Source organism: Acomys minous, assembly GCF_964271855.1.
Source record: "Acomys minous genome assembly, chromosome: 6".
Classification (NCBI taxonomy): domain Eukaryota; kingdom Metazoa; phylum Chordata; class Mammalia; order Rodentia; family Muridae; genus Acomys; species Acomys minous.
In genome coordinates, this window is record NC_140487.1 from 121,398,593 (window position 1) to 121,537,362 (window position 138,770).

At 51.9% G+C, this 138,770-nt stretch overlaps 6 protein-coding genes across 16 annotated transcripts; 2 read left to right on the plus strand and 4 right to left on the minus strand.

Moving 5' to 3' along the window:
* Positions 1-593: 593 nt before the first annotated feature.
* On the minus strand, positions 594-10,340 carry AGTRAP (angiotensin II receptor associated protein). The gene is made up of 5 exons (XM_084786764.1): positions 10,185-10,340; positions 4,893-4,927; positions 3,017-3,122; positions 2,304-2,499; positions 594-1,237 (listed from the first exon to the last, which is right to left on the minus strand). The coding sequence occupies exons 1-5, from the start codon at positions 10,209-10,211 to the stop codon at positions 1,119-1,121; spliced, it is 483 nt and encodes a 160-aa protein (XP_084642890.1). The 5' UTR covers positions 10,212-10,340; the 3' UTR covers positions 594-1,118.
* Positions 10,341-18,135: 7,795 nt separating this feature from the next.
* DRAXIN (dorsal inhibitory axon guidance protein) lies at positions 18,136-46,867 on the minus strand. The gene is made up of 7 exons (XM_084786020.1): positions 46,774-46,867; positions 32,573-33,002; positions 30,618-30,811; positions 28,041-28,152; positions 27,592-27,681; positions 25,747-25,836; positions 18,136-18,601 (listed from the first exon to the last, which is right to left on the minus strand). Exons 2-7 carry the CDS (start codon positions 32,991-32,993, stop codon positions 18,489-18,491), a joined length of 1,020 nt encoding a protein of 339 aa, XP_084642146.1. The 5' UTR covers positions 32,994-33,002; positions 46,774-46,867; the 3' UTR covers positions 18,136-18,488.
* A 9,316-nt stretch (positions 46,868-56,183) lies between these two features.
* MAD2L2 (mitotic arrest deficient 2 like 2) lies at positions 56,184-61,536 on the plus strand. 2 transcript variants are annotated; one of them, XM_084786033.1, is made up of 8 exons: positions 56,184-56,840; positions 56,928-57,046; positions 58,871-58,963; positions 59,385-59,485; positions 60,086-60,180; positions 60,469-60,542; positions 60,922-61,014; positions 61,180-61,536. In XM_084786033.1, exons 1-8 carry the CDS (start codon positions 56,801-56,803, stop codon positions 61,219-61,221), a joined length of 657 nt encoding a protein of 218 aa, XP_084642159.1. In that variant the 5' UTR covers positions 56,184-56,800; the 3' UTR covers positions 61,222-61,536. The 2 variants fall into 2 exon arrangements, with proteins under 2 accessions (XP_084642159.1, XP_084642160.1); XM_084786034.1 differs by having other exon boundaries at positions 56,187-56,840; positions 58,892-58,963.
* A 96-nt stretch (positions 61,537-61,632) lies between these two features.
* On the minus strand, positions 61,633-68,659 carry FBXO6 (F-box protein 6). Of its 5 annotated transcripts, none has more exons than XM_084786026.1 (7): positions 68,524-68,659; positions 67,394-67,644; positions 65,664-65,951; positions 63,789-63,915; positions 63,320-63,415; positions 62,315-62,450; positions 61,633-62,078 (listed from the first exon to the last, which is right to left on the minus strand). In XM_084786026.1, exons 3-7 carry the CDS (start codon positions 65,920-65,922, stop codon positions 61,836-61,838), a joined length of 861 nt encoding a protein of 286 aa, XP_084642152.1. In that variant the 5' UTR covers positions 65,923-65,951; positions 67,394-67,644; positions 68,524-68,659; the 3' UTR covers positions 61,633-61,835. The 5 variants fall into 5 exon arrangements, with proteins under 5 accessions (XP_084642152.1, XP_084642150.1, XP_084642149.1 ...); XM_084786024.1 differs by lacking the exon at positions 68,524-68,659 and adding an exon at positions 68,219-68,449 and having other exon boundaries at positions 67,394-67,530; XM_084786023.1 differs by lacking the exon at positions 68,524-68,659 and adding an exon at positions 68,219-68,449 and having other exon boundaries at positions 67,531-67,644.
* Positions 68,660-69,443: 784 nt separating this feature from the next.
* LOC311599913 (F-box only protein 44) lies at positions 69,444-80,888 on the minus strand. Of its 6 annotated transcripts, none has more exons than XM_084786028.1 (7): positions 80,804-80,888; positions 80,373-80,553; positions 79,123-79,409; positions 77,178-77,304; positions 76,986-77,081; positions 76,737-76,872; positions 69,444-70,295 (listed from the first exon to the last, which is right to left on the minus strand). In XM_084786028.1, exons 3-7 carry the CDS (start codon positions 79,385-79,387, stop codon positions 70,113-70,115), a joined length of 807 nt encoding a protein of 268 aa, XP_084642154.1. In that variant the 5' UTR covers positions 79,388-79,409; positions 80,373-80,553; positions 80,804-80,888; the 3' UTR covers positions 69,444-70,112. The 6 variants fall into 6 exon arrangements, with proteins under 6 accessions (XP_084642154.1, XP_084642153.1, XP_084642158.1 ...); XM_084786027.1 differs by having other exon boundaries at positions 80,762-80,866; XM_084786032.1 differs by lacking the exon at positions 80,373-80,553 and having other exon boundaries at positions 80,762-80,869.
* A 95-nt stretch (positions 80,889-80,983) lies between these two features.
* On the plus strand, positions 80,984-86,469 carry FBXO2 (F-box protein 2). Its single transcript, XM_084786021.1, has 6 exons — positions 80,984-81,346; positions 84,245-84,625; positions 84,921-85,050; positions 85,146-85,241; positions 85,680-85,809; positions 86,030-86,469. Exons 1-6 carry the CDS (start codon positions 81,325-81,327, stop codon positions 86,162-86,164), a joined length of 894 nt encoding a protein of 297 aa, XP_084642147.1. The 5' UTR covers positions 80,984-81,324; the 3' UTR covers positions 86,165-86,469.
* Positions 86,470-138,770: the final 52,301 nt, after the last annotated feature.

The window sequence follows — 138,770 nt, forward strand, 5'->3', positions numbered from 1 at the left end:
CCACACACAGATGGACCACAACTCCCCTCCCCCAGAGGCTGTTTCACTTTTCACAATTGCTATCACTCAGCCTCCGACTGCCTACAGGTGTGTGCTGCTTTCAGGACTCTGGCCCAGCCTGTGGCTCCCCATAAGTCTTCAAGTATCTGTCCCCAGAGATCTAGCAGTTGAATAAGAGTGGGGGTCCTGGCCACGCCACCTCAGGAGGCAGTGGACTGTGGTCAGAACACAGGGACTAGAGAAAGCTGCCCATGCCTTGCCTCATGGCTCAATCTCAGGGGCAGTGCAATTGGTCACTCACACCTTTGTCACTGGAGCTTATAACAACCTCTTTGCTAGAAGACACGGGAAGTGCTTCACACAGCTGCAAGTGGCAGAGCAGGATTTAAACCAGCGCAGGGGCATCTGATTCAGAGGACAGGTATCTACACGCCACGCCTCCCCGTTTGTCTGGAGCCAGGCTCCTCCCGGCAGACCCATAAGGAGCCCAGCATAATGGATGGCTCAGACCAAGTTCCACCTGCAACTGATTTGAAGGTGAACTCATCCCCAGGCAAGTCCCAGCTGGGAGATCAAACATGGCTCAACACAGCTCAGGCATAGAACCTCTGAACTTTAATGTCAGGGCTCTGATCGGGGCCTCTGCAGACCTACTGCATCCAGGCCTGCAGTCGCCAGGCACCAAGCAAGTCATAAGGCAGTGACAGGCACAGGGACTTGGCTTTATGCAGGGCAGGCTGAGGACCAGAAGTTCCCAGAGCTGCTAGGAAGGGCTGAGCCATCTTGGGGCAGCCTGAGAGGCAGTGATCACTGGCCCTTCAGGCCTGGTTAGCCCTGCAGCACTCTGCAGAGCTCAGCAGGAGTGTGCTGTAGTTATTGGGTAAGAGTTAAAAAAAAAAACAAAACAAGCACAGTGCTAGCCTGGGGCTAGCAGATGTCTTGAAGGGAGGGGTAGCCTGGAGTTAGGACTGGGCTCTTCTCAGCTGGGAAGCTAGGGGCTTTTGACCTCCAAAGGCACATGACTCAGGTCACCTCTGTGGTAGGGAATGGAGATGCCCACTGTAGGTCCAGGAAAAGGAGGTGTATCCTGCTGAGCACCAGGAAGGCCAGGGAACAGCTCAGTACCCCCGGGGGGCAGCTTGGCCCTTGTTCTCCAGGTTTGCAAAGGGGTCTGCAGGTGAGTCTGGCGAGTCAATTGTCTGGTAGGCACTATGCTCCTGAGAAGGTCCAAAGAAATCTAGAGGACATGAAACATGAAAGAGAGAAAGTGAGACCATGGGGCCTTCTGCTAAGCACAGACAGAGCCACCCTCTGCCATGGCTAGTGCCTGGTATCCTGATACCAAGGACAATGGGCAATAGTAGAGGCCCAGACACCAGCCGTTAGCAGACAGCATCCGCTCAATCCTCGTGTCTGTATGGGGCACAGCTCAGATTTACACATGAGTTATTGGAGGGTCAGAGAGACAGCTTGATTTGATATTATGTGGCTTGAAGCAGATGACAATGGGTTCAGACCAAAAAAGCAGGTCCTATGGTTGATGGCTACCGGCTGCTGTGCCACATCTGCCCCGCAGCATGTGCTCAGTAATCTGAGGAGAGGTGGCTACTCCTGGGCCCACAGACTCCTCTCCTGCTCTCTGGCAGGCTCAATGACCAATACATATCATGGTCTCTAGAAGCCATAGAGCCTGGCACAGTTGCTGTCCCCAGAAAGCGGGGGCTAAGGAGTACAGAGCAATAGACCGTCATTCTCTCCTCTGATCCCGTCACATCTGAGCAGGTCGAGGTAGCACTGGGAAAGACCACAGTGGGAAGCCACAGGCCACTCCTGTCCTCGCTCAGTAATTTCTCAGGGGATCCCCAGGCCACCTGGGGAACCATGCTCAGCTCCCCGAGGAGACCAGGGTCAGAGAGGGCAGGAAAATGATTTGGCTCACCACCAGAGAGGACAGTGTGGGCTAGGCCAGAGACTAGAGAGCTGGCACCCAGGGTTCCCTGAGCTGCCTGCCCAGAGGGGTACATTCCACATGGCAGGAGCTCCAGAGCCAGGGCTGGGTGAGAAGAGAAGGAAGGACTTGTCCCCCACAGCCACCTGCAGGCCCAAAGGAGTGGCTCCCTGCTGCCTCTGGGAGCAGAACCCCTCCATGGCCTCACCTGTGGTTGAGGGACAGCCGCCAAGGCTGCCCACAGTCTGACAACAGGAAAAGTCACACCATCCCTGCAGCTGGGCCACAGCTTTTGCAGTAGTGACTAGGAGCTTGCACACAGGACCAGGGGGAGGAAGAGAGGAGTGGGGCTTACCTGAGCGGAGTGGGAGCTCACCCCCTCGTTCCCGGTGCATGTGGTAGACGAGGCAGCAAGAGAAGGGCTTGAGCAACAGGCTGAGGATGGCCATGCCGGCACTGAAGCGGCCAGTGTCCCCAATGGCGAAATGTGTGTAGAAGATGCTGATGTAGATAATGTCCAGGAAGATGGTGATGACCAAGCCGCTAAGAAACTGCAAGAAACACCGTCACAGGGTCATGGGCACTGAAACACCGTCACAGGGTCACGGGCACTGGCTCCCCACCCGACCACAAACTTCTCTCACACAAACCAGCCTGGAATACATCTTGTGACTGGCACCTGCATGGCCTAGGCACAGGACACAGGAGTCTGGCTCCAGACTGTTGCCCATCTCCTGCCATTGGGGTCACGATGGGGCCCAACACTTGGCTCCAGAATTTCTGAGAGGGACAGTCCCTTTGAGTCCATATCATCTATTTACGGGACAAGAAAACAAGGAAAGGCCCCTCTACTGTTCTCCTAAGGCCCCATGGCCTCAGTGTGAAAAGCTGTCTGTCTTGGAGAAGACAGCAGCAGCGGTGGGGAGCTGTGTAGCCAGCCCAGCTAGCGGCTCTCCAGCCTTGTGTCCATGGCTTTAGAAAAGAATAAGGGAGGCTATGAGGAAGAGAGAAGGGGAAGGGCACTCGGATGGAGCCCGCTCCCTGCCCTCTCTCCCACCCCCCACTCACCAGGCCTATGGCATCAACAGAATCCCGCTGGGCCACAGCCCACACGCCCAGGGCCAGGATAGTGAAGTTGCTCCAGGCATAGGAGCCTGAAAACACCATGCAGCCCCTGAAGAGAGAGACACTATCAATCCGCCAGTCACCACCCTGAGCTGCCCACCCCTCCCACAGCTCCTCCCTTCTGCTCCAGGGTCTTAGTCTCTTTGAGAATAGACCTCCTGCTTCCTCAACCTGGCCTCCTCCATCCTCTCCTGCCAGCATAGGGCCCATATCTTGTCTGTACAGGTCTTGCTTGTCACTCCTGCCCCCTGCAGGAAGTTCTTGGAATAGCAAGCAGCGTATGAATCAGATCATGTGACTCCATACCAACCTTTCCAACAGTTTTCTGACAGGTTTAGAATAAGATTCCTTCTTTGCTGTAGCCCCATCCTTACCTCCTGACTGCTGCCCACTGAGGCTTCGTTTCCCTGAACACACAGCTATTTCTTGTTATCTTAGAGCTTAGACATTGCCAGAGAGATGCATTCTCCTGTCCACCTGACCTGACTCCCTCCCTGCTGTTGTTTTCCGGGTACCACTGTCAACTGACATCACTTACTACTCTGCTTGAAGAGCTGGCTTACCACAGTTAATGTAGGACACTTCCTGGGACCTGGAGCCAACCTACACATTCTAAGTCTATGCGTTCACAGCTGCTCCTGGGGGAGGTGTTATTAGGAGCCTTGCTTTACAGATTGGGAGGCACAGACCTCATAGGTGACTGAGCAGCTCATACAGCAGCTCAGTGAATGAAATGAGGCCCTGATGCTCCTAGGAGTCAGCTGAGGAGAAGGTTTTAGTCTACATATGAGGGAGAAAATAGACGTGGCTTCTGGAAGGGTCCAGACTAAACAGGACCAGCAGACTGAACCGGGCCATGAGAGAAGAAGTGTCAGGGAGAGCGACAGAGGAAGCAAGAGAGAGAGGAAAGAGGAGAGAGGGCAAACAGACAATGAAGGGTCCAGGAGATGAGCCAGGAGCAGAACAAAGACCACACATAAGCCAAAATGGCTGAGTTATAAGCCAGGGCGTGGTGGCGCACACCTTTAATGCCAGCACTCGGGAGGCAGAGGCAAGTAGATCGTTGTGAGTTCGAGGCCAGCCTGATCCACAAAGCTAGTCTAGGACAGCCAGGGCTACATAGAGAGACCATGTCTTGAAAAATCGGGGGTGCGGGGGGAGGCTGAGTTACAGGAATCAGAAGCTGGACGGGAGAGGGTTAGGGTGAGAAGTGCTGAGAGGAGCTACAGGGACCGACTGAGTGATGCTGGCAGAGCTGGGAGGAGCCACAGCTACTGAGGCTTGTCTGGGTTTCTTTGAGACCTGACACACAGCAGGGCCCAGGCTGGAACACTGGGATGGGCAATTAGGCCAAGAGGCGTGATGTTTTCCCTCCTATCTTCTGTCGCATCTGCTTTAGGTGTGAGCCCTGCCTGTGACCAGTGAGGAACCTGAGGGAACGTGACCCCTGCTTCCGCTGTTGGTGTCACTCACAGCTGCTGGCATGTGCACTGCCCTTCAAAGCCTGCAAAACATGTGATCTCAGTGGCTTCCTGAACTGTTTTTTTTTTTTCCAGAGAAATTATGCTGGGCAGAAACGACAGCAGAGATCAAGCTGTCCCTGGAGTCCCACTTAGGGCTCGGTTAGCAAGCACGGCTCAGAGGCCAATCCTTATTCCACGGTTAAGAGGGAAAGCAGAGCCAGCCCTCAGCACAATGGACTGCTGAGGTGACAGGCAGAAACACTGCAGAACGGGACCTGTTGACTGACCCCAGGGAAGTGTGGGCACAGACCGCAGGTGACACAGCACACAGCCAGGAGACACCCAGAGTCACTCACCAGGTTGTCAGCAGCCAGTGAACCAGGAGAATAACCTGTGGCACAAGGACAGGGGTTGGGTAAGTCTGTGAATGCAATGTTACAGGCAGCACAACACTTACGGAGCCAGAACACATAGGGGCCCCTGCCAGGCACCTACAAGGGTCTCACAAATGTCTTAAATTCAGGCAGCAGTAAAGAGTCTGTGGTAAAGAAAGAGCTGCCTGGCCAGGAGCAGGCACCTCTCCCGCTTCCTGTTTCCAAGGGCTGGGGGTTCCATGAGCCCTGGAATCAGAAGTCTCAATGGAAGATGGGAGGGGCCTCCAACAAGGAGTGGGCTCTTAGGACCTGGAGCCAGAGCCATGGGCCCCAGAGGGGAAGGCAGCCACATTAGCTGCAAGGGAGGAGCAATTGGTGGGGCTGGGACCCAGGGCTTGTTAGCAGGCTTGTAGCCCCGCGTTCAAGCCCCACACTGAGTAAATAAACTGCATATGTTAGGCACAGTTGTGAGTACCTGCAATCTTAGCACTTGGGAGGTGGAGGCAGGAGGATCAGAAGTTCAAGACCGTCCTCAGCTACAAAATGAGTTTAAGACTAACCTAGGCCTGTTTCAAAACACACACTCGCACACACACACACACACACACACACACACACACACACACACGAGTAAGGGGAGAGGTGGGAGACAGTAGAGGCGGCGGTGTAAAAGCAGTGGTTGGCAGCTCAGCGTTCAAGTTTAATGATGGAGGGAGGTTGAGACTGCAGGACACATCACCCTATGACTCATCTTAAAGACACAATCCCTCCGCTCTGCCTGGGTTTCTAGAATACACTTTTACTGCTGCTGGCATCCTTGAAATCTCAGCCCTGGACCTGGACTGGCCTCTCCTGGTAATGGAGGGGACATGGCCTGGAGAGCTAAGACAGGAGGGGCTGAGGCCGTGAGAAGACAAGGGCGCTGTCAGCTACGGTGGGTTCAGGCTTCCTGGCTGAGTGCTAAGCAGTCAGGCCCAGGCAGGGAGCCAGGCCCAGCCCTCTGTGTGGGAGGAGGGCATGGTGCAGGCAGAGACTTCCTGAGAGGCCAGGAGCTATGCTGCTGCAGATGGCAGGGTTAGGCCGAGGGCAAAGCCATGTGCTCGGCCAGGAGAGACAGGCAGGAAAAGGCTGCCAGGAGCTGTCACGCCTGCCTACAGGAAGGCATTCTGCCGCAGGAGGGTCCCTGGGCTCACTGACCAAATCAGTGAGCTCCAAGTTCAGTGAGAGACCCTGTCTCCAGGGAATATGACAGACAGTAATACTGCAGAACCATGGAAAGCAACCTATCAAGAGGCAGTCTCAGGCCGGGCGTGGTGGCACCCATCTTTAATCCCAGCAGTTGGGAGGCAGAGGCAGGTGGATCTCTGTGAGTTACAGAACATCCTGGTCTATAAAGTGAGTTCCAGGGCTGTTACACAGAGAAACCCTGTTTCAACAAACAAACAGCCAACAACAACAAAACAAAACAGCAAAAAGAAAAAAGATCCTTTTGAGTTCAAGACCAGCCTGGTCTATAAAGAGAGTCAACAGGGCTGGAGAGATGGCTCAGAGGTTAAGAGCACTGCTGTTCTTCCAGGGGTCCTGAGTTCAATTCCCAGCAACCACATGGTGGCTCATAACCATCTATAATGTTATCTGGCGCCTTCTTCTGGCATGCAGGTGAACATACAGGCAGAACGCTGTGTAAATAATAAATAAATCTTTTTGTTTGTTTTTCAGGACAGGGTTTGTCTGTGTAGCCTTGGATGTTCTGGAATTCACTCTGTAGACCAGGATGGCCTCAAACTCAGAGATCCACCTGCCTCTGCCTCCTTGAGAGCTGGGATTAAAGGTGTGCACTGAAAAACAAAAATAGAAGGTCAGGCGTGGTGGCACATGCTTTTAATCCCAGCACTCAGGAGGCAGAGGCAGGTGGATCACTGTGAGTTTGAGGCCAGCCTGGTCTACAAAGTGAGTCTAGGACAGCCAAGGCTGCACAGATCTTGAAAAGTAAATTGGCTACCCTGTCTTGAAAAAACAAAAGAGAGTCCAGGGTTTTTGTTCTTTTAGTTTTTTGTTTGTTTGTTTGGTTGGCTGGTATTTTTTGTTTTTGGTCTTTAGAGAGGGTTTCTCTGTATCCCTAGCTGTTCTGGAACTCTATCTGTTAGGCCAGGCTGGCCTCAAACTCACAGAGACCCCCCTGTCTGGCTTCTGGTCTGAGTTTTTAACCCCCTCATCACCCTAGAAGGCACAACTTGTTTTCCACCTCTTCCTCCTTACTGTCACACAAGCTAACTCAGTGTCAACACCTGACCTTAAAACCTGGTCCCAAAGCCTGTCCACTCTCAGGAACTTTAACTTAGAAAAGGGAGGGTGTCAAGGGGCCACAACGGTTATTAACCCTTTGTTTGACGCTGTGGTGTAGAGACCCTGCCTGGCTTGTGGTATCCTGCCTGCAATAAAAAAAAAAAAAAAAAAGCCTTTGTTTTTCACTCCCAAGGGAGGGGGTGGGGACTTCCCAGACCACGATTTAGTACATTCCGGTGTGTCCTCCCAAACACATACGCTTGGTGGCCTGTTAAATAAGACAGTAGGATGCCCCAAGGACAGCTGAGTTCAAGGGCTATCCAGGAGGCCCTGCCCTGTTCATCTGGCAGATTTTGGGAGTCAAACCCATGGAACAGACCCTGGCTCCACAGATGAGCTTGGGCAAGTCTTCCAGCCTCATCCGACTGCCACCCTCTCTCCCGAGACCAGGAGATGGAGATGGGTAAAACACTCTAAGCAGCAGGCCCCACCACCACTGCCAGCTTCCCTACTCTCGTCCGCCCAACCTGAGCTGCTCAGCTCAGCGCCTGCTTCAGCAGAAGCATGGGGGAGGCCCAGGGAGGGACCAACTTCCCTCACAGAGCCTGGGGCAACTGCTTCTTTTACCCTGGCCCCATAACTCACTCCAGCTGGGCTGGGCCATAGCAGGCATGTCTTTTAGGACAGAGGGGTGGAGTCAAGAGGGGGCAACGGTGGTGTCCTAACCGCCTTCCACAGGGTTACCAGATCTGGCAGACAAAACAATGGAACGCCCAGGCTCATTTTGAATTATCAGCTTATGGATAATTCAGTATGTCCCCAATACCAAGATGCACAGTAAAATTTTGTCACTGAAGCCGGGCGTGGTGGCACACGCCTTTAATCCCAGCACTCAGGGGCAGAGGCAGGAGGATCGCTGTGAGTTCGAGGCCAGCCTAGTCTACAAAAGTGAGTCTAGCACAGCCAAGGCTACACAGAGAAACCCTGTCTCGAAAAACCAAAAAAAAAAAAAAAAATAATAATAATAATTTTTTTTTTGTCACTGATGTGAAGCCCCAAAGTGACTGGATGCCCTTCCTATGTGTTACTTCACAAGCTCTACTGATGCTCGCTTGCTTCTGCTTGGCCCCTGCTAAGATCCATGGAGGCAAAGGGCTTGTCAGTCAGATCAAAGGAGGGACCAGTCTTTGCATCCTGGGCCTAAAGGCTCATCTAGCTCACACTTCTGTTTTTTGTTTGGTTGTTTGTTTTGTTTTTTAAGATAGGGTTTCTCTGTGTAGCCTTGGCTGTCCTGGACTCGCTTCGTAGACCAGGCTGGCCTCGAACTCACAGAGATCCGCCTGCCTCTGCCTCCCGAGTGCTGGGATTAAAGGCGTGTGCCACCACCGCCCGGCCCCATCTAGCTCACGCTTTCGTTGGATGCTTTATCAGGCTCTCAAAGCTGACACAGTCCATCAAAACCAAAGTCAGCCCTAAACAACCAGATACCAGGAAATGTCAAAGCAGTGGAGCTCAGTCTTTAGGGGTTCAAATCCCGGCTGGACCACTTATTTCTTGGAGGACCCTGTCAATTTACTTGTGGGATCTAAGCTGAAGTCTGCACCTCTGTAAAAGAATATAGCTTCTCTGGCCGGGTATGGTGGTGCACGCCTTTAACGCCAGCACTCAGGAGGCACGAACAAGCAGATATCTGTGAGTTCAGAGACAGCCTGGTTTACATGGCGAGTTCCAGGCCAGCCAGAGTTAGCAAGACCCTGACTCAAAACAAAAACCATCAGAGTACGGCTTCAGCTTTCTCAGTGGAGGACGGAGACTAATAACCAACTCAGGCTGCGGCTATGGCTTAGCCGGTAAGAGTGTTTCCTTAGCACACAAGAAGCCCTGGGTTTCATTCCCAGACGTGGAGGCAGGAGGATCAGAAGTTCGAGGTCATCCCCAGCTACACAGTAAGTTCAAGGCTAGCCTGTACGACACGAGACCCTTAGATCAAATGAATATTGGCCCATAAACACCAGGTCTTTTCTCACCTGTTCCTATGTTTTGTTACTATTATTTGTGTGTGCTACTGGGACTCAAACCCCAGGCCTGGTGTGGGCTATTCAAATGCCCTCCCACTGAGGCTCAAGCTGCCCTCTAATTTATTTGAGGACAGGCAACCAGCCCTGCAGCGGCCAGTCAACCTCTCCCCAGCTCAGGGATCCACTCAAGCCCATTCCTTTGCTCTAATCGTGTCTTTCTCCAGCTGCTGGTGGCCAGGAGCTTAGGAACGGGAAACCGGCCAGAGCAAGTCACAGCCGCTCTCATCTGTGGCGGTACCTCGCTGCTCCAAAGCCACCAATCTCTTCTTGGTCCCTTTGGTCTCAGACACCAACGCCTGCTAAAAGCTGTGACACCTGAGAGTCTAAGGGTTTCAAAGAGCCTGCACCAAGGCCTAAGATGGCCGGTTTAGTTCCAGGTCCACGCCCCTCTGACCAAAGCTAAGTGGCCAAACCCTCTGTTGCACAGCAAGAGGGCTGAGAGAGAAAAGGAACTCAGGAAATTAAGACACCGAGGGCAGCCCCACTCTATTTTCTCTCTCTCTCTCTTTTAGGAAACTTCTGCAGTTCCCGCTTTTTAATTACGACATAAGGACGCTGCATGCGGAAATTAGGGAAAAAGCAATTGTTTGGGGACACCAGATTTTTCCTAACCTGCGCCAACACACAGAGGGGACCACTGGGACTGCACCGGAGGGGGTCTGACCTCTCAGGAGGAAAGGTGGCCCCTGTCCTGCTCCTGCGGGACACCAGGAGCGCAGGCCGGGTCAGCCCAGGACCTGGGCCTGCCTGGGTCTGTCCGGGAGGGGCGGCCCTGTCCGTCCCAGTCCCCAGGTGTCCCTCTCTCTCGGTGTCCGCTGCCTCCTCCCCCAAGACTCTGCGCTTTCCCTTCTGCTCTGACTCCGTTCCCCAAGGGTCCTGGAATTCCCGCCCGCCCGGGCCTCGCGGACACCTTCAAGTTCACGGCGGGCAGCTCCATCCCGACCCCGGCGGAGGGCACCTGCGTGACGGCCGCGGGGACTCCTGGGCTCCGAACTCAGGAACAAACTTCCCGGCCCCGCCCGTCGGGTGCGCCAGCTCCAACCGTGGCTCGGCGCTGAGCCACGTGAGACCAACTCGCGCAGCCACGTGACTGCAGCTGGTTGCTAGGAGACAGCGTCTGTGCCGCTGGCTCTTGCAGCAAGGTTGAGGCTCGGGCCACCGCCTAGGCCTCAAGCAACCGGTGCGCTTCAAGCAGAAGATCCGGATTTCGGCACCCTAGGGCGCAGCGGGCTGCCTAAATAGAATCGAGGGGAGGTGGTAGGACCATCTGTAGCCTGGAGATCCTGGGGCAGCCAGGCAGAAACTGCTGCGGTTGTGATAACAGCTGGTGTCTGCCCCAGGACATCCCTTGTACAAGGCTTAGTACAGTGCCTACCTCATCGTCCTTGTGAGGGTCAGTGAATTAATTTAAGTTCTTAAAGAAAAAAGCGAGGGCTGGAGAGGTGATTCTGTGGTTAAGAGCACTTGTTGTCCTTCCAGAAGACCTGGGTTTGGTTCCCATATGGCAGCTCAAAACCATGTACCTGTGATCCAGCCGCCCTCTTCTGTCCTCCGCAGCAGTCACCAGACACACACACTGCGCATACATACATATATACACACATACATGCCGGCAAAAATATTCATACACATAAAGATACAATAAATAAAATCTGAAAAAATTCAAAGCCCAGTTCTTACGGTATTAAAATTCTCCTTCAAGCTTATTAGATTTCAAATGAATTTCATAAAGTACATTTTAAAAGAAAGAAAAAAGAAAAGAAAAGAAAAAGGTGAAAGCAGATATGGTGGGTCAAGCCAGTAACTGACAGTACTTGGGAGGCTGAGGCAAGAGGAGCATCATGACATGAAAAGTCTTGTTTTGTTTTTTGTTTTTTCTAGACAGGATTTCTCTGTGTAGCCTTGGCTGTCCTGGACTCACTCTGTAGACCAGGCTGGCCTCGAACACACAGCGATCCGCCTGCCTCTGCCTCCTGAGTGCTGGGATTAAAGGCGTGCGCCACCACACCCGGCCAGGTTTACGTATTTATACAATGAATTTCATTCATATATTTTTTTTTCTTTTTTGTTTTTTGAGACAGGGTTTCTCTGTGTAGCCTTGGCTGTCCTGGACTCACTTTGTAGACCAGGCTGGCCTCGAACTCACAGGGATCCACCTGCTTCTGCCTCCCGAGTGCTGGGATCAAAGGCATGCGCCACCACCACCTGACTCTGTCCTCCCATCTTTCTGCATGGATGGTGTTGGGATTTCTATCTCTGGGTGCAGCTGAGGGCTCTGTCTATGTACGCACGAGAGTGGCTGTGGCCCTGGTCCTTCCACCCCAAGATGCCTATCAGTTGCCAGTTTCTCTGGGTTTTTGCTTTCCTTGTATCTGATCCCACAGTCTCTTGGAGGTTTGCTTTCCTTGCACAGTGTGGTCAGATGCTGGAGCCTGAATCGGTACCCAGGCAGCTGTAGTCAGAGATAAGAGAGGAATGGGGTGGGGTGGGGGGGTTCTGGAGAGATGGCTCAGTGGTTAAGAGCACTGTCTGCTCTTCCAGAGGTTCTGAGTTCAATTCCCAGCAACCACACGGTGGCTCACAGCCACTGCAATGGGACCTGATTGCCTCTTCTGGTGTGCATGAAGACAGAGCACTCACACATAGAATGCATTAATAAATAAATCTTAAAAAAAAAAAAGAGAGAGGAATGAGGAAAAGGGGGCCTCCATATCCCATCAAGTGGCAGGCGCCTCCCAGGAGGAATCGCCATGGTGCAACCTCTCTCGGGAATGTGGGACTCCAAGTTCCTGAGGAGGGGTGGGAGACTTGTCAGTGATCTGCTCCTTATAGGTGCTCAGTGAACTGGAACCATTTGAGAGGGCCAAGGGCTCATGGACGTAGGGTCTGGTTTTGGAGTCAGACTCCAGCAAAGCCTCCAAGTCCACCACCAGTTAGCTTAGCACCACTCTGGCCAAACAGACCCGAGAGACCTGTGTTTCTCTGTGCCTAACTTTCTCTCCTCAGTGAAGATGCTCCAAGCCCTTTGAGTTACAAGGAGGGTGGGGGCTTCCTTCAATAAATAGAAGCCATGGCTGGGTTCTCAAGAATCTTCCCCCTCTGTACCAGGCACCTGCTAGAAGGTTAAGGTTGAGGACACAGGAAGGCAATGCAGAACCACATGTCACATGTACCAGGCTACCCTGACTCAGTCACAGGGACCCAAAGAGCCCAGGCATCCAGCTTCCGGTCCCCTGTGTGCACCGGCAGTTTTGGGATATGCCATGCGTGTGTGCAGGGGTGAGCTGAAGACAAAGATGGAAAAGGAGCAAAATGTTTAGTCAGTTCCTACCCACTCACTCTGCGCTCTGTCCATCCCAGCCCTGACTGAGATTTCATGTCCTGAGTGTGCCAGGCTCAGGAGTGCACACAGGTAATAGTACCAGCCCCTGCCATCACTCACAGCTTGGGACGACTGACAGAGCAAGGAGAATCCCAGAACTGCATCTCCTGTCAGAGAAACTTTGCCCCATGTCCAAGTGTGGTGATGGGCTAGGGAGCCAAGCTCGAGAGCCTCTGTGGTGGGCAGGGCTCTGTGTGTGTGTGTGTGTGTGTGTGTGTGTGTGTGTGTGTGTGTGTGTGTGTTGAAGGCTTTAAGACCAAAACTGGAGGCCTTGGAGAAGAAATCTGGCCTCAGGCATTCTGGCCTGCCAGCCTGTTCTACAGATTGTGGACTTGCCAGTCCACACAATTTAGACAGCCAAGTGCTTAAAATAAAATAAAGCTGTGTGTTGATATGTACACACAGATACATACATGTACACTATATAAACATATAGCTATTTAAAAGTATATGACTATAAATACCTGTTGGGTTGGGTTTTTTTTTTTCCTTTGATCTTTCTGTTTTGAGATATATAGGGTCATTATCTGGCTGAAGGTGACCTTGACCTTCTGATCCTTCTGCCTCCACCACTTAAGTGCTGGGATTGCAGGCAGAGAGCCACCAGGCCAAATTTGGTTCTGTTTCTTTCTTTCTTTCTTTCTTTCTTTCTTTCTTTCTTTCTTTCTTTTTTTTTTGGTTTTGTTTTTTGAGACAGGGTTTCTCTATGTTATCTTGGCCATCCTGGACTCGATTTGTAGACCAGACTGGCCTCGAACTCCCAGCGATCCACCTGCCTCTGCCTCCCGAGTGCTGGGATTAAAGGCATGAGCCACCACACCCAGCTTTGGTTCTGTTTCTTTAACAAGCCAACAGATCAGCCTCTGAGGCTGCTGTGCTCTGAGGCTGCTGACACCTTCATGGCCTTGGCTTTGTCTGTCCTTGGTCCTTTATCTCAGGACCACTAATATCTAGAAACATATAATTAAGTTGGCATGCCAGAACAGGAAGCATGCTAGGAAACCATAGCCCTTCCTGTAGCCATTGACTAGAGTAAACCAGAGACCAAATCCAGCCCATTGCTCTTTCATAGCAATAAAGTTTTATTGGCACACAGCATCTGCTTCCATGCAGTGGCAGAACTGAACAGTTGGGACAGAGAAGGCATGACCTTTGATGTCTGTAGGAAGGGGACATTCTGGGTTTGGTCCCCTAGAGCCACCCTCAGGTGGAGTACCTTGGCTCACTGGGCTGGGGCAAAGTAAGAAAGGCTTGGTGCAGGCTTTGTAGTCCTAGTCTCAGGAGCACTCTAGGGACAGAGACAGAGGCCCTGTGGTGTCTTGGATGATGCTGGAGCTGGATGGAGTGACCCATGATTTGAGAAACCCTAGGTTTGGGAAAGCTGGTCCCCACTCACTCTGCCCAGCTGGGAAGGGAAGTCTTGCAGGGACACCAGGCTCCAAAAGTGTCTGCGCTCGGCCTTGGCTTGGGCATATCAAAGCCATTGCCGCTGGAGCCAGCCCTGCTCTGTCTGATCAGCCGGACCTGAGAGGACCTCGTAAGCAGACAGGGGTAGCACTGGCAGGAGCAGGATGCAGATAAGAGATGTTCTCTCTGGTGCCAAGCCAGGCCACCGCAGGCAGTTCACAAGCTTTCCCAAGATGGCATCTGAGCCCTCCCACGCCTCCCGGGACTGACAGTGCTTTGTTTTCCACCACCCTGAAGCAGGTGGCTGCTGCAGCTGCTGCTGCTGGCCAGCCTGCTGGGACACCCACCCCCCCAACCAACTCCTTTGGGAACCCCAGCCGCTCCAGGCCTGCGGACCCAGATATCCAACTAAAGGACCTAAGTGGTGGGTGTGGTTCAGGCGAGGGAGGGACCACATTTGCCTGGCTCGCTCAGAGAAGACCTCGGTCAAACATGTGGGAGTCAATGAATAGGAAGTGACGACAAGAGCAGCAGCGTCCCCTCTCAGGACTCTGGCAATGCTCCCTGACAGCCAGACGGACCGTCTTCTGGAAGAACAGGGACAAGAAGTGGCTTTAGCAACTGTCCCCTCTTTATTTACAGCTCAGAGAATACATGCAATGTGGCATTTAAACCAGAGGATAGCACCCATCCCACATTTCAAGGAGGAGCTACAGCCCTCCAAGGAGTTTTCCAAGAACCTAAAAGTCCAACGATGGAGGCTCCCGGACCCTGGAGCCTTACCTGGTGTCCTCTAAGCAAAGCGGATGACCATCCAGGGGGCAGGCCTTGGATCGTGGAGTTTGTCCTTGCTGCTAAGTTGCCAGGAAACAGACCTCAGAGTCGCCAAGTCATCCTGAATGCGAGAGTGCTGAATTGTGCAAATGTCCCCTACCCCCAACAGCATCTGTCTTCAGTCTGTATCCTGGACCTGTGACACCCACCACACCTAAGAGCAACCTGGGGAATGTGTTAGAAACCAGATGCCAGGGTGTGTGTGTGTGTGTGTGTGTGTGCGTGCGTGTGTGCATACTTTCCTGGCACCCAGGGATCCTCGTTTCTTACTTTCTAAATACGCTTCTTGCAGGTTATGTAGATGCTCCTGGTCTACTGTTTCCACTAGACTCCCAGGTGATGCTAGGCCTCCGCAGCCAGAAAGGGCTTAGCCATGGACCTATCCCACATCACCAGCTCCTCCTTGGGATTTGGAAACCTCACTCCAAGCAGTGTAAAACCCTTTGTTCTGCACAGAGCCAGCTCACCCTGAACATCCCCTTTCTGTGTACTCACAATTGCTATGGCCTGTAAGCACACCCTCACTATGGTCTGTGTGTAGTATTAAGGTAGTCCAGCTCCAAGAGCCCTCAAAGGAGAACCTCAGCTGTTGGCCTCTCAAGACCCCACTTTCCTGGCACCCAGGGCCATTGGTTCCTTAGTTTCCAAACACACTCCTTGCAGTTTACTGGGATGCTCACTGTCGGCAGCTGTAGAGGGAGCCTGGGGACGCTGAGAAGGCTTGGAGAGGACTCACCAGCCTGAGCAACTCAGCACAATAGGCTTGGTCTTGGAATTTGACCTCCTAGAAGGGCAGAGAAGACATCACTTTCCTTTGAAGTTTGCATCTCAGGTCATAGGGCCCTTGGTCCCTTCCTACCAGCCATGGGAACAGCCCTTGCTATTTCCAGACAAATGCCCAGAAAAATAGTCCCTGTCTGGGGGGGGGGACCGTGGGGATCTGTCAGAGTGTCCTTAAGGCTTCAGCTCTTAGCTTCCTCTCCACCAGGGTCCTCTTCACACTCACAAAGCTATTGTTCTATTTTGGCAAGCTCTCCCAGGTCTGCCTCAGTTGGGTATCTCCAGCTCAGTGACTTTTGTTGTGTGAAGTGCACTTTGTTTTGTTTTTGTTATTGTTGTTTGATTATTTGAGGCAGGGTCTTTCTATGTAGCCCTTGCTATTCTGGAACTCTCTCTATAGACCAGACTAGCCTCAAAGTCACAGAGATTTGCCTGCTTCTGTCTCCTGAGTGTTTGGATTGATGGAGTGCACTTTGGAGCAACGAAGAAAGCATCCTGAACTGGCTGTGGTGGGGCAAACCTTTAATCCCAAGCACTCAAGGCAGAGGCAGGCCGATCATTGTGACTTCCAGGCCAAGGTGGTCTGCAGAGTGAGTTTTCAGGCCAGCTAAGGCTGTATAGTGAGACACCATTAAAAAAAAAAAAGGCATTGGGTGTGTGATAGATCACTGTGGTAGAGAAGGCCTGCTGAAGTTGGTTAACTGGCACTCTGTGTGTGTGTGTGTGTGTGTGTGTGTGTGTGTGTGTGTGTGTGTGTTTATGGGCCAGGCACTGTTTTAAATACCTGGTAAGAACCAAGCATTTGCGTTTTGCAGATGAAAAGTCAAGGCACAGAGACCTTAAGTAACCTCTCTAAGGTCAGCAAAACATGAGGGGAGGGACCCATTTGTTTACACCAGTATACTGCAGCAGGTGGGAGGACAGGGGCCTGTGTTCTCAGCCCTGGCTGCCATGGCAGCCCCCCTACGGAGCTTAGAAGCCCAGACCAGTGCACTTGTCTGGACTGTGGGAGGCCCCGGAACAATAAGGAAAGTAAATCTGTATTAGGACTTGCTTTGATCTTTTCGGCTCCTAGTCCTTACCCCCCCCCCACCCCACCCCCCACCCCCCACCCTGCATTCCCAGGCCTATCAGACCTAACTTGGGAAAGAAGACCAAGCATATTTGATTTCTTCTAGATCTGCCTGCTTTCCGTGGTGCCTGACCCCTGGGGCCAGACTGGTTACCCCAGAGCAGTAAACAGCCCTGGCATCTCATGGATGTGGTCCAGGCTGGGGAGGGCTTGGGGCAGGGAAGGCTTTTGTCCTCTGCAAAAGTTTGAGCAGGAAGGAGATGCCAGGGGCAGGGGATCTAAAGGGGTCTCCCGAAGAGGCTCCTGGAGCCAGATCTGCTGACACATGGTCTAGGTGGCGATGCTAAGGGTGGGGTTGTCATTGTGGTTCTAGTGTGTAAGGATGCCTCACTCTGCACCCCAGTCTCAGAGGTGGCCCCACTTTCCAGGGGGACATTGCTGCTGTCATAGAGGAGTGGAGATCAGAGATGGCCTCAGGGAGGGTGGGGATCACTCGACAGCATGTCAGGTGAGCAGCACATGGTGGTGTGTGTGTGTGTGTGTGTGTGTGTGTGTGTTTCCAGCAGGATGGAGACTCTGAGGACAGCTTAGGAGGGAGTGACCCAGTGTCCCTGGGCTGGATGGTCAGGGCCATGGGCACAGGAGGAAAGCTACTGCCTCCCTAAGTCACGTCATGACTGTGATTAGCACTTGGAAGGACCATCCACAGGGACCACTCTCCACCTAAAGGCAGGTACCATGTGTAGGGGCTGAGGGAAAAAGACTTGGAGAGCAGAGGAAACTGAACGGATCAGACCCAGGGCCCTGTGCAGCCTAGGCGAATGGCTTATTTTGTTTTGCTTGAGATACAAGTCTCCTGGAGTCTGGCCTCAACTTGCTATGCAGCAGAAGATGGCCTCTAACTTCTGATCCTCTTGCCTTTCACACCATGCTTGGAGATGGAAGCCCAGGCAGGGTTCATGCCCTCAAGGCAAGCACGGTTAACAAATTTAGCTCCAGCCCCAGCCCGAATGTTTCATTTTTTTTAAGGACCTGCCAAACATGCTGACCCACGCCTGTAATCCCAGCACTTGGAAGGCTGAGGCAGGAGGATTGTCTGAGTTTCCAGCTCAGCCAAAGAGTGAGACTCTGTCTCTCAAGAAGACGATAAGCCTTTGTTGGGAAAGGCTGAGGACAGTCAAGTCAAGCTATCTCTGCTGCTAAAACTGGAGGGTCACGGATGATGTGCGCCCATGCACACACAAGTCAGGCCACTCAGATGTGCTTCAGCGGTCTCTTGCTGCGGTCTCTGTGGGAACTCAGGAGAAATGCACGTGGTGCTTTGCCCGGGGCACAGTATTCCAGATCCACTCCTGTCAGGTGTTCCCCGCCCACCCCCACCCCCATCTCTGTCCAATCCTCTTAATTTCCCAAAGTGAAGCTGCTGCAATGCAGGTGTTGAGCAGAAGAGGGCGCGCTCGATACGGCCATCTCAGAGAGCAGGATCCGCGAGCTGTGTGGGTCTCGCCTTCGGTGGTGGGCAGTGGACCGCAGGCAGGTGGCAGGCAGCAGGCGCAGGTGCACGCGGCTCTCAGCCAAGCCGCCCGCCAGCTTGGGAAGTGAGTGTACTGGCCTGCACCTACAGCCTTTGTCGGTTCCCCCACTCAGCCCCAAGCTGAGCTAGTTACTAACATGGTCCTGCTCGTCCACACTTCCCTGGCTCAGACCCGGGGCATCAGTGCACAAGCACCGCTCTGGCGCTACACGTTGATAAAGGATCCCTGGTCTCCATTGGCTGTCTCAGGTTCCACGCAGCGACCCTTCCTCCGAGTGACCCTGCGGTTTCGGTGGAATTTGGCATAGCAACGCAGCCCTGAGTAGAAAGAGGCAAGGAAGTCAGACTTAAGGGTGACTGCCCCCTCCCTTTTCTTCCCCTCCATCTAAGCAGCCCCTCCACACGACCACCAACCACCGGGCTGGTCCCGCAGGCTTGTAATCCCAACACTCAGGAGGCTGAGGTAGCAGGTTTGAGTTTAGTCTGAAGCTGGCCAGGGATACATAGCAGACTCAAAGCAAACAAGCAAACAACACACAGACAGACACAAACAACAACAACAAACCCTAAATGTTGAATCTGGGACTTGTGCACATTGAGCACACATGCTATCTGGGGACTACACACAATATCATCTGTTTAGAAAAAAAAATTGAGCATGGTGGCCCACCCTTTAATCCCAGCACTGGAAGGCAGAGGCAGGCAGATCACTGAGTTTAAGGCTAGCCTGGTCTAGAGTAAGTTTCAAGCCACCCAAGGCTACATAGTGAGACCCTGACTCAAAACAAAACAAAACAAAACAAAACAAAACAACCAAAATACTGAGCAAATGAAGGCCTAGAGCTTGTAGGTCAGTTGTGGAGTGCTTGCGTCATAAACACTAGGTCCAGGAATCAAGAAATAAACCTTCTCACCAGCCAGGGAGATAGCCCAGAGGGCAAAGTGGTTGCTCTGCAAACATTAGGACCCGAGTTCAGATCCCCAGGATGCCTCTCAAGAGCCAGACTTGGCAGCGCACCTGCAAAGGCTTGCAAAGCTTCTAAGGCAAATGAAGAGACTCCTTAGCAAGCCAGCACATGCTGCAGCAAACAAAACACCCTGTCTCAAACAAGGTGAAAAGCAGAAACTGACATGGTTGTCCTCCAATCTCCACACATGGGCCTGGCACACGCACACCTGTACTCATATATATAGACACACTCACGTCATACACAAGCACACCACACGCGTGTGAGTACACACACACACACACACACACACACACACACACACACACACACACAGTCTCTCCCAAACACCCTAGCTAACCTAAGTATGGTCCGGTTGACTAGGCTCTATCTACTGGGGCTATCATCAACCTCAGGTGTGAGTAGATGGTTTTCTTTTCTTTTTTTTAAAAAAGATTGATTTATTTATTAAGTGTTCAGTGTTTTGCTTGCATGTACACCTGCACACCAGGTGTGCACCAGATCTCATTATAGATGGTTGTGAGCCAGTTGCTGGGAATTGAACTCAGGACCTTTGGAAGAGCATGCAGTGCTCTTAACCTCTGAGCCATCTCTCCAGCCCCGAGTAGATATTTTTCATTTAAGATCATAATAGGTCAGCTGGGTGGTGGTGGTGCAGGGCTCTAATCCCGGCCCTTGGGAGGCAGAGGCAGGCAGATCTCTGTGAATTTGAGGCTAACCTGGTCTACAAAGCCAGTCCAGGACAGCCAACGCTACACAGAGAAACCCTGAGTTGAAAAACCAAAAATAGGGGCTGGAGAGATGGCTCACTTGTTAATAGCACTGACTGTTCTTCCAGAGGACCCGTGTTCAATTCCTGGCACCCATGTGGCAGCTCACAACTGTCTATCATTCCAAGATCAATATCCTCAGACATACATGCAGGCAAAACACCAATGCACATAAAATAAAAATAAATTAATTAAAAGAAGAAGAGGCTGGGCAGTGGTGGCACACACCTTTAATCCCAGCAGTCAGGAGACAGAGGCAAGTGGATCGCTGTGAGTTCGAGGCCAGCCTGGTCTACAAAAAAAGGGTGTCCAGGAAAGCCAAGACTGTTACACAGAGGAACCCTGTCTTGAAAAACCTAAAAAAAAAAAGGAAGAGAAACAAAAAATTTATAATAGATCACATCCTTCTGATGACAAGGAAAGGGATGTTCTTGTGGCCTAAGAAACCCCTGCTTTAGCTGGGTGTGATGGCGCACGCCTTTAATCCCAGTACTTGGGAGGCAGAGGCAGGAGGACTGCTGTGAGTTCAAGGCCAGCCTGCTCTACAAATCGAGTCCAGGACCACCACCAAGGCTACACAGAGAGACCCTGTTTTGAAAAACAAAAAAAAGAAACCCCTGCTTTTCAGAGACAGAGTGACCACAGAGTGAGAAGAGGTCTCTGCTTCAAGATCCACTCATGTCATCAGCTAGAGGGCAAAGGGGCTGCTGGGAAGTTTGTGACTGGAAGCCTCGAGTCTCTTATGGCTTAAAGACAAGGTCTCAAGTAGCCCAGGCTGGCCTCCCACTTGCTATGTAGCTGAAGGTGACCTTGAACTCTTATCTCCACCTCCAGAGTATTGGGATTACAGGTGTGCACTACCAATCTTAGTTTTATGTGGTGCTGGGTGAGGACCCAAGGCATTCAGCAGCAGCTAGGCAAACACTCTATCATTAAGGCAGATCTCAGCCCCAAGGCTCAGCACTTTGTCACTGTAGTCAGGAGCCAGAATGTTTGGTGGCTACAGAAGCCATTAGGTGCTTCCAGACCCCTGGCCGGCTTGCCTTAATGGCTTCCAGCCTTGGACCCTGGGTTTAATATTTCAGGAGAGTCGCTGGGCAGTGGTGGTGCATGCCTTTAATCCCAGCACTCAGAGGGCAGAAGCAGGCAATCTCTGTGAGTTCGAGGCCAGCTTGGTCTACAAAGTGAGTTATGGGACACCTAGAGCTAAACCAGAGAAACCCTGTTCTGAAAAACCAGACACAGGGCTGGAGAGATGGCTCAGAGGTTAAGGGCACTGACTGCTCCTCCAGAGGTCCTGAGTTCAATTCCCAGCAACCACATGGTGGCTCACAACCATCTATAATGTGACCCAATGCCCTCTTCCGGCTTGCAGGTGTACATGAAGCCAGAGCACTGTATGCATAATAATAAATAAATAAATCTTAAAAAAAAAAAAAAACCAGACACAGTATCTTTCTTACAAGATGTCCTCACTCTGTCGGTCTCTGCCCTTTCTAAGCTTCCAGACTGTTCCCTATCCTCAACTGCCACCAGCCCTGCAATTAGAGAAAACTTTCTGGTGGGGGAGGGGGAGGGGACACAGGGTCTCATGCACCCCCCCCAGGTGCTTAGGTTGTACCCACACCCAATTTTCACTGGTGCTGGAACCCAGGGCCTGGTGTACACTAGGCAAGCTAAACTGAGCCTCATCCGCCACCGCAGAAGGGTCGTTTAAATACAGAAGCTAGCTCATCACTCATAAAATGCAAACAAAGTCAGAGTGGTTCTTCTTGAAGCTGCCCTCATCTCCCTTATAACCTTCTCCAGGGTCATTATGTGCCATGCCAGGCTGCTCCTGCCCAAGGTGCTTGCCCTTACCTTCCGCCTCCTGTCAGAGCCCCTTGGGCCATCGCCCTCTCTTTCCCCTCTTCCTAAGGACTTTAACATCCCAAGAGACTACATACCAACCTTCTGGGCTTTCTGTACAACCCTATGACTTCCCAGGACCCTTCCCTGCCCGCCCCCCTTTTCCACTTTTGGGGGCGGGCGGGTGGGTGTAGGGTGTTTGGGATGGATACAAGGCCCTCTATAGCCCAGTCTTCCCCAACTGAGACTCCATACATGCCTGAGGGTGACCTTGAACCCAGGAATCTCCTATCTCTACCTCTGGAGTGCTGAGATCCCAGGCGTGTGTCACCATGCCCGGCTCCAGAGACTGCTTATCTGCGGCTCTGTTTCTGGTCATCTCATTTCCCTGGAATGTAGCACAGGCGTGGAGATGGCACAGGCTCTTTTATTGCTGTGAAGTAGGCTTGGAGTGGGGCTCAGGTTCACACAGCAGCCAGGAAGGATCCCGCCCTCAGAGCCGGAGTGCGGGTTAAATATCAGTTGGCTTGTCAATTTAGACACCTTGTTTTTAAAAAGGGTGCTTATCTCTCAAAGCTGGGTGCTGAAATAAATACTGTATAAATAAATAAAGGATCATACGGAAGCAAGGCAAGGGTGTAGAGGTGACAGGCCAATCCAGGGCGGCCACACGCTGGTCTTTATAGAAGTTTAGTGATGGGAGCCAGGTGCCTATGATGCCACAATTGGTGAGAGCTTGAAGGTTCTCTGAAGACACAATTAGATTTATTTTTCTGCCTTTTCCCTTCATCTTTCTCTTTTCAAATTTTTTCTTTAAGATTTATTCTGAGCTGGGTGGTGGTGGCGCACGCCTTTAATCCCAGCACTTGAGAGCCAGAGGCAGACGGATCACTGTGAGTTCAAGGCCAGCCTGGTCTACAAAGTGAGTTCAGGACAGCCAAGGCTACACAGAGAAACCTTGTCTCGAAAATCCAAAAAAAAAAAAAAAAAAAAAAAGATTTATTTTGAGCTGTGCGGTGGTAGCACACGCCTTTAATCCTAGCACTCAGGAAGCAGAGGCAGGTGGATTGCTGTGAGTTTAAGGCCAGCCTGGTCTACAAAGTGAATCCAGGACAGCCAAGGCTACACAGGGAAACCCTGTCTTGAAAGAATAAACACCCAAAACCCAAAAACAAACAAACAAACAGGCAGGTGGATTGCTGTGAGTTTAAGGCCAGCCTGGTCTACAAAGTGAATCCAGGACAGCCAAGGCTACACAGGGAAACCCTGTCTTGAAAGAACAAACACCCAAAACCCAAAAACAAACAAACAAACAGATTTATTTTTAAACCAGGTGGTGACGGCACACACCTTTAATCCCAGCACAAAGAGACAAAGACAGGCGGATCTCTGTGAGTTTGTAGCCAGCCTGGTCTACAGAGCAAGTTCTAGGACACCATGGGCTCTGTTACACAGAGAAACCCTATTTGAAAAAACAAAAACCAAACCAAACCGAAACGAAAAATGACAAAAAAGGAGAAAGATGTGTTTTGAGTCTGAGTTTTGTCTGCTTGTATGTATCTGTATCATGTGAGTGTCTGGTGTCTGAAGGTCAGAAGAGGGCACTGTGTCCCCTGCAACTGGGGTTATGGGTGGTTTTGAGCTGCCATATCAGTACAGGGGACAGAATCTAGGTCTTCTGCAAGAGCAGCAAGTGCTCTTAACCACTGAGCCACCTCTCCAGCCCACCCCCGGCTCCTTCTTTCATATGGGTGGAGCACTGAATTAAAGGCCTTACACGGGCTCTACCACTGAGCTACATCTTCAGCAATTTATGTATTTATTTAGAGACCGGGTCTTACTATGTAGACCAAGCTGGCCTCCAGCTCACAGAAATCTGCCTGCCTCTGCCTCCTGAGTGCTGGGACTAGAGTCACGCACTACCATACCTAACAGGTCCCTTTTTATAAAATAAGTTCTGAGGCAGGTGGGCATAGTGGCACAAGGCTTTAATCCCAGCACTCAGGAGGCAGAGGCAAGTGGACCTCTGTGAGTTCAAGTCTAGCTTGGTCTACAGAGTGAGTTCTAGGACAGCCAGGGTTCCATAAAGAGACTTTGTCTCAAAGAACACAACAACAACAAACGTTCTGAGGCAGAGTTTTGTTGAGTTGCAGAGGCAGCCTCCAAATGCATGATCCTCCCACCTTGGCCTTTCAAACAGCTAGAATTACAGATCTATAGCATCTCTCTCTCTCTCTCTCTCTCTCTCTCTCTCTCTCTCTCTCTCTCCCCTCTCTCCTTCCTCTCTCTCCTTTCTGTCTCCTCTCTCTCCCTCCTCTCTCCTCTCTCTCTCCTCCTCCCTCCCTTCATCCCTTTCTTCTTTTTTGTTTTATTTTACTTTTGCTTATTGTGTAGACAATGTGCACACATTGGCAGTGCACAAACACCACTATGTGTGGGTGAAGCCAAAAGACACCTCTTCTGTTCTCTCCTTCCACCTTTACAGGGGTTCCAAGGATTGAACACAGGTCAGCTGACTTCCGGGGCTTTACATTCTGAGCCAATTGCTAGCCCTGGTTGTTGTTGTTGTTGTTGTTTTTCTAAACAAGATGTCACAGTGTGCAGGGCGTGGTGGCGTACGCTTTTAATCCCAGCACTCAGGAGGATCTCTGTGAGTTCGAGGTCAGCCTGGTCTACAAAATGAGTCCAGGACAGCCAGGACTACAAGAGAAACCCTGTCTCAAAACAAACAAACAAACAAACAAAAACAACAACAACAACAAAAACAACAAAACCAAAATCAAACAAAAGATATCACAGTGTACCCTAAGCTGGCCTCAAACTTATGATGCCCCCACTACATGCCTCAGCCTCTCAGGAGCTGGATTGCTGCAAGGGTGGCCCTGCATAACCATTTTTTTTTCATTTCTTCCTCTTTTCCATCTTCCCTCCTTTCCTCTCCTCTTTTCTCCTTTCTTTCTTCCTGTGATAAAATAAAACACCCTCCCCCCCCAAAAAAAAAACAAAGAAAGGAGAGAAGGAAGGAGAAAGAGAGATAGAGAGAGCAACAGTGCTGTAGATCTGTAATTCCAGCTGCTTGAGAAGCTGAGGCAGGAGGATCACAAGTTTGAGGCCGGCCTCTGCAACTAAGTGTAGCCCAGCCTCAGAACAGTTTGCAGTGAACCCTTCCCTGCAACTGCCAGAAGACACACCCACCTCCCTGCTCCCTTGGAAAACCTCCTGTCTGGAACTCTGCTGAGAAGTGCCAGCCTTCTCTGGTTGGATTGTATTTTGTTTTATTTTATTTTTTAAGATTTATTTATTATGTGTACAGTGCTCTGCTTGTATGTACACCTGCAGGCCTAAAGAGGGCGCCAGATCTCACTGTAGATGGTTGTGAGCCACCCTGTGGTTGCTGGGAATTGAACTCAGGACCTCTGGAAGAACAGTCGGTATTCTTAACCTCTGAGCCATCTCTCCAGCCCAGGTTGGATCTTATTTAAAGAGATACATTCCTTTCCTGTCTCCTCCTTTCTCCCCTGTCCTGATCCTTAGTGATCAGACCAGCTTGCATTTCAAGAAATGAGAAACACAAATCTGAGAACTGATGCCGGGAGTGGAGACACACCCAGCTGACAGATTGGAAGGCTCCAGAAAAGCTGTCCATCCTGGTGCCTTCAGCTCCCAGGGGCTCTCCTACTCACTCCCTCTTCCCAGGCCCCTCTATCCACATCTACCCTCTGTCAGGAAACCACATGTCCCACTCACTGCAGAGCTGGCTGGACAACAAAGGCTTCATGGTTCTTGGAGCATTGTGTGTGTGTGTGTGTGTGTGTGTGTGTGTGTGTGTGTGTGTGTATGTGTGCGCGCGTGTGTCCCTCCCGGAGTCCATACTGACCTTCCATGCACATACAGTCATCAAAACATTTGTTGTTGAGGCCACGGTTGTGGGGCGTGCAGATATGTTCCCGGAGGTCACAGCACGTCCCTGGCAACATAGCAAGCACATGTGGTCAGCCAAGCTGAGCGGCTCCTCCTCGCCACCCTGCAGAGTCCCACTGGACAGGAGATCCATCATATGTGTGGCAGGCCATGCCCTGGTAGGCCATCTGCTGTGCGAGGAGGCTCAGGGCCAGAACTGCTGCTCTGAAGTCCCCAGAGGCAGGTGGCAGAGCCTTGAGCCTCCCCAGATGGGCCACTTGATTGATCAGGGGAGGATCAAAGGTGGTGTGGGGGTTCATCTCCCAGGAATGGGGCTGTAATAGCTGGGGGTGCCTCAGGGAGCATGGACTCTAGCATCCTCGCGGACAAATGGGGAAACTGAAACCTGAGTGGCCGCAGGGCTTAGCCTACGCAGCCCTGAGGCATCTTTGCCCATTACAGAGCTAGCTCCCAAGTTCCAGCCTGTGGGCCCTGACTCCAGCCTTTTCTTCACAGTGAAGAGACAGCCTGTCTGGGCTCGCGTCTGTCTTCTACAATGCCAACTGGCTACTATTTTACAGAATATCCTGCTGATGTGGTGCCATGGAGACGGCCGCTTGTGTCTCCCCCACCCCCTCCCCAAAGCACTTATTATTTAGTGGCAAGAGGGGACAGCAGTCACTGGTCTCCTACTGTGGCCTCCTTGGCCCGTGTCCCACCCACCCCTTCCTCAGCAGCTCCAGAACAACGGCTGGCATGGTAGAAACCAGGGCCAGCACTCTGGCTAGCACGGGGCTTCCCCGGCAGGCAAGGCTTTTCTCCACAGCTCCCTTTGAGGCAGGACGTCACCAGACCCAAGTTTTCTCTGTCAACTTGTTTTCTCTCTTGCCTTTTCTAGGCATTCACCAATGCCCCTGATAAGCACTGAAGACCGAAGACAGGGTCTGACCTTGAACTTCTGATCCTCCTGCCTCCGCCTCCTCAGCGCTGTGGTGATAGGTGTTACCCCCACCACCACCACGGCTTCTGAGTCCACCTCCGAGTCTACTCTGGGGAGGTCCACCTGATCCCACAGGGCTAGCAGTTCAGACTCGAGTCAACAGCAGACCTCCTGTACTCATCTTACTGTGATGGGTAGAGCAGTTGAACAGGCGAGAGTGTCACGGAAAACATCCCCAGAAAGTCAGGGGGTGGCATAAGAGGAGGGGTGAATTAACCCCTGTGGGTGTTCAGAGGACAAGGTCAGGAGCAGATCTGACTTAGGGCAGGATGGGCTCTGGGTAAGAAGCTGTGAGGAACCAAGTTCGCTCAGGCTGTGTGATCTTGGAAAGGACACTTAGCCTCTCTGGAGCTTAATTGCCTCATTTTGCCTGAAAACGAAGTCAGTTAGGCTCACCCCTCTCTTTTCTCTCCCCACGCCGCCCCCCTCTGTTTGTTTTTGTTTTTTGAGACAGGGTTTCTCTGTTTAGCCTTGGCTGTCCTGGACTCACTTTGTAGACCAGGCTGGCCTCGAACTCACAACGATCCACCTGCCTCAGCCTCCTGAGTGCTGGGATCAAAGGCGTGCGCCACCATGCCCGGCTTTCTCCCCGCTTCTCTTTAATATCACTCTCTGGGTGTATGATAGTGACTCTCAGGAAATTGGTGGCTGCTGATAACAGCACACAGGAAGCTGGTGGCTACCGTAGTTGCTGTGTGTTGTGCATAAAGGGTCATGACCCTCAGACTCGCTCCCATGCTTGAAACCCTGTCTCCAGTGCCTTGCTGGTGTTCCCCACAACCCTGGCGCCTCAAGGGTGGGTATTGGGGGGTACCAAGGTACCTGGCAGGCAATCCTGGTGATGATCACACGAGTCCCCCTCAGCTGGTGATGTCTCATTACCGTCACTGGTAAAGTGACTCCAGTGTTTCTCTGGGGACAAGGAAATGTGTGGTCAGACTAAGCCCAAGACTTGGGTGTCACAGAGCCACATGGCCACTGTCACAGTGTGACTTGGGCAAGACCCTCTCTGCTTCACTTTCTTCCCTGAAGCAGAGCCCACAGTACACTCCTCATAGCCCGTTTCCCTGTAAGAGGCACGGGGGCCTGGCTAGTGGGCAGTAAACATGAAATACTGTTTGTTGCAGTGAGAGTCAGGTCCAGCTTAGACTGATGTGCTCCAGCCCACCTTTGGACACCTGTAGGTCATCCTGGACTCAGTAAATGTCCTCCGCGAACAGACGCTGGGGAGAGGAGTCAGAGCACGGGGTAGGGTGGCAAGGTAGGCGTACCTTTCTTCTTTGCAGAAGGCCACACCTCTGGCTTTAAATCCTCATAGTCTGTCCAGTCAAATAAGGCCATGTCCAGCGTGGGCATCACTTCCCCATTGGACCTGGGCTGCGGCTGCAGAAGATGAGGCAGGAGAGGGGACCTGGAGCCTCCCAAGCGAAGGGAGTGGGGACATGGGGTCTCAAGGCCAGAGGGCAGAGGATGAGGCCACCTTGTTCACCGCTTGGATTCTGCAATCCATGCTGAAGATGTCAACATGGTGCCCAGGGAGGCTGGTCTACCTGCTCAGCGTTTCTATTTTTTATTTTTTATTTTTTTTGGTTTTTCGAGACAGGGTTTCTTTGTGTAGCCTTGACTGTCCTGGACTTGCTTTGTAGACCAGGCTGGCCTCGAACTCACAGCGATCCGCCTGCCTCTGCCTCCCGAGTGCTGGGATTAAAGGCGTGTGCCACCACGCCCGGCAAGCTCAGCGTTTCTAGACACCTTGCTATGCCTCTCTGTCCCTTCCTCTGGAGTGCTGTGGAGACCACATGCAGGCCCTGATTCCACTCACAGCCCTGACCAATGTCCTGGGGACTACCAAGGACCAGATCCTATGGCTGGGTCCTCATGTACCCAATCACCAGGGTTTAGCAAGGCACAGAACATAACTGCCTGCTCATGGCCACAGCTTTGGCTAGACTCTCAGGATTATGAGGTGAAGAAAGAGGACGAAGAAAACCCACAGCTGCCTCCTGACCCTCAACATGCCAACGATGCCTGAGAGCGCTAAACCCTGTATGTACGATGGACGCACACCTCTTATGACTCTAATTGGCAAATGAGGCACAGTCAAGGCTGGAGAGGTGCCTCAGCAGGTCAGAGTGCATAGCGCTCTTGCACAGGATGGGAGTTCAGTTCCCAGAATGCCCACCAGGTGGTTCAGGAATGCCTGTTATTCCAGCTCCGAGGCATCTGTTGCCTCTGGCCTCCAAGGGCACCTCCACTCTTACACACACCGCCTTCCTCACACATACACACAATTAAAAGAGTCAGTTTAAACACGGCACAGCAAGAGACGGACAAGAACTCACAACCGGAGCGGCAGAGCTATGGACTGCCTGTTTTCTTTCCCACCTCGCTTCTCCTACTTCTTCCTTCGTTCCTTCATTTCTTCCTTCCTTCAACAGACTGTCATGTAGCTCAGGCTGGCTCCAAAGTCACTATGGAGCCAAGGACACTATCAATCTTCTGATCCTGCAGCCTCCACCTCCTGAATGCTGGGGTAACTGGCCCTGTACCACCACCACCTCCGTTTTATACAGCGCTGGGAATCAAACCTAGGGCGTCATTTGTGCTAAGGAAGCATTTCACCAACGGAGCTACATAGTGTATTCCGTATTGCCAATACATAATAGATAGTATCGATCCATTTCAGTGTTGTTATGGGATTGTAGATGTGAGCCACCACATCTGGCCTTGAATGATTTTATTTTGAAAAACCAAAACCAAAACAATTTTCTAAGTGATAAGAAAGAAGGAGCTTTAATCCCAGCACTTGGGAGGCAGAGGCAGGCGGATCGTTGTGAGTTCGAGGCCAGCCTGGTCTACAAAGTGAGTCCAGGACGGCCAAGGCTACACAGAGAAACCCTGTCTCGAAAAGCAACAACAAAAAGACCTGGTGAATTCCTGTCCCCTTCATAGGCGAGAACAGCCTTCTTCTAGAGTCACCAGCAGTCAGAGCTGTGTGAGCTTCCGTGTTCACTTTCCGTTTACTTTTTCAGAGTTGGGGTGCAGGCAGGTCAACCACCTGACTGGCCTATGTCATTCTAGGTCATGGCTTTTTAAATCACTGTGGCTGCTTTCTGAACTCTCCCTGACTTTCAGGGTCCTCCACAAGAGTCCCCCCTCTAGCTGCACAGAGACCAGCATGCTGAGGTGGCACTGGCTTCCTGCTGTTCCCAGCCAGAACCTCAAAGCCATGTCCTCGGCCACCCGAATACCCGGTAGTATCAAAACTTAATGGTGGCTTCCACTACCCCCTTCTGCTGTGCCTCAGTTTACCTAAGTAGAACAGGAAATGAATCAACTAAAAGTGAAGTAGCAGGGCACACCTATGAGGGATTTCTTTCTTTCTTTCTTTCTTTTGTTTTGGTTATTGGTTTTCCAAGACAGGGTATCTCTGTGTAGCCCTGTGAGGGATTTTTGATTGGTTGGTTGAGGAGGGAAGACTCTCGCTACATCTGGGCCACACCTTCTCGTGCCAGCCTACAGAAGGGACACAGAAGAAGGAAGCTTTTGTTTTTTGCCTGCTTGCTCTCACTCTTGCCCACAAGTTTATCTACCCTGCTGCTGAGGCGCTCCTTTGCTGGTGTTAGTACCTGCTTCTTCAGGATTCCAACATAGACCAAAGACGAGCTGGGATATCCAGCCTCGGATTCCTGCCTTTCCATCGGGAGATAGCTGCTGGACCATTCCAACAAGTCCCTTTTGATATATACATTCATTCTATCAGCTCTGTTTCTCCAGAGAACCCTGGCAGGCAGTTACATGAGTCTCAAAAAGGCATGGACAGATTTAAAGCCACACGAGGACCCTACCTGGGGCCATGGGGAGGTGAAGGGCAGGATCCGGGACTCTTGGGTGGTAGGAATGGCAGCGTCTGCGCTGGTTAGAAACAGCATGCTGGGGGCCAGGCTGGTGGAAGACTCCTCGGTGGCGCCCTCCAGTGGCTGGTCTTCAGAGCGGTCCATCTTCTTCATTAGGGAGCTGGGGCCACGGATGGCAGCTCGCCCTGGGATGAGGCAAGCACAGGGTGACCCGCCTGCTGCTGCTCGGTGTCTACCTAAAGGGCAATGCATCTTTTCTGCTGTAAGCTAAGGGCTGCTGGGCATCATGGGTCCTTGGTCTATCCAACAGCCTGCTTTCTACCGTGCTAGAGACAAGGCAGTCATAAGGTGTGGGAAGGGGCACTGAGTAAAGAATTCTCCCAAGAAGGTACATTCTAGAAGGTCAGGATCCAGGATGCCTGGGGGTAACCAGGGATGTAAAATCATAGAAGGCATCCTGGAGGAGGTGAGGTTTATGAGGTTGAGGGACATTGCTTGGAGAGGACCCTTTGAGAGAGAGCTGGCAGGGGACACACACACACACACACACACACACACACACACACACACACACAGTCACACATGTACCCCCACCACCGCATGCTTCTTCTGTGGTGATGAGTAGCCATCGACATATTTTTTCTTCTTTTCTTTTCTTCTTTTTCTTTTTGTTTGTTTGGTTGGGTTTTGGTTTTTTGAGACAGGGTTTCTTTGTGTAGCCTTGGCTGTCCTGGACTCACTCTGTAGACCAAGCTGGCCTTGAACTCACAGAGATCCGCCTGCCTCTGCCTCCCGAGTGCTGGGATAAAGGCGTGCGCCACCACTGCCCGGCCCCGTATTTCTTAATGATCCACTGATAATGCGGGGTTCCCAGTGAGCCACTTCATCTGACAACTGCAGGGACCCTGAGAAGTGACTGCTGCTCATCTACAGAGGAGGAATCCAAGCCAGAGAGGTCCTTTCAGGAAGGACACACAGCTCATGCCTGGCAGAGGGTGGATTTGAGCCTCGGTCAGGCCTGAGAGTCATCGGGGGCGCCTTTGAATCGGACATGGTGTTTCAGGTGTTCCTGCGCGGTCCCTTCCCTCCTCCTCCTTCCCCTCTCGTCTATCTGCCGGTCCCTCTCTCCCTCCTCCTTTGGGCCGCCATGAGGTGAGCAGTCCTGTGCTTCTTCCGCGATGCTTTGCCCCACAAGCTGTGGGCTGATTGCTCTGAATCCTCCATCCCAAATAAACCTCCCCTGCTTTGTGCGGAGTTTTCCCGGCGATTTATTCATCACCGTGGCAGACAGCTGACCACCACACGGGGTCGCTGGTGGTCAGGGTTGCAGGGTGCCGCCTAGGGAGCTGTGGATTCACGAGCAATTAATTGCTCCGGTGCCGCCTGAACTTCAAGTCTCTCTTTCTACACTTAAGGTTGGGCAGCATCTTTGCCGAAGGACAAACCGAAGCTTAAGAAGGTGGCTTGCCCAAGGCCACAAACGAGTAGTGGAGTGACATCGCTCTTAGCAGATCTGACCTCAGAGCCCAAGCTCTCAGCCTCCGACCCTGTCCCAGAGCTCATTAAAGGATGTGTTAGGAAAAGGGACTCCCAGCTGTTCTGTCTGTGCGCCCTCAGGGGCTTAGAGCAGGGTAGATTTAGGTCAGACGCCAGGTAGCTTCCCGACTTAAGGCGGTGACTGATTGCCTAAGGAAGCAGAGCTTCTATTGTGAGTTGCTTTTTCTCCACCTCTGTCGTCTCCCGCCCCCCCCCCCCAAGCCTCCCCCCCACCCCCCGACCACTCTGACTACAGTAAGATGCGTCCCCTCTTTGGGCACCCGCTTCTACCCATTTGGGGACTCTGAATGGTCTCTCCGGGGCTTTAAAAACTGACTCTCTGACTACTTCCTGCCCTTGGCACTGGGCTAGAGCCTTCCCCGAGAGCACGGCCCCAGGTCCCCAGATACCTCGGTGATGTCGCAGCCGGTCCCGGCGCCTCTTGTGTTCTCTGCCGCGTTTCTTCACCCGCTCCCACCCGGGAGACCGGGATTCCTTCTCGGAGTAGGGCAATGGCAGCCCTAGAAGCCGCTCCTTGTCCTGAAGAAGGCCCACAGGGTGCTGTCCAAGCGTCATCTGGGAAGCCTGCCTAGTGGCAGTGACCACAGCTCCCTCCTGGGGCCCGCTGGGTACTCCTGGGCTCTTGTCCTTTTTGCCCAGGCCCCGTCGACCGTGAGGCACCCACTTTGCCGAACTGGGCAGGTGGGAATGAGTTTTGGGCAGGTTCCGGGCAGAAGATCCAGATGCAAGGGTGCCTGCCACGTGGAGCTCCGGATATAGCAGGAGGAACAGGAACAGGATGGGGACCTTGGGCACAGTGTACCCCGCCATTGGCTTTCCCTAAAAGAAAACCAGTTTCATGAGGGCAGTACGCACCTCCCCCCAACAGCCCCTCCGAAGGCTCCATATAGGCGCCCCATTACAGAAACTGCTTTTCCCAGGTGGGTGGGGGTGGGGGTGGAGAAAGCTCTGCTCCCTGGAGACATTTTTGGTTTTTTAAACTTTTTTTTTTTTTTTTTTTTTTTTTTTTACTTATTTGTTTGTTTTTAGAGACAGGCTTTCTCTCTGTAGCCCTGGATGTCCTGGAGCGCTCATGCAGTAGACCAGACTGGCCTTTAACTCACAGAGATCCGCCTGCCTCTGTCCCCCAAGTGCTGGGATCAAAGGCGTGCGCCACAACGCTGGGCACAACTAATGAACTTTTTGTTTTGTTTTGTTTTTTTGCTTTTCAATACAGGGTTTCTCTGTGTAGCCCTGGCTGTCCTGGAACTCACTTTGTAAACCAGGCTGGCCTCGAACTCACAGTGATCCGCCTGCTAGGATTAAAAGCATGCACCACCACGCTCGGCCAACTAATGAACTTTTTAATCCTCCCCCAAAAGGGAAAGAGCTGGCCATGGTGGTTCACGCCTGTCATTCTAATGCTTGAGGGATGGAGGCAGGAGGATCAGTTCAATTGTACCCTGTCTCAAAAAAAAAAAAAAAAAAAACAAACCTCAACAACAACAGTCCAAAACATTTTTAAAGTAAATCGTTTTCGAGACAGGGTTTCTCTGTGTAGGCCTGGCTGTCCTCCACTCATTTTGTAGACCAGGCTGGCCTTGAACTCACAGGGATCTGCCTACCTCCTGCCTCCTGAGTGCTGGGATTATAGGCGTGTGCCACCGCGCCCCGCTTGCAACAAACACTCTTAACCTAAGGAAACCATCTCTCTAGCTTTTGTTTCCCCTGAGACAGGGTTTTGCTGTATGGTTGGCCTGAAACTTGTTAGGTAGACCAGATCAGCTTCAAACTCACGGAGATTCACCTGCCTCTGCCTCCTGAGAACTGGGATTGAAGGATTACACCACCACACTTGGCTTGCTTTCATTGCCTTCTTAAATAAAATAAAATAAAATGAAAAAATAAAATAATAACAAGTAGGGACTGGAGAGATGGCTCAGAGGTTAAGAGCATCGTCTGCTCTTCGAGATGTCCAGAGTTCAATTCCCAGCAACCACATGGGGGCTCATGACCATCTGTAATGTGATCCAATGCATATGCAGAGAGAATACTGTATAAATAATAAATCTTTAGAAAAATAATAACAAGTATCTACTACTACCACTACTACTACTACTTGAGACAGGATCATGGTAGATATCTCAGGCTGGCCTTGAACTCATGCTGCTCCATCTGCCTTCCCTTTCTGCATGCTGGTATTAATAGGTATAAATTACCACTTGCTGCTGGAGTCATGATGCTAATGGTTTCTGATGGGAGGAGGCTAAGAGAGCAGATGGAACACACCACAATGCACAGTCCGGTTCCCCAACAAAGGATTGTCCTTGAGGGCCAAGAAAGATGGCTCAGCGGTTAAGGGCACTTGTTGCTTGGTTCCCAGCACCCACATGGCAGCTCACAACCATCTATAACTCCGGTTCTGGAGGATCCAACGCCCTCTTCTGGCCTCCACAGGCACTGCATGCACATGGTGCGCATTCACTAATGTAGGCAAAACACACATACATTAAAATAAATAAAATAAATGAGGATCCTTAGCTTAAACCCTTCCAGACTAGTCTAGAAGCCCTTTCTCTGGCTCTGCCCTTGGCCATGTGCCCTCTCAGGAGCTCTCTATATGGAAAGTCACATCCTGTGAATAAATGTCTGTGCTTTAGGTCTTTTGTGGCTGTCAGGCGTGGCCTGGCTGCTCTGTCCTTGTTCCCATAATCCACCCTCCTCCCCTTTGAATCTCGTGGAGCCCAGGCAGGCCTAGAACTCATTAAATAGCCAAAGGTTGGAATTCCTTTTTTTTTTTTTTAATTCCCCATTCTCTGGCCTCCCTGACCCTACCTCCCTACTGCTAGGAAGACAGGTAGCTTTGAGATCCCCAGGGGTCCCTGCACTGTCCCTGTCCCATGGTGCTAAGGTCTTTGGGAATGACTGTGCAGAAAGGATGATGACCATCCCACCACACCACACACACACAAGGTAGATCAAGCAGACCAGCTTCCATATCGCTCCCAGCCGCATTGGAGCCTCTTGGAGACTCAGTGCCTGAGGAGGAGGCTGTCCCCAGTTGGTCCAGAGGACTGCTTCAGAAGGCCTGAACATAGCGAGTTGATGGGTCTGTCAGACTCTGAAGATCCTCCCGCCTGTAGCATCCTTATCCACCCCAGCCTCACTGCTTTGGCCAGGCTCATATCAGGTCAGCTGGCTGATTGAATTTTTATGGCACAGGATTCCATTAGGGTCCCCAAGGTGCTGACGCTACCATTTCTTTGTGATTTGTGGCTTTATAATTGCCTAGGGCAAGGAAAAGTTGTTAGGTCTGGAAGATGCCCTGGTTCCCAGCATCCTTCACTCCAGCTGGCTCAGCTTCTGAAGCCCTCAGGCGCACCTCACTCAGGCTGTCAACAAGGCCAGAGCAGGGGCTGCCTTGCCCAACCTTGGAGTCACCACTAGACTGGCTCACCTGAGGCTAAGAAAGAAATGCACCTGCACCGTGCTTCCCTTCATGGCAGCGGGGTGGGGTAGGGGGGAGAGGGGCGGGGCTTGGGCTCTCCCAGAGCCACTGGCTGAATATCAGGAGGTCTCATTGCTTTCCATTGTGTCTGTTAGCTTGGGACCAAAACCTAAGGGACCTGGAAGCCAGCTTGCTGTCCCTATGGAGTCACAGTCAGTGAGCCTCAGAGCTTCTGGACCAGCCTGGGTACTGTCTTGGAGAATGGCCTGCAGGCGAGTGAGAAAGCCCATCCTCCTGGCATCAAGGCTGGGGCATAGTTTGTTTGGTAGAGTGATTTGCCTAGCATGTATGAGGCCCTGTGTTCTATTCTCAGCACTACATAGACTGGTATGTAGTGGTGCATACCTGTAATCCCAGCACTCAGGTGGAAGAGGCTGGAGGTTCAGGAATGTCACACCATCCTTGGCTATGTAGGGAGTTGGAGGAGAAAAAGAGACAAAGACAGAGAGAGGGAAGAGGGGGGGGGAGATTTTTTTGGTTTTTCGAGACAAGGTTTCTCTGTGTGGCCTTGGCTGTCCTGGACTCGCTTTGTAGACTGGGCTGGCCTCGAACTCACAGCAGTCCACCTGCCTCTGCCTCCCGAGTGCTGAAGTTAAAGGCATGCACCACCATGCCGGGCAAGAGAGGGATCTTTTCTTTTAAAGAGAAATTAAACCAGGGTCCTGTGAGATGGCTGTACAGGTAAAGGTGCTTGCTGCCAAGCCTGATGACCTGAGTTCAATTCCTGTGACTTATATGTTGGAAGAAGAGACTGATCCTGCAAGTTGTCCTTGGACATATATTTGAACACTATGAACTAACTCTCTCTCTGTCTCTCTGTCTCTCTGTCTCTCTGTCTCTCTGTCTCTGTCTCTCTCTGTCTCTCTCTGTCTCTCTCTGTCTCTCTCTCTCAACACACACATACACTAAAACAAATGAAACAAAAATGAAAAATAAAACAGGGCTGGAGAGATGGCTCCGGGTTAAAAAGCATTTGCTGCTCTTGCAGAGGACCCATGTTCAGTTCCCAGAACCCACAGGGAAGCTCATAAGAACAGTTCCAGAAGCTGGGCGTGGTGGCACACACCTTTAATCCCAGCACTCAGGAATCAGAGGCAGGAGGATGGATGTGAGTTTGAGGCCAGCCTGGTCTACAAAGTGAGTCCAGGACAGCCAAGACTACACAGAGAAACCCTGTCTCAAAAAACCAAAAACTAAAAAAACAAGAACAAAAAACCAGTTCCATGGAATACAATGCCTTTTTATGATCTCCATGGCAACTGCATACACATGGTACATATACATGCTTGCAGGCAAACACATAAAATAATAAAAGATCTTAAAAACCCAAACCAAAACCATCCATATATGATAAGCTCCAGACCAAGCCACCTTCCTGCGTCCCATTTAACCAGTCTCCTCCTTCAGATTCAAAACCTGGTGTAACACGGGTCCAGCCTAGCCTTGGCATCTGTCTTCTCCCTTTCAAAGCCAGTGGGGACCCTTCAGACACACTATGCAGCCTGGAACAATGTCTGCCCTCCACACCACCTTTCTTTGACAAATCCCATCCATTCCAAACCCCTCAATCAGCCCCACCTAGAAACAGTCTCCCTTGGTACTGGGTATGATGCCCCCCTCCATGCTGGTGTTCCCCCTCCATTCTAATTCCCCCCTCCGTGCTGGTGGTCCTCCTCCATTTTTTTTTTTAGTAATTTATTTATTTTTATCATATGTGCATTGATGTTTTGCCTGCATGTATATCTGTGTGAGGGTGTCAGATCTTGGAGTTACAGACAGTTGTGAGCTGCCATATTGGTACTGAGAATTGAACCCGGGTCCTCTGGAAGAGCAGTCAAGTCTTAACCACTGAACCATCTCTCCAGCCCCTCCATGCTGATGCTCCCCTCCATGCTGATGCTCCCCTCCATGCTGATGCTCCCCGCCATCCCCTTCATGCTGATGCTCCTCCCCCATGCTGATGCTCCTCCCCCATGCTGATGTTCCCTTCCATGCTGATGCTCCTCCCCCATGCTGATGCTCCCCCCCATGCTGATGCTCCTCCCCCATGCTGATGCTCCCCTCCATGCTGATGCCCCTCCCCCATGCTGATGCTCCCCTCCATGCTGATGCCCCTCCCCCATGCTGGTGCTACCCCACCCATTATGATACTTCCCCTCCATGCTTGCATCTCCCCATGGCTTCCAGATCTCATGTGCCATGTTGGTTTGCAACTATCTGTTTTTATGAAGTACCTGACTGCCCTGGCAGCAGGGAGAGGGAAGAGGGTGTGCCCAAGCCACGCTCAGCACTGGTGCACACCTAGAATTCTGTATTCACAAGTACTGGTGACCCCGGTCATGGATGGGTGCAAATTTATGGCGTGTGTGTGTGTGTGTGTGTGTGTGTGTGTGTGCGTGCGCGTGCGCACGTGCATGTGAGTGCACAGGAGCTGGCAGACTTCATAGAGCCCCTCTTGAGACTCCAGGGATTTGTAAGATCTTGGCGCAGCCCTGCAGTCAGGATGCCAGCCTGGCAGAGAGCCACTCAGGAAACATGGGCCACCACAGAAGCCGTGCCAAGGATCCCCAGCGAAGACGGGCTCCGATCCATTCCTGTCACTCTGAAAGCCAGGTGGAGGCTGTGTCACAAAGCACTAAACATTTGGGCACAAAGCAAGGCAGGTTCCCCTCACCAACTCCCCCCTCCCCTCCCCCTCCCCGTCACCCTAGCCCTGTGGGTTCTGCCTGTGGCTTGTTCCCAAAGTCTAAGATGGACTGAGAACTGTTCCTTCTCACACTGGGGATGGTCCCCAAGGATGGACCAGTCTCCACCCAGGCCCAGCAGCGAATCATCAAGACCAAACCAAATAACAGGACCCATCAGAATAGGAGTGTGACAGCCCCATTCATGGGTGTTTAATTCCCTCAACTGCTGGGTGCCATTTCTAGCATTTGGGAGACCGAGGCAGGAGGATTGCAGTTCATTTGAGGCCAGCCTTGGCTAGATAGTGAGAGACTCTGTCTCAAAACAACAACAGCAAACATAAGTGTAAGAGGAGATTAAGGCTCAATGTAACAGAGTTCCAGGTCTGGGCTCTTTAAGCATCCTGTGCGCAGGGGACATAGTGCTTATCCCATGGCCCAGTGTTCAGTGCCAGGCGTCATCATCGTCCTTGTCTGTATTTGCTGTGACCAGAATCTTCACTAGTGATTGCAGTTAGAGCCAGAAACTGGCAAGGAAAAACAAAAACAAAAAACAAATGGGAGGAAGGAGGGGGAGGGGAAGGGTTTGAATTCCGGCTCCATCTTGCCTGGCACAGTGAGAAGAGAGTTGTCTAGTTGGCTGTCTCCATCCAGGAGGCAGCAGGAGGCAGTGTCATATGCAAATGAGGCATCCATCCAGCTGAAGCAAGCTTTAATTCCTGAGCCCTCTCCCTACAAACAGCCCTGCATGGGGCGGGGCACAGCCTTGGTGAGGGAGGGGCTCCTGCATTACCCGGCTGGCAGACAACTGTGGAGTCTGACCACCTGGCTTCCTACAGCAGCTGCAGGGCCTGCATTCCTGCCTTGCTGCCTGGCTTGGCCCACTGGTTGCTCATGGGCTGGAGTGGGATACTGGCCAGGGAAGCATCTTGTGGAAAGGGCGCTCTGCTGGAGCCTAAGGATTGTGCGGCTTGAACCAAGTCCACTCAAGAGCCCTGCCTCTACCTCCTGTGATAAAACTGAACCACGGTACTTGGTGGGAATATTGGCACCAAAACTTTTGAGTCTAATTAGGTGGGGTTTTTATTTGGAGGGGGGAATTGAGACAGGGGCTCATTTGGGGGGGTGCGGGGGGAGGTTTTCGAAGCAGGGTCTCTCTGTGTAGCCCTGGCTGTCCTGGACTCACTTTGTAGACCAGGCTGGCCTCGAACTCACAGCGATCCACCTGTCTCTGCCTCCCAGGTTGCTGGGATTAAAAGTGTGATCCACCACGCCCGGCTTGAGATAGGGTCTCATTATGTGGGCCTGGTTTTCCTGAAACTCATAGGCCAGGTTGGCCACGAACTCCCAAGTGCTGGACCTAGAGGCTTGTGCCACCACACTCAAACAACTGGGTTTTTAAAAAATGTACGAGTATAGTACTGGAGATATAGTTCAGTGGTAGAGTTCTGGTCTATCTACCTCCCATGAACAAGGCAAATTTAAAATAAAAATTAATTAATTTAAAAAACAAATAAATGACAAATGTTCTCAAGTATGATCTCTTCTCTACATGCGTGTGTGTGTGTGTGTGTGTGTGTGTGTGTGTGTGTGTGTGTGTGTGTACAGGGACTGAGCATACAGCCTTTGACCTGGAACTTTCTCTTTTTTTTGTTTTTTATCTGTTTGTTTGTTTTTGTTTTCAAGACAGGGTTTCTCTGTGTAGCCCTGACTTGCTCTGTAGATCAGGCTGGTTTCAAACTCAGAGATCCACCACCTACCTGCCTCTGCTTTCCAGGTAGAGAGGGGTTAAAGAGTGTGCCACCATAACCAGGCATAGACAAGGATCAATGTCTCAAGTAGTCCAGGTTGGCCTCTAGCTCGACATGTAGCCCAGGATAACCATGAACTATTGATCCTCTTGTCTCCAGCCCCCCACCCCCACAAAGTTCTTGGATGGCTGGGGTCCATCAGCACAGCTGGTTTCACTGTGGTTCTAGGGCTAGAACTGTAGTAGTTCGGAAGGGCTAGGCGAGCACTCTGCCCACTGAGCCATGTCCCCAGGCCCTTTACCCAGTTTAAACACAAGGGAAGCTCGCCAGGGAGGACTCTGCCATAAGCCCCAGGACTCTGTGCCTTAGAGGACAGGCGCACAAAGTAAAGCCCTTGCTACAGGCTAGAGTTATCTGAGAGGAGGAACCCCAGTTCAGAAAAGGCCTCCATAGGATGCTGTAGGCAAGCCTACAGGACACATTTTCTTAACTATTGATTGATGCGGGAGGGCCCGGCAAATTGTGGGTGGAGTCCTGGGTTCTTTTAAGACATGGGGCTGAACAAGCCAGTGGGCGGTACTCCTCCCTGGCTCAGCTCCCGCCTCCAGGCCCCTCCCTGTTTGAGTCCCGGTCCCAGCTTCCTTCTATGAAGAACGATGTGACGGTGTGACGTGGGAGTGTGAGCCAAATAAATCCTTTCCTCCCCAAGCTGCTTTGGTCACGGCGTTTCCTCACAGCAATAGGAACGCTAACTAGGGCCCCTGACATCCACTCTCTGACTTTTTAACAGTCAAAGCGGGCAGCAGGCACCCCTCCCCCTCACTGACGCGCACCTGAAGTGATTTTGAAAGCTGTACAAAGCGGTGGCTGCACAGCCATTGCTCCGTGAGGTCGAAGCCTGCGTGCAGGGCTTACAGCTGTGGATGCCTAAGTCAGGGTAAACCATCTCTTGGGGGACAGAGTTACTGGTGTGGACAGATGCTATACTGCTCATAAAATACCGTTTTTGTTGCTTTTCTGGACGTTATTGGGATCGTGGGTTAAATTTCAAGGATTTACACTGCTCCGAAGGTTCTGGGGCCAGGCATAGTGGTGTCTTTAATGTCAGCAACTCAAGAAGCAGAAGAAAAAGGCTCTCTGGGCGAGTTGGAGAACAGCCTGGTTTATGTAGTGAGTTCCAGGCTAGACAGAGCTACAGAGTGAGACTATATCTTAAATTGGAAAAAAAAAAAAAAAGCCGGGTGTGGTGGCACAGTCCTTTAATCCTAGCACTCAGGAGGCAGAGGTAGTCGGATCTCTGTGAGTTCAAGGCCAGCCTGCTCTACAAAGGGAGTCGAGGACAGTTTAGGCTACACAGAGAAACCCTGTCTAAAAAATCCAAACCAAACCAACCAAACAAACACACACACAAAAGGAGAGAACCAACTCCATAAAAGAGTCTTTTGAACTCCGTAGTCACATAGTCACACATGTCACATAGTCACACTATGACATGTCCCCATCCCCACTGGGTCTGGGGTTGTAGCTCAGTGGTAGAATGCTTGCTTAACATGTGCCAGGAGTGCCTGGCTTTCATCCCTAGGACATTGGTACAAATAGAGTTTTGTGGAATAGATGTCGTGGTCCCCCAGGTCCTGTCTATGAAGGGAGCCTGGAAATTCATGATCTACAGTTGAAGTGTGTTTTCCATCTGTCTATCCTGACTGCCAGCCCCCTGGGGAGGGGACAGATACATACACTTCCCTGGAATCTTATGCAGGGGTGGGGGGTGGGGGTGGGGGACACAGCAGGTACTGGGGACACACTGGCATGGGTCCAAAGGATAACTTGTGGAGGTTAAAAGTAGAGACGCAGAACTCCGGTTCCAACAGCCTTTGTCTGCTGTTCCTTCTCTCCAGGTCTCCAAGGAGTCCCGCTGTGCTCGCTGCCCATGTTTTCAGTGGTGTCTGATCTCGGCACAAGTGAGACATTTATGGACTTGGCCACCAGGATAGTACCCCCCAGACCAGTATGAGGCCTTGTTAAGGCTGCTTGCTGTTCCGGTTAGGGGAGCTTCAGGATGGAGTTTAGGTTATCTGAGGGGAGTAACAGGACATGGAGAGCCTCGATGTTGGCAGTCCCCCCGGGATACAGCTCAGAGGTTGAAATGGTCCCCTTGAAACACAAGCCTTCCTGGGCTTGGAAGAAGCTTGAGAAAGTTACACCTTGTTAAAGGTGGCCAAGAAATCCAGGTGTGGTGGTGCACTCCTTTAATCCCAGCACTCAGGAGGCAGAGGCAGACAGATCTCCATGAGCTTGAGGGCATCCTGGTCTATAAGAGTGAGTTCCAGGGCAGGCAAGGCTACACAGAGAACCCCTTTCTAGAAAAACCAAGAAAACAAAACAAAAAAAAAACCCCAAACAAAACCCAAACTTCATTATCTTTGGTACCTAGGCTATTGAAAATGACCTGTTACTCGCTCAGATCCAACATTTAGTCTTCAAATGACCACACACCAGCTGTTGGTTCTGGCAGAGTGCTGGGCTGGTGCAGAAAGACACCAGAAGTCAGACAAAGTGTTGGCTGAGAATCTTGGCTCCAACTCTGAATAGCTGTTTGACCCTTAACAAGCTAATGAACCTCACTAGATGTTGATAACACATCTGAACAATGGACGTGTATGTGTGTGTGTGTGTGTGTGTGTGTGTGTGTGTGTGTGTGTGTCTATGCACACGCATGCATGTGTGTGGTATATACTGTTTTGGTTTGTCAAGACAGGGTTTCTCTGTATAGCTTTAGCTATCCTGAAACTCACTATGTAGATCAGAGATCCACCTGCCGCTGCCTCCTGAATGCTGGGATTAAAGGCGTACACTACCACCAGCTGGTATGCATTAGTGTTTTGCTTGCATATAGTGTGTATGCCTGATGCCCATTGGATTCAGAAGAGGGCATCTAATCCTCTAGGCCTGGAGTTGACGGTTGTAAATAATTGCCATGGTGCTGAGAATCAAACATGGGTCCTCCACAAGTGCAACAAGCATTCTTTTTTTTTTTTTTTTTTTTTTTTTTTGGTTTTTCGAGACAAGGTTTCTCTGTGTAGCCTTGGCTGTTCTGGACTTGAATTGTAAACCAGGCTGGCCTCGGAACTCACAGTGATCCACCTGCCTCTGCCTCCCTGAGTGCTGGGATTAAAGGCCTGTGTCACCATGCCCGGCTGCAACAAATATTCTTAACTAAGCCACCTCTCCAGCCCCCTGAAACTACCGTTAAAAAAAAAAAAAGATTTATTTATTTATTTGGTTTTTCTTTTCTTTTGTTTTTTCAAGACAGGATTTCTCTGTGTAGCCTTGGCTGTCCTGGACTTGCTTTGTAAACCAGGCTGACCTCAAACTCACAGCAATCCACCTGCCGCTGCCTCCCGAGTGCTGAGTGCTGGGATCAAAGGCGTGCGCCACCAGGCCCGGCAGGTTTATTTATTTTTATGTATACAGTGCTCTGCCTGCATGCACATCTGCACACCAGAAGAGGGCATTAGATCACATTATAGATGGTTGTGAGCCACCATGTGGCTGCTGGGAACTGAACTCTGGAAGAACAGTCAGTGCTTTTAACCTCTGAGCCATCTCTCCAGCCCCAAAGCTACCATTTCTTAACAAGTCCCAATATAGCTGCTGTGATTTTCAGGGACCAGGGACATGGCACTGAGGTTCTAACTCAGCACCCAGCAAAGAGATTGGCATCTGAAAGGTCCTCCTCATCCACTTCACCTGCTCCGAGCTCCGGGAGGGCATCCATCTTATTACGGTCTTCCTACCTCTGACCCTAGCAAGGAAGTATACCAGATGGCAAATGCCCGGCTGTGATGTGGCAAGGGTTGTCAAAGATGGACCCAGGAAGCTTGTCTCCTAGCAGCAAGCATTTGGCTGCCCTCCAGACACCATGCAGAGAGAGCCAGCTGTCCCTTGGCCATAGCTGTAGAAGAAGGACAGAGATGGGACCAGCGAAGGAGGAAGCCAGACAAGACAGAGGCAGATCTTGGCCAAATGGGGGCCAGAACAGGGATGCTAGAGTGACCTGTTGCTAGGAGCCACACCCAGGGCCACTGTTGGAGGAAGCTTCAGCTCTTCCCAAGGGCCCGGGAGGATTGGATGCATGGCTTCCTTTCTGTGCCCATTCCCTCCTGCCATATTACTCCAGCTGGCACAGCAGCTAAGGGTCAGTTGGGGTGCAAGGGCAGGCTGCAGGGTCTTTTCTGTGATGGTCAGCCGCAAAGGAGCCCAAACACAGGGATTTCCCAGTGACTTGCTCTGTCTCCAACCAAAGTCCTTGCCCAGGAACCAGCTCTGCTTCTAGTCTGGCCAGCAGGACCCAGCAGAACACAGGCAGAAGATACAGCCTGGAACTTTCTATTACCTCCTGTCCTCTTGACCAAAGAAGCCAGGTGTGTGTGTGTGTATGTGTGCAGCAAGTCTACTGAGTGTCAGGCTCTGGGACCACAGAGAAAAGAGATGCAGCTCCCATGTAGGGAATGAGACAGTCTCCCAGCAACCCTGAGGCCATAGAGACACAGAGGCCAAGCAGAGCAGGAGACTGCATCTAGAAGGGGGCATCTGATCTCCATCTGCAAAGACAGGCAGGCTGGGCCTGAGCACAGGGCCAAGAGACACCATAGTTGGAGGGATCGACCTGAGAGGAAGTCAGGGGGACAGAGACACTTATGCCTACCATTGCTACGAAAACTAAAAAGTAGATGGGGGTGTGGTGAAAGGCATAGGGGGTGGGGGGGGCAGGAGGGGGGGTAGGCTGGACCAACAGAGGTTTCTGTAATTAATTTAGTGGCCACACTGGAGCCAGAAGACAGAGGAGGTGGCGTCATTTTCATTCAGTGAGGCAAGGAGGGTCTGAGTAAGCTTCCCAGGGTTACAGGAATTGCTGAGCTGGCTTCCTGCATAAGGCTGTGACCAGGGGATGCAGAAACAGAGATGGTGGGGGTGGGGGTGGGGGGGGCAGAGAGTTAAAGCTGGGCTCTCTTGTGCCAGGCAGGAGCAGGAGCCTGGGTGAGGCAGGGAAGGGGAAGGCCCTCAATTCCACTCTTGCCTCGCTGTAAGAAAACACAGGCACAGCTCAAACAAAAAACAGCCTGGGAGCCTCCACCCTGCCTACTGAGGAAAGGCTTCCTCTTGTGCGGCATCACTGTTGGGACTCCTGGGTCAGCCTAGCACCTGTTCTGACCGTGGACCACATAGATGTTAAATGGGGGGAGGGATAAGGGATTAAAAAGCAGGTTTAGGACTTGGCAAGCCAATCTGCCAGAAGGGAAATGCCTTGCCTCATAGCTGGCACCATGGGACAAGGCTTGGGGGTAAAACAGAGGTCCAGAGCTAGGGCAAGTACCACAGACGTCTCCACTGCTCTTCGGGGCGTTGGCAGCACCTATAGGCGTGCCATCTTTAAGTAGAGGGAGAGGTCGCTGTAAGCGTGGCTGGTTGTATGGGCAGGCAGGGGATGTGTGGGAGTGTGACAGGTTTCAGATGGGGCCAACGTCTCTAAGCCCGGACTTTGTGACAGCTGTGGACGCCCCCGCCCCACGTCCCACCCCACCCAGGGACTGTAGGGTCCCTCTCCCATTCCCCACCAACACCATGTAGGTACCTTAAGAGGCTTATCTCGTGATACGGAAACACAGGAGCACATCCTTACAACTAGATCCTATTGTCCCTGTTCTATGATGGAGACACTGAGGCTCAGACATGCACTCCTTTGTCCAAGACTGCTTATTTCCAGAGTCCCTGCCAGCCCAAGCTCAGAGCGACAGCAATGAGCCAGTTGAGAACACCTTGTCTGCTACCAGACTGAGGGTTAGGGACCCTAGAGGGACAAACAGCAGCAGCAAGGATCACCACCTGAAAGAGGGAAAGCCCAGAGAGTACCCAGCTGAGGTGGCCAAACAAACTTGTCAGGGAATCCCCGTCACACTCCCACGTTAAACGTGAGTTCTGGCTCCCCAAGGCAGCTGAGCCCTCGAGGCTGACGGAGAAAAGCCCCGCGGTGGGGAAGACCAGGTACCTAGCCAGCCTAGAGAAGAAAGCTGGGAACCCTCGAGGTAGTATAAGCACACTAGTCCAGCTCCGGATGGGAAAATATAAGGCCCGGCTATATCAGCTTTGGATGAGCTTAGCGCTCCGAACACACCCAGCCTCCCAGGCGTCGTCGTCGAAGGGACAGAGGCGCCCTGGCCAGGTCTTCCCCGACTCAGGGAGTCTCTGAAGACTTCTTTCAACGGTGATGGACGAGTTCCCCCAACTGAGAGACCACCCACAGACAGAGACAAAAAGACACCGGGTCCCAAAGGGAGAAGTCTAGTGCAGAGGACTGCGCGCGAGACCCGGGACCCCGAGAGGGCGGCAAGGGCGCACCAGGCAGACTGCCACAGAGCACGAAAAAGTGAGTGTCCAGTCTGATGCCAGGGGGCGGACCAGGCGTCGGGGGGACAGAGATTGGAACCAAGGAGACATGAGGCGCGAAGTGGAGACGAGACAGAGGGACAGACTGACAGACCGATCCGCGGGTCGGAGGGCAGGGAGGAAGGCAGCATCTTCCCTCCGCGCAGGTGGCGGACCTTGGTCAGGGCGCTCCGCTAGGTGAGCGGAGGGCGGGGCCGGGGGCGGGCCGAGCCGGGCCTTACCTGTCGGGCAGGCGGGGAGGGGACCCAAGGTGTAAGGCCGAGCGCCTGCGGGAGCGGAGCGCAGCCGTAGGCGGAGCAGGACAGTGCAGAGAGGTGCACAGGCGGCGGGAGGCTGCGCGGGACTGCGAGGGAGGGAGGGAGCGAGGGGCGGGGACGCCGCGCTGGGAGGGGACGTAGGAGGGGCCGCAGGGCTCTGCGACCCCCCGCCGAGGGCCAGCCCTTGGCCAGGGCGAGCCCAGAGCTCTGCGGGCGCTGCGCTTTAGCCAGCTGCGCTCGCCGCTCGCCGCCCGCTCCCCCGAGGCCTTGGCGCCGCCGCCAGGGCGCGGGGCAGACAAAGGAGGCAGACAAAGGCGGGCGCAGCCCCGTGGCAGTGTGGGCACCGGGCGAGGCGGGCCCGCTCCTCCCGGTGCGTAAGAGCCACCTCGGCGCGGCCCCGGGGCGCGTGGGACGGGAGGGGCTCTGGGCAGCGGTGGCGCATCTGGAGCGGCCCTGCGAGGGAGCGGGCGACAAAGGGCAGCGGCGGGGCGTCCCTGGCGGACCCCCTCCCCCCCAACAATAGATCCAGGCTGCGCGCTCAGCTGCGGCCGCGTCTGGCGGGCCAGGAGCCGGCGGGGTCCCCAAAAGGATTATTCCGCCTAGGCTGTCAAATGGGACGGAAGAAATGCTGGCGGCAGGGAAGGCGGGACCGGCAGCGGCACGGCCTTTGTAGCCTGAGAAAGTGCGCGGAATGGGGGATGTTCTCAGAGAAGCCTTTTTCCAAGACAGTGTGCACGAGGGCTTCAAAGTGATCGGACTTCACCCGGGTACAGATACCTCACCTATGCCCCCTTGTCCTGTATGGAAGGAGAGACACCCTCACACACCCCCAACACACACACACACACACACACACACACACACACACACACACACACACAAACACACACGAGTCAGCTTCTCCTCACTTTCGTGTCCCTAGCCGGCCTTGCGCGCTACTCAGCCCAGCCCAATCCCGACAAAGCCAGCCCTCGGGGCCCGCTCATCCATCACCATGCGGGGCGCCATGTCCTGCCGACACTGGGAGTCCCGGAATGCTGGGTTACGGGTCCCACGGCCCCCATAACTCACAACGGGGTCAATAGGGGCGCCGACATTGCAAAGATCAAAGAGTAGTGGGGCAGACCCGGCACGTGGGAAGAGGGGGAGGGTTCCGTTTCCAGTGTGACAAACTGTGGCTTAGAGATTTAGGAGCGCGGCTCTGCGTCAGGCATGATTCCTCCTCCGGTGCCACGGGTCATTGTAAAGAACTCGGGGCTTGAGGCTTAATGGCAGTGCTCTGAGTAAGAAAAGTGTTCTGTACCTCCCATCCCACAGCAGAGGCTCCAGGGAAATTAGCCCTTTGCCACCGTGAGGTTATTACATGACCGTGGCGGGCACAGAATGGCTTGGTAAGAAGACTAGGCGCTTACTAGCTCAAATAACTGCTTTGGTGATTAACCTGCTGGATACAGCTTCGTTATGGCTCAGCAACTTGAGAACAGACTGCACAAGAGTAAAATCAAAGGCAGTTTAGTTCCTAGCATTCACATAGCAGCCCATAACCACGCTTAACTCCAGTTTCAGAGTATCTAACGCCCTCTTCTGGCTTCCCTCTTTAGGCACACAAGTGGCGCACAGACAGACTTGCAGACAAATGTACACACAGAAACAAATCTTAAAACAAAACAAAGCCGGGCGTGGTGGAGCACGCCTGTAATCCCAGCACTCAGGGAGGCAGAGGCAGATGGATCTCTGAGTTTAAGACCAGCCTGATCTACAAATCGAGTCTAGGAGAGCCAAAGCTATACAGAGAAACCCTTTCTCAAACAAACAAAAAACAAAACAAAACAAAAACCCAACCGAAAAAAAAAAAAAAAAGCAAAACAGCCGGGCGTGGTGGTGCATGCCTTTAATCCCAGCTCTTGGGAGGCAGAATTTGGGAGGCAGAGGCAGGTGGATCGCTGTGAGTTCGAGGCCAGCCTGGTCTACAAAGTGAGTCTAGGACAGCCAAGGCTACACAGAGAAACCCTGTCTCGAAAAACAAAACAAAAACGAACAACAAAAAAAAAAATAAAACAAAGCAAAAGCTCCAGGTTTATGGCACGTGTCTTAATCCACCACTCAGAAAGCACAGGAGGCAGAGACTGAAGTGAGTTTAGTAAAGTCTCAAAATATAAGAAACAAACAAACAAAACAGGGAGAGCAGTTAAAACTGTAGCAAAGAAGAGGCTGGACTTAGGGGAGGGAGTGGTGAGCAGGAGGAAGTGGGACTGTCTTCAAAGCATCAGGCAGCCGCCTGGTATGCGTGGGCAGTAGATGCCCCAAGGAGGTTGTTTCAAATGCTGTTCTGTCTGGTGCCCAGCTGTGAGACTCTGTTGCCCAGCTTCTTCCAGAGTGACTCAGTTAGAGGACTAGGCTTTTGCTTTATCCAGATTATGGTCACTTGAGCCTCAGTTTCCCTCTCTGTAGAATGGGGGCAGTTGATTGGCCGAAGCAGATCCGAATATCTATCCATCAACAGATGGGAGGACAAACACACCGTGATCTATCAGAAGAAGAGGATGTTAATTGGTCCTGAAATGGAGTGAGGGAACAGCAAAGAGGCTCAACATGTAAAAATGTTTGCTGACAACCTCAATTTGAACCCCAAGACCCACATGGAAGGAGAGAGGTCGTTACCCCAAATAGGTGCAATGGTGCATACATCCAATAAGTTTAGTTAGTTAGTTAAAAGGACTGAAAATGGGGCTGGGGATATAGCTCAGTGGTAGAGCACCTGCCTACCAAACACAAGGGCCAGGGTTCAATTCCCAGCACCAAAAATTAGACCTAAACCAAAGCCAGCAATAACCTTGTAATCATTAAGCTAAGACAAACAATCCAGATATGAGATTATAAGATGCCACAGAGGTCCAGTTGCATTTTGCTTTGTTTTGTTTTGTTCTTGAGGGAGGGTTTTTTTTCTCTTTAGACCTGGCTGTCCTGGAACTCAGTTTAAAGACCAGGCTGGCCTTGAACATAGAGACCTTCCTTTCTCTGTTTCCTGAGTGTTGGGATTAAAGGCACGGGACCCATACCTGGTATACATTTTTTAAAAGGTGTTTGAGTGTTTTGCCTGTTTATATGTGTGTGTACTATGTGAGTGCAGTCTTGGATCCCCTGAAACTGGAGTCACAAATGGTTGTAGGCCACCTTGTGGGTGCTCAGAACCAACAAGTGCTCTTAACTGCTCCTTTCTCTCCTGCTCCTCTTTTTAAAAACCAGTATTTATGGTGATGATGATATGTCTGTGTGTGTGTGCACCGGAATGCATGCATATATGTGCCACCATGCGTGTGTTAGAGGTCACAGAACAGCTTTTTTGGAGTTGATTTTCTCTTTTCTCCTTGAACCCAGGTTTTCAGGATTGGTGACAAGCATCCTTGCTGGCCTGACAGTTTTTGTTTGTTTGTTTGTTTTGCTTATTGTTTTAATTGATGAGAATGTTGTGGAAGAGGCAAAGCACTGTATACATAATAATAATTAAAAAAAAGGCCATAAATATTTAGCCAGGCAAGGTGGTGCACACTTTTAATCCCAGCACTCGAGAGGCAGAGGCAAGCAGATTGCTGTGAGTTTGAGGCCAGCCTGGTCTACAAGGAGAGTTCCAGGACAGCCAGGGCTATTACACAGAGAAAGCCTATCTTGAAAAATGAAAAAAATAAAGCTACGTGCAGTGGCGCGTACCTGTAATTCCAGCACTTGGAGAGGCAGAGGCAGGTGGATCTCTGTGAGTTGGAGGCCAGCTTGGTCTACAAAGCAAGTCCAGGACAGCCAGGGCTAGATAGAGAAACCCTGTCTTGGAAAAACAAACAAAGAACTGCACAGACACTATATGACCTGTGTGTCCTATGTACTTTCTGAGGCCACCGTCCTAGGCCAGTTCAGCTTCCACTTGTTATTTATTTATTTATTTATTTATTTTGCTTTGCTGAAAGAAATAACATAAAGGCGGAAGTCTTTATTTTGGCTCACATTTTCAGAGGGTTCAGATCATCATCATAGGAGGGAGGAGCAGAGATGAGCAGTTCACGTGACGACAGCCAAGAAGCAGAGAAAGGGATCGCTTTTCCCAGTCCCTGCCCCATGGAATGATGCCTCACATGTTCAGGGCAGATCTTCCCAGCCTCAATTGGTCCTCTCTAGGAACACCCTCCTTGATGCAGGTACCCACCAAAGCTGGCTTCATAGGCCATCACAGTTGGTGGTGTGTTGGCCTCTGTGACCAGCCGGGCCACACACACCCAAGGAGGCCTGTGGCCTGTGGGCTGTGTTCTAAATGAAGGGTTGGGGGCTGTCCCACCCCATGGGCCTGAAGTGGAAGCTTCGGTGTAGGTTGGAGGTCAGTAAGGGATCTAGTTGTTTATATTAGGCCCTGCTGCAGAAAGCCAAGTGAGGTTGGGAGGACTATGCACTGGTCACGGCTTGTCTATGTATCGCCATGAGGATAGTGCTCATTTTCCCCGCCCTGAAGAGCACCCAGGGGGACTGTCTGATGCCTCAAGAACTGGAAATGAGGAAGGGGGGATGCTAAGGATAGAGAAGGTGGCTTTTGTTTGTTAGAGTCAGGGTTTGTATGTCTTAGGCTGACCTTAAACTCGCTCGTAGCTGAAGATAACCTTGAATTTCTGATCCCCCAGCCTCCACCTCCTGAGTGGTGAGAGTCCGGGTGCGTTCTACCACCACGCCTAGTTATGAGAGGCTGGGGCCCGAACTCAGGGCTTCGTGCATGTTAGGCGTGCGTTTCACCAATTTAGCTTCATCCCAGCCTCACAATGCCATCTTGAAAAGCAAGATGTTTATCCAGCGTGCTCCTTCTGAGGGCTTAAGTGGTCCATGTCGGGCTACTGGTTTGTTTTTGAGACAGTGTCACTGCATTGCTTTGCCTAGCCTGAAGTGTATGTAATAGACCATGCTGGCCTCAAATTCACAGAGCTGTTCTTGCCTCTGCCTCCTGGTGCTGGGATTAAAGGTGTGCACCACCATGCCTTTTTTTCTATTTTTAAAAATGTCATATATATATATATATACATATATATATTTTAAATGTGTATACATATGTAGATCAGAGGACAACTGGGTGAGCATGGGTTTTCTTCTTTCATAACATGGGTCCTGGGAGTTGAATTCATGTTCTTGGCTTCCTTAGTCCTGTGCTACAGACATTAACATTACTGTTATACGGCCACGAATTGATCACTTATGTGCTATGTATTCATAAATATTTACTCAAGTGTATGGAATTTTATTTTATTTGGGGCTGGAGAGATGATGGCTCAGTGGCTTAGAGTCTTGTTGCTCCTGCAGAAGTTCTGGGGTGGCTCACGACCACCCACACGATGGCTCACAACCACCCACACAATGGCTCACGACCACCCACACGGTGGCTCACGACCACCCACACGATGGCTCACGACCACCCACACGATGGCTCACGACCACCCATATGGTGGCTCACGACCACCCACACGATGGCTCACGACTACCCACATGATGGCTTACAACCACCCACACGATGGCTCACAACCACCCACACGATGGCTCACAACCACCCACACGATGGCTCACAACCAGCCATAACTATAGTTCCAGGGACCCTGATGACCTCTTCTGACCTCTGCTGGCACCAGGCACATGTATGACATACATACATACATACATACATACATACATACATACCGTCAGGCAAAACACTCATACGCATCAAAAAATAAATAAATCCAAAACAGAATTTTATCTTAAATTTATTTATTTTGGAGAAACACTCTCACTGTGTAGCTCTGGCTAGCCTGAAATTTGTGGCAGGCAATCTTCCTGCCTCTGCCTCCTGAGTACTAGGACTCAAAGTGTGCGCTGCCATATGTAGCTAACCCTTTGGAAATGGCTCTATAGTTTCCCATTTCACAGATGAGCAAGCTGAGGTTGAAAGAAGGAAAAAGTCTCCTGGTTGGGTGAGCATCGTCGTGGTGGGAAGAATCAGCACGTGGACACACAAGTGGGCTGTGGTGGGCTCCCCGGGAGCCAGCCCACACCCTGACTCTGCTTACAGCCCAAGTGCTGGCACCGGAGCTTCTAGCTTATTCTTTCTAAGCAAGCTGGGTTGCGGATCAAGCCCCTGGGCGGGAGCCCCTGTGTCATTGTCCTCTTTCCACCTTCCTTTCACTCACTCACTTAACACATGTCCTCTCAGAAGCTGTGCTAGCCAAGCATTGGGTGGGGTGTCAAGCCCCCCAAAATGAGCCACACAGAACACATCCCCCCTCTTCAGGGAGCCGGCCAAGTCACTGGGTGGAGCTTCAGCGTATCCCAGGATGCATCAGGTTTCCTGTCATTGGTTTCCTTTCTCTTTCCCTTTCCCCATGTGTTTGTTACCTGGGAATGTTAGAGGGATGGGAAAGATGATGACAATTTTTTATTTTTTTATTTTTTTTTATTTTTTGGTTTTTTGAGACAGGGTTTCTCTGTGTAGCCTTGGCTGTCCTAGACTTGCTTTGTAGAGCAGCCTGGCCTTGAACTCACAGTGATCCACCTGCCTCCGCCTCCTGAGTGGCGTGTGCCACCACGCCCGGCTTTAAATTTAATTTTTAACATTTATCGGGAGAGTTGTAGCATGTGTGTACTTGCAGGGGTCAGGTTTTCTCCTCCCCACCATGTGAGTCCTGGGGATTGAACTCGGGTTGTCGGGCTTGTCAGTAAACCCCTTTATCCACTGAGCCATTTTGTCTGCCCAGACGATGCTTCTGTGATTCCCTAGTGGACGGGAAGTTGGCTATAGAAGCATCTTGCAGGTCTGCACACTTTGTTGACAAACATTTTACCCAATTCACTCATTGTGTGTTGTTTAGCACACCCCCAGAACCCTTTGGCACATTGGTGGAGGTCTTGGCTGGGGTGGTGCCCACACTTTTTTTTTTTTTTAATTTTTTTTGTAGTTTGCCTTCTCTGTTCCCATTTCAGTATCTCTTGGGAATGATTTTCCCTCCATCCCTATTGCTAACCGTCAGGGACCTGCTTTAGTTGGCAAACACACACTTTCTTTTCTCCTTAACATGCAGCTTTCCTTTCCAGCCCGGCATTACATATTGTCTTTGTGGTGAAAACCACGCAAACGACAAAATTAAAAAGCAGTCTCCCACCAAAACGGGGATTCAAAAACAATAACTTACCCCCATAGTGCAATCTCAGCCCTCCAGCCATCCATCATGCTGGTCTAACTGACATGAAAACCCAGGAGCTGCAGAGCTGTAGGGCAGAGGCCCCCAGCTGGTTCCATGTTACCTCAGCCTCCTGTCTGTGCCCTTGCTCCATCCCCGAGGGATCCTGCCCACCCTCCAGCTCCCACCGCTCCCACCCTCATCCTGCATCAGTAATGAAAATGCTGCTTCAGAAGCTGGGGGTGGGGTGGATAAGGGACGGTAGTGTTCCCAAATCCATCACGATGAAATGTCACTGCACTCAGCTCTACTAGGCAGTCAGTGAGTTGCCCAGCCAGCTCCGTGCAGAAAGGGATTTGTGGAACATGTGATATGGTAGGGTCCCCAAGTCTTAAGAAGCTGTGCCCACTGACAGGTGTTATCAGTTCCTAAATCCAAACTGCCATTCTACTGGGTTAGGCACACGGCCATGTTACAGAATGCAGGCAAACTCCATTGGCAGCTGCCACATTTTCTTGGGTATCCAGGCTCCCTGGGGAGCTTGTTAAAGAGCAGAGCCCTGCTGCGGAGGCTGCCCTGGTCAGGTAAGCCAGGGCAGCTGGGCAGCCAGGGTTTAATAGGGTCCCTGGAGGGCTGAGATGAGATGCTCTAAATCTGCATTTTGAGATCTGCTTTGCTCACATTTCGGGTTAATCCTTCCTCTGGCCCCTGCTACTTATCCCTTCCTGTGAGAGGGATGTAAACATGGGATTCACAGCTTCTGAGAATGTGTGTGTGTGTGTATGTGTGTTGCGCACGCGTGCGCATGTGTGCATAGATGAGCTTTAAAGCATCATTCCCTTCAGAGACAGAGGACCCAGACAATTCTTACATCCTTGGAGGGCAGAGAGAGCCTAAGTCAGTGGTTCTCAACCTTCCTGATGCTGTGACCCTTCAATACAATTCCTCATGTTGTGGTGACCCCAACCATAAAATTATTTCAATTGCCACATCACAACTCTAATCTTGCTACAGCTATGAGTCGTAATGTAAGTATCCAGTATGCAGGATATCTGACAAGACATCCCTGGAAAACAGTCATTCTACCCCAAATGGGATAGTACCCCATAGGTTGAGAGCCACTCCTCTAAATTTTCTTGGCTTCTAGGCCTGTCTTGTCACCTCTAATTCCAGGTCACTTCTCACCTCAGTTTTTCTATCTGTTAAGTAGAAGGCTGTGAGTTAAGCTGAATTCTCACCTCTGTCGGAAAATACTCCATCCGCGTGGCTTTTGTGAATGAAGGAACATTCCAGGGCCTATTGTGCATCTATATAGCGAGGCTTTAAAGGCAATACTTAGTTCCGAGGGTAAATGAAGGAATTAATATAAACCAGAGTTTGGGAAGGTGGAGAGACGGCTTAGTGGTTAAGATTACTGCCTGCTCTGTTGGGTGTTGAAGGGGAGCAGTTCAATTCGCAGCACCTATATAGCAGTTCACAACCACTTTTTTTTTTTTTTTTGCCGAGACAGGGTTTCTCTATGTAGCGTTGGCTGTCCTAGACTCGCACTGTAGACCAGACTGGCCTCGAATTTACAGGGATTCACCTGCCTCTGCCTCCCGAGTGCTGGGAGTAACGGTGCGTGCCACCACTGCGGGCTTCCCAGCCGCTTATAGCTCTAGTTTCAGGGACTCTGACGCCCTCTTTTGGTCTTCACTTGCACCTAACAGTCACGTAGTGCCTAGTCATACATGCCGACAAAACACCCACGCACATAAAAGAAACATAAACCAGTGTTTGTTACATAGAATGGTTCCATATTATAGATGTAATTTTCGTAGTATTAAAATTATCTGAGGCCCTTTCGGCTCTTCTGGAATTGAGTCCGTGCCTCCGCAGGAAGGACCCCCTCCGCTGGCTGCGTGACACAGACGAGTCCTCATTAGGCTCATCGGCAGAAAAAAAAAGATAGCCAGGAGCCCACACGTTATTCCGAGGATTTATTGAGTCAACTCACAGACACCCAGCCCAGCGTCTAGCATTCGGCTGCAGCTTCCGAAGGTCAGTTTTTGTGAAGAAACCTTGGGACACCTAATTCTCCAGAGAGGTCAAGCCCGGCTGCACTTGGGTTCCGGGTGGGGGTGGAGCGTCCCGGGTGCGTCTCAACCCTCCCCTGTCCCCGCCCCCAAGCCTGCGGATTCGCTTTCGGTTGGGCAAAACTGAGAGTCCGGGGACGTAGACTCGGGACCAGCAGCAGATGTCGCTACCCTCCCTTGGTACCCAGCTGTGCTTGCAGCCGGTTCTCATTCGCAGCTACTAAAGAGAAACGGCCGGGAGGGAAAAACAACAGCGATCCCGGGCAGAAGCACCGAAATCTCTTTATCGCTCCCACCTGAAGTTCAAAGGCGGCTTTAGCTCCCTCGCTTAGTGAACCCTGTCGCTCAGATGGGTCTCCGCCCCTAAGCCCCACCCCCGAGGCTGCTCCGCCTCTCCCAGCAGGGCGAGGCCCGGATTGGACAGCTCCGGGGGTGGGCGTGGCCGATGGCCGCGCTGGGACTGCGGGAGCACCGCGGTGGTTACCGAGCCTAGAGAATACTAGTGACTTGCGAGGGGTCTCTGCAGGTAGCTTCCTGTCGCCTGGTCTGAGATCCGGACCCGAGGCCGAAGCCGGAGTCCGCAATCCGGGAGGATCGCGGAGAGGGCGGGATTTCCGCCGCGAGGGATCCGGCCGCTTAGGGGGTGGGGCTTCCCCGACTGGGCTGCGTTTCCCGCGTGCGGGGCCGGGTGCCGTGGGTCTTTGCAGACACCCTCCGCGCCCAATCCCCAGGCGGCCAAGGATGACCACGCTCACGCGTCAAGACCTTAACTTTGGCCAAGGTATGGATCTGGGCCTGCAAGGCGGTGGGGGTGGGGGTGCGGTCCTGGCTGGGGTCCGGCGGACCAGCTGTGTCCCCCTTCACACAGTGGTGGCCGACGTGCTCTCCGAGTTCTTGGAGGTGGCGGTGCACCTGATCCTCTATGTGCGCGAGGTCTACCCAGTAGGCATCTTCCAGAAGCGCAAGAAGTACAACGTGCCGGTTCAGGTGAGCCCCGGTGCCGGAATGGATTTATAAACCTTTATTCTACCCTACAAGCTTCCCTCACTCCTCAATTGAGGCTGATAGCGGACAACCTCCTGCCTCTCCCCACCCGGCCCTTCCTATCCTGACCTCAGACAGAATGCTCTGGTTAAGTACCCTGGATGAAACCTATTCCACGCTTGAATTTTAAATAGGTTTCTGAGGCAGGGAACCTTGGCTTGGGTAGAACATTCCCTCAGTTTCCAGCACATTGTTTCTCTCCTCGTTTTCCCTAAACTCTTGAGACTTAAAAAAAAAATTTTATTATTAATGATATGAGATAGGGTCTCACTATTTAGTCTTGGCTGGTGTGGATTCCCCATTATGTAACCAGACTGGCTTCAAACTCACGGAAATCTTCATGCCTCTGCCTCCTGAGTGCTAGGAACAAAAGTGTGAGCCACAATACCTAGCTTTTTTATTTTTTTCAAGATTTATATTAATTATGTGTGTATGTGCCTGTGTCTGTGTGTGTGGGTGCCCACTGAGGCTGGAAGAGGGCATGGAAATCCTTGGCATTTGTAAGATGCCTAACATGAGTAATTGGGGATCTGACTCTGATGGTTTTTGTCACTGCTGAGCCATCTCTCTAGCCTCTGTTTTTGAACAACCCAGACCTCATGCAGCCTAACCTGGGGGCTGGCCTTGAACACCTGATCCTCCTGCATTCACATCCCTGGTGCTAGGATTACTGGAGAATGTCACCAAGCTTCCTGCTCTTTGCTTTGTTTTCCAACACAGGGTTTCTCAGTATAGCCCTGGCTGTCCTGGAACTCTCTGTGTAGATCAGGCTGGCCTTGAACTCAGAGAGCCTCCTGCCTCCCAATGCTAGAATTAAAGATGTGTGCCTAGCTCCTGGGTTTAACTTTTTTTGTTTGTTTGTTTTGTTTTGTTGTTTTTCGATACAGTGTGTCTCTGTGTAGCGATCTGCTTGCCTCTGCCTCCCAAGCGCTGGGATTACAGGCATGGGCCACCATGCCCTGCTCCTGGGAAAGTAGACATGCAGTCTCCCTTCTACGTCCCTACAAGTCCCTTTCTCATTGTAGTCACTTGGTCATCATGAGAATTATAGCCTCTAAATACTGGGAGGTCGTAGATACTTAAAGGATAATTAAGGCCGTGGTGGCGCACGCCTTTAATCCCAGTACTCAGGAGGCAGAGGCAGGTGGATCTCTGTGAGTTTTGAGGCCAGCCTGGTTTACAGAGTGAGTTCCAGGACAGCCAAAGCTATACACAGAGAAACTCTGTCTCTCGTAAAACTAACCAGCTAACTAACAACTAACAAGAAGCCAAACAGCTATTAAGCACCTCTGTGTATTAACTGTTTCTTATTTACTCTTCACCTTTATATCTTCCCAGATGACATTGCTAAGTTCACAATGTTAAGTCATTTGCCTATGGCTACACAGCTTCTTTTTTCTAAGACAGAGTTTCTCTATAAGCCCTTGCTCTGTAGACAGACTGGCCTCAACTCAGAGATCCACCTGCGTCTGCCTCCTGAGTGCTGGGGTTAAAGGCTTGCACCACCACGCCTGGTCTTAACACAGCTTCTTGATGTTAATGTGAAATGCTAGAGCTGAGATGAAGGGCCTGGCCGTGAGTCTCTCTCCAGGGCTAAATTCATCCACAGTTCTTAGCGGCACCGGGATGAGTTGGGTCTCTCATGCTGTGATACCTGGGGAATATCTGTTCTTGGTCCAAGGACCAATGGCATATGTGTGCGTGTGTATGTGTGTGTGGGGGGGGGGCTGTCGGTGTTCCCCCCATTCATGCTTTGGGCTTCAACAGCCCTATGGGGATTGTGTGCAGATGTCCTGTCACCCGGAGCTGAACCAGTACATCCAGGACACACTTCACTGCGTCAAACCACTCCTGGAGAAGGTAAGGGGGCCCCTGGTCCTCATGGATACTCCACACCCAGGCCACACCTCCTTGCTTCTGGGCTAACTCTGTGGGAAGTGCTCGTGTCTTTTAACAACCAGAAGCCTCACTCTGAAGACTGCCCCCAGCTAGCAGGAGATCCCAGGGCGCGTATGTCACATCTGGGATGCCTTAGTTGGGCCAGATCTGGATGGGGCCTGCCCTGGAAAAGCTGGTTTTTATCTCATGTCCCCAAGGCCTGTCCCATCCCTGCTGGGGTGCCCCCTCCCCTTGGTGTTCTGTTTTGTTTTCTTCTTCTTCTATATTGTCCTTGTCTGTGACTTATTGGGGGAACCTCCGAGGGAGCTAGGCATCTCCTCGTGGCCTGGACCATTTGCGTCTTGGGAGCCAGTTTGAGTGGAGGGGTCTCCTGTGCTTACAGAACGACGTGGAGAAGGTGGTGGTGGTGATTTTGGATAAGGAACACCGCCCAGTGGAGAAGTTTGTCTTTGAGATCACTCAGCCACCCTTGCTGTCCATCAGGTGAGCAGTCACCCTCCCTCGGCTGGCTGCTACATGCACTCTCTCACAGGGCTCTCTCTACCAACTCCACATTACCTGAGGAAAGACCCCAAAGTAGCAAATCCGTACTGTTAGCATCTAAGACACACTGCTCACAAAACTATGGAAATTTTACTGAGGTGACAGAGTCACCCTCCTGTGTCATCATCCCTACAACAATCCCAGGAAGTGGTGAATGTTAGTCCCTAGCCCCATAGTGTAGATGGAAAAACCAAGGTCCAGAGAGGTGACCTGAGTGGTATCACCCAGTGGTTGCAGAGCCCAGGACTTGGATCACAGTGACTAGTTGCCATGGCATCTACAGTAGCTACCCAGGGCACTACAGTCAGGAAGCAGCCTGTCCCCTGGCTAGGCAGACAGCCTTTCTCCTCCTCCGAGGGTCCTGGAGGCATGCAGACTTGAAATTTGTCCTGGGTGTCCTCTGACTAGCTGACCATCGAAGGGACCCCTGCACTCTGCCCCCATTTGCTCAGGTGGGTGGGACTGGACTGCTCCCAGAATGCACCGTGTGCTGGTGGTGGAGGAGCATGGTGGAATGGGAGCCCTCTTTCCCATTCCCAGTTCAGACTCCCTCCTGTCTCATGTGGAGCAGCTGCTGCGAGCCTTCATCTTGAAGATTAGTGTATGTGACGCTGTCCTGGATCACAACCCTCCAGGTGAGATGCCCCACTCCCCTGCTGTTTCCTTGGTTACCTTGGCATGCCGCCTTCCTCCTAGTTGGCCACCCTGAGCCACCCTCCTCCTCTCTGCCCTTCAGCACCATCTCTCCTGGACTCATGGCTACATTTCAGGCTCCTATAGACGATGCCTTTCTTTGCAATTGGCTAACACTTCCCATCCTGTGGGTGGTGCTACCCAGCCAGTGAGGGAGGAGGGAGAAAGCCTGGTCCACTGGGGTCCTGAGGCTACTTAGCCTTGGCCTTGATCAAGCGTTCCCTCTGCAGGCTGCACATTTACAGTCCTTGTGCACACCAGAGAAGCTGCCACGAGAAACATGGAGAAAATACAGGTCATCAAGGTGCGTCCGTGTGGGTACAGTGTCAGGGTGCTGTCTGTTGCTGGCACTGTTGTTTACTGCAGTGCTTGGCACCAAGTGGGCTCCCCTGTGCATTACCACCTGACCACATCCGTGTGTACTCAAGAGTGAGAAGAACCACAGTGGAGCCAGGTGTTGAGCAGCTAGCTCACCCTGGCTCTTCTGAAGGAAGCTTTTCAGAGAGCAACCTTACCCTTTTGTTTCGAGATCATTTCAGAACCACCTTGAGCCTATACACTGCTCAGGTTCCAGCCCCCACCCCCACCCCAGCAGAATGTGGGCCCTGGAGTGGAGGGGTTAGCAGAGTGAGGACAGACCAGGGTGCGGGCCCCTTCTAACCCTCACGTCATCCCATCCCTAGGACTTCCCATGGATCCTGGCAGATGAACAGGATGTCCACATGCACGACCCCCGGCTGATACCCCTAAAAACCATGACGTCGGACATTTTGAAGGTAAGCTCTCAGGGGTCAGGGGGTGGAGAAAAAGCCTTATTTAGGAGAGACAGGGCTCAGCTAATTCAAGGCGTGGGAGTGGGCGTGGTCCTCTGGTTTCTATCACTTCTTCTGAGTCTTCCCAGCAGGCACCACATGGCCTGACCAAAGCCACTTCTCTACTAGATGCAGCTGTACGTTGAAGAGAGAGCACATAAAAACAGCTGAGGGCACGCCTACCACCTGATGCCCAGCTGCCCCACTCTGGGGCCCCAGCCCAGGGCGGTGCTGCAGGGCCCCCGACTCCAAGTGCTCTTATTACCTTGACACGCGGCTACCCCCCTCGGGTCTGGGCTGTTCAGCCCTGCTTGCCTTCATGAGGCAGCTTTTCCAGGAGGCCAGGGAAGGACACCAGGACAGACGCCATCTCTCAGCAGCCTCCCGGGGCTCAGCTGGCTAACACTGTCCATCTGAAATACTGTGCTGTGAGTTACTGTTAATAAAGGGGCCCTGAGGGCTGACTGCATTTGTCATTAACCAAAACAGGAGGAGCAAGTGCACTGAAGCCCCCCCTGGGAAGGGGCAATGTCTCTACTAGTGTGCCAGCAACCCCACCCCTAAGCCCCAAACCAGGCCGGATTTACTGAAAACATTTATTACAACAGAATGTCAGAGCTTTGTGACTGTAAATCACCACTTGCTTTACAGTTGCTTTACATGGGCTTGCTTGAGGTTGTAGAGGGCGGTTGCTCATGGGACTGAGGACCTGACTGCCCACTGAGGGCATCGCTCTTGCCAGGAAGGACCCTTTGGCAGACCCCAGTAGAGGCGACAGGTGGCTGTTAGAAGAAGTCTAACATCAAGGAGTCTGAAACCAAAGCTGGGTGCCTTCCTCCCATCACTACAGCGTTTTCCGGCGGAGTTCTGGCAGGGGCAGGGTTCTTGGCTGTCCTGTGGCTGATAACGATGCTGCTGTTGGTGACACGGGGCCCGTACCAGCCTTTCCAGAACTGGGTGTCCTTGCCCCCATGTTGAAAAAGGATGTGGCGGACGCCTGGAGGGTAATCGGAAAAGGTGTAGGAGACCTGGGGAGAAGGGGAGAGGAAGAGACCATTGAGAATTGGCCATGGGGAGGACAGCGTACCACACAACAAGTGCCACTTGTTCTTTAACAGCCTGGCTCTGGGGGAAGTGAGCAGCGCCGGGCAAGCAGGCAGGGTCTCACCTCCTTGGGGCGGGGGAGGGGGGGCGGGGCAAGCAGGCAGGGTCTCACCTCCTTGGGGCGGGGGAGGGGGGGCGGGGCAAGCAGGCAGGGTCTCACCTCCTTCCACGAGGCATCACTCCACTGTTCAATGATCACAGGTGGGGGCTCGAAGGAGGCTAAGACAATATAGTCAGCGGAGGCCAGCTGTACGCGGAGGTGATAGATGCAGCCACAGTCTGCTCTGGCGGCAAACCTAGGGAGGATGGAGTAGCGGTTGGGCACCCGGGCCTCTCTGGAGGCCAGCTCTGGGGACAGTTCGCGTTGGTAAGGACCCCTGTGCCCACAGCTAGCAGGCTCTGCACTCCTTATGTCCCAGTGTTCCAGGGCAGCATCTATCCTCACTTGGGCCTCAGTCTTCCCTTCCAAGAAAAGGGTGTGAGCCTGAAAACCAAAATGGCTCTCTACAAAGACATTATTCCATCCAAGCCTGTCACCAATGTCACCAAGCCTGTACGATGGATTGCTGTGCCCCAGTAAGTGTGTGCACAGAGAACCAACTTAGGAAAGGCCCTTAGGGAGGGGTTGAGGGTGGAGCTTAGCAGAGAGTGTATGCTTAGCACTAGATAAGTCCAAGGTTCCATATAGCACCAAAGAAATGAATTCAAGAGGTAAGCTGGGCATGGCGGCGCAGGCCTGTAATTACAGCCCTCAGGGAGGCAGAGGCAGGAGGATCTCTGAGTTGGAGGCCAGCTTGGTCTACAAAGGGAGTCCAGGACAGCCAGGGCTACAAAGAGAAACCCTTTCTCAGAAAATGAAATTCAAAAAGTGTGGGATAAGCAGGGAAGGAGCGGGAGGCACTCTTTTAAGAAGATGTGTGAGTTTCCGCAAAGTTCAAGGAGGGCTGGAGTCCTCTGGTTCCAGGGTAGGCCTCAGTGCCCATCTACAAACATGGCTGAAGTTCTGTGTCAATTATCAGGAAGAGGGGACCCTGGGAGCAAAGGGTGATGGGGGTACAATGTGGAGGGGAGTGAGGCTGGACTGTGGCTCTTAGGCAGGGTGAGCCCTCCCCGTGGGTGCTCTCGGCAGGAGGGAAGGCAGAGGGTAGGAAGCCAGGCCACTCACCAGTCCTTAACCACGATGTCAGGCCGAAAGGTGTCCAGCAGCTCCTCCCAGTAGCCCTCGGCTTTGAGATCCACCACCTGGGACTTGAGGCACATGCTGGGGGTAAAGGACAAAGCTTGCTTTGCCAGCATGCCAAACAAGGCCCTCCCTTGCCAGGCAGATGGCTCAAGGGACCCAGGTGACCCCCAGGACAGGCCCTGGCTGGAGCTCCTCGGGTCTATCTGAGGGAAACAGGCGAGTCACCTTTGCTTTTCTCTGGGTACCACTTGATCTCATGGGACATCGTGGAGTGAGCTGACTCCTGCTCCTGACTTTATGTCCAGCGAGCTCCTTATCACTTGAAACCCAGTGACCCACCCAAGTTTTCTGCTCCTGGATGCATGTTTGGGGAGGCCCCCCCATTCTGCCAGTTGGCAGTCTCCCTGACTCTGCCCTCAGCATAGACCTCCCTCCTCCCCCCATTGCTTACCCATAAGAGGTGACAAAATACTTCTTGACCCTGGGGTCAGGAAAGCTTGTGCCTAGGTCCCCAGGGAGGCTCTCCACCTTCCACTCATCCCCCAGGTTGGAGTCTATCCGCCAAGAATTCATGTTCTCTGGGGGAAATGGAAGCGCAGGTGAGATCCCCTTGTTCTCTTCCGGCTGCTGCAGCTGCCGCCTATAAGGTATACACTTGGAACTTCGAGGCCCTTTCTGGTCCCTGGAGACTTCAGGGGTGGTGAGATTTGTGGCTAGGGCCTGTTTAGGCTCAGGTTTCCAGGGTTGTGGATACCAAACAAGGCTGCAAGAGTCCTGTGGTATGAGGGACCTACAGGAACAGGGTCAGATCTGACTGAGTGTGGCAGACTGGGAAAGTACAAAACCATCACCGCATAAGCTCTGCCAGTCCACTCACCATTCTCCCACAAGAGCCCAAACAGTCCCCATGTGTCTAGGGGACTCCCTCCTTCCCCCCCCCCCCCCCCCAAATAAGAGAATTCCAGGAGCTGGGCTGGCATGAGTTAAAGCCACAGGAGATCTGAGCAAGGCTAGGCTGACCACAGTCAGGCATGAGGTGGCATAAAAGGCGCAGCTGCACGCCTTTAATCCCTGCACTGGGGAGGCAGAGGCAGGAGGATCTCTGAGTTCGAGGCCAGCCTGGTCTACAAAGCTAGTCTAGGACAGCCAAGGCTACACAGAGAAGCCCTGTCTCGAAAAAAAACAACAAAAGCCAACAAAAAACGAGGCTGCAGAGTAGCTCTGTGACACGAGCTGAGCTGGCAGGCTGCCTGGCAACTTCTGAGTGAAATCTAGGGCAGGTAGGAGATAAGAGTGTCTGAGGTGCTGCTTGTGGGTCCTCTGACTGGCCTGGGCCTCCTCAGTGTATGACTGTTCTGAGCGTTAAACCAAGTCACGCTTCTCAGGGCCCAAAGTACTCTACGATGCAGAGACAGCCACTCTTAATGTTTGTCTATCTTCCAGAATCCCAGTTAGGACAAGGAAAAGATGGTAGCCATTGGAAGTGAAGACTAGGCCTCTTTTTTGTTTGGTTGGTTGGTTTTTCCAGACAGGGTTTTTCTGTGTAGCCTTGATTGGTCTGGACTCTCTTTGTAGACCACGCTGGCCTTGAACTCACAGCCTCCGAGTGCTGGGATTAACTGTGTGCTGCTATGCCTGGCTTAGGCAAGGTCTCTTAATGGCCGCTGTGGCCTAAGAAGCAAGGTGAAAGGAGCATTGATACCGACCCAGTGAGGAAAACCCAAAGGCCCCAGGCCAAGACGGTTGTGCTCTCAATCCTTCCTCTATTAACAGGAGGATGGGCTGTCACATCTGCAAAGCCCCAGAGAGTCCCAGGACAGGCAGCAGAAAGCCTGGATAGAGCTAAGGGCTGGTACCCTGCAGTGTGACGCACAGGGTCCATTAGACCTGCAGGTTCTTAGAAAGTGTTCCACGTCCATGCAGAGATGGTAAGTGAGGGGCAACCTTGTCTTAGGATAGGTTGTCAACCCAGGGGGTGAAAACCAGCTAGGCAGATAAGGGTGCTTGCTGCCAAGCCTAACACCAGAGTTGGATCCCCAAGACCCACATGGTGGAAGAAGAGAACCAACTCTGGCAAGTTGTCCTCTGACCTCCACCTGCACACTGTGGTGTATGTATACGCCCCCCCCCCCCAAACCACGGATACAAAGTAACCGGTGAAGGGTCTAGGCAGGTCTAAGGCCCAAAGGACAAGAAGCCAAAGTGTGGTAAATGTTAGGGATACGGGACCATTGCAGGCAGAGTAGAAACACAAGTATGAAGGGCCCGTGGTTCAGGAAGGTAGAGAACAGGTCCCATTGGCAGCCTGGCCTCAGCACTAGCCCACCTTCGGCACATGGGTTCCGGAGGAGGTTCCTCTGCAGACTGCACAGGAAATAGAAGATCTTCCAATCTTCCACGGGCTCGTCCCAGTCTTTGGTGATGAAGCCCTCCTGAAGGCTCTTGCGCTTCCACAAAGTCACCACATCAATGAGGTCTCGCCAGAGGCTGCAGACGAGGCGGCAGTTACGCAGCAGCTGTCGGGCAGGGACGTGGGTGAACAGTTCTAGCAGAATGTTCTCCGGCAGCTCGTTGATGTTGGCCATGGTGGCAATGGCGAGCTAGGCTCCCAGGCCTGGGAGTGGTAGGTGACAAGACAGTGTCTTTAAGCCCTGAGCAGAAGATCTGAAAGGAATGCCTGGCTCCTCCCCTCCCGTCAGGTTCTGGAACGTGTTAGGCAGGGTCTACCCCCTGACCCAGAAAACCCTGACAGGAAGTGCTTGCCAGATAGGGGTGGAGTGTGGTCCTTGAAATCTGCCGTGTGCTTTTGGAAAAGAGTAATACAAATACTACAGCGTGGTGGGCTTGCCGGGGAGCTTGCGCCCTGAGCTCTAAGGAGGTCAAGGCAGGAGGACTGCTTGGGCTACTGACCTAGGTCAGGTCAGCCTGGGTTAGTTTTCGAAAACCACAAGAACAAAATTAAGCTTTTAAAAATTCCTTGCAGCCGGGGCGTGATGGCACACGCCTTTAATCCCAGCACTCGGGAGGCAGAGGCAGGCGGATTGCTATGAACTGGAGGCCAGCCTGGTCTACAAATCGAGGCCAGGACAGCCAAGGTTACACAGAGTGTCTCGAAAAACCAAAAAAAAAAAAAAAAAAAATTCTTGCAATAGCTGGGCAGGGTGGCACATGCCTTTAATCCCAGCACTCAGGAGGCAGAGGCAGGCAGATCGCTGTGAGTTCCAGGTTAGCCTGGTCTACAAAGCAAGTCTAGGACAGCTAAGACTACACAGAGAAACCCTGTCTCGAAAAACCAAAAATAAAAAATAAAAAAATCCCTTGCAGTGCAGTGGATGAAATTGTAAGGCCTCATGTATGCTGGGCAAGCATCCAGCCACTGAACTGTATGCCAGGCCTTTTAATTAAAATCCTCAAGGTAGCGGTGGGTGCCGGGTGCCATGGTAACTGCCTGAAGTCTCAGTTACTAGGAAAGCCAAGGGGCTTGAGCCCAGCAGTTCTAGGCCAGCCTGGGCAGCAGAGTTAAGACCTCTTCTCCAAAAAGAAAAACAGCAAAAACAGAACAGACACAGAAAGACAAGAATTTGAAAGGAGTCCCTTCCCCTACTGGAAATAATTGTTTAGGACCCGGGTTTGGTGGCACATGCTTGTAATTCTATTACTGAGGGAGGGGGGGGGGAGGCGGGGAGGCGGGAGGTAGAGGATCAAGTTTTCTAAGTCAGTCCTCGCTACCGGAAACTGCCTCTAGATCCACCGCTCACCCTAAACTGCTTTGTTTTGGAGTCTGTTGGCTCTGTGACCTGGAAAGAGTCAGGGCCACTGTGCCGTCTCTAAGTTCTCGGTGTCTCCTCTTGCTTTGACATCACTGCAGTAAACCAGCCTTTTAAAGCTCACTTCATCAAGCCATGCATTGCCTTGGGCTTCCGGCCAGGATGGGAGTTTCTGGCTATGAGCAAGCTCTAGATCATCCCAGGATTTGCCCCAGGTGTGGGTGTGGTCTGGCCGGGCGACATCCGCCTAAGCCCCCACCCCCCACCCCCGGCAAACGTTTCCACTCACTTCCCCCTGAAACAGGAACTTGGGGCTTTTCCTGGATTTTCAGAGGCTTCCTTGGAAGCTGGTGGTCTCGTGGGGCTCCCGTCCCAGAACACAGGAGGGCAGGTACACTCTGGCCTTGGCGCTGGAGGAGTCCTTACCTGGGAGGGTCGGGGAGCGGGGAAGTCGGGTCACAGGGTATGTGTTTAAATGCTTAGCTAGAGAGGACAGATGGTGTGGTAGGGTCTTCCAAATGCTCAAAATTCTTTAAGTTTCTGTGTCAGAATAAAACAATTAAAAATGATGATGATAATTATAATAAAGATAGGGTGGTGACACACCCTCATAATCCCAGATACGGTAAATTTGAAATTTTTGGCCCTGTCTCAAATTACAAAATAAAAGTAAATAGGGCTGGAACTATGACTCATTTGGCAGCACTCAGGAAGATCAGAAATGTCTCCTCCTCACAGGGAGGACTGCCGGGTGTACCATGTTTATCTAGCACTTGGGAGGCGTCCATCCTCAGAAAAAAAAAAAAAAAAAAAGAAACAACAACAAAAATCCAAGTAAACTCTGGGGATTAAAAGATGTCGGCAACTCTTAAGAGCTCCTTAGACCAGGGGCCTCCCACTGCTGTGGCGCTGACAGTATTCCACGCAGTGACACTTTCACCCACAACCAAACCACCTTGCAAGGGAGACTGCTGTGCTCCTGCTGTGCCTTGGTGGAAAAATCCACGCCGGGCTGTGACCCGGTCACGCACGGACGTCCCTACCCAAAGGCCTGAAGCCCTCTGTCCCAAGGAGAAGCCGGTGTCGCCACCGTCCCGGACCCTCGCATACGTACAGCAGGCCCGGCGTCCCGGCGCCGGACTCGGGAGCACTGGCCACGCCTGGTCCGAGACTTCCCACGAGCGCGTGACCTCCGCCCCACTCCTTGCCCCGCCCGCCGCCCCACTCGGCCGCGACCTGGGTACCGGGCGGCCGCGGCTCTGCTGGGCCTCGGGCCTGGACCTTGGCGACGCCGTCCTCCCGTCGCCTCGCCTCGCCCCGCCCCGTCCGGGCCTCCCACTCGCGTCACGCAAACGACCAGCGGCCGTCCGCGTCAGTGCGAAGATGAGCTCGGGGTCCTAGGAGCCCGTCCCCCCTCACCCCCAAAGCAGCTGCAGCCGGGGATCTCTCAAGGCTAGGTTTCTTGGACATCTACTCCCACCTCCAGGCGACAGGCGGCTCAGCAGCCGGCTCCCGTTGTCCCGCTACCTCCTCCTGCTAAGGAAGCTTTACCTAGAAACTAGTTCTAACACACACACACACACACACACACACACACACACGGACACGATTTGCCTCCAACTCCACCCACCGGGTGGGAGGGAGTTCTGCTTTCTGGGCTTGTTTTGTTTGTTTGTTTGCCTTTTTGTTTTTTGAGACAAGGACTTTCTACTTAGCCCTGGCTGTCCAGGAACTCACTTTGTAGACCAGGCTGGCTCTGAACTCACAGAACTCTCTCTATCTGCCTCTGTCTCCACCTCCTGAGTGCTGGGATTAAATGCCTGTGCCGCCACCACCTTGTGTCCATCATCTTTCTGGCTTTTGAGTGACTCTGAGGAGAAAAAACAAAAACAAAAGAAAAAAAAAACCCACACCTTTTCTTGGCCTAGTCAAAATAAATTAACTCAAACGTTCATCAAGTGCCTATCTCAGGCAGTAGTCATCAGGGGGTTCTGCAAGCTGACTACAGATCAGCTACAGAGTTCACTCAATTCTGGTCCAGGCAGGTGGCTGTGAACTCTGGCCCAGGCCAGCTCACACCCATCTATGTTACTGTTGAGATAATTAACTTTGACAAGTACTGAGCACCTACTGTGTGCTCGGCTCAATCAAAATCAGCAAGGCTGTGGGTGAGGAGACAGCAGTAAGTGGATCCTGGCACAACCTGCTGCCATGGCCACACTTCTGAAATGGTCAGCCCCTCTCTGTAGCAGGGGCAGCAGCTAGTGCCCTGCCTCTTTTGGGCCAGGCAGGATTGTTCATGAACCCACCCTTCTCTCCAAAGCCACAGGGCGCAAGGAGGCTGGGGACCATTTTATTTGGCTGTGCAATAGGAGGGGTCAAGGGATGGTGTGTGAAAGGAAGCTCCTTCAGGTGAGGCTCAGACATCTCCAAGCCTGCATCCTCTGGGGAGCCCTGTACCCTGTGGTACCCACCCAGGCTTTCAGGGCTTTGCTGATTACAAGGGCGGTCTTTTCCTAACTGCCTATCTGGCACCAGGCCCGACTTGTAGGCCAGAGTGGAGGGAGCGCATACAGCAGCTGACAACTAGGCGGAGGGCTGTCCAGGAGAGCCTTCTATCCCAGATCTGCCTCCCTACGTCTGCATCATCGAAGGCAGGCCCCAGATCTGTCAGACATCTTGTCTGTCCCTGCTCTAACATCCTTGAAGGAGAAAGGTCAAAGGTCTGGGGACAAGACAGGTCTGGGCAAGCATCTGAGCTTAGGGGAACTCTCTGATAAGCAAGGAAACCTCTTGCATTGCTAACCCCAGGCACTGCACCTCTCAGCAGGGGTGGAGGGTCGGGGGACGACTTGCTGGAGGGCCGGCTTCTGGAGAAAGGAGGGTGTCCCAGACACTAGAAGGTTCCCTACAGAGAAGGCAGCTGGGGACAAGGACTACCATCGAGGTCTCGGGCTGCCTGACTCCCACCTCCCCCCCCCGTCCCAAGCCTGGCCCTTTCTGACTGGTTACCAGTTAGGGCTCTGAGGACAGGGGCTCAGGGGGCATCGGGGCATCGGGGGCCCGATGACGATGCTGCTGTTGGTGACTCTTGGGCCGTACCAGCCGGCCCAGTAGTGAGTGTCCACGCCTCCGTGCTGAAACCAGATGTAGCGGACGCCGGGAGGGTAGTTGGAGAACGTGTGTGAAACCTGGGAAGGCAGGCAGAAGGGAGCAGTCAGGGACTACTATGTAAGACCCGTCTCAAAACACAAAGGCGGGGGTGGGGTGGGGTGGGCAGGTCATAGAGAGATGATTCCCTGTCTAACAGCGTTGCCTGCTCTTGTAGAGGACCAGGGTTCCATCCCCAGCACCTATGTGGCAGGTCACAAACATCTATAAGTCCAGTGCCAGGAGATCTGACACCCTCTATGCACATAGGCAAAGCACATAAATATGTAAAATAAAAAGAAATTGTTTTTTTGTTTTTGTTTTTTCTTTTTTTTTTTTCAAAGATTTATTTATTATTATGTATACAGTGCTCTGCCTGCATGTACACCTGCAAGCCAGAAGAGGGCACCAGATCACATTATAGATGATTGTGAGCCACCAAGTGGTCGCTGGGAACTGAACTCAGGAGCTCTGGAAGAGCAGTCAGTGCTCTTAACCTCTGACCCATTGCTCCAGCCCTGTTTTTGGTTTTTTGAGACAGGGTTTCTCTGTGTAGTCTTTGCTGTCCTGGACTCACTTTGTAGACCAGGCTGGCTTCGAACTCACAGCGATCCTCCTGCCTCTGCCTCCTGAGTGCTGGGATTAAAGGCGTTGCGCCACCACCGCCCGGCTAAAAAGAAATTGTTTGTTTAAGAACGACAACAACAAATCAGAGTTGGGGATGAGGATTTGTTGAGAGTGCTTGTGTAGCACACTGGAAGCCTTAGGTGGCGAACACCTGTAATCTTAGCACTTGGGGGGCTAGAGGTAGGAGAAGCCTGAGCTCAAGGCATCCTCCACTCTGTAGCAAGTTGGAGACCAGCTCGGCCTACATGAGACCCTGTATGAGAAAAATGAAAACAAAAACAAAATTAGATAAAACAAAGAGCCACATTATTCAGCCTAGCAAGGGCTGGGTTTTACTGAAGGTTCAACTCACCCTGGGGTGGTTGGCTGAGGACTTGTTTACATCAGGGCTTGATAATTGTGTTAATAAAGTTTTACTGGAATAGGGCTCACTGGTTGTCTAAAGCTGCTTTCCCAGAGCAACAGCAGCAGAGCTGAGACGGCAGCCCTTGTGATGGAATGTTTGGATCTGAGTGTGTATTTAGGCATGTGAGTGCAGTGCTCACAGAGGCCAGAAGAGGGCGCAGGAGTTGGAGTTACAGGTGTTGTGAGTCACCTGACATGGTGTGTCAACCAAACTGTAAGAGCAGCAAGTACTCTTAACCTCTGAGCTGACTCTCCGGTCCTCCCCTCTGGCTTAAACACCTTTTAAAATTACATTTATTTACAGTGTATGTACATGCATGCTCTAGTTTATGTGTGGTGGTCAGAAGACAACTTGTTAGAGCTGGGTCTCTCCTTCCCTATGTGGGTCCTAGGGACTGAACTGAAGTACTCAGGCTTGACAGCAAGTGCCTTTTCCTCATGAGGCATTTATCTGGAAGGCCACTGTCTGCCTTCTTGTTGTTGGTCTGTCTGTCTGTCTACCTGTCTATCTATCTATCTAGTTGGCAGGATCTCTTGGACTCAAAGAGATCTGCCTGCCTCTGTCTTGCTGCACTCTGCTTTGCCCTGATGTTTTATTTATTTGTTTGCTAGTTTATGTGTTTACTTATTTTTTATTATTAGTTATTTATCTATTTTTGGTTTTTCAAGACAGGGTTTCTCTGTGTAGCCTTGGCTGTCCTGGACTTGCTTTGTAGACCAGGCTGGTCTCCAACTCACAGTGATCCACTTGCCTCTGCCTCCTAAGTGCTGGGATTAAAGGTGTGTGCCACCACCGCCTGGCATGTGTTTTACTTATTTTTAACACCAGGTCTCTGTGGCCTATGTAGGCCTGGGAGTCACTACAAAACTCAAGCTGGCCAGGTGCAGTGGTTCACATCTTTAATCTCAGCACTCAGGAGGCAGAGGCAAGAGGAACTCTGTGAGTTCAAGGCCAGCCTGGTCTACATATTGAGTCCCAGAACAGCAACGACTACACAGAGACACCCTGTCTCCAAACAACAACAACAAAACTTTAACAGAAACTTTGTCTCGGAAAACAAACAAACAAAATACCTTTGTTACAGTTATTTTTATATAACTGTGTTTATTTCCCTTAGTTAAGGGTCTCAGTTATTTGTGTGATAGCTGGGTTAAGAGAGAAACTAAGAGACAGAAACACAGTTTGATAAAAATAACTGTAACAAACCCTCAGACTGGTTTGGAACTTACAGTGATGCCCCTGCCTCAGACTGGTAAGTACTAGCAGTAGAAGCTTACATCACCACCTCAGGCTTTGTATCTGGCCTCAGTGATAAAGGCTTGCCTAGCATGTGTGAGGTTTTTGCATTCTGTATCTAAACCCACCAAATAAAAAGAGAAAGACAAGTGTGACCATAGTGTAGATACCACAGCTGCTTCTCAACTGATGGTGGGCAGGTCCAGACAGACCCGCCATATGCTGAAATTCGGCTAAATGGAAGATTTGATAAACCCGTCAGCCATTAGAAAAAATATTCTGGGAGCTGGAGAGATGGCTCAGAGGTTAAGAGCACTAACTGCTCTTCCAAAGGTCCTGAGTTCAATTCCCAGCAACCACATGGTGGCTCGTGACCATCTATAATGAGATCTGGTGTCCTCTTGTGACATGCAGGTGAAACACTGTATACATAATAATAAATAAATTTAAAAAAAAGAAAAAAATATTCTGCCAGACAGTGGTGGCTCATGCCTTTAATCCCTGCATTTGGGAGGCAGAGGCAGGCAGATCTCTGAGTTCTGAGTTCAAGGCTAGCCGGTTCTACAGAGTGGGTTCTAGGACAGCCAAGGCTATACAGAGAGACCTTGTCTCAGGTGGGGGGTTGGGGGGAGAAAAAAAGAAAGGGAAAATATACTAAGTAGAATGCTGGTAAATCCTAGACTTACAGTGGGGTCCCATTCCCATTGTAAAGTCAAACTTAGGTTGGTGGGGGAAGTGCTGGAGAGATGGCTCGGTGGTTAAGGCACTGGCCACTTTTGCAGAGGACCAGGGTTTTGTTTTGTATATGTGTACACATGTATTTATATATGCTAGTTATCTCTTATTCTAAATTGTTTTTGTTTTTGAAGCAAGGTTTCTCTGTGTAGCCTTGGCTGTCTTAGACTTACTCTGTAGACCAGGCTGGCCTTGAACTCACAGCAGTCCGCCTGCCTCTGCCTCCCAAATCCTGTGATTAAAGGTGTGAGCTACCACGCCCAGCTCTAAATTGTTAACAAATAAATTATTCCAAGAATGTGATAGTTGGCTGGGCATGGTGGCGCACGCCTTTAATCCCAGCACTCTGGAGGCAGAGGCAGGCAGATTGCTGTGAGGTCAAGACCACCTTGGTCTACAAAGCAAGTCCAGGACAGACGAAACCCTGTCTTGAAAAACAAACAAAAACAAAAAACAAAAAAACCCAACAAAACAAACAAACAAACAAAACAAAACAAAAACAAAAAAGAAAGAAAGAAAAAAAGAATGTGACAGTCAAGGATGACAAAATAAACGCTCCCTAAGGACGCCATGGTGCCTAGCTCACTCGGGAGAGAGCTTGCTGAGCAGTCACAAAGCCGCAAGTCCCCGCTGTAGCATCGCGGCTGGGTGTGGCCGTGCTTGCCTGCAGTCCCTGCACTCCTCAACTGGAGGCAGGGGGATCTGAAGAAGGTCATGGCCATCCTCAGTTACACGGCAAGTTCCAGGCAGCCTGGCGTCTATGAGGCCATGTCTTGAGAAAGGGTGTTAAGTTGAAAGTGAAATAGATAGTCGGAACTCAGAAATCTGAAATCTGGAATGCTTCAAAACTCAAAAGCTTCGTGTACCAGTGTAGCACCACGTACAGAAAATCCACGTCTGTCCCTATGTGACAGCTCACCAACAAAACACGGGTGTACTAGCCGGGCGTAGTGGGGCCTTAATCCCAGCACTCTGGGAGGCAGAGGGCAGGTGGATTGCTGTGAGTTCGAGGCCAGCCTGGTCTACAAAGAGAGTCCAGGACAGCCAAGGCTACACAGAGAAACCCTGTCTTGAAAAACCAAAACCACCAACCAAACAAACAAACAAAAACAACCCACGGGTGCACTAAGATGACTATGTGATTACCTTCCCATGTACAATAATATACAGGACACAAATGGATTTCCTGTTTAGATTTGGGTTCTCTTCCCAAGGTTCCTCTCTCTATAAAGACACTCTGCAGCACAGGCCGGCTCTCAGGCCTCCGGTATTATTGGACCCTCTTTGTTTTAATGGGAAAGCAAACAGGTGTGTCAGTGGTTTTGTTAGTGACATTTAAGCATAGTCTCACACAGCTGATGCCCATCATAGGCTGCTTCCCTCGCCTTTAAATTGGATGGATGGGTGAGGAGCATCATCAGGAATCCAGAACTTTCCCTCATCCTTCTCCAAATAACCTCATCCTCCAGATCTGATATAATTCAGAAGCTTTCAGAAGAAAAATCATTTCGCTCTTCAGCAAAGCCTGTAGTCCGTTACTCTAGCAAGCCGTAGCGTTTGCTTAGACCTTTCTAGACTGTTCCTTATTTCTCCCGGTCTCTTTGTCTAGACATGGAGATTCTGTAGGGGGGCTGCCTGTACCCGCTTGCCTTTGCTTGTAGCCACGTTCCAAGTGGGAGGACCAGGGTTTAATTTCCCCAGGCCCACACAGCAACTCACAACCTCTGTCACTCCAGTTCCGTGGGATCTGCCTCCCTCTTTTGGTCTCCTCGGGCACTGCATGCGTTTGGTCCGCATACACGCAGGCAAACCACCCGTACACAAGTAAATACACAAGTAAGTAAATCATACAAATAAGCAGGGAACTCTGTAGAAATGATAAGACATTAATATTAGTAGCAGTTGCACTTGCTGAATATTTTCTTTTTTCTCCTCCGTTCCTTCCTTTTAGTCTTTATCACATAGGTTTCAGATGGTACGTGTTGTTATTCTAGAAGTTGCTATATCTGGCCTCCTAGTCCTGCATCCACGTTGGGATCACGGGCACAAGCCACCATACTTGATCATTTATTTTAATTTAATTAGGTAATTTTTCAGTTTTTGGTTTGTTTTTGGTTTTCTTTTTTCTTTTCTTTCTTTCTTTCTTTCTTTTTTTTTTTTTTTGGTTTTTCAAGACAGGGTTTTTCTGTGTAGCCTTGGCTGTCCTGGACCCACTTTGTAGACCAGGCTGGCCTCGAACTCACAGCGACCCACCTGCCTCTGCCTCCCGAGGGCTGGGATTATAGGTGTGCGCCACTTATGCCCAGCTTGTTTTTGGTTTTCAAGACAGGGTTTCTCTGTGTAGCCTTGGCTGTCCTGGACTTGCTATGTAGACCAGGCTGGCCTCGAACTCACAACAATCCGCCTGCCTCTGCCTCCTGAGTGTTGGGATTAAAGGCGTGTGCCACCAGTGTCCAGCCGTCCCTCAACATTTTAATTTTACTTTTCTGTGATACTGGAGTTGAGCAGCCAGCACATGCTAGGCAGGCACCAGTGAATGTTATCTTAAGCTCTCTAACTAGGAGACAGAGTCTAAGTTGTCAGACTAGCATTCTCCCCCTCCCCCCCCACCCCAGACAGGATTTCTCTCTGTAGCTTTGGCTATCCTGGACTCACTTTGTAAACCAGGGTAGCCTCGAACTCACAGTGATCCTCTTGCCTCTGCCTCCCAAGTGCTGGGATTACAGGCGTGTGCCACTGTGCCCAGCAAGGCTAGCCTTTACCCATTGCTGCCTCAGTTTCCCAATACTGAACATTTCTGGTTGCACAGCCTTTATTTATTTATTAATTTATTTATTGGTTTTTTTTTTGAGGCAGGGTATAACAGCCCTGGTTGTCCTGGAACTCACTGTGTAGACCGGCTGGCCTCGAACTAATAGAGATCTGAATGTCTCTTTCTCCCAAAGGCACCAAAGACATGCGCCATCACCACCTGGCTTTACTTATTTTATTATATGTATTTTAGGCTTCCTTTTATTCCATGTGTACGAATGTTTAGCTAGCATGTATGTATATGCACTATGTATGTGCCTGGTACCTGCAAAGAACTTAAGAGGGGATTGAATCCCCTGGAACTGGAGTCACAGATGGTTCTGAGCCACCATGAGCTGGGGTTTGAACCTAGGTCCTCTGCAAGAGCAAGAGTGTTGTTAACTACTAAGGCTGTGTCTTCAGGCCCAGTTATTATTTACTTTTTAGGACTGAGGATAGGGCACAGGGCTTCGTGTGTGCTAGGCAATCAGTCTACCACGGAGACATTCTTTCTGGAACATTTTTTGTTGTTGTTGTTTGGGGGCTCTCCATGTCTCCCATCCCTGATGTCTGAGTTGGAAGGTTAGACCTCTCCTAAAGCACGTGAGGCTGAGCAGCAGAAACTCAGGTGAGAAATGGCAGGGTTTGGGTCTGGGTACCGGTCCCTGTGCGGTCCCTGCCCACATACCTCCCTCCACTTGGCATCGCTTTTCTGCTGGATCGTCACCGGGTCTGGCTGGAAGGTCCCCAGTGGTGCATGTGCTGATGACAGGAGCTGGACGCACAGCTGGTACTTGGACCCGCAGTCTGGCCTGGCTGCAAACCTGCAGATAGGAGAAGAAAAGGGTCCATGAGGACCTGGGAGATGGGGGGCAGGGCAGGGGTGGGGCGCCTGGGTGGCAGGCCCCCCTCCCCAGACCCTCGCCCCAGCACTCACCAGTCCTTGACCTCGATGTCCGGCCGGGTGGTGTCCATCAGCTCCTCCCAATACCCTTCAGCCTTGAGGTCCACCACCTGGGACTTGAGGCAGGTGCTGGGTGGGGGGAGGGAGGGAGGGGCTGGAGTTCAGCACTGGACCCTGATGATAGGACATGGGCTTCCCCCCCCACCCTAAGGCCCTAGATCTTACTAATAGGAAGTCACGAAGTATTTCTTGACCTGGTCATTGGGGAATTCCTTCCGCTGGTCTTTGGAGAGGTCTTCCACTTTCCATTCATCACCTCCGTTCACGTCCAGGCTCCAGAACTCAAATCCCTCTGTAGGGAGAGCACAGTCTACCATGCAGAAGGCCCCTCAGGGCAACTTCTCCACGCTCCCTTTCCTCCCTCAGAGCTAGGACCTCCAAGGTGCCTTCCAGCCCAGTGCTTTGTCATTATAGGCAGCATATTAGGTGCTTCCTGTGTGTCTTGGGTGTCGGTAAGAGACTTCCGTTGAGAATCCTGGATGATCAGAGCCCCTCTCTGATGGACAGTGCCCGGGCAGATAGACTTGAATCTCATTCAATTCCAACAGTAATGGGCCGCACGGCCATAGTCATGTTACTTTCCTTCTCTGAGCTAGCTAGCTAGAGTCAAGCATAGAGGCTAATTTGTGGTGGCACCCACCTGCCATCACAGCAAGCTGAGGCAGGAGGATTGCTGTGAGTTCAAGGTCAGTCTCGACCATAATAGTGAGTACCAGGTCAGACAGGCAGGGCCACACAACAAGATAGCAAGACCCTGTGCCTCAAAAAAGCAAAACCAAGGCCAGCAAATGCCTCGTCAGGGGAAAGCGCTTGCCACCAAGCCTGATGGCCTGAGGTGGGTATCTCAGGCTCCAACATGGTGGAGGGAGAAACTCAATTCTCACAAGTTTGTCCTCTGACTTCCACTTGTGTGCAGTAGCATGCACAGCTCCCCCGGCACACACCCCCGATACACACATAAACAGATGTCAAAAGAAAAGGCTCTGGACTGTCTGCAGAAGGCCATAATATATTGGGTTTTTGGGCCATACCTGACTCCATCACATAGTTTTTTGTTTCTTATTTATGATTCTTTAGAAGACATAAAAACCCAGCCTTTAATCTTAGTATTTGGGAGGCAGAGACAGGTGGGTCTCTGTGAGTTCAAGGTCAGCTTGGTCTACATAGTGAGTTCCAGGACAGCCAGACTCACCTGTTTTATGATCATAGAGAGACCCCGTGTCATCACTCTTCCAAAACCAAACCAAACCAAACCAAACCAAACCAAACTAAACTGTAAAACTCTTCTGAATCTATGGCCTAGGTTTGGGCTGTATTCTGCCCAGGATTGGAGCACAGCATGGCTATGGGGAGTCAAAGGACACAGACAGGCAGCCAGAGGATCTCTGGGCAGCTTGGACTAATGTCCTTACCACAGTCCCTGATGTTTGACCATGCCACAGAAGACAAGTTCCTTCCTGCTGTAACTCATCCTCAAGTTACAGCATGGCCTGGGCTGGAGGGGTCCAATGACTAGAAGCCTTGTGTTTGACCTGTCATTGAACTACAGTGCACAGGGGACTTCATCCCTCATCCTCTCATAGGCAAGACCCTTTCTGGGGTAGTCCTGGGGGGGGGTGTCTGTAAGTGAGGACACAACAGAATGTGGCTTCAACTAGTGTCTTTGGCACAATCTGTTCCAATCGGCCATTTCTTCTCCTAGGAAAGGTTTAAGGAGAGACTGGCTTCAAACTCATGATCTTCCTTGCCTTAAGTCTCCCGAGTGCTTGGGTGTTAGCACCATTACCAACTGAGAAGTAACTGGTTTGCTTTGAGACAGAGTCTCAGGTAGCCCAGGCTGGCCTCTAATGCATGCCCTTGAACTCCCTATCTTCCTGTGTCTACTTCCCAAGTTCTGGGATTACAGGTATGTAATAAGAAATAAGCTATAACAGACAGTACCCTTGACCTCAGTCTACTCATTTGTAAAGAAAGTGCCTACTTTTAAGACTTATTGTGAGGGGAGTAAAGGCCATAGTGTAGCTAAAGGGCTCACAGCCAGTGTTTAGGACATGTACGCTGGTGACCTCACAAAGCACGTGACCTGTTGAGGTCACCCTCTGGCACCCACCTTCGGCACATGGGTTGTGAAGGAGGTTCCTCCGGAGGCTGCGCAGGAAGTAGAAGATCTTCCAGTCAGCCACAGGCTGGTCCCAGTCCTCCGTGATGAAGCCCTCTCGAAGGCACTTGCGCTTCCAGAGGGTCACTAGGTCGATGAGGTCCCGCCAGAGGCTGCAGACAGGCCGGCAGCGCAGCAGCAGCTGGCGGGCAGGGACGTGGGTGAACAGCTCCAACAGAATGTTCTCGGGCAGCTCGTTTATGTTGCCTACGGCCATGGCGGTGGCTCCTAGCCTGCTCCTGTGGGCGTTGGAGAGCTGCGCTATACACCCAAGCCTTCTCCCTGGCACGTGGCAATTTCAGCACCCACGGATCCCGAGATTCCTAACTCCCCTGCCCACTGACTTTCTCTAGAGTCACTGAGCTGCTCTCTGACTTTCAGCGTCCTCCACAGTAAACAGGGCCTAGAATAGCACTTCCCTCTAGCGTGCATGAGCAAGGGAGGTGCTTAATAAATGGTGAGATCTGATCCCCGCCCCCCCCCAGCCCCAGCACCTAAGGACGGCCTAAGGAGGCCCAATGAGCTCCCCAAGGTCACACAAACAGGAGAGGAGAGGGAGGCAGCCCTGGCCATCTCCGAAGGTAGAGCCAGCCATTTTTTTTCAACAGGCCAGAAGTCTTTTAAGAGGAAGATAACAATGGAAAGTCTTGTGAGCACTCCAGCCTGCCACTCTTCATCCTCTCCCATCCCCCAAACAGGACAAGGGGGGGGGGGAGAAATGACGAGAGTGGGGGTTATCACTGTTTCTCAGGACCGGGTCACAGAATACAAAAGGCTCCGTGACGTCCTCAAGATCTCAGAGAATATGACCCGCTTACCTGAGGCTGGGGAAAGGTGTGTGAGTGGAAAGGAGCCTCTTCCTATCTCCCTCCCAAAGCCTGGTGGTTGGACTCCAGCCCGAAGCTGCCTGTCCCCGCCTCCCCCCCCCCCCGCCTCCCCCCACCCCCGCTCCCACCCCCTGCCCCGCCTAGTGCCCTAGCAGTCTCCCATGTGTTATGCGTGGCCCTAAAACGGGCTCAAGACGAGATTCAGACCTCTGAGCACCGATGGCGTCCCCAGCTCGGGTCACCTAGGCCTCACAGTGCAGTGGGCCTTAAAGGCGCTGGGCCCCCAGGGTCGCAGAGGTCCTCGCCTCCCCGCCCGCCCGGCTATAGCTCTACCCACCGCGTCTCTGCGCAGCGCGTTTCCCTTCATGCAATCACCTGCTATCTGCTGAGCTGAGAGATCCGGCCAGGCCGTGGGGCTGTGCGGCCTCCGTGGTCGGTGATGCAGACCTACTCCAGTACTCGCCAATCCTTTCCCTGCTGGGGGGGGGGGCTCACTTTTCCCTTCCTGCTGTCATCTGTGCTTGGCTGTGTGGCCGGATCGGCCCTGGCCATAGAACTGAGCACAGAACACGGCCCCGCCTATTGGTCACCAGACCCCGCCCCAAACCCATCTAACACATTGGCCCCGCCCCCTTCTCCTGCCCTACCCCCACCCCCCCGTTTGGCGGCGCTGCGCCATACCCTCGGTACTTGGGGCTGAGCCATCCGGGCCAAGGGTGGCTCAGGGTGCAACCCGCCCACTGTTTGTCGGAACATGCTCCCACCTCACTACATTTTCTCTGTCACCCGAGTTTCGTTCCGCTGACCTACAATGCAGAGTCTCGGAACTGCGCCTTTCAGCCAGGGTTGGCCAGGGTTGCGGCTCCGCCCACTGTCCTCCAGGCTCCGCCCACCACTCCTTCAGGCCCCGCCTCACGAGCTCACTCCCAGAACGCGCCCCCACCGCAGCATAGGAAAATTACCTGGGGGGCGGACGGGGGAGGGAAGGAGGGCACCAATACCCCCAACTCCACTTGGCCCGGCCCCTGCATCCTCTGCTCCCCAGCTGCCCGACCCCAGGTGTCCTCATGCAGCCATCTTCCAGGCGCACCGTGAGCCCACCCATCCTGTAGCTGCCCTTGCCCCTTTCCAGTTCCCGGCTTCTCCCGGAAGCCCCACCTTGGGCTCGGGGGGCGCGGGGATCCCGGCCCCAAACGCCTGGCCGGAGGCGGGGCGGGGCGCACGGGGCCTTTAAGAGGCGCGGCGGCGCGGACCCGGCTGACGCGGGCAGCTCCACGACTAGCCACCCGCAGCGCTCCTGCTCCTCTCTCTCGACCCCACCGCAGCGATGGATGGAGATGGTGATCCAGGTACCAGCTGCTGGCCCGGCTCGCTCCAGACCGGGGAGGCAGGACAGACGAGCGCCACAAACGGCGCTCAAACTTTCGCGCCAGCAAAACCCTGGAGACAGTCTAGGGAGCAGGTTCCTGCCTGGTATCGTAATGTGGAGGGAGGAGGACGCCTGGGTCTCCAAAATGGCATCAAAGGACTCTGGCATCCCAGGCTCCAGACTTCCTGGAGTTTGAGAACCAGGTTCTTGAAAGCTTTTGCTTCCACCAACTTCTTCATTTGCTAGCTCTGCCCTCCCGGTCTCAAGACTCTCCGGGGAGTCCCCGCGGGGTCCTAGTTGTTACACGCCTCACCCCGAATCCATCCTTGCTTCCTGAATGCCTCCCTCCTTTAGAGGGGCCGCCTTGCGGGGGTAGCGGGATGCTCCATGAGGACCAGGGGTGAGGAAGGCTGCTTTTGGCAGATGCTCTGGGTCCTCAAGGATTGCCCAGTCATCTTTTCTGGCATCAAAGACCCCACCCCTTCCTCCCTCCAGCTCCCTACTGGGCCTGTAGGGGTTGCTTGCTGAGTCAGGCTGGGGAACAGACTTGCCTGCCATGACCCTAACCCCTTCCTCACTTTGGAGTGGTCACTTGTCAGAGAACAGACGCCCTCTAAGGTGGCCAGACTTCCCTCCATCCTTGCCCTCCCAGCTCCTGTAGCCCCTCAGTCACTCCCCAATCAACAGCATCCACAGGGCCCCAAAATAGGCTCCTTCCTGTTTTCTCCCTGGGCCCAGGAAGTCCCTGGACTCAGGGGCCCAATCCAGGTGAGTGAGTCAGCGTGGGGTCAGCGCCCAGGACTAGATAACTTTCCTACAGCAACAATGAGGCAAGCTGTGTGCAAGGGAGCAGGGTTGGGGGGGTTGTAATCAGATATGGGGCCTCAATGCCAGGCCTAGGGGCCAGGAGAGAGGACTGGGTGAGGTGCACCTTTCTGAGGAGCATCAGGTATCTGCTGGGGCCAGGGCAGGGCTGAGGTGATGAGGACATTGGGCCCAGCTCTCCAGAGAGCGGTGGGAACCAGGAAGGACAATTATTTTTCTCTCTGCTTGATGCTGCCCTGGGGCAGGACCTGGGGAGAAATGCTAGGTCTCTCTGAGCCCCAGTTTCCTCATTGCCAACGGAGGAGTAAACCCCTACGTAAGAAACTATGCCCCAAACATGTTAGAAATGCAGGATAGGTGGTGTGTGTGTGTGTGTGTGTGTGTGTGTGTGTGTATGTGTGTGTGATGCACCTTGGCTGATGGAGAACTCACAGATGGAGAATTCACTGAGTACTCTAAAGAAAAGAGGGGGAAATCCTGATTCAGCTTTCCGGGGCCTGATAGTGTAGGTGATGCTGGCTGCGTGGCGTTTGAGTCCACCTGACCCCTCCCCGACACACGCCCGCTCCCTTAGTGTTTCGGCTCTTCAGGGGCCAGTCTTGAGGAACTCTGAGAGAAGTGGCCCCCCATTACTCAGGGCGGCTGGGCCCCCCCTCCCCACTGGCCCTGTCCCCTTTAGAGATACCCGGCACTCGGTATCTGCTTACTCAAGGCTTCCATGGCCCAGATGAGGCCGGCTGAGGTCCAAGTGATACCCAGCTGCCCACACCGTCCTAGGTGTTCAAGAACCCAGCCTGGGAAACACTACTTCCTTCCTGGTGCCTAGCGCCCCGCCATGGGATCAGGAGTTCCCACTGACTTAGCAAGGGTGGCTGTCCCTAGTGCCTTGCTCCTCTGTGGGGGAGGGGATGAATATCAATATAAATCTGACGGTCTGACGCAACGATGACCCCATTTCACAGATGTGGAGGCTGAGAGTGAGGGATGGGAAAGGAAAGGATTCTTACCCAATCCCCCAGCCCCCCCCCCCTCTGTCGGTTTCCCACCCCACCTTATACAATATTGGCAGATCACAAGCCGGTTCTTCCTACCCTGATCCCTGACTCCCCCACCCTAATACTGCCAGTGGGACCCACACAAGTCACTTCATACCCACAGTTGTGTGGTTTCGTCCACAGTATCAAACCCAAGATCAGACTCATAATTCAACAAATGTCTTTGGTAACAACGTGGCTGGTGAAGCTGATTTCTGTGTTGGACCGAGCGAGTTCAAACCCAGGCTCCTACCTACTTACAGGTTATGTGAGGTTATGTGATCCCAGACCTCGTCACCTCTCTGTCCCTCCATGAGACAGACTAAGGCCCAACCTTGAGGGGATGGTTTGGGGATTTAGGAAGCAATTCAGATGCTCAGAGCAGTAGTACCTCACTATGGCTAAGTGCTGGTAAACACAGTAGCTCCTGACTCCACACTGGAGGGGGGAGGCATCAGGAAGACAGTGGTGTCTCCCAGGCCAGATTCTTGTACGCAAAGGCAGTTATTTTGATAACCAGATCAGGGACAGAAGCTAGGGAGCCCTTGGATGCCTCTGAGCTGCGAGAGGCTGTACTAAAGGTATGTCACGGAAGGCTCCTCAGAGGAGACCCAAGAGTGCAAGGCCAACAGTAAGCCAGATCCCTGTGAGTGCCTACAGGAGGAAGCAGCGACTGAAACAATTCTGGTTCAGGGGAGTATCTGTGGCTCTGCATCCTAGGGTGGGCCAGAGTGCCCACGCGTGCATGCTCTCTCCCTCTCTCTCTCTCTCTCTCTCTCTCTCTCTCTCTCTCTCTCTCTCTCTCTCTCTCTGTGTGTGTGTGTGGTGTGACAGACAGACAGACAGGGTGTAGTCTTTCTGGAACTCAGTATCGCATGCTGGCGTCAAGCAGTCACAGAGTACCCGCAAATCCGGTTTAAGAACTTCTGCCCCCCGCCGCCGCCGCTGTGGTTTACTCAATGGTTGGTGGAGGGGGGACAGTTTGGGAGTCACAGCTTTCCATTACTCCCCGGTCGCAGAGACTCTGAGCCACCCCGAAGAGGCGAGCCCAGAGGAGCAGCCAGAGGAGGCGGGGGCCGCCGAGGCGAGTGCGGAGGAGGAGCAGCCTCGGGAGGAGGAGGAAGAAGAGGCAGAGGAGGCCGAGTACCTGGCCCAGTTGCCGGAACCGCTGCTGCTGCGCGTGCTGGCCGAGCTGCCGGCTTCGGAGCTAGTGCAGGTCTGCCGCCTGGTGTGCCTGCGCTGGAAGGAGCTGGTGGACGGCGCCCCGCTGTGGCTACTCAAGTGCCAGCAAGAGGGCTTGGTGCCCGAAGGCAGCGCTGAGGACGAGCGGGACCACTGGCGACAGTTCTACTTTCTGAGCAAGAGGAGGCGCAACCTGCTACGTAACCCCTGCGGGGAAGGTGAGGGCCACTTACTGGGGTGCCCATTGTCCCTTCTAGAAAACAGCCCGGAATCCCCATCTGCTCCCTGGGGCATCCGCTCTCAGTGAGCTGGGGTGGGACAGGCCCCGTGGACACTGGGTTCCGGGGTAGAGTGAGAAAATGCCCACAGTCCCATCACTCCTCCTCTGCCCACCGGGACCTTGAGAGAGTAGCCACGCCCACTCTGCCTGCCACTGCCATGGCAAGAGCCAGCCCTGCCACGGCCTCAAGCAAGGGGCTGTGTGACCAGAGTGGGGTTGTCCTGTCCCTACAGAGGACTTGGAGGGCTGGTGTGACGTGGAGCACGGTGGGGACGGCTGGAGGGTGGAGGAACTGCCTGGAGACAGTGGGGTGGAATTTACCCAAGATGACAGCGTTAAGAAGTACTTCGCCTCCTCCTTCGAGTAAGGAGAAGGGGTAGGGGGGAGAGGGAGGGGAAAGCCGGCGGGGGTGGGCGTGGGGGGGGGGAGCACACCGGTCCTGACACCTGTTCCCCCAGGTGGTGCCGCAAAGCGCAGGTCATTGATATGCAGGCTGAGGGCTATTGGGAGGAGCTGCTGGACACCACCCAGCCCGCCATCGTGGTCAAGGACTGGTGAGCAGCTGTGGGGGGTTTGTCAAGACTGAAGGAGAAGGGGAAGTAGTGATGGTGGTTGGCAGCGGATGGAAAGCTGTTTCCTGTCTTGAGTTTAAAACGTTAGCGAATGTGTGCGTGCATGCCCGTGCTTAAGGCAAGGCTACTACTAATAAATTAAGGTCCGCTTACCTCCTACATGTATACACATATCCATATATATATTCCCACTTGTGTGTGTGACACCCCAACAATGTGTACCCCCTAGGATGGCTTTGGTTCTCAGGTTGAGTCAGGCGCGTTTTGAGTTTAGCTCTAGGGCCCAGTTCCCTCTTCTCTGTGGCCTCAGCTTTCTTATCTGTGAAATGGGAACACTGTGGGACACTGGCCAGGCAGGGATGCTGGGCCTGGCAGAGTGAGGCTCAGCAGGTGAGGCCTGCGCCCTGCACGCTCCTGCAGGTACTCGGGCCGCACGGATGCCGGCAGCCTTTATGAACTCACTGTGAGGCTGCTGTCGGAGCACGAAGATGTGCTGGCGGAGTTCAGCACCGGACAGGTGGCAGTGCCTGAGGATGGCAGCTGGATGGAGGTGAGCCTGCAGGGCTGGGGGACAGGCTGGGGACATTGCGGGTGGAGCTCGTGGAAGCCCCGCCCACGATGCTCGGGTGCAGAGAGGGAGGTCCACGGTTTGTGGAGCCCACGCAAGTTAAGCCCACAATCAGAGCTGGGGTCCTGGTGCTGCCCCGGGTGTGACGGCAGGGACAGGCTTAGAGACCCCTGAGGCTGACACAATATCCTTTCACCCCTAGATCTCCCACACTTTCACCGACTATGGGCCGGGTGTCCGCTTCGTCCGCTTTGAGCACGGAGGGCAGGACTCTGTCTTCTGGAAAGGCTGGTTCGGGGCCCGGATGACCAACAGTAGCGTGTGGGTCGAACCCTGAGTGACCTCCTCTACTCCCATCAGCCACCCTCTAGGAAAGAAGCCTGGGGTAGAAAGGCCTTACTTTAATTCGTAGCATCCTCACCTGCCTTGCCCACACCTTGTACCTGCTTCTCTCCGGCCCCTTCCTCCAGCCTGGTCCCCAGGGGAGAGAAGGATTTATTTGACTGTGGGATGGCTTCAGGCGGTAGCTTCTAGAGTGTACTATCTGAGGGGGGTATGGGGCTGCTGCTGGATCCCACGCACCTAGCATTGTAAGCCTGCCTCAAAGTGGGCACTCAATAAATATTTGTCCAAAGAAGGAAACGATGAAAGTGGGCATCTCCCCGTCCCCATCTCTCTCTCTGTCTCCCGAGGGCCCCTGGCCCGGCCTGGAAAAGTACTTGGTGGCAGTCCAGCTGCTCGGGTTTCCAGGGGCTCTTGGGTTGGTATGGGGCCAGCTGGACCTGGCCAGGCCTTCGGACAAAGGCTAGGATTGTGAGACTAAGGAGGGGCTGGCTGAGCCTGGCGCCTGAGGACATCCAAGCTGCCCGGAATCCACAACAGGGCTCAGTAAGGGAGTGTGTGAGATGCCTGCCCTTCAGAACCAGTAGTTAGGCTGCGTCTGCCTCCCATGTTTCTACCCATCTCTGGAGTCCTTTGATGGTGGCCCCACCGGGTCTGGATACACATTCTCTTGGGCCTAGAGATGAAAGTTTGGAGAGAGAGAGAGAGACAGAGACACACACACACACACACACACACACACACACACACACACACACACAGAGAGAGAGAGAGAGACAGAGACAGACAGAGACAGAGACAGACACAGAAAGAGAGACAGAGAGAGAGAGAGACAGAGACAGACACAGAAAGAGAGACAGAGAGAGAGAGAGGGACACACAGAGGGAGACAGAGAGAGAGAGAGAGAGAATCTTTCATTTATCTGTTCTTGTACTAACCTTCCTTACTGGCCAGCACAGGATTGGTATTATCTTGAAGCTCTGGCCGTGGGCTCCACACTTGGGGGCAGGCATGTGGAAAGGGTGCGTTAGGCTGTACGTTTAGGCTACTTGCTTTTTGACATCTTAGCCCCTTCCCAGAATGCTCTGAGGCTGTCTGGGAGCGAGGAAGAGTCCTGTCACCGTAGTCCAGATCTAGCCTCTGTGACCTACTCCCCAGCTCTGCTTTCATCCTGGGGTTTGGCGCCACCTGCTGGTGAGGCGGGATAGCGGCCTGCGCAGGGGCTTGGCCTGCCTTGTTGCCTTGACTGGATGGACACTTATTCCTTGGAGATTCCAGGGCTGCAGCCCAGAGCCCTGTGGGCCTTGAAGTGAAGCCATTCTGTCTCATGAAGAATCAACAGATCAACCATAGGCAGTGGTCCCCAGGCATGTTCTGGGACTGTCTGTCTAAGCTCTGCAAAGTCTCTGTCATGGGGCTTTGTCAGTCAGGACTTCTGGTTCTACATGTCTGTGTTTGCCACATGTGTTCAGGCACCCATAGAAGAAGGAATTACAGGTGATTGTGAGCTGCCTGATGTGGGTGCTGGGGCCTGAACGTGGGTCCTCTGGAAGGACAGCAAATGCGCTTAACCACCAAGCCACCTCTGCAGTTCCCCCATTCACCCCAGTCCTTTCTAAGGGAACCCTGAGTCTGTGGGGCAAGGTCCACACCCTCTTTAGTTGGGATCATAATCCTTGAACTCCTGTGCTGAATGATTAGGTAAGGTGGCGCTTTCAGGGCAAAGGACTGGGATGTGCGCGCAGAGACACCTCGCCAGCAGGTGGCGCCAAGCCCCAGCACGAAGGCAGAGCTGGGGGCCCACATGCGGCTCAGAGATGGGAGCCCAAAGCACTGAGGTTAGAGTTTCTGCCTCTCAAGTGCCAGGAGACCACAGACAAGGTCTAGGAGTTAGGTGAAGGGTGCCCCAGGCTGGAGTGACAGTTAAAATCAATAGTTCAGAGAGACCAGCTGGCTGGCTGAAGTGTGAGGGCCGGGAGGTTAGTGTTGCTAGGGAGGTGACATGCCTGCGCCATAGGGCTCAGGACGCTTGCTGTCCACTCAGAGATGAGCAGAGACTGTTACCACCATCCTCTAACAGGAAACAGAATAAGGTGGCAAGTGGAGCCCAGAATCAACATAGAAACACAGTCCCTATTGGTCAACTGTGATCCAAGTTCATTCTTCTTCTTCTTTTTTTTTTTTTTCTGAGACAGCGATCCTCCTGCCTCTGCCTCCCGAGTGCTGGGCTTAAAGGCATGCGCCACCACGCCAGGCCACATACAACCTTCATGCGGGCTGAGCCCACCCTAGAAGGCAGAGGGGAGCCTCAAGGAAAATTTCATGTGTCAGCCAGCAGGTGGCGCCTAAGGGCTCTCTCTGGAACCCTGTTAGAAGAGTGCACTCAGTTTTCTGCTAACAAGTTGTTATTTATTGAGTTCCTATTAGGTATCAGGCCGAGATCAAACCATCAGCCTCTGCTGGAACGCACACTGTAGAGGGAGAAACACAACTACAAACAACAAAATGACGCCAGCTGTCAACACGATGTGGCACCTAAGCTTTGCATGTGTCACACACATATTGAGGCAGAGTAGCTACAGGGGGTGGACAATTAATTTCCTTTAATGTCTGGGCATGGTGGTGTGTAGGATTTTTTTTTCTTTCGAGACAGAGTTTCTCTGTGTAGCCTTGGCTGCCCTGGACTCCCTCTGTAGATTAGGCTGTCATCGAACTCACAGTAATCTACCTGCCCCTGCCTCCCTGTGAGCTGGGATTAAAGACGTGTGCCACCACACCTGGCTTGGTGGTGTGTATCTTTAATCCCAACACTCTGGAGGCAGAGGCAGGTGGATCTCTGTGAGTCTGAGATCAGTGTGGTCTACACAGTGAGTTCCAGACCAGCCAGAGCTACACAGTGTGACCCTGTCTCAAAAACAACACAAAACGGACGAAACAAACCAGAGCACCCCCAAATCCAAATCAGAAACAATAACAAAAAAGAGTAAAAATTATTTTGAGGATTAACTGCTATTTTCCTCGCGTGTCTGTTTGTCTCTCTATGTGTAAGCCACATATGTGTGGGTGCTTGTCTCTGTGTGTGAAAGCCACACGTGTGTGTGTGGGGGGGGGGGGTGTGCCTGAGAGGACACCAGATTCTCTGCAGCAGACATCACCAGGAGTTGTAAGCTTCTTGACGTGGGTTCTGGAAACTCTGGAAGAACAGGAAATGTTCTTAAGTGCACAGCCATCTCTTCAGCCCCTGCTATTTCTTTTCTTTCCTTTTTTAAAAAATTGAGTGAGACAATTGAAGCACAGACAAGTCAGGCAATTTCCTCCAGGTCACCCAGCCCTCTATGAACCTTATATGAAGGTCAGTCTTTCATGGAAGTAAACTTCTCCTCAGCCACTTGGGCACTTGGTCTCCACCAACAAAAAAGTACCGAGCGTGACACTGTTACTTGGCCAAGGTGATCAGGAAGGACTCCGTGAAGGACCCTTTGAAGAGGATGAAGAGGACCCAGCCCCACAGAGCTGGGAGAAGAACATCACAGGGAACGGTGAACGCAAAGGCCCTGGGGTTGGGAATGAATTTATCTACAGACCAGGAAAACGGCCAGCATGCCTGGCACACAGTTTGACATGAGCTTAGACATGTAGGTGGTATCGAAGAGAGTCACCTGAGGACACACCGTGCGCCACGCTATAGGGTGTGAATACTCCAGGAAGAAAGGGGGGTGATGTGAGCTTCCTGGAGAGACAGGAGATTGCTGGGAACAGGGGATGAGACACCAGCAGTTTACAGTCTTGCCCACGAGATCACATTTTCAGAGAATACTGGATGACAGGTTGGGAACCATGATGACAGTGCTGTTGTCACCTGCAACATCCGCAGCGACAATGGGCGTGTGCCAAGGACTCCTGTGTCAGCTTTCATGTTAAAATGCTAGGTCCATCCCGCCTGCTCACTAGCCCCTTCTGGGAGACACCCTGGCCTCCTGTGTGTCAGTCACTGTTCAGGGTTTGTTCAGGCTCACTGTTTGAGGACGGGGTCTGCTAAGGCGTGGAGCAATCCAGCGTGCAGGCTGGAGGCGGGGATGTGACACAGCTGGGAGGATTGCATCCTCAGTCAGAAAGCAGAGAAATGATTGCCTGAGTGCTGCTTGCTTTCTCCTTTTTTCACCCTGTCAGGACTCCCAGACCCTGGCATTGGGCTGCCCACATTCAGTGCTCGTTTTCCTGGCTCATTTGACCCAATCTGGAGACTCCATCATGGACGAGCCCTGAGACTCATCTCCTGCCTGGTTATAGGAGCTGCCAGTGTTAACTGTCACACCTTGTCATAGATGGGAGAGGCTGTACACAGATGTCCTGGTTGCTCTTGAGGAGGGGGAAAGGAAGCTGTCTCCAGCTCAGGGGTGATCTAAGTCACCACAGCATGGGGCCGGACATGGAGGCAGAGCAGGGAAGAGCTAGGAGCTGAAATGGACCTGACTTTAGGGTTCTGGCATGTGACAGATCCCAGGAAGCTTGAAAGATCAATAGGGGCTCCGAGACATTTTAACTGTAGGTCACAGGATGTAAAAAGGATTCCCTTGTAGACTCCTGGTGATCATCTCTGTTTAGCAACTTTGTAACGGGAAAGTCTTTTAAAAAATTAATTAGTAGCTGGGCATGGTGGCCCACGCCTTTAATCCCAGCACTCAGGAGACAGAGGCAGGAGGATTGCTGTGAGTTCGAGGCCAACCTGGTCTACAAAGTGAGTCCAGAACAGCCAAGTATACCCAGAGAAACCCTGTCTCGAAAAACAAACAAAAATAAAAACAAAAATTAATTAGTTAATAATATGTGCCTGGGTGTTTTGCCTGTGTGTATGTCCATGGATGTCTAAGACCTGCAGGGGGCATTGGGTCCCCTGTGGGTGCTGCGAACTGGACTCAAATCTCTCCAGATTCTCTTTCCTTTCTAATTGATTTTCTGATTTGCTTTGTAAACACGGATGTCATTGAGAGGAAAGGGCAGTTCTTTCTATGACCACCAGATGGCGGCATGGTCAAGGCAGTCCTCAGCCTGGCAGCCTCGAACACCACATTTGAATCCAAAGGCCACGGAGGGACAGGTTCTTTGCTGAGGTCTCAGAGTCTCTGTCCTCAGAGGGTTATGCTTTGAAGAGGCTCAACCCAGGGGTCTCTTCATACAGCTTTTTTGTTTTTTTTTTGAGACAGGCTCTCATGGATCCCAGGCTGCCCGGAGGTCTGCTTCTCCTGCCTCCACTCTCTGGGTCTGGGGATTACAGGTGTGCGCCGCCATGCCTGGTTTAGGTGGGATCAAAGCCAGCCCTGAGTCCTACAGGACTTACAGGACCCAGAAGGGCTTGGGAGATGCCTTTAGGAGCTCCTCTGTCTCTGCACCCCAGCAGAACTCTGGGCCTTCGCTGAACCCCCTCGCCTGAAGCGAGCACAGGGTACCAGACAGATCTGATCTAATCTCCTAGTGAGTAATGACTCCACTGCTCCCCCTCCCCTACTACTCCCCCCCCCCCAAATTAAACCTAATCTTGTGTTGACTCTGCTGAACAGGGAGGGTGATGCAGACGATGAAGACGAGATGGTATTCATTCTCCTCCAACAAAAGCCAATTAATTGCTGGGAGGATTATCTCGCTGAGTTAAAGCTGCTGTCAGCTCGGCAGACAACTGCGGTGCTTCAGCTTAGGTCTGTGCTGAGGCAGCAGGAGAGATTCGGGGGAGATACACACAAGAACTGCCTGAGTGGAGGAAGCGGGTGTGAGTAAGGTAGAACAGAGAGCTCTGTGGGCCCCCTTCCCCCTAATTTCCAAATGCACACCCCACATTTGCTTTCTGAGTCTCGTGAGAAGATCCATGCCAGGCCACCTGGGATCCCTTCCAGGCCTTTTTGGGTCACCTTCAATCAGTGAATGTGGGGATCAGATCGCCTCCTTTCCCCCCAAGTTCCTCTCTGCACACCTCTCCCAGGAGTCCGGGAAGCCATGCGTCTGGTGGCAGGACCACACATTTAGGCCAGGCCTGTGATCCTAGCTACTGGGAAGGCTGAGATGGGAGGATAACAAATCCAAGGCCAGCCGGGGCCACATAACGAGTTCATTGTTAGCCCGGGCTACAGCATGAGTTCAAGGCCAGCCTGGACAGCTAGGGAAACTCAATCTCAAAATTAGAAAGTGAAAAGAGAGCTGAGGATACAACTCAGTGACAGGGCATTTGTCCAACGTTGGGGGATGGGTGGGCTCTGGGTTCCATCCCCAGCATAGAGAAGAGTGGGGTTTGCAAACAGACACACCAGGGCCTCCGCTGGATTTCTTCTTCACTCTGGGATCCCCAGGGTCCTGCCCTAACGTCCCTCAGGCTAGGCTTCGTGAGGTTCCCAGATGTCAGACACTGTGGGCTGCAGGAGGAGATGCGCCCACGGGAGACTCACGGGTCTCCCACACCACACAGCCCTCCCAGAGGCTTCGCGCTTTCATCCTCATGTATATACAATAGGAAATTGGGGTTCAGAGAGACCCCGACACTTTACCCTGCAGAGTCACAGGGGTCCAAGGCTCCCTTCCCCCCAAAGCACAGGTCCTCCCCACAGGGCTGTGGTACAGTGTCTTGCAGATGGATGAGGTGTTATTTCCGGCCGGTGTTAGGCTGGCAGCCGCATCCCTTCTCTCTGGCTCTCAGAGCCAGGCTGTCAGTGGGATGTGTGGTTCTCCTCACAGGCCTGTGGCTCACCTTCTTCTCCCGCTCTGTGGGAAGCCCACCCATCCCCATCGGGAGAGCACAGTTTCATTGACTTTGATCCGTGAGCCATTGATATTTTCTGAACCCAACAAAAGCGTCCCCAAAGTGCGGCTTAACCAGCCAGGCTCTGTCAGAGCTGTGTGCCCGGTGAGCTAAGCACTGTTTTAATATCTCTGGCTATATTTCATCTTCTCAGTGAACCTTCTGCGTCCCATCTGGAGGCACAAGTGAGAGGGGCAGCCTGGCTCTGTGTCACACAGCACACAGCAGGGGTGCTGGGCTCAGTGGCTTCTAATCCCACAGCGGAGGAGGGGCTTTGCAGAGAGTGGTAGAGGCCAAGGGGGCTTCCTGAGCCCTGTGGGGTTCACTTCACTTCGGCCTGGTCTCGGGGATACCCCTGCTCACGGGTGGACCTGCTTAGCACACAAGCATTTCTCAAGTCCCTCTGAGTGCCAGACAGTTTTATGCTTCCGGGAGACAATAATGAACCAAAGGGTCATTGTCTGTGGAAATGCGGACTGATGTAGGAGACAGATTCCTGCCCCCCCCCGTCACCCCCCCCCCCCCGGGTTTCTCTGTGTAGCCTTGGCTGTCCTGGACTCCCTTTGTAGACTAGGCTGACCTTGAACTAATGGAGATCCACCTGCCTCTGCCTCCCCAGTGCTGGGATTAAAGGTGTGCACCACCATGCCCCGGAGACAGATTTTATTTACTATTATGTATACAGTGCTCTGCCTGACTGTACACCTGCAGGCCAGAAGAGGGCATCAGATCACATTATAGATGGTTGTGAGCCACCATGTGGTTGCTGGGAATTGAACCCAGGACCTCTGGAAAAGCAGTCAGTGCCCTTAACCTCTGAGCTATTTCTCCAGCCCAAGACAGATTTTTAAAAAAATTTTTTATTTATTTTTATTTTATGTGCATTGGTGTTTTGCCTGCGTGTGTGTCTGTGTGAGGATGTCAGATCTTGTAGTTACAGACAAGTTGTGAGCTGCCATGTGGGTGCTGGGACTTGAACCCGGGTGTTCTGGAAGAGCAGTTCCTTAAATGCTCTTAACCTCTCCAGCCCTCAAGACAGATTTTTTTTAAAAAAAAGGGGGATTACCTACTCATCTCCTCTGTTAAGTGGGGTTGTAACCCCCCCTACTTCCTCACACCCCCCCATCACCAAGCAGTTCCTTTTTTGGAGGGCAGGTACTTGGGTGTGCACAGGGAAGAACAGAACACAGGTCTGTGAGTGAGACAGGTGTGGGACAGCAGCAGGCTGTGAGGGGAACAGCCTCTTTAGTTTGGATGGTCAGTCAGGGAGGGCTTCCTGCAGAAGGTGAGTGGACGCTTTGCTTCTGAATGGAAGGGACAAAGAACTTCCCTCTTGGGGATCGTTGGCTCCCTGGCCCTTTCCTGGCCACAGGACACTCCTGAGACATCAGCGTTCTATGATGGGACAGGGACCCTTGTGGGTATTTCTGTCCTTAAATGGTGATTGAGTGCGAGAGGAGATGGCTTCAGTCAATGGGAGGTTTGTGAGGAGGAAAACCTTGTCCGAGACCTTCAAAGCGTCTTAAAAAACAGATATCTCGGAGGGGGGTGCAGGGAGAAAGGGGAAAACAAAAAACAAAAAACAAGGAAGAGGGAATCGGGCGGGGAAAATGATTTTTCTCGGCTTGCGTTTCCAGGGGAATTAAATCCTCTTTCTCGTCACCACTGAGTGGAATAATCCAATCTATGAGGCAGAAACCCCCTCCTATTTATTGCTGCGCCTTTGACCTAACAGTATCGGGCTGCGTTTGAAATCAGACCATCCCGGGGAGGGAGGCGCTGGAGGGAGGGAGCGCCAGCCCCCGGACCAATTACTCTGCCCGCCGACACCAGAAAAATGAATTATTCCCCGAAAGCAGCCTCCTCAGCTGATGAATTCTGCACTGCAGAGCTGCGGAGTTCTCCCAAATTGAATCGAAGCTTTGAGAGATGGTTAAAACCAGGTGGAGTGTGTGTTGGCGGAGAGGGAGTCTGACAGCCTTGGGGAGAGAGGGGCGCTTCTGCGGCTGGCAGGGGTCCTGGGAGGGGCGAGGTATAGCCCACTTTCCGGCTTCAGAGGTCCCCTGTGCTCAGCTGGGCCGAAATGCTTTGTTCCCAGCCCGAGGCTCAGAGAGGCCGGGTTGTCTGTCTGAGGCCACACAGTGAGCAGGTAACCATAGCAACCTGGTACCTTTCCGTCCCTGTCCTCTGGGCCTTAGGATGAAACGCCTCCTCATGCTTCTCCCTCCCTGGGAAGCCCAGATTGACTCTGTCTCTTCCCACACTGAATCACTGAATCTATAGTTATGTGACCCAGGACAAGGAGTTCTCTCTCTCTGGGCCTCAGCTTCCTGACCCCGCTCCCATTGACGCTAAATAAAATCCTAGATTGCCACCCTGGCAGCTACAAATGACAGAAACATTTGTCACTCCAAGTGGCGGAGTAAAGCAAACTTGGCATATTAGTCAAGAGTCCCCTCCAGGCACAGAACTGATAGGATCAGCTTCTACAGTCAAAGGGGGTGGATTGCACTGGTCTATAAGCTGTGTTCTGGGTAGTCCTGGTGATGAAAATCCTGCAGTTCTCAGTCGGCGAGGCTGGGTTCCTCAGCAGTCCCAGTCTGGCGTTGGACTCCCAGACTGCTGATCATTAGTCTGGATTGGAGCCCTGCAGATGTTGACTCTAATACTGGTGAAGGGTACCTCTGCTGCAGGATAGATGAACTTGCCAGCAAGAGTGAGGGCAAGCAGGCCAAAAGCAGAGTCCTTCCATGTTCTTCCCCCCTCTCCCCCCATGAGACAGGGTTTCTCTTTGTAGCCCTGGCTGTCCTGGAACTCACTCTGTAGACAGTCTGGCCTCAAACTCACAGAGATCCCCTGCCTCTGCCTCCTGAGCGCTGGGATTAAAGGCGTGTGCCACCATGCCCGGCCCTGCCATGTTCTTCAATGTGGGCTACTCCCAAGGTTACCCATCACACATGAGTTTACATAGTGAAGGTATGGGTAGAATGCTTGTTTTGTTTAGTGGTGTGAGTGTGTGTGTGTGTGTGTGTGTGTGTGTGTGTGTGTGTGTGTGTACAGCATGCATGTGGATGTCAGAGGACAATTTGTAGTAAGTGGTTCTCTCCTTCTACCATGTGGGTACCAGAGATTGAACCCAGGTTGCTAGGTTTGGTGGTCAGTGCCTTCATCTGCTAAGCCACGTCATCAACTTGTGCTCAGATTCTCTCTGTCTCTTGGTTCTCCATGGCTTCATCTCAGACAGGCTCCCTTGGATGTGGGGACTGTAAAGCTGACAGGGCTGAAGAGGAGGACCTTGGGTGCTGGGTGGCAATCTTAGCGGGAGCTTCACTTTCCCCCATCTTGCCCTGGATGGTAGCATTCCATGGCTGGCCAGAGTTCTATAGGCATCAACCTAAACTAGTCCATGTAACGATAACTAGTCCACCGACCAGTCCAGCTGGTCAGTTATTGGGGGGCCGAGGGGGGTCGCAACCTGTATTTAAAGAAATGGGCGAGAGAGAGACATAGAGCTCAAGCGAACAGTTGCTTGTCAAGAGCCATTTATTGAAGGTAATGGCAGGCTTTTTAAAACCTGCTTTAGTGAGGGCGGGGGTACGCAAGGAGAGTAGTGGAAAAGTACAAAATCTTCTGGGTTGAGCCCCAGGAACATTAGCAAGGGGAGGGGTCTTCCAGGTGACACAAAGCAGGATATCTCTGTGGTTATCTTAGGATCAGATCGCTGTCTTCTCAGGACTAAGCCGGATGCCTTGCATACCTAATGAGTGGCCCAGCAGGATGTTGGCTGCAAATACTGAATGGGTGGGGGTCGGCCTCAGGCCTTTTGGTCCCTGGCATCAACCCATCCCTCCCAGTTTCTAGTGAGGGGAGCACAAGTGTGTGTGGAGCCAGGAAGGAGGGACTAAGCCTGACCCCTCGGCTTCCCTCTCCAGCCTGACCTGCTGATCTGCCTCCCAGGCCAGAGGCAGAGGGCTTGGTCCCCAGGGAGAGAGTAAGCATCATTTCACAGCACTGGATCCATAGACCAAAAAGAGCAAGCTAGGAGCCATGCTTGCTGCGGCCTCTCCTCCTGCACTCCAGCAGGTGTCTCGGGATTTTGCTGGCCTGCAGGGCTGGCCTAGGGCTTGGGATGGGTCTCTGGGGCTGCAGATGTGGCCAGGGGTGAAGGAGTAGGGGACTGATGGGGGCAGGGCATGAGGAGAGGCTGAGTACCTCTAGGTGAGGGGCTCACATCCTGCTATGGGCAGAAAATCTCCCCCAGCGGCCAAGAGTATCTTGCCAGTGTCACTAGTGTTGGTACATCGTGGAAACCCTAGGCCCTGGCTGTGATGCCATGTCAGGATGCTGCTATTGCCTTTAAATTATTATTGTTATTATTATTGTTGTTATTATTAATGTCATTATTATGTGTGTGATGTATGTGTATGGGGGTTGCGCGCGCACACACACACACACACACACACACACACACACACACACAAGCCATGTTATGACTTTGGAGGTTACAGGACAACTTTTTTGAGTCAGTCCGCATCTTTCACCTTTATGTAAGTTAGGGGCCTCCAAGTCAGGGCATCAGGCTTGCCCAGCAATCCCGTTGCCGTCTGAGATATCTCATCACCTCTGCCTTTCACGGCACTGTCCTGAGATCCCTTCGTTCACTGTCTGACCCATCAACCCTCTGCCTGACTGCATGCATCCCAGGGTCAGGGAAGGAGACGGGGGAGGAGAACCAGTGTTGTCTTTTTCACACTGACTCACTAAGTATAAATGGGGAAACTGAGGCTGTGTGGGAGGAGAGAGTAGCCACAGGCTCTCCCAGGTCTGGGGTGAGACGTGTGTGCCTGAGGTGTCTCCTGTCTCCTCCAAGGTTCCTTTGGGTGGATACAGGGGACTTCAAGAGGAGCCCTGCCTGGGGACAGAAGCTCAGACATGACCTGGCCCTGGGGCCAGGGAGGAAAAAAAGCACAATGAGCAGAGCCAGGTGGGACATGCATGGCCCCTGGGCTTCTCAGGTCCAGTGCCTGTCCTTCAGGGATACCTCACGGGCCAGAGAGATTAAAGAAGGTTGCAGTTTTTTTTTTTCTTTTCTTTCTTTCTTTTTAAAAAAGATTTATTTATTTAGTATACAGTGTTCTGCCTGCATGTAACACCTGCAGGCCAGAAGAGGGCACTAGATTTCATTGTAGATGGTTGTGAGCTGCCACCTTTAGAAGAGCAGGCAGAGCTCCTAACCTCTGAGCCATCTCTCCAGTCCCCTTCTTTTCTTTTCTTTGCTTTTTTGTTTGTTTGTTTGTTTGTTTTTTGAGACAGTATTTCTCTGTGTAGCCCTGGCTGTCCTGGAACTCGCTCTGTAGACCAGGCTGGCCTTAACTGAGGGATCCACCTGTGTCTCTCTCCAGAGTGCTGAGATTAAAGGGGTGTAACACCACTACGTGGCCTAAAGTTTGGGTTTCTGAGAAGTGAGCCGGCACAGAAGTCTCTAGCCCCGCATGCTCCTGGCTGTGAGAGTCCAGGGAGGCGGTGTATACTCCCGAGTAAGTTTCCTCAGCTGTGAAACAGACACAAAGGTTGGCCCTGCCTTGTCAAGTGGTTAGAACTGAAGGTAGCCCCAGGCCTTTCTGGTGCCTACAGAGCTTCAGGGACTCAAGAGGAAGAGGGTGCTGAGCCTAGGCCCAAGAGAGACAGGACTCGGGGCACCAAGAGCTCTTTTGGGGGACCACAGGTCTTTGAGGAGAGGCCAGTTAAGGCATTTGGGTTCTGAGCATTGACAGTAATCCCTGGTCCCAACGAACAACTTTTCTGGTCCAGCTGAGTTCTGGCTTCCATGGCAGTCTCTGCCAAGGGCTCTGCATGAGCTCTGAGGACATTATTGTTTAAAAAAAAAAAAAGTATGTATTATAACCATGGATATGATGTGTGTGTTTGTGTGTGTGTGCATGCGCACATGCGCATGTGAGCACATACATGCACATGCATATGCACGTGGGAGTCAGAGGGCAACTTTTGGGAGTCAATTCTCTCTTACTGAAGCTGCTGGAAATTGAACTCAGTTGGTCAGATTTGTGTGGCAAGGATTCTGCCTTCTCGTCTTCGTGCTCAGTGGACGGGAGAGTACTGAGGTTCAGTGGGGGTGGGGGAGGGGTGGAGAGGGTTACACTGCTCCCACCATCATACGGCTGGCTAGTTGGTACAAAAGCATACTCCCTCGGAGTTTTTCTAATCTTACGGTGGAGGCATGGCAGCCACACCCTGTGGACACCGAGGCGCTGAGGCTGCTCTCGTACCTCTGAGAGGTTGGCTCTGGGATTCCCTAGCGCTCCTGGCTGCACATGCGTGAAAACAGCAGGAAGGGATTCTAGTGGGGTGGTTCACAGGGAGCCACATGAGTCCCCGTGGGAGCTAGGACATGGGAGTGTCGTGTCCCTGTTTCCAGCTTCTAGAAAGAAGCCTAGAATTCACTATTGGGCTCTCTGCACGCCCCCCCTCCCCCTTTTAAGCACTTAAAGAACAGACCAGAACTGATAGCTAAATTAAGCCTGCTGAGAGCGCCTGTTTAATTGAAAATGCCATCTGTAATTTAAATGTCAGAACCAGGGATGGTTATTGCGGCCGCCTTGAAGACTGGGGCTCATTTCACAGTTTCAAAAACAGACCAAGAGAAACAGCAAATGGACCGTGGCCTGCAGCATCGTGGAGCGATTAATGACTTCTCTGGCCCTGCTGAGCTCCCGCTTCCAGGATAACCCTGTACAGAAGGTTCTGGATGGATGGGGGGCGGGGCGCGGGCTGGGAGCTGGAGATTTGGGCTTGGCTCTGAGCCTCTGCCTCTCTTCCACACACTCTGCTCCTTCTCCATCCCGCATCGGGCTGCCTTGCCAAACTGCAGGGCCCTCCTTGTTCCTCCAGAGGGTCTCTTTTGCCTTGCTAGAGAGCCGGGCCTCCTAACATGACATCCTCCTCTCTGGGAGTGACACACATCCACGATTCCTATGACCAAAGACAATCAGAGAAATTCACCCATTGGAGGGGGGGGGGGGAGAGGGTCCTTTCCTTCATATTCTCTGCTTGAAAGAGGAGATTGCGGATGGACAGACGGACTGGGGACAAAGACTGGCTGTGGGCAGCCATGCTGCCTCCTGCTAACTTGGCAGGTAATTTGGATGTGGGACTTGCACTCAAGTTCAAGGTTCCTTTCTCTACAAAGATGTCTACACACACTAGCCCCGGACTATCTTCTCTCCTGCCTCTGCACTGGAAGCCTGGACAAAAGATATTCTGTGGGCACATCTGGGGTATGGAAGACACAGAGTTGTCCCGGAGATCAGAAGACGCTGGAGTCCTCTGGAGTCGGGGAGGGGGATTGAGGGTAGGGTATTTTGACAGTGGAAAGGAAAACGGAGCTCTATTCTTGACGCTAGGTGCTGGAAACGAGTGCGACCTGGTGACTTCTGAGTCGTATGGCTGTTGAGGTGAAAAGTGGTGGGACATCCTTGGAGCGAGCAGGGGCCATGAGGAGGCAGAGAGTGCCAAGAGAGCCACACCTGGCTCTGCCGCTGCCTCCTCCCACTTCCCCTTCCGCCTCTCCTCCTCCTCCTCCTTCTGAAACAGGGTCGAGTGTAGCTCATAATGGCCTCGAACTCTCCATACAGCCAAGGATGATCTAGAATTACTGATCCGACTGCCTCCGCCTTGACGGTGCTGGGATTACAAGGCGTGCACCACCATACCTGGTTTATGGGTCATTGGGGATCTAGCCCAGGACTTAATGCAAGCTGCGCAGCTCATTAACTACCTGCCAGACACCTTTCTTTCTTTCTTTCTTTCTTTTTTTTTTTTTTAGTTTTTCGAGACAGGGTTTCTCTGTGTAGCCTTGGCTGTCCTGGACTCACTTTGTAGACCAGACTGGCCTCGAACTCACAGCGATCCACCTGCCTCTGCCTCTCGAGTGCTGGGATTACAGGCATGCGCCACCACTCCTGGCTTCTTTCTTGCTTTTTAAAAAAAGATTTATTTATTTTTATGTATATGAGTACACTATCTTCATGCACACCAGGAGAGGCCATCACGTGGTTTTGAGGCATCATGTGGTTCCTGGGAATTGAACTCAGGACCTCTGCAAGAGCAGCCTGTGCTCTTAACCACTGAGCTATCTCTCCAGCACCCCCTGTGCCCAGACACCTTTCTTTATTCATCTGGTAGATAATTATTGAAGGACTATTGTGTGCTAGGCCAATAGGAAAGGACAAAATGAAAAGGTTGGGAGATGTCAGTATTATCACCGATGGGTTTGTCTCCTACCACCCGAGTCTGGAAGGGTAGGGCAGAGGGTATGTTCTGGAAAGAACAGTGCCTGAAGGGCTGTGAGACACCAGGTTTGATTTATGCCTCTTTGCGTGCTTCCCCTGGGAGCTGATTCTGGCCCAGGGAGATGATTGACAGCAGTGGGGTGGAGACTAGGGACCACACAGTGATCGTAGGGGTGCAGCATCTTGCCCAGTTTTATGTGGAGCTGAAGATGGAACACAGAGCCTGGGGCAACATGGAAAGCTGGGGAGTGGGAGGTGTTAATGGGCAGAATGCACTTCCTCACACTTTCCCTGCCCCTCAACCCCTCTTCTGGCCCAGGTGACTCCACACAGTGACCATCACCAGAAGTCCTGACTGGCTGCCTCAGGGAGCAAATCTCTTGCCCTGATTAACTTTCTGTCACCTCAGAGCTGACTGCTGAGGCCTCTGTTCCAGAGAAGGATGCTGGGGGCTGAGACAGGAAGGGTGAGGTAGGCCTGGCATCTATTTCCTGGGCACAGGATCCCCAGACACTTCCCAGGGTCCTAAGGGGGTGACTTGCTAGGTGAAATGTTCAGGCTGCCTGCTGGGCCCTGGGGCTGCTGGGAGCTGGAGGGTGGGGGAGGGGGCAGCAGCCACGCTCTATCTCCAAGGTGCCGTGTTCTGTCATTTGTCTTGAAAACACACCCTGGGCTCCAGCTCATCCTGCTTGTGGCCTGGGCTGGGATCTGGTTACTGTGAGGAGCCAGCCCAGCCAGGTTCCTGTCCTTAGAGGCCTTAGTGCGCTTTCTTACCCTCTCCTGAAGGCCAGTAGACAAGGCTGGTTGGAGCACTGGCTGAGGGCAGGTAGACACTCAGCTCTCTTGTCCTTACCACCCCCTTCTTTGCTCTGCCGACCTCTGCTCAGATGGCTAAACAAGGTATTCAGGAGCTGTGCATGTAGCTCCATTTAGAGAGTGTTTGCCTACCACACACAAGGCCCTGGGCAACAGCCCCCAGAATCCTATAAACCTGGGAATGGTGGTGCCCTGTTCTAGCACTTGGTGGGTGGATGCAGGAGAATTGGGAGTTCTAGGTCACCCTCAGTTATCAGCTACATAGTGAGTTCAAGGCCTGCTTGGGTCACATGAGTGTCTGTCTCAAAAAATGGGGTACTGGGAAGAGTGTTCAGGAGAAAAGTGCGCCTGCTTCACAAGCCCGAGACAGGAGGGTCCCTGGGGCTTTATGGCTGCCAATCTGGTTCCAGGTTCAGGGGGGGGGGGGACCCTGTCTAAAGAAAATAGGACAGAGAACGATAGAGCAGGACACCCAGTGTGCTCTGTCGCTCTCCACATGTGTATGAATTCCCAGGCACACACACTTGCCTGGCCTTGTGCACAAATACCATACACACATATACACCAACAACCAAACATTTACATCCGAAGCGTGCTGATAGTTACAAGTTCTCTCCCAGAATCCTTTTCACTAGGGCCCTCTCTTCCAGGACTCTCTCCTCTTGGGCAGCCACGGGAGACCCTCGCCTTCCGAGCACTGACCTTTGAAACCTCTTTGCCCTCTTCCCCATCCCAGTCACTCCCACTTCCCAGATGAGGAGCTGTGTCCAGGGTCACCCCTCCCTCGATAGTCTCTTCTCAAGTCGGCCTCACTGATGCCAGGCTGGTGGCTTGAAACTGGCCCTTGTGGGAAGGCTTAACACTGACAACTGGCAGATGCCGGGAATCGGGGCATCCACTTTAGGGAGCCAGTCAGGATTCGCCCACAGGCTTCTACGCACAGTGCTTAGACTCAGCTAGAGAAGCAGCCAAGGAAAATGTCTCTGTGGAGCCATTAGGGATGCCCTCCCTATGGGTGCGGTGCTGGTCCCAGGTAGATGCTGGCACTTCCCCTGATGGGCCGCCTTCAACATCACAGGTGGTTTGAAGATCCGCAATGTGGCTCTCTGCCACCCTCCCCTCCCACACCCAGGTTAACGGTGGAGATAAGACTTTGTGGCTAATTGAGGTCTCAGGCAAGGTTAACTGGTGCTTTTATTGATGTGGATGATAACTCCTCCTGGGTCTGTGAAAGAGGCGGGGATGTGATGGTGCGGGTCGGAGCCCATTTCCCCCTTCCGTGCTCATCCCAAGAGCTGCCTGGGCACCCTATCTGTGGCAGGTTTGTCTGTTCACCCCCACAGTGTTCTTGTTACCTTATTTTCTAATTATTTGCTTCTCTTTTTATTGTGTGTATGTGTGTGTGTGTGCGCATTAAAAAAAAATTTATTATTTATACAGTATTCTGCCTGACCAGAAGAGGGCACCAGATTGCATTATAGATGGTTGTGAGCCACCATATATATGGAAACTGGCAATTGAACTCAGGACGTTTGGAAGAACAGACAGTGCTCTTAACATCTGAGCCATCTCTCCAGCCCTTTGCTTTGTTTTTTTGAGACAGAGTCTCTCACTGGCCTGGAATTCACCAAGAAGGCTGGGCTGGATGGCCAGCGAGCCCCAGAGATGCACTTGTCTCTCCCTCTCTAGAGATGGAATTACAAGTTAGAGCTATAAGGCTTGGGTTTTTAAAATTAAGATTTAATTAATGTGTTTAACGTGTATGGGTGTTTGGCCTGCTTGTGTGTCTGTGCACCATGCCTGTACCTGGTGGCCATGGGAAGACAGAAGAGGGCATTAGCCCTTCTGGAGCTGGGGTTACAGATTGTTGAGCCACCTTGTGGGTGCTGGGAATTGAATCTGGATTCTCTGGAAGAGCAGCCAGTGCTCTTAATTGCTGAGCCACCCTCTCCAGCTGCATTTGTAAGTGGGGTGCCGGGGATCGAACTCAGATTCTTATGCTTTTGCAGCAAGCACTGCACCGACTAAGCCCTGCCCTGTTGATTTGGTTCCTCACCTGCTCCACAGGATGCAGAGGCTTTGCAAGCTGCTTCCCCCCCCCCCCAGCTGCCTGCTTTGCTGCCCCTTCCCCTCAGCACCCCCCCACCCTGACTTCAGATGTGTTAGTCTATTTGCTGATTTGCTTTGACACCAGGTCTCCTCCCACTGTAGTCCACACGGGCTTCAAACTTGTGATTCTCGTGCCTTGGCCTCCCTCCTTCTGGGGTGATAGGTGTGTTGCCCCCCCTCACCTAGCTTTGGATGTGGTGTAAGTGTGTCCTGCAAAGGCTCAACCGGCTAGAATCTTGGCCCCTAACTTGCTGGTTCAGAGGTGTAGCGGTTTTTAACATGCGGGACTGTTGGGACAATGAGGCCATGGGCTGTCAGTACATCTTAGCTCAGCTCTTTGTTTTTGTTTTTGCTTTTGTTTGTTTGTTTGTTTGTTTTTGTTTTTTTGAGACAGGGTTTCTCTGTGTAGCCTTGACTGTCCTGGACTCACTTTGTAGACCAGGCTGGCCTCGAACTCACAGGGATCCGCCTGCCTCTGCCTCCCGAGTGCTGGGATTAAAGGTGTGCGCCACCACGCCCATCTTAGCTCAGTTTGTGAATTGCTAAAGACTGGATTAGTTCTCATGAGAACAACAACTTCTTCTTCTTCTTCTTCTTCTTCTTCTTCTTCTTCTTCTTCTTCTTCTTCTTCTTCTCCTTCTTCTCCTTCTTCTCCTTCTCCTTCTTCTTCTTCTTCTTACTATTATTATTATTATTAAAACAATTGCTAGGTGTGGTGGTTTACACCTATAATCTAAAACTCAGGAAGCCAAGGCAGGAGGATTGTTTTATGGCCTGGCTCTCGGTTTCTGCTTTGTCACATGGTCTATGAAGCCTTTGCCACCAGCCCTCACCAGAGCTCAGCGCTTGCTATGCTTTGCTCTTGGATCTCCAGAACTGTGAGTCAGACAAGCTCCCTTCCTCCACAAAGCACCCAGCAGGAAGAGGAAAGGTGATCTGCGATCTAGGGAAGCCCCCTCTGTCCCCCTCAGCTCAGCTACCCAGAATGCTTGAAGGAGGCCCAGGAGAGTCAACAGTAGCTCCTCAGACTCTGAATCAGAGCAGTTTGTTTGGTTTTTCAAAAGAGCTTGGGGAAGGGAGAGTGGGGGGAGGGAGGGGCGGTTCTCTGTGTAGCCTTGGCTGTCCTGGACTCGCTTTGTAGACCAGGCTGGCCTCAAACTCACAGAGATCCGCCTAGCTCTGCCTCCTGAGTGCTGGGATTAAAGGCCTGCGCCACCATCTCCCAGCCAGAGCCTTGGTTTTTGTACTCTCTTTCAATGTTCATTAGCTGTGGGACCACAGGGAGGGAACAGAAAGGAGAGCCTGAAACAGACCTGATGGAAGCAGTAGACTCCACTTCCCTTGACCCCTAACTTGGTTCCCATTCATTCAAGGACAATGTTTCTATTTTGCTGTGGGAAATAAACAGTTACATTTGTTCTAATAGTAATAGTGGGTTTTGTTGGACAAAAATTTTGGAGAACAGCATTAGAGCAGCACCCAGCCTCGGCTCCTTCCCTTTCTAGCGATAGCCCCCTCCCATCGGAGCCCAAGACCCACCCCCTCCAGTAATTATAAGTAACATTAAAACTGCCTCCCGGAGCAAGTTATTACTTCCAAGAATAATAGTCTGTTACTACAAGAAACTAATTAACAGCATGCAATGAGGGGGAAAAATTCAATTAATTAGTGGTTTAATAAGCGCTCCCAATGACTCAGGCCCAGCTTAGGCCTTAGGGTGGGAGAGAGGAGACACTCAAGGGCTGGGTTGGGAATGGGGGTGAGTGTAGGCCTCAGCACCCTGGGGGCCTAGGACAACTCCTGAGGCCCAGCAGAGTCCAGGGGGAGCTCCCCTGTTGGGTTCAGGCCTGGTTTTGCAGAGTCCCTGCTGGACCGAGGCATTCAGCCTTGTCACATTTCGGGATGCTCTTAGGATAGGATTGTCTCTGTATGGTGGTTTGGTAGCTTTGAAGAGATAGGAGAGGCCTCCCCGCCCCCCCAATGTGTCCTGGGTGCTAGAGCTTGGGTGCCATGGCACATGTTTGGAGGTCAGAGGACAACTTGTAGGAGTTGGCTTTCTCCTTCCACCATGTGGGTGATGGGGATCGAACCCAGGTCTTCAGGCTCAGCATTCAGTGTCCCTATCTGTTGAGCATCTCGATGGCCCCTCCCACTTTGCAGTCGGACAGTGACTGAGTCTAGACTGGAGGATCTCCACCTCCCAGTGTAGGCGTTACAGCCTGTGCTGCAGCCCTGGCCTATCACATGGGTTCTGGGCACTGAACTCAGGTCCTCATTATAAAAGGACCCCAGTTGGGCGAGTTTCTCCGATTGTCCTTGGTCATAGGTATTGTGGGTGAGTGACACTCCCAGACAGGAGGATGCCTCTGGGGGCCTCAAATGTAAGGTTCGGGCCACAGCACACGCAGAAGGACAAAGGCCATTCCATGGGTACCCAGACTGGGGGTGGCAGTGGCAGAGTGTGTGTCATGAAATTCTCAGGCTTGAAGAGGCAGGCTGGATTAAATTGCAGGGTAACAGGGAGCCACTGCTGGTCCTGGAGCACCATAGGCCATCCTGTCCTGTCCTCCTGAGAGCCCTCGATCAACAGTCCTCCCGGCTGGCTGCAGTTGACCTGGAGCAGTGACTAAACTTTGGTGCCTGCTGGAGTAGGTTGCCCTGACCTGTCTCCTCCAGCCCCTGCGTGGCTCCTATCAAAGCAGCTGCTGTGGGCCAGCCGTTTCCAGAGAGAGGCCAATAGGCGCTTATTGAATGTATGATTTTAATTTATGACAATTCTAATCCCATTATGGCTTCCCTTTTGTCTGCAGCCTGCACAGCAGCGGAGTTTAATTACGGCCAAGCAAGAGTTCCCTCCACACACAGGGGACCTTGCCTGTCAGCCTCCACCCTCCGCAGTTGTCTGAGGCAGTTTGGTGGCCCTGCAGGGGAGTGTCTGCAGAGGACAGGAGGGCTCCCTGGCTCTGTGGTGCTGGCATCAGAGGACTTCTTGGGGCTACAGCGATACCCCACAGGGTGGACAATAACTGGGGCTGCAGCGTGTGCTGGGCCAGGCATCAGTGTGCAGCCTGCACAGCCACTAGGACAGAGGTGACACATCCTGGGATAGCAGGACGGGGGCAGCTCAGGGACCTGCCAGGAGAGGGACTGAAAGGCAAAGAGATGTACCTCAGTTGGTAGGTGCTTCACTGACACAAAGCCCTGGGTTCCATCCCAATGACACATTAAATGGAAGCAGGAAGACTGGGGCTTCAAGGTCATCCTAAGAAAGAGCAAGGCTGCAGCTAACCTGGATTTTAGATCTCCTCTTTAAAAAAAAAAAAAAGACAAGAAAACAGCTCTCCTAGGGTGGTCTGTGTCCCACACCACCCACTCTGGAAACAGATGCCTCCCAGGATGCCAAAGGAGGCAAACTCAAGTCAGGCTCAAGTTCATGGTGACAATGTAATGTCCTTTCTGGTGTTGATGGAGGTCGGCTGGCAGGGAGTCACAGCCTGTGTGGGGTGCTCCTTTCTCTGACTTTAGGGGCAGAACTCAGGGCCGGCCAGTTCTGAAGGAGGATGTTGCGATGGAAGAAAAACAAGGACCTGGAAGGCCTGGCGTGGTGGCACACGCTGTTAATCCCAGCACTCAGGAGGCAGAGGCAGGTGGATCGCTGTGAGTTTTAGGCCAACTTGGTCTACAAAGGGAGTCCAGGACAGCTAAGGCTACACAGAGAAACCCTGTGTAAAAAAAAAAAAAAAAAAAAAAACAACCAACCAAAAAACCAAACACCAAACCAACCAACCAACCAAAACAAAAACAAAAACAAGGATCTGGAGATGCCGCAAGGAGGCTGATGGGATGGGTGGATCAGATGAGGTTCCCATGTCCTGTGCCCACTGAAGGCAAGGAGGCCAGACTCAGCCCTAGTGCCTAGGGACAAACAGGAAGAAAGAGGCAGCCCGCAGAGGGATGAAAGCCCGACGTGTACCAACAGCACTTGGGGGAGAGCAGCCCTGAGTGCAGCGACTAGCCCATCTTCCCCACGGCTACAAAAGGGAGCGAGTAGTCCAGGCTGCCTGCTACGCACGGGGTGGCCAGGGAGTGGTGACTGCTAGGCAAAGGCCCAGGGGTCAGCATGCTGAGACTCCAGGCTGTGAGTTACAGGCTAGAACCAGCAGGCTTTGAGGAGACTCCGGTGGAGCAAATGCTTGTAGACCTCAGGGCTGTGCACGGACAGATTCCAGAGAGAGGAGGTTTGAGGGAAGCCGAAGGTGCAGTCTGTATACTGTTTCCTTCCAAACCAGATATGTGTGTGAGATGCCCAAGAGATAGTGTGGGGTGCAGACTGGAAACCCAGGCCCCTGGGAGGGCAAGAAAGTGGCCTAAGTGAACAAAGACAGACAAGAAGAACAGTAGGGTGGGGGGTAGGGACGAGGGACATTTGGAGCAGCCACTTCTTTACCCAACCATCATCAGCATGAGCGAATGCTGACCTTGCACTGTCTGATGGGCTTACTCTTCCCATGTCTCTATCTGTAAAATGGGCGTAGTAACAGTGCCTGCCCCACTGACTTGAGATGCAAACTTGATGGCTAAGGACAGGGCTTGGCACAGCGTCTGGCATAGAGTAAGTGGTAATTACTTGCATCCGCAATTAGTGTGGTGTCCGTCATTCTTCAGTGACACAGGAGACTAGCTGTCTTCCCTCCCACGATTAGCACAGCGAGAGGAGGATGTGCAGGCATTGCTCTTGGTGTTTTGAGGGTGTTCGGAGTTCCATGGCTGAATGGTGTGGCTGAGCCCAGGACATGTTTTGATCCGCACAGGAAGCAAACATGTAGTTGAATTCCCTGGGATCACCTCATCCCAGATACACACATTGGCAGAGATTTGTCAGGCTCCGCTGGGCTGAGCGATGGAAGGGCTTGGGGAGCCAGGGGGGTCACGTGTGGGGGTGTGGAGTGCGACAATGTCAGTAGGAGGAGGGTCTCGGTGTGAGCTTGGGATTTGGGATTGTGTTCAGGGACAGAAGAGGGAGAGACAACGGTCTGAAGGAGACAGGGATGCTGGTCAGCTGACCCCAGCATTCATGAATCCTGCTGGGGCTGAAAGAAAGATCTGGCTCTACGTTCATTTTATAGATGTTAACATGGGAAGAGTGTCTCCCACGGCTTATGCTAAATAGCCTTGGCTGGCCTGGAACTTGCTGTGTGGACCAGGATGGCCTTGAACTCGTAAAGATCTGCCTCCCCTTGCCTGCACACCCAGGTTGAGTGGACTCTTGAGCCTCCTGCTTCTATTTTCCGTGTCTTGATTACAAGCACGCACCACCACATGGTTTATGAGGTACTGGGACCGGAACCCGGGCCCTCGCGCATGCCAGGCAAGCACCCTAACCACCCCCAGCCCTGCACATGTCCTCTGGGCATCTGGCCAATACTCTATGGGCCAGCAAGAGAGACAGGTCATATCCATCCCTAGCCCAGTGATCTTCTTGCTCTGGGGCTTTCTGTCTCCTGAAAGGAACAGTGACGTTATTCCTATATGGGGCATCTGGCCTTGCCTCTTTGCTAGTCTGAAGCCAGCAGGGCATGTGTTTCATCCAGTTCACACAAGATAGCTGCTGAGCCCAGGCTAGACCACAAACCTGCTGGTGTTGATTGCCCCAAGTGGTCTTGTGGCAGATGGTATGTGTGGGAGTCGCATCTTCCCAGCTGGTGGATCATTCAGGAGCTGAAGCCTCTTCCAGGAGCTGAGGCCTCTTCTTGGGGACATTGGCACTTCCTGGGATGGGGCACATGGATGATGAGGCTGGCAATTTGGGTGGGTATCCTGAGGCTGTGACTAGGCTGCCTTGGTCCAGAAGGGAGTGAGAGAGAGCATCAGGTGGTTCTGTAAAGATTAGATTGTCTTCCCTGGCCTCAGTCTTCCCTCCTGCAGAATGGGTAGATATTCTGACTACTCGGGCTGTAGGATAATTGTGATCTAGCTCAGCCCTTAGCAGGACTTGAAGTAGGACTCATTTGGCAGAGGGACACCTGGGAAAGCTTTAGGAAGGCAGTGGGGATGCAGCAGCTTTTGGGTAGCAAGGGGGACTCAGGTGACAGGAGCCACTGACGGGCCAATAGCCTTGTTTCCCATCAGGACCGAAACATCAGGGGAATTGGCGGCTCCACTGAAGCCCATGGCGTTACAATATGAGCCCTGGAGCTGGAATGTGGGCCTGGGCTGGAGAAGCAAGGGCTCCAGGGAAATGGCGGGAGGAAACTATAGGATGATGCCAGGTCATACTGTGATCATCCAAGGGCCAGGCAACCATGTCCAGACTCCGAACCTGCTCTCCCTGGGTTCAGACTCCCAGTTCTGTGACCTTGGGTAAGACCTGACTTCCCTGTGCCTCAGTTTCCTTACCTACAAAGCAGGGATGGCGGTAGCACTTTCCTGGGCCTCCTCCTGGGGATGAAGTGCCTTGGATCGTGCTATGTGGGTGCTCAGCTCACCGCTGTCACTGGCATCTGCACTGGACACGGGGCCAGGCTGTGGAGGCTAAGCCTCTGGCAGGCAATGTGCTTTTATCACCTGACTTCCTCCTGCCTCAGTTTCATGAGGTCAGGAAGCAGAACTGTGCGGGGGTCCAACAGGTGACGCACCATAACGCACCATCATGACTGTGACGTCATCACTTGGCGTGGCTGTGTCAATGGTGTGTTCTGGGGGAAGGGTTGGATTGGCCACTGGACCCTCCAGGTGTCTGCAGGAGTCGGGGTGGAGCCAGGTAGCTGACTCCTGGGTGGAAGATTTAAAGGCCCAGGGCTGGAGAGATGGCTCAGCAGTTAAGAGCACTGTCTGTTCTTCTAGAGGTCCTGAGTTCAATTCCCAGCAACCACATGGTGACTCACAACCATCTATAATGAGATCTGATGCCCTCTTCTTATGCAGGTGTACATGGAGGCAGAGCTCTGTATACATCATAATAAATAAATAAATCTTAAAAAAAAAAGATTTAAAGGCCCACTCTCCATCTCTTGTCCCAGGCTGCCTTAATTGTGTCCCAGTAAGAGCTGCATACTGGTTTTTAGGCGTCTCTAGCTGAGAGACATCAGTCCAAGGCCTTCTGCTAATCCAGCCTTCAGCTCTGAATCTGGTTTTTTTTGTTTTGTTTTGTTTTTCAAGACAGGGTTTCTCTGTGTAGCCCTGGCTGTCCTAGACTCACTGTGTAGACCAGGCTGTCCTCGAACTCACAGTGATCCTCCTGCCTCTGCTGGGATTAAAGGCATGTGTCACCATGCCCAGCCACCTCTGAATCTGCGAGGTGCAATGCTAAGTCTGTGGAGGTTTACAATGGGGCTGGAGGCGACCGGTGGCCCCCAGCAGAGCTGGCTGCACCCCTGGAGAGATTTACAACTGGAGACACAAACCAAGTTTGTCCCTTGACTCTGCCACTCACTGACTACGTGGCTCCGGGTAATTTCCCCAACTTCCTTGAGTCCCAGGCCCTCCTTACATGTACAAAAACATGGCTCATAGGTTTATATTGGTGTTGGGGTCAAGATGAGTCTGCATCTGCCAAGTGTCCAGCCCAAGGACGAAGCGACTAGAAAGGCGTACACCATGGGGCGGGTACCATGAGGATGGACACACCCTCCCTCCTCTGGCCAGCCTGTCATCTGGGTGGTTCTCTGTTTGCCTCCTTGCTTGAGGCACAGCCACACAGGCCTGCAGTGACATGGAGGGGCTTTCTTTCCCTTTCATCTGTACTTTTTGCCTCCTGGTCCCTGATGTTCCACACAGTCCCCTCTTTCTTGTGATGTTCGCCATTCTAATTAAGTGGAAAAGGCTTTTACTCCATACAATTCTCCAGTTATGAATAATGATACTGGCTCATAAATGAAAATCGCTTTTCTATTTAAATTCTTTCTGTGTGTTTTTTTTTTCTTCCTGATTTTGAAAAAAAAAAAAAAAAAAAAAAAAAAAAGAAGTAGGAACCCAGGGCTCTTGGGTCATTTGCAAGTTATTCATTTTAAGCAGAGCCCTTAGCTAGCTCATTAATGGTGAGTGTGGGACCCCAGTTAAACGCAAGGATGTTAATTACCTTGCAGGCTTCCATGGGGAGAGATGGCTGGCTCCTGGGTTAGTAGAGGTTTAGTAGGGAAACATGATTCTCTTTTAGAAGCCATGAGGAAGGGAAGTCTGGCCCAGTGAGATGATCTGGAGACAGATGTGGGCTCCCAAGGATTAACACCGAGGCCATTTTCCCAGAACTCTGGGGTGAGGTGAGGGGCAGGTTATGGGCCTGAGTGTGGGGAGCACAAGGAGATGATTAGTGTGCACAATGAGGACTGTGCTCTTTTTTCTGAGAAATGTGAATTGATTCCCTGACTTGATCATTTCACATCTATAACCTGCGCGTATATCCAACTACTGCGTGTCACAGAGAAAGCCAGAGGCGCTGGGGGGATGACTCAGTGGGTAAAGTGCCTGGTACTCAAGCTTGCAGACCTGAATTTGGATGCTCAGCACCCTCTCCAACCCCAGCACTGGGAAGACAGAGACAAGAGGACCCTGGAGCTTAGTGGCTGCCAGTCTAGTTGAATTAGTGCACTCCAGGCTCAGAAAGACCTGTTTGGTGTTTTGTTTTGTTTTGTTTTTTTTAAAGAGGCCCAGAGACTCATAAGCTCCCCACCCCTAGTGTTGTATCTAGTTTTAAAAACAGAATTGCCTTGGGGATGAAGAAATGACTCAGTAAGTAAGAGCACTAGGTTCAATTCCCAGTTCACACATGGCAGCTCACAAACTATTATAATTCCAATTCTAGGGGATCTGATACTTGCTTCTGGCCTCCGTGGGCACTTGCATGCATGTGGTACATAGACATACATGCAGTTCACACACACACACACACACACACAAACACGACAAACAAGCAAATCTTTTTTAAAAAAACGATTTATTTATTATTATGTATAGTGTTCTGCCTGCATGTACACCTGCACTCCAGAAGAGGGCACTAGATCTCATTATAGATGGTTGTGAGCCACCGTGTGTTTGTTAGGAACTGAACTCAGGATCTTTGGAAGAACGGACGGTGCTCTTAACCTCTGAGCCATCTCTCCAGCCCAGCAAATCGTAATTAAATAAAAAAATAGAATGCCTTTTACGTATTTCGTGATGATTTCATGCGTCTTGACTGTGAGCAGCTTTAGTTCCTCCATCCTGCCCCCCCACAGGTTCCTTCCCACGTCAAGGTCTCTTGTGGAGGAATCACAGAGAGCTGACGGCTTCTTGAGGAGGGAGAGTCAGGGTTCTTCATGGGTTCCACCTCTGGTAGGTCACTCCGGCCCCAGGCATGGCCCCACACCCATGAACAGATGCCCAGCACAAACTGCGCTTGGCTGGTTATTTAATTGGGGAGGGGGCACTGGAGAGATGGGCCATCAGTTGGGAGCACTGGCTGCTCTTGCAGAGGACCTGGATTCAGTTTCCAACATGGACGTGGTGGCTCACAACTCCAGTTCCAGGGAATTCGGTGCCCTCTGCAAGCGCCAGGCACACACGTGGTGTACACACATACATGCAGGTAAAATACTTATACACGTAAAATTAAAAATAATAAAAAAAAGGAAGGCTGGAGAGATGGGTCAGGCGTTATGAGTATTTGCTGCTTTTGTGGAGGATCTAGGTTCAATTTCCAGCACCCACATGGTGGCCCACAGCTGTTTATAACTCCAGTTGTGGGGATCTGATCCCTTCTTCCGGCCTCCATGAGCACCAGGCATGCATGTGGCACAGCACGCATACACACACACATACACATGAAATAAAAATAAATAATTCGCTGGGGGGGTGTGTGGTGGTGGCGCATGCCTTTAATTTCAGCACTCGGGGGTGGGGGGCAGAGGCAGGTGGATCTCTGTGAGTTCCAGCCTGGTCTACAAAGCAAGTCCAGACAGCCAAGGCTACGCAGAGAAACCTGGTCTCGAACTGCACCCCGCCCCCCAAAACCCCTCTTGATAGAAAAAGACACAAAGGTGAGAGTGAGGATAGTAGAAAGGAGATGGGTCTAGGAGGAGGTAAATATGATCAGAATACATTGCACACATGTACGCATGCTTGTATGTATGAAATACTCAAAGAAGGATAAAATATTAAGTGAAGATGAAGAGGTATAGACAAAGATACCTCATGTTGACTTCTGGTTTCTACAGGCACATACCTTCACACATGTGTGCAAATACATGCATATGCACACACACAAACACAGGGCACACACATCTCTTGACTCTGGCCTCCGGTGGCATATGACTGTTGAGTGGAGGGACGTTGACTGGGCAGTGGCAGCCATCGAGATGAGTTTAGTTTTTTTTGTTTCTGTAGCCTTGGCTGTCCTGGACTCCCTTTGTAGACCAGGCTGACCTCGAACTCACAGCGATTGGCTTGCCTCTGCCTCCCAAGTGCTGGGATTAAAGGCGTGCGCCACCACGCCCGGTGAGTCTAGTATTTCTAAACATCCCCGCCATTCTCCATCTCTGCTGTATCGACACATTGCCTACTCTGTTATTTACTTACTGTTTTTATTTTCATTGACTTATTTTTTAAAAAATTGAAATTTAGTTTAAAGGGGGAACTTTATATCTCGAGCAGTAAAAGGGAAACTGGCACCCCAGTCATAAATTCAAAGAAACATAAAAATGAATACATGACTATTAAGATAAAAAATGTCCACTCCTGTGTCCTCTGAAGGCAATTCCCACACAGCACAAGCTACATGCCTTGTGCCACGGAGATCCCAGGGTAGAGCAAACACTGTTTGCCCTTGTGGTCTGGCAGCATTGGCAGAGGTCAGGGGGTGGATGACTAGCCCAGGGACCTGGCAGCTTTGGTGTAGCTGAAGCCAAGAGGCTGCCAGGGCAGAGGCAGATCTGGGGAATTTCCTGGCATTTTGGACTTTAGGGAGTACCATGCAAATGATATGCAAATCACCCATATGTAAATTCCACACCAGCCAGCCTTCGGATGCCCTGGGGATAGGCAGCTCAGCAATGTGGCCAAAGCTCCCAGCCTAACTTGTTCTCTTGGGGCCTAGGATTTACAGCAAGAGCCAGAGGACTGTGCACGGAGCACTGGCCTGGGGGCCTGGATGGAAAGCACTAAGCTCTGCTGCTACCCAACCAGGTGACCTTGCATGGCCCCTGCAGCCTCCCTGCATCTTAGCATTTTTGTCTACAGGTAACGAGGCTGAGAAAGAAGTATCTAGAGATGCAGAGAATCAAGTTCATGGGCCATGGTGCTCCAAGATGTCCGTCACCATCCCCCAGATGTTTGGATGGGATTAACATCCAACTCTGTGGCAGTGGAGCAGGTGCTGTTGCCATGGAGGAGGCCTTGTCTAACCAGTAGAAGCCGTGAGTACCTCCCACTGCCTCCTGAGGAACCGAGCCCACCTTGGCATTTGATGTGCAGATATTTCAGTATCATTTTTAAAAGATAGGGGCGTTTCCATGCCCCTCCTCCCCAAGAATTAAGCTCCCAGCCAGGCAGTGGTGGAACATGCCTGCCTTTAGTCCCAGAACTGGGGAGGCAGAGGCAGGTGGATCTCTGAGTTCAAGACCAGTCTGGAAAACAGAATGAGTTCCAGGACAGCCAGGACTACACTGAGAAGTCCCAAAATTGCCCATTGTAGGTAGAGGTCATAGGACAACTTGAGGAAGTTGGTTCTCTCCTTCCACCATGTAGGTCCTGGGGATCGAACCCAGGTCTTCATGCATGCACAGCAAATGCTTTTGCTCACTGAGCCACTTTCTGTTATGGGGCAGGAACCTTAGGGTGGGGTCCACCATGGTATTAACTCTATAAGATAAGGGCCTAGGTGCCGGGCCTGGAGAGCAGGGAGTGAGGTGGAGGCAGCAGGCTCCTGGGCAGGGTGGCATGGAGCTGACCCAGGGTACCATGTTTCAGGCCCAGTTTGTTATCCTTATAAAAATGCAAATCCCAGGAGAACGGTCACGTTCCGGCTCCTCAGTCTCCTGAGATACAGAGGATTTGAGGCCCCGCAAGATGACATGAGAGACTTAGACTCGCTCCATCAGCTCTCCCTTCATCCCCTGTGATGTGTGGTTGCTGCTAGAGGCAAAGCAGGGCTTTGGTCCTGTGCCTTGTCATCTGCAGGCTGCCTCCGTCCTGAAGGTACCATCACCCTCCCCTCATTTCCTGTGTGTGTGTGTGTGTGTGTGTGTGTGTGTGTGTGTGTGTGTGTGTGATCCTGTTATGCATAATTGAGGACAACCGGGTGGACAGATATGTTAGGAGCACCCCTCCTTCTCTCTTCCCCCTAGGGTATGTCCTCTTCTCTCTGGCCTCGTCTCCCCCCCCCCCCAAACCTACTTAATCAGGCAGAGGGTGTTGCCAGCAACAACCACCAAATAACAAACCAACAAGTAGGGATGGGGCCACCGAGTCACTGGGCCAGTACACACTCTTGAAGGGGCCTGTGGCTTTGAGGCCCCTTTCTATTCCTTAGGCCCACATGCCGAGCTAGGGGAGCGCTGCCGCTCAGATGTTGTCAAGATGGAGCTTATCCTTGGCAGAGCCGTCGGGGCCCAGACCTGCAGCTGCCAGCAACCAGTGTTGTGAGGTGGGGGACTTGGACAGCCACTTCCTCCTGGCTTTCCCACTTTCTTTCCATGGAGTTGAAAGAGGGAGGGGACACGTGCTACAAGGCCTATTAACTAGAGACCATACCCCACACTGTGCAATTGCCAGTCAACCGCCTGGCAACACCACATATTTTATTGCTCTGTTCTTCATGGGTGAGAGGAGATTTTTGTCATGGCAATCATGCTGTGTGGGCGTTGCTGGCAATTCCTGCTGGCCTTGGCCTTGACCCACTGTGGCTCTTAAAAGTCCCTCTGGCTTGGGGATCAGATCTTTAGGATTTTCTTAGCGTTGGAGAACAGAATGGGGAAACTGAGGCTCAGACAGCTTCCCCCATCTCTTGCCAAAGGTCACACCAGCACACCAGGTGTCTGAGTTCTTTAGGATCCCACAGAAATCTCTGAGCCTTTAAAATATTTATCGGCCGCCAAATGGGAAAAGAAAACGGAGAAATCGAAATTAATAAATGTTAAATGCCTACACAGAATAACACGAGGTCAGATGCATTAATTACCACATTTGGTATTCATAAATGTGTCATTACCCGAGAAAGCAATTTGTCAGCTACATTTTCAGAGTAGGCCAGAGAATGGATGGACGACGGCACAGCCAATTATCAATGGAACCAGTGCCTACAAGCCAAACAAGTCCAACAGCCAAATTAGAAAAGTCCCTTTAAAAATTGTTGGCAATAACAGTGTATTTAATGAGAGCTGCTGGTGTACTCTGTAGCTCCATTTTGTAGTTCTATGAGGAACATCAGGGAGGGATGGTTTTTAAAAGTCTTTGTTGGGAGCTGGCAAGATGGCTCAGTGGATGAAGGTGCTTGCTGCCAAGCCCGACTGCCAGAGTTCGATCCCCAGGACTGGTATGATGGAAGGTGAATGCTGAGCAGGAACAGGGTCCAAGAGCTGAGTGGGGGCCCTGGCCACTGGGCAGCCTGAGTAGCAACAGCTGCACGGTCTGAGGGAGGACTCTCAGAGCCCTGCTGGTGCTGCTGTTAATTCTTTGGACCCTCACCTCAGGGACAGCCACCTTAGCCGAGCTGTTCCTCATCTCCCCTTGCTTCTGCAGAGGGACTGGGGACTCCGAGGCCCTATTTCTACAGAAGGCCAGGTCGACGCCAATGGGCTCATGGCCCGGTTCCCACTCCAGGGAGGCGGGGAGGGGCCAGGCCACTTGCACAACCAGGCCACTGTGACCATCTCTCTCCCTGAATCCCCGGGCTATGTTCGATGTTAACAATTGGTTGGGTCTTAATCAGAGCCAATTAAGCCAGATAATTGATGGTCAAGGCTAAATGGGTTTTGTCTTTGCAAGTCAGAGGAGAAGGGCTTGGTCCATACCCAGCTGTGTCCTGTGTCCTGGATGACACTTCAGGCCCCCTCTACAGAAAAGAAGGGGTGATGTCCTAAGATACCAGGAGGCGGTGTTCTGTTTTTCCGTCCCTCATTACCCCTTCAGCACAGGCTCTCGCCATGGACGGCCCCTTCTCTCTAGGTTGGCTTTCCTCTTCTTCCTCTCATACTGTGCCTCCCAACTACCATGTGAACTAGTTCCCGCCCCCCCCTTCACTTCTCAGGGACTGTACTCAGAGTCCATGTTGAGCCCAGACCACCCTCCTTAGATCCAAACCTCCAAGGTCCTGTTTGGAGCACTGCTAGGGTCCTCAGACCTACAGCTTCGTCGGACTCCCCACTACTCTCACCTCCTCGCCATGTGACTTGATCTGCCCAGGCTTCGCACCCAGGGTCCTATGAAATAAATGGTAGAGACGTACAGGTGATGAGGACAGGTGGTCGTGAGGGAGAGATGCTTGTGCACAGAGACAAACCTGGGGATCGAACTCAGGTAGTCGGGCTTGGCAGCAAGCACCTGCCAAGAGTCCTGAAATGCTGGCAGGGAAGACTGAGGGTGCAATGGTGGAACGCGTTGGCTTTTCAGGGGGCTGGAGCAGTGCTTCTCAAGTTTCCGACTGCTGTGACCCTTTAATACAGTTTCTCATGTTGTTCTCCCAACCGTAAAATTATTTTGGTCGCTACTTCATAACTGCAATATTGCTACTATTATGAATCATAATGTAAAACATCTGCCTTTTCCGATGGTCTTAGGCGCCCTCCGTGAAGGGGCCGGAAGACCCCACCACCAAAGGGGTTGTGTGTGACCCACAGATTGAGAAGCGCTGAGCTGGAGGAAGGATGTGGGGGAGTTGACAGATACAAAGACCCTGAGGCAGGAGGGTGAGCATGGAAAAGAAGGAGTGTGGGGGTGAAGGGCTGTAGAGGGAAGTCATCATCGGAAGATGCTGTGGAGGGGGACAGGAGGGTGGCTCCTAGGATTTGTACTATGGGTCCCTGGGACTGTGCTGGCTGGGGCGCAGCAGAATGCAGGAACAGGCACAGGGGAGGGCTCAGACAGGCTGGAATGGCTTTGTTTGTTTGTTTGCTTATTTGTTTGTTTTGGAGACCAAGCTGAGAGGACTTGTCAGCTGGATGTAGGAAAGCAGGACACAGAGGGTTATGGATGAGGGCAAACGTAGCCTGCCCCCCCCCCCCCCCGCCCCCACCCACCCACCCGGGGGCTGGGGATCTGGATGAAGGTGTGGAGGCAAACAGGAGCATGCTTGGAAGTCCCATGGCAGTGGAGCCGTCGTCACACAGGTGTGGAGAAGGGTCTGTCCTTCAGGAGAGTCGTGGAGCGAAGGTGTGCTCACCAGGCACAAGGGCGTCATACCGTGATGTCTCTGCTTCCTGCTGGCCATGACTTCCCAGAGGCACGGAACTGGCTCGTATCATTATGTCTCTGGGGCTTCGCGGCAGAAGTCAGGTGCGGGAGACTGCAACTACTTGACTGGTTTAAAGGTATGGCCGACAGTGTGTTGTGCTGAATGCTCACCTGTGCCTAGCTCTGCGGAGGGTGAGACAGCGTTCCTTCGACTGGGACTGCGGAGGGTGAGGAGGGATAGAACTGAAGCAATGATTTATATAATGAGAGGCAGTGAGAGGCCAGGGACATGGCTCGGGAGGCAGAGGGCCTGCCCAGCATGTGCAAAAGCCCAGAGTTTGGTCCAATGAGATCAAACAGCCATCAATCTCAGGCCTGGGGAGATATAGGCAGGGAGTCAGAGAAGCTCAGGGTCACTAGCAAACACTGAGGGAAGCCAGTCTGGGTTATGGAAGCCTGTCTGGTGGGGGGGGGGGGAGGCAGCTTGGTCTATACAGTGGTTCCAGGCTAATCGGGGCTACACAGATAGACCTTGTCTCGGGGGTGGGGTGGGGTGGGGGATGACAAGGAGGTGGAGGGTCACCTGGGATGTCCTTAAAGGTGGTCAGGGGCCTCTTTAAGTAGAGGGCATCTAAATACAGACCCGGGTGGACGAGGCACAGCTATGTGGTTATTTGGATGGAGTTTATGCAGGTAAAGGGAACTGTACAAGCAGAGGTTCTGAGGCCGGAGCAGACTCCGACGGGTTCTTGTCGAGGCTAGTGGAACGTCAGGACAGACAGGTGTGTGTCTGCACTGTTTACATTCCCTTTGTTAAATGGCTAGATACACACAGGGGCTGGAAAATCTCCTAGCGAAGGACAACCCCCCCTCCCCCGCTTTCCCATAGTTTTTGTTTTAGAATAAAGCACTGAGCAGATGCGTCAAGAGGCTGTCTCATCTGTCTCATCGAGGGGAAGCGCGAGGTGAACGCTGTGGCTCACGCACTGTGTCAGCCTTCCTGGTATCTCATTTTGGATCTCATTTTGCCATCGTGGGGGAGGGCATGTGAGCGGGCTCGGTTTCACCAAGTGCCGGGGCTGGTAATAGCAGGTAACAGTGTAATGCCTTAATGGGGCTGTTAGCGGCAATCACACAAAGTCAGCCTGCCCCACAGCCGCAGCCTCAGAAAGCCTTTGTCCTGATTTTGGAACGTGAGCTTCGTGGGGGTGGGGTCTCGTGGAGGAGGCCGACCTGTGGTCAGAGCCCTCCTTCTGGCTCCTCCTCTTCCTCCTGCAACCCTGGGTGTAAAGGAGGCTAGAGAAACTGAGGTCACAGTGTGTCTCCGCGCTGTGAGGCTTCTGGCAGACAACGGCTCAGTCTTCCGCTCAGCTCTGCCCCAGCCCAGTGGGAAGCGTCTGCACTAACGGATTAAGCGGGAAGAGACCTAGAAGGAGAGAGGGCGTGCGCTGTGGGCTGGGGGGGGGGGGGTCAAGAGCTGCCCCACTTCAGGAGGAGGAATGATTTCACATAGTGTTAACTAACAAATGCCACCGTGTAATTCAGGGGATAGGGTGCTAGCCTAGCGTGCATGAAGCCCTAGGTTCCTTCCCCAGCGAGTACTGTAACGCTTGTAAGCCCAGCACTTGGGCCATGGAGGCCGGAGGATCAGAAGGTCAGTGTCAACCCTCAGACGCATGATTCACGATTCCTTTGAAGAAAACTTGGATTACTTGAGAATGTCTCAAATTACAAAGAAGGAGGAGGAGAAGGAAGAGGAGGAGGAGGAGGAGGAGGAGGAGGAGGAGGAGGAGGAGGAGGAGGAGGAGGAGGAGGAGGACAGGGCCCTTGAGATGGCTAATAGGGTGAAGGTGCCTGGCCTCTAAGTCTATTGACCTGAGTTTGATCCTCAGAACCCACTTGGTGGAGACAACAAACTAAAAGTTGCCTTTTAATCTTCACATGTGTGCTCAAACACCCCCCCAAATAAATAAATAAATAAATAAATAAATGTAAATTTAAAAATCCCCTCAAATTATTTAAAATTACTTGCCTCTGTGTGTGTGTGTGTGTGTGTGAGTGTGTGTGTGTAAGTGTTGTCTGTGTGTGTGCCAGAAATGCCTGAGGAGGCCAGAAACGTCAGAACTCCCTGGAATTTGAGTTACCGATGGCTGTGAGCTGTCATATAGATGCTGGAAACTGAACCCAGGTCCTCTGTGAGGGCAACAAATGCTCTTAACATTTCTTCAGCCCTCACTTTGTTGTTGCTTTTAAAGGTAAAAGGAAAGACTGCAGCATACCAGACCATACCCTTATTTTCCTGCGTTCCCCCCCCCTGCCTCCCCCCCCCCCCCCCCCCCCCCCGCCCTTGGCCTCTCCCTGGCTCCCACTCTGTGTGATGACTGTGAGGTTGCCCCTTCTGCACTGGGCTGGTGAGTTTGTTCTTGAGGCCCAGCAAATCTTGGGGCTGTTAAATTGGGGAGCGGCGATTCCCATGAGAGACACAGAGTTCAAGTTTGACCCCACCATCATGGACCCACCAAAGACACCTCATGGAAGCTGTGCTAAGGCTGTGGCCACGCTGACCTGGATGTGAGGAGTGAGTTGCTGGCATTTGCAGCAAGCCCTTATGGTAAGTGGAGGCAACTGTGGAGAAGGGTGAGACGGGTGAAGGAACACCTATCGGGGGGACACAGGAGCAGGCTGGGGGGGTGGGGCTTGCAGATTAAGGCTTTAACTGTAGAGTCACGGTTGACTCTCTGGAACACACCTCCACCCACCCCTTACTCCAACACCCAAGTCCTGGGGGCTGCCTGAAGTCTGAAGTGATAGATGTCCATCGTCACCTTCCTAGATGGCCGCCTCCCTCTGGGTGAGAAGTGAACTCTGGCTTAAGTTTCTTTCCTTCCTTTCTTCCTTCCTTCTTTTCTTTCTTTCTTTCTTTCTTTCTTTTTTAAAAGATTTGTTTGTTTGTTTATACAGTACTCTGCCTGCATGTGAGCCAGCAGGCCAGAAGAAGGCACTAGATTGAGTTACAGATGGTTGTGAGCCACCATGTGGTTGCTGGGAATTGAACTCAGGACCTTTGGAAGAACGGGCAGTGCTCTTAACCTCTGAGCCATCTCTCCAGCCCCCTCTGGCTTGAGTTTCAAGTGAGAAATTAATTTCCTGGATCAGAAAACTGACCCAGGCTACAGACTGGGGCATGCAGGGGATCCAAAGATCTGGGGGTGGCTGTGGAATAGGAGGTGCCTCTGGCCTTCCTGCCTGGGAAGCCTCCTCTATCCCGCTCCCCTGGAACTCTGTCCATCCCCTCTCCTAGCTCGTCAGTCTCCTACACGTGGATAGGGGAGCTGCCGGGATGGGGGGGCGGCTTGGGAAAACAGAGGAAGGAGACAGGAGACAGATGTTACCCAGGCCACAGCATCGGTAGAAAGAAGACACCCAATACATTTTCTATTAATTTGGAAACAAATAGGAGAAGGTTGAACATCTTTACTTTTATTAATGATAAGCTATAAATGAACACAGAAGAAACAGCGACCATTTATCAGACAGTGACTACCACAGGCGGCAAGTGAGTTCTGCAGCTTCCCTCCCTCCCTCCTTCCCTCCCTCCCTCCTCTTCCTCCCCCTTCCCTTCCCTTCTCTCTCTTCACCCCCCACCCCCTTCTCTATCTGCTGGTCAAGCAGTCTACTGGTTGAGCCACATCCCTAGCTCTCACCCCAAAGAGCCCCTGAGAAGACACACCGGAAGGTAGGGCACTGTGCTCCAGGGGCTGGGCAGGACACCTCCTTCCAGTAATCTAGGCTGGATGGGGATGTAAAAGGGACCCAGGCCACCTCTCAATTCTCTGCAACTGACCCACTAGGCTGCTTGCTTAGTGTGTTTTACTTTATGTGTACAGCTGTTGTCTCTTGCATGCATGACTGCACCTCACGCATACAGTACCCGAGGTCAGAAGAGGGCATCAGGTCCCTTGGAACTGGAGCTACAGATGGTTGTGAGCCACCGTGTGGATGCTGGGAACTGAACCCTTTGTCCTCTGGAAGAGCAGCGAGTTCTCTTAGCCTCTGAGCCACCTCTCTGGCCTGATTGGGTCTGTTTTTCTAGGTGAACTCTCCGTCCCAGTAGAGATTGGTATCTATTTTCCCTTATAGTTACGTCTTCACTCCTCAGGGTCGGACCTAATCTGTATCTTTTGAGCAAATGAATAAATAAACCCAGTATCAGTTTCTCTGGGACCTCAAACAGACTTGTTGGACCTGGGAATGGTAATTCTCACAGAAGACCTAGTGGTCAAATTTCGCAGACAATACCCTAGGAAGACGGGCCCTAAGAACCCTTGGTGTCTGATGCTTCTACTGAAAGCCAGTTGTATGGGATGATTGACATACCAGCCAGTCTCCTTAGATCATAACCGCAAGCTGCTATGGGCACTCATAATTCCCGTGCGCCAACTAGACTCCGCTGGGTGCATCCCTCCCCTCCTGGGTCTCTTTATGCAGTTGTGTAAACAGAGTACAGGGATACATGCTGCCTGGCTCAGTGGACACTAATGAACAGGGTCAGGGATTATACCATTAATTGCAGTTTATTCAGCTCAGAGAACTGCTGATCTGAAAAGTTAACACCTGTGTTAGTCAGGGCTCTCTAGAGGAATGCAACTTATAGACTGAGTCTCTCTCCAGATACAGGAAGGGGGTTATTAGAATGGTTTACAGGCTGTGGTCCAGCTATCCAGCAATAACTGCCATTGCACTGAAAGCCCCAGAACCCAGAAGTTGGTCAGTCTAGGAGCCTGGATATCCGAGCTGGTTTCCAGTAGATGCTGGAATCCTATTCACTTATTCAAGTGGACTCCAATGTCAATGAAGGGATGGACTAGCTAGCGAGAGGCGCCGGCAAGCAGGCAACTAGCAAGCATTTCCTTCTCCCACGTCCTTATATAGGCTGCCAGCAGAAGATGTGGCTCAGATTAAAGGTGTGTCTTCCCACCTCAAAGATCCAGAGTAGAAGTGAATCTTGGGGCTGGAGAGATGGCTCAGCGGTTAAGAGCACTGACTGTTCTTCCAGAGGTCATGAGTTCAATTCCCAGCAACCACATGGTGGCTCACAGTCATCTATAATGTGATCTGATGCCCTCCTCTGGCCTGCAGGTATACATGCAGGCAGAGCTCTGTATACATAATAATAAATAATAAATCTTAAAAAAAAAGAAGTGAATCTTTCCAGTTCAAATAAGCAACAAAACAAAACAAAAAACAAACAAAACAAAAACAAAAACAAAAAAACCCCAAACCTCTCACAAGTGTGCCCCTCCATTTTGGGGTTTTAGTTAATTCCAGATGTAGTCAAGCCACCACACCACCCTAAAAACTGCCTTCCATGTCACTTGCAGCCAGAAAGCATTATAAGGAATAAAATGTGGAGGTGCAGACAAAAGCAGTCCGTGATTCCGGATTCAGTCTTTCCCCTCTGGTCAGGTGGTCAGCCATGGTTTTGAGTCTTGCGATGTCTGTGCCTTTTTCTTTACCGTCCCGTACTCTTCTTCCCTTGTCTGTGGCAGTCTGGGCTCAGGCACTTGTTGAAACTCTTGGGTCAAGAGTTTCTGCTGGTGTTAACCTTGTACTCCATCAAAGACATTTGGGCTGGGAGGGGTTGACCCACAACTAACAAAACCATTAATAGTATGTCTGTGCTAAGATAGCGTGCCTGTTAGCTTTATCTGTCACCTTGACACAGCCTAAAATCACCCGGAAAGGGGGGGGGTCTTCAATGAGGGGGTTGTCTATATTGGGTTGGCCTGTGGGAGATTGTCTTAATAAAGTTAGTTGCTGTGGGAAGACCCAGCCCACTGTGGGTGACACCATTCCCTATGTAGGGGGATCCTGAACTGTATGAGAGTGGAGAAATCCAGCTGAGCGCATGTACACAAGTGACTATGCCTGCATTCATTTCTCTCTGCTCTTGGATGTCAGGGTGATCTGACACGCTGCCTCGGCTTTGGCGTGGTGATGCACTGTACCCTGTAACTGCAAACTAGGACCAACCTTTCTCCTCTCAGTTCCTCTTGTATTTTATCATAGCCACAGAAATGAAAAGTGGTTCTCACGTACTCTGGTGCCTCACCTTTGACCATGTCCCCTGGAGGGGGAGATCTGGTGGCACTCAGAGGAAGGACAGCAGGTTACCAAGAAGAGACTTGATACCCTATGAACATATACAGGGGGAGGTAATCCCCCTCAGGAACAGTCATAGGGGAGGGGAGTAAGGGGAAAATGGGAGGGAGGGAAGAATGGGAGGATACAGGGGATGGGATAACCATTGAGATGTAACAAGAATAAATTAATAAAGGAGAAAAAAAAAGAAATGAAAAGTGGAGCAGCTAGTAATGATGTGCACATCCTGATCTCTTTGTGCAATATTATAATACAGGATGCGAATATGCCCTGGACCATCCCTGCTGTCTCCTGTCGGTTATAGCAGTTGGCTGGGGCCGGAGGCATCTGAGAGCTCACCAGGATGTGTGCACAGCAGGGAGGGAGGCAGACTCTTTACACACATGGACTTTCCCTGGAGCAGTGTCTGAAGACCCCTAGGCTTCTGCATCCTAGCTCCGGAAGGCGTGCACACCGCTAGCACATTCTCAAAGGCGAGCAGCAAGGCACCGGTCCAGGGAAGGGGTCCACGAGAGTTTGTGGCTCTCAGAAGGTCTCTATGATGCAACCGGAAGACCTGTGTCCTAGTCCTGGCTTTGTTGGTCATCTTTGTGAGTCCCAAGTTCCCAAGGTGCAAAATGAGAGGACCTAAGCTTGGCCCCCAAAGCCTGGGCTTCTGGGCTGGCATGTGGGAGGCTACCAGGCAGGACAGAGACAGCTGGGGCTCCAGTCTCTGGGCCTCAGAAAGAACCATTACCCAATCCAGTCATCTCTGGGCACAGTATTCACTGGTTCATTACTGTTTAATTTAATCACCAAATGCCATCCAAATGCCATTTATTCTGCCTTCTCACCAGAGACCTGCCTATTTATTTCACATTTCAAATGGGTTGCTCATGATCCTGTCGTTGGGGCTTTATTTTGTAATTCATCTGGTGAGTTCTGACAAGTTGAAAATGATGCTGTATTGAGCCACCTCCTGGCCCTCCTCTCAGGGGCTCTTTCCTTAATGGACCTCCCCTGTGCCTCTTTTTATCGGGGAGGGAGAACCTGCCCCCCATACTCCCACAGTCCTGATGGATAGTAAGAGAGAGGAGGAAGCAGAGCTCTGTCTTCTCTTGCTTCCAGGAGACTCAAATCTGAATCTCAACCACCTCTTTGCACCAATGCCTATCTCTGAAAAAAAGCAGTTCCATTTTGCTGGGCCCGGGGACACAAGCCTGTGGTTGCAGCTACTTGGGAGGCTGAGGCAAGAGGATTAAAAGCTCAAAGTAGTCTGGACTACGAAGTGAGTTCAAGACCGATCTAGGCAACTTAGTGAGATCCTGCCTCAGAACAACAGCCCTGGGGACTTGAGGGTGGATGGTTCAATGGTAAAGTGCATACCTTACAAACATGAGAACCTTCTGGCCTCTACATGCTTACACATATGTGCACACACTCACGCATGCACACACACTCTCACACATACACTCACATGCACACACTCACACATGCACACACACTCTCACATACACACTCACATGCACACACTCACACATGCACACACACTCACACACACTCACATATACACACTCACACAGACATACACACATACTTTCACACACACTCACACACATACTCTCTCACACACACACACTCTTACACATTCTCACACTCACATACACACTTTTACTCACACACCCTCATACACACACACTCACATACACATACTCACAGACACACATACCCTCTCACACACACACACACACACACACTCTTACACATTCTCACACACTCACATGCACACTTTTACTCACACACACTCATACACACACACTCACATACACACACTCACAGACACTCACACACATACTCTCATACACACTCACACACACACTCTTATACATTCTCACACACTCACATACACACTTTTACTCACACACTCTTACACATTCTCACACACTCACATACACACTTTTACACACACACACACTCACACACACACTCTTACACATTCTCACACACTCACATACACACTTTTACTCACACACACTCATACACATTCTCACACACTCACATACACACTTTTACACACACACACACTCATACACACTTTTACACACACACACATACACAAACACACAGGAGGGATGGGGATATAACTCAGTGATACACTCTTGCCTAGTTTGGAGAAGACTCATAGTTCAATGCCTGGAACTGGCGAGAAAAAGCAGTTACCAGCTGTACGCCATCATTTGGGGTATAGACGTTTTGCTGGTTAGTTTTGTGTCAACTTGACACAAGCAAGAGTCACAGGAGAGGAGGGAGCTTCAATTGGAGAAAAATGCCTCCATAGGATCAGGCTGCAGGCAAACCTGTAGGGCATTTTCTTAATTAGTGATTGATGGAGGAGGGCCCAGCCCATTGTGGGTGGGGCCACCCTTGGGATGGGTGGTCCTGGGTTCCATAAAAAAGCAAGCTGAGCAACTTATAAGGAGCAAGCCAGGAAGTAGCACCCCTCCATGGCCTCCGCATCAGCTCCTGCCTCCAGGTCCCTGCCCTGTTTGAGTCCTGACCTGACTTTCTTCATAGTCCTGATTATGACGTGGAAGTGTAAGCTCTTGCTTTGGCCATGGTGTTTCATCACAAGCAAGAACCCTAAGATGGCAATGCACCCCAAAACTTCCTAGTATAGAAGAAGAAAGAGGCTTAGGGGAGGCTACGCAGGGAAGCAAAGGCAGGTTGAGTTCCAGTTTTGTTACTCAGCCATTGGCTGAGGTCTTCACTTCCTGGGCAGTGGTTTTCTAGCTCCACACCTGAGGATAATCACTTGTGAAAAGGGATGGTAACTGCTTTGCAGTTACAGGGTGATTTCCAAGGCTAACCAGGACGACCCGTGCTGGGCACGTGTGCAGTGCTCCCTAGTAGCTGTGACATCATTTTACTAGAACACAGCAGCCCAGCTGGATCTTGCCAAGGGGCAGGAGTGGAAAGGTCAGAGACCTGGCGACATCAAATTCAGCAAGGGTGTCAGAGTACGGTCTCCTGCTGCAGCCTCCCAGTGGGAGGTTCTCACACTGTCCTCCCACCTTCAGGCCTGGCTGGGAGGCTGCCAGGTCCCAGTTCAACCCCTCAGCCCTCCCAGGCTGTGGCTGCCCAACCTGGCTGCTGAGCAAGCACTCTTGGAGGGCTATCGATCTGAGAGATCATTGACACCTCAGCTTGAACCCAAAGCCCATGTCTAGACTTAGGCGTCCGTGATGCAGGCCTGGAAACTTCTAGCCAGCCTTCCCAGCCCATCTACTCACTGTTCCTGGGAAGCCCCCACTTAAGCCTTCTGACCCTAATAGCCCTGGTGGAGCAAGGGCACAGCCGACTAGAACATCCACTTCCTGTGTGTCCTCTTCCCACAAGGAGTGTCCCAGGCCTCTTGGCGTCTTGGAAGAATTTATTTGCCCTTTTGAATAGTGTTGGCTACCGTCCCTGTGTGGGAGGCTTGGCAAAAAGACTTAGGAAAACCTCACGCAATGAGGCAGTGATTGCTGGAGTCTTTATCCTGCCTTTGTCACCCAGGACACAGGCATGTTTGCTATCATGCTGCTGCAGTTGGCTCCTGTCGGTCCCGCCACCCACTCCCTACCCACAGGCCTCTTTGCTCCCCTGTATTGCCCGACTCCCTCTTAGATCCCAATTTCCCACCCAAAAATACACCTCCCAGCCCTGGAGCCTCATGGAGCTGTGTTTTCAGGTTCCTTTTTCATTTGATGAGGATTTTTTTTGTGTGTGTGAAAACAACCTCCTCTTGCTTCCTCAGGAGTGTACTACCTATGGCCCCAGCCCCCTCTCTACAAGCCAGCCTCCCTCAGCAGAGCAATATGAGCCCTGAGTGAGGTTAAGAATGCTCCAGCAGGGTGGGTGGGGGGGCGGCGGGCAGCGAGCGGCGGGGGGTGGGGTGGGGGGTGGGCATAGTGGGCTAGAGTTAGGCACACACCTTTAATCCCAGCACTAGGGAGGCAGAGGCAGGTGGATCACTGTGAGTTTGAGGCCAGCCTGGTCTACAAAGCAACTCCAGGACAGCTGAGGCTACACAGAGAAACCCTGTCTCGAAAAACCTTAAGAAAAAAAAAAAAAAAAGAATGTTCTAGCAGCCATGCTTAAACAGAAAAGGGTGCCGTGCCATAAATTCCCAGTGTGTGTGTGTGTGTGTGTGTGTGTGTGTGTGTGTGTGTGTGTGTGTGAGATGTCACCAAGACCATGCAGATGATGGCCACTTAATCCATGCAAAAAACGATGGCTGGTGGCTGTGCTCTTTGCTTCTGTCTGCACCAAGACTTGGGAATCGATGTGTGGTTTGTTTGAAACCATATCACCCCTGGACTCAGACTTTATGCCACTTCATATGCTCAGAGGTCACCTGTGGCTATGACCATGGAACCAGACAGCCAGTGCCTCTGGAACTCACCAGGGATGGGGGTGTGGACTCCTGTTCTTTTTTTTTTTTTTTTTTTTGAGACAGGGTTTCTCTGTGTAGCCTTGGTGGTCCTGGACTCCCTTTGACCAGGCTGGCCTTTGAACTCACAGAGATCTGCCTGGCTCTGCCTGGGATTAAGGCATGTGCCACCACACTCAGCTTCTTATGTCCCATGAGGCTATCTTTTAAAAAATGTGTTTGCTTGTTTATTTAATGTATATGAGTGTTTTATCTGCAGGTATACCTGGGTGCCAGAAGAGGACATCGGATCACATTACAGGTAGTTGTGAGCCACCATGTGGTTGCTGGGAATCGAACTCAGGACCTCTGGAAGAGCAGGTGGTGCTCTTAACCACTGAGCCATCTCTCCAACCCGAGGCTATTTTTCTTTTTTTTAAAATTGAGCCTGGACTATCTTTCATAGCAGTGACACACAACCATATTTCAGTGTCAGAAAAATCCAGATATGGTGATCTGGGCTTTTTGAATTTTTCTGTAGTTTTTGAAAAATGGAGCTGGCGAGATGGCTTAAAGGTTAAAAACGCTTGCTGCTCTTGCAGAGGACCCTGTTCCCATTCCCAGCACCCACACTGGGCAGCTGACAGCCTTCTGGGGGATCCATGCTCACTTTTGTCCTGCAGGGACACCTGCATGCACACAGCACACATACAAGCAGGCACACACACCTACACATAAGTAAAAAGCAAGCAAAAATTTTAAAAAATTACATTTGTTTACTGGTGTGTGAGCATGTGGAGGTCAGAGGCTGACTTGTACGAGTCAGTTCTTTCCTTTCACCATCTTGGTCGCAGGGATTAAACTCAGCTTGTGAGGTGCCTGAATTGAGACGTACATAGCTCCTTGCTGTGGGTGTGCCTCAGTGGTACACTGTCTGGGCTGCAGGAGGCCCTGGCTTTGACTCTCAGCTCTGAGGGGGGGGGGAAGCAAATACAGATAAACAAGCAAACAAATAAAACCTTAAAAAGAAAAAAAAAAAAAGGAACAAAGGAAAGCAGCTAACCCCATCCCCAGCCTCAGAGCTGGCTGTGTTCTGCCTCAAGAGTTCAGGCCACTGGGCATTCCTATAAATGGGGCTGTGAACAGACAGGAAAGAGACACTCAAATCAGACAAGCCCCAGGGGCAGTTTTTAAGATTGTTGCTTGTCCCGGGTATGGTGGCGCACGCCTTTAATCCCAGCACTTGGAGGCAGAGGCAGGTGGGTCACTGTGAGTTCAAGGCCAGCCTAGGTCTACAAATTGAGTCAAGGACAGCTAAGGCTACACAGAGAAACCAAAAAAAAAAAAAAAAAAAAAAAAAAAGAAAAGAAAAAGATTGTTGCTCATGCTTGCAATCCCAGTGCTAGCAAAGCAGAGGCAGGAGGATTGCTATGAGTTTCAACCCAGCCTGGGCTTAATATGTGAAGTGGGGTGAGTGGGCTGAAGCTCAGCGAACAACTTAGGACGCTGTTTCTCTCTTTCTATAATGTAGGTCTTTTGGTGACAGGTATGTTTACCCACTGAGCCATCTCACTGGATCTTCAAAAATTATCATTATTGTGTGTGTGTTTGTGTGCGCCCGCATGTGTGTGCGCGTGCACGCGCTGTGTATGAGCATGCTTGTGTGCACCCACACATGGGTGAAGGTTCCCAGGGAGACCAGAAGAGAGTGTCAGATCCCTGAACTTACAGAGGGGTGTGAGTTGCCCTCTGAACTTTCATCTTCTGAAAGAGCAGCAAACTCTGGTAAGTACTAAGACATCTCTCTAGCCCACTTTTTCCTAAAAATTATTATTGTCATCGTCATCATTACTAATGTGTACATGTGTGTATGTTTGTACACGGGCATGTCCCTGAGGTTAGGAGCATGTCCTGGAGCTGGCATTACAAGCAATTGTAAGCGGCCTGATGTGGGCGCTGGGAATTGAACTCTGGTCCTCTTCAAGAATAATACATGTTCTTAACCACTGAGCCATCTCTCCAGCCCGCTTTTTCTTGTTCTGTTTGAAGTAGTGTTTCATACAGCCCATGCTGGGATTGAACTCACAAAGCAGCCAAGGATGACCTTGAACTTCTGATCCTCCTGCTTCCTTCCACCGTAGGGCTTGCTGCATGCCAGGCAAGCACTGGATTACTTACTGTCTGTGCTACAAACCAGCCTTGCACCGCTGGCTTTCCCAGCAACCCCTCTTTCTTGTTATCGGTGTCTTGGAAACCCTGACACAGTGCCCCCCTGGCCCCATGTGGCCTCCCCCTTGCTGTGCAGCCACCTTCTTTTCTTCCTCAAATATCCTTTCACAGATTTTCATGAGACCAGTGTCTAAAACCTTCCTCTGGAAGCCGCTGTCCCAATGGCCCTCAGCACCTGTCTCCTCTTGGGTCCTCAGTAAACGTGTGCTTTATGAAAAAAGGGGGCACCAAGTTGAAAAAGACTCAAAACCGTGCTTAGAATTCACTGACATCTTAGTGACCACAGAGCGATGGCTCACAGTCAGTGCTGAGGTCTGCGTGTGACGTGTAGCCGCCAACGCACCTGTGTTGGAGGCGTGGTCATTGGCAGGTGGGTCTAGTCTTCTCTCAATCACTAGATTATAAGGGTTCTGACAGATTTATCAGAACTATTTGGGAGGGGGAGATTAGTATGGAGAGTGGGAGCTAGGTCAGAAGAAACAGGCAATTAGGGCTTGCTTTTGAAGTACATGGCCCTCCCATGTGTGTATCCCCTTGTCCCTTTGTCATCTCTTTTTTTACTCTTCCCACACCACCATGAACGAGGGGATTCATCTTCCTTTGCCATGCCCTTCTGTCTCCCAACAGCCCAGAAGCACCAGAGCCACAGACTATGACTGGAGACTTCTGAGACCAGGAGCCAAAAACACTGTTCCTCCTTCAACCCGTTTCTCTTAGGTCTTAATCATGGCGACAAAAAGTCCGACTGGCTCCATCAGTCCAGTCCAGGTTTAGACAGCTAGGATGGCTAGATCGTGTTCGAGGGCCGGTGTGGCTTCTGAGAGCTTGCCTGCATGGTCACAGAAGCCTGGGCCATGGTGAGAAGAGCCTGGGTCAGCTCTTCTAGAAAGCACATCCCAGAGAGAGAGAGAGAGAGAGAGAGAGAGAGAGAGAGAGAGAGAGAGAGAGAGAGAGAGAGAGAGAGACACTGCCCCTGACTCATGGCAACAATCTCTGCTTACTTCAGGGAACGTTTCCATACCAGCCAGGGACTAGACAACTTATTTTTGATTCCATAAATGTTTGGGGTTAAAATGTATCCAAAGGGCCCAGGGGAGTCTCACCTTACGTCTGAGGGTGACCACATCGCTCCCTCCAGCTTCAGCGAGGCTAGAAGCAGACATTCTACAGGCATCTCTGGTCTCCGCCCATCAGTCACCAAGGCAAAGGTCTGCTGAGCCATCTGAGGGTGACCTCTCTTGTTGCTGGGCCAGTGGACACTCATGTGCTTTAGTCTCCCTGGTGATCCCAGCTAACAGCAGTTGGGAGAAGTGCCACTAGCATGGGTGTATGACATTCAGATGGCTGTTTTGCTCTTTGAAAAAAAAATATATATTCTTAGTACACTTTATTTAGCACGTGGGTATGTGTGTGTAGGTCAGCAGGGTCTATTTTCTGCTTCCACCATTTGGAGCCAGGAGATTGAATTCAGGTTGTAGGCTTGGAAGGAAGTAAATTAAAGGGCTCTTTGTTCTGGGGGACGTTTGGGACACTTGGATGAGGTGCCAAGAAGCCAATGCTTTCCTCATTGCTTCCCAGACATCTCTGAGAGTGTGTGCCCGCCCATGCAGGCACACTGGTCAAGGGAGCAGCTCAGGGTGGCCTCCCGGGGGTCCAGGACACTGCACCCCACCCAGGGAGGCTGACTGCAGCCTGCTCTGCCTTTCTTGTGTGGTCCTCCTTCCAATCACGCCGCTTCCAGGAGACAGGGACGCGGGAAGTCAGGAGGGGCTCATTCCCCTCCTGTGCAGCAAGGTGCCCTCAATCATAGGCTCCTGCAATTTTCTGAGCTGTCGGTTTCCCACTTGGCGGGGGTTTGCCTGCTGAGCCCAGGCGGAGAGGAAATGAGCCTGAGGGGCCCTGAGACCAGCGGCTGCCTCCGCTTGCTTTTGATTAAAGCAAATCTGGGTGTGAGTTGTGTTAGCAGGCTCGGTCCTCATCACTGGGGCTGGGAAGCCCTCACTTGCTTGTGTGCTGAGTGGTGTTGAAGGAAAGGGCCTCTGCCGTCCACCAGGGCCAGAACTGTCGTCAAGCCCAGGCTGGCTTTTCCCCGCTCCCCCTAACCCTGTTCTCTGTGATAAAATTATGGTTATAACTGTAGCAATAGTGGTAATAGCTGTTATCATTGGCTGAGTGCCTGCTGCATATTAGAAACGGCGCTTGTGTCCACGTTGTGTATTGAGTGACGTAGGCATGTGCTTACATATATTATGAAATGTAATTGCAGGAGGAGTATGTAGAGATCAGATTATTGAGTATGTACAATACTTTCATTCTTTACATGCTAACTTAAGTGTCAGAGAGGTAGAAACACTTGCCTGGGGTCACACAGCCAAGAAGGGTGAAGCTGAGACCAACTCCCAGCTGCTTGACGTCAGAGCTCCTGCCTCACCTTTGGGCTTCTGCCTTGACCTCCCACTCCTCTTTTTAGGGGTACTTCTGCGCCTTTCCAACTCCAGCATTTCCTCTCACGTTCCAAAAGAGATAGAAGCCAAGGTGTCGCCGTCCTTCACCCAGAGTGCAGCTCTGTGGTCAGGCGCCTGCTCACCAGACCAAGAGCTCAGATTTCCTCCCCAGCACTACAAAATTCATCGGTCAGTCTCACCTGATGACACCAATCAGCACTGCCAAAATTTCTATGCCTTTCTCATTAAAAAATAAAAATAAATTATGTGTTTGTATGCATACTACAGCAGCATAATGTGAGGGTAAGGGGACAATTTTCAGGAGTTGGTTCTCTTCTTCTGTCATGTGCGTTCTGGGGCTCAACTCAGGCCCTCGGGTTTGACAGTAACACAGTTAGCCACTGGGTCATCTCACAGGATGCCTCATTTTCATTCTTTCTAGATCCTCCTATGCTCAGCCATGCACCCAACAGGTGGCCTGGTGGCAGCCTTCTGGCCTGTCTCTGCTGCATCTTCAGAGGCCCTGTTTTCTCCTAGGGCGGTGTCTGTGTTCCTGCCAGCACTGTGTGATCTTGGTAAGAATGTGATTCTCATGTGATGGCACACGCCTTTAATCCCAGCGCTCGGGAGGCCGACTCAGGCGAATCTCTGAGTTCCAAAGCCAGCCTGGTCTACAGAGTGAGTTCCAGGATTGCCAAGGCTACACAGAGAAACCCTATCTTGAAAACAACAACAACAACAACAACAACAACAAAAACCAAACAGAACATGATTCTCAGAACTGACAGGTGACTATGGTGACACAACCCAATTCTGTCTCTCTGAGCCGGAACTAATCCAGGGTGTGGGAAGAGGGTGTGTTTTGGCTATAGAGTTAAGACCCTTGACTCAGCTGTTAAAGGGGACACGTGAACACGTGGCTAAAGCAGTAACTGACTGTGAAGCCTGCAGTTCGGCAGCCACATTTGCAAGGCAGAATGGCAGAGGCGACCCAGACCACGGCTCTGCAGTCACAACTCCTTCGCAGCCCATTCCTGAGCAGCTGTACCTGGCCCAAAAGAGATTTGCTGTGACAGGTTCAAGATCTAGAATTGATTCGTAGAACGCCTGGTACAAAAAACCAGTTCCTTCCTGTATGAGCCGGGGTCATTTTCTAAGTCACACAGACAAACTCCGCAGAGTGTGGGGACTAGAGAACAGATTTAACTGCCGTAGCCTACACTAACGATCGATGAATTTTTAATTGCAAGCCGTGCCTGGTAAGTCAGTCCTCAGGAGCTCATTTGAGCTGAGTGCACTTGGGTAGATCCTATCCCTGGACTCAGCTCTGATTTGGGGTGACTGGGGTTGGGGGAGCGAGGGCACAATCCTGCCTTGGCTCCCCAGCCATCTGATCTTTTCAAGCTTGTAATTTTTCTTCTTCTCTATGTGAGCCCAGGATAGGCCATTAAGCCTGCATATAGGGCTCCTCCTGGGATCTATTTGCTCCTGGGCAGTAAGTATTTCTTTGCTGGGGCTTTGGGTCAGCAGATCCATTAGGGCCTCTGTTAGGAGCAGCCTGAGAACTCTCCACAGAGTGGCCCTTCCCTGTTTCCGTATCCAGCCTCTCCTGTCTAAGGGGAGACAATCATGACCTGAGGTTCCTCCCTCCCCTCCCCCCTAGAACTGGAGTCTCAGTCTTGGTGGAGGAGCTCCGCACAAACCCAGATGGTACATCATGCAAACAGTGCATTTCCTCGAGGCTCTATTGACGGCGGCTTTGGAACTTCGGAGTGTTGCTCCAGAGGGGACAGTCAAGCTGCCACCCTCCATACTGGATGGGTCCTCCTCACTTCTTGTCTCATCTCTGTCATGGCTCCAGGTCCCACATGTGGTTGGATCCAGGAAATCAGTCACAGGAGGTTCCTCAGCATTGCTCAGCCAGCTCAGCATCCTCCCCGACTCCAGGGTCCAGGCAGATGATAACAACCGGAGTAAGTATCTGACTGGTCCCCACAACGAGTTCGGAGACCCAGGCCTGTCACGTGCTAAGCACATGCCTGGCGACTGAGCCCCCGCTCCCACTGGCTGCCGGTGCCTGGATCCTTGTGCAGGGCTAGTTTTCTTCTTGTCATCTTCAGATGGGCTCTCTCCTCATGGTGGCGCCCGGGCTGCTGAAGCGCAGCGTCACGTCTTCCAGGCCGGTGTCTAGTAACTGACACCCAGATCCACAGATATTTGTAGCCAAGAGGATGGAAGGAACAGAGGAGCCAGTCTGGGTCAGGAGTGCAACTCTGTCATACACATGGGCTGAGAGCGAATGTCCTAGGGCCCTCCACCTGAGTCCACGTTCTGAGGACTATATACAGGTCTTCAAAAAGCTAGTGAACCCCCAGATCTCAAGTCCCCTCTGGCTTCTCACAAACTCACCTTCTCGTAGGATGAGGGAGTGGCCCAGCCTCCCACTGTATGGCTGTGCGCATGCCCCCACCGGTACCCCCATCTGTCTGCCACCTTTGTCATCCCCAGCCATATCTGCTCGCTCTTTCTTTCTTTCTTTTTGGGTTTTTTGAGACAGGGTCTCTCTGTGTAGCCCTGGCTGTCCTGGACTCACTTTGTAGACCAGGCTGGCCTCGAACTCACAGCGATCCACCTGCCTCTGCCTCCCAAGTGCTGGGATTAAAGGTGTGAGCCACCGCCACATCTGTTCTTAAGACCCCAGAACCTCTCTTTCAGCCCTGGAGCCTTGTGCTCCAGCTCAGGACTGCAAGGCCAGCAATAAGCTCTGCACAATTCCTTTTTACTCACTTGCCATCTTTGTGCAGGAGGGCCACCATGGGGGCCCCCTGCATGCCAGGCCTGAGTCAGCTCCCGAAAGTGGATTCTCATTTGAGGTCTGTGGAGAACTGTTGAAAAAAAAGGAAGAACCCTATATGAGGTGGGTTCCCTCAGTAGGGCAGGTAATGGATGGGAAACACAGTGACTCAGAGAGGTATAGTAACTCTCCCAGAGCCACACAGCATAGAGATGACAGCCCGAGCAGAAGTCTGTGGGGGGGGGGAGGGAACTCCCCAGCTTCTGAGGCTGCTCAGGCTAGAAGAGGTCAAGTTTAAAGCTCAGGATAAGCCGGATGGAGGCCTTAGGCTCCTGCTCACATGAGGCCGCTGTGAGTCTGGTTCTGTTTGCAGCCAAGCCGGCAGCTGAGCTACAGCCAAGCCAAGGACTCATTTCTCCAGACACAGAATGTTCCAGGTCACCCCGCACCTGTGACTAAGTACTGGCACCAAATATTCTTCCTCCGCAGCTGGTTCTGCCTGGCAGGCCCGGAGCAAAAAAAAGAAAGAAAACATTCCGGTTCCTTCCACTGGACATGAGGTATCGTCCCTGTTCTGAGTACACTACACTCACTCCAACAAAAAGCCTGTTGTGCCATGGGCAATGTGAGTTAGCCAGAAACCCCCTTCATCTCACCCAGCCACTGCACCCCAGACTAGAACATTTTCCTGTCTTCCGCTAGCGCTCCCCCCCTCCAATCCCTCATCTCATGTCTGCACTTTGGACTTCCCCAGCCAGACTTGCTTTCCAAATGTCTGACTTTTTTTTTTTTTCCCAACCAGACTGTGAATAAATGGTGAACTCTGAGTTTTGTATTGACAGCTGTTTCCTCACCACTGGGCTCAAGGTCCTCTGAGCAAATCCACATCCCTTCCTTGAGATGGTCTACTGTGGTTTGACAGGCAGCTGTCCTAATTCGTGTATGAACCCAGGAGCACAGTGTAAGCGGTGACCCTTAGTGTACTGCAGTGCGCAGCCCGCGCAGCTGTTGGCGACAGCACCGTGTACAGCTGACAATGGACTGTAATTGTAAATATAATGCAGTTCAAATGCTCAGATATACAAACCAAATCATTTAAATAACAAACTGAGTTTTTGCTTGGGGCTGAAGAGTCCAGGCTTTGGTAAAAAGGGAAGCAAACTGGGTCAGTGATAAATAGATTCATAAAGAGGCTGTTTAGACC

Bases quoted from the DNA above. Each gene is read 5' to 3' on its own strand.
- AGTRAP (XM_084786764.1), bottom strand. From the start codon at position 10,211: ATGGAGCTGCCCGCCGTGAACTTGAAG. The intron at 3,123-4,892 runs GTGAGTGACTCT...CTCTCTCTTCAG, and splicing joins CACTGGCTGCTGACAACCTG to GGGCTGCATGGTGTTTTCAG. The intron at 1,238-2,303 runs GTAAGCCCCACT...CATGTCCTCTAG, and splicing joins TGAGCTCCCACTCCGCTCAG to ATTTCTTTGGACCTTCTCAG.
- DRAXIN (XM_084786020.1), bottom strand. From the start codon at position 32,993: ATGGCGGGGTACACTGTGCCCAAGGTCCCCATCCTGTTCCTGTTCCTC. The intron at 28,153-30,617 runs GTAGGGTCCTCG...CATCTTCTGCAG, and splicing joins TCACCTCCCCATGGCCCCAG to CCGCAGCCCAGGTCCAATGG. The intron at 18,602-25,746 runs GTCAGTATGGAC...CTTTCTACTCAG, and splicing joins TGACTGTATGTGCATGGAAG to GGCTGCGTTGCTATGCCAAA.
- MAD2L2 (XM_084786033.1), top strand. From the start codon at position 56,801: ATGACCACGCTCACGCGTCAAGACCTTAACTTTGGCCAAG. The intron at 56,841-56,927 runs GTATGGATCTGG...CCCTTCACACAG, and splicing joins AGACCTTAACTTTGGCCAAG to TGGTGGCCGACGTGCTCTCC. The intron at 60,543-60,921 runs GTGCGTCCGTGT...TCCCATCCCTAG, and splicing joins AGAAAATACAGGTCATCAAG to GACTTCCCATGGATCCTGGC.
- FBXO6 (XM_084786026.1), bottom strand. From the start codon at position 65,922: ATGGCCAACATCAACGAGCTGCCGGAGAACATTCTGCTAGAACTGTTC. The intron at 63,416-63,788 runs GTAAGCAATGGG...CTTTACCCCCAG, and splicing joins TATTTTGTCACCTCTTATGG to CATGTGCCTCAAGTCCCAGG. The intron at 62,451-63,319 runs GTGAGTGGCCTG...CATCCTCCCTAG, and splicing joins GACATCGTGGTTAAGGACTG to GTTTGCCGCCAGAGCAGACT.
- LOC311599913 (XM_084786028.1), bottom strand. From the start codon at position 79,387: ATGGCCGTAGGCAACATAAACGAGCTGCCCGAGAACATTCTGTTGGAG. The intron at 77,082-77,177 runs GTAAGATCTAGG...CCCCCCACCCAG, and splicing joins TACTTCGTGACTTCCTATTA to CACCTGCCTCAAGTCCCAGG. The intron at 70,296-76,736 runs GTATGTGGGCAG...CTGCCTTCCCAG, and splicing joins GCGATGCCAAGTGGAGGGAG to GTTTCACACACGTTCTCCAA.
- FBXO2 (XM_084786021.1), top strand. From the start codon at position 81,325: ATGGATGGAGATGGTGATCCAG. The intron at 81,347-84,244 runs GTACCAGCTGCT...CCCCGGTCGCAG, and splicing joins GGATGGAGATGGTGATCCAG to AGACTCTGAGCCACCCCGAA. The intron at 85,810-86,029 runs GTGAGCCTGCAG...TTTCACCCCTAG, and splicing joins AGGATGGCAGCTGGATGGAG to ATCTCCCACACTTTCACCGA.